This window comes from Micrasema longulum, unplaced genomic scaffold (assembly GCF_059751315.1).
Source record: "Micrasema longulum isolate JH-2025_06_02 unplaced genomic scaffold, ASM5975131v1 h1tg001100l, whole genome shotgun sequence".
NCBI lineage: Eukaryota > Metazoa > Arthropoda > Insecta > Trichoptera > Brachycentridae > Micrasema > Micrasema longulum.
In genome coordinates this window covers 1-144,179 of record NW_028278288.1, presented here as the reverse complement: position 1 = coordinate 144,179, position 144,179 = coordinate 1, and the positions used below count along the sequence as shown (strand labels likewise).

The window sequence follows — 144,179 nt, the reverse complement described above, 5'->3', positions numbered from 1 at the left end:
AGTTTAAATTGAAGAATTTAAGTAAAATGTGATAAAGTTTTTATGAACTCAACTATTATTACGAATGCATAATATAAAACTTATTTGAACTTAATGCATATAAATTTCATTTTTAAAAAGCTATAACTTGCAGGTTTATACTCGTGGGACCCTACTTATAAACCTCGTATAATGTTACGCCTAAAATAAGGATGGTATTGCCATCCGTATTCAATCGCTATGCCCAGGCGTAACTTTATGCCAAGTTTATGAGTAAGGCCCGTAATTCCTTTGAAAGCCGTTTTCCCGAACCGACGGTAATCGAGTAATGATCTGACCATAATGGACGACAAAACACGGTCACTAAAGTAGAATCAAACTAAAAACTTTTATTATTATAATTATGTTTGAGTATGTTCAAGTTTTTGTACCAAACACAAGCACATAGAAGTAAATTTTATGCAAGAAAAATAAATTTTGTTATTTAGTAGTAAATTAAATACCTCAGTAATAAACATAACTTTTTTTTTTATGTAAATAACCCGCTAAGCTTATATTTATCCATTGGCTTGTCAGCAGGTGAGCAAATATCTTCTTGGATTTTTTTCTTGCAACTGACGGGAATCGAATCCGCGACGTCAGTTCACGGTTGCTCGTCTAACCAGCTGCGCCACGACGCCTGTGTCCATTGAAATGTACGATTAAGTAATGTTGTTTTCTGGATACGATTGGCTACATTGAGTTTTATTTCAGCAATTTTACTGTAAATGTAGATAATATTCTGAACATAATATATTTTATCAACATAAAAAAGCACTTCAATTTTAAAGATCATTTGTTCAAATAAATTTTCCAGTAACTCAATTGATCGTAAAAAAAGATGAGTTAGTCTCTATCAAAAGAATAATTTATTGTAAGGGTGATTTGCGTTTTTGTTACTTGATAAGATTGACGTTTAAATTTTGTGAAATTTTAAATGAAGGATATTTTCCCAAAATTTTTGTTATTCTGAGAATTATTGACCAAACGAACGAAATCAGAAGATTTTTTGAAAATAACTTGGCTAACTACTTTTTGAAGATAATATTTTATAAAATATCATATATCAAATGATATATCATCATTATCCTTCTTTTCTGCGCCAATTGTGCATAGGACACTGCATTAGTAAACCAAATGCAGCTTAGTTCGATTATATGTTAAGTATGGTGCCAGTTCAGAGAATAAAAAAATCCAGTTAAAAAAACAGTCGATATCAATATTTCACATCCACCCTGCGAGGGAATCGATCCTAGGAGCATAAGAATGGTTTGCGGACACGCCAACTACTACACAACGAAGCGGACTTATCTCCACTCGATTTTCTTAGTCATTTTTACCTTAGAGCAGCAATCGAGTCGAAAACAGTTTTCAAAAGAAATTTCAGCTTTTGCTTACGAGAATGTATTGCATGTTAACATAGGTTGTGTCCGCTTATTTCCGAATGTGGAGAAAAAGAAGACAAAACATTTTTTTTCTTAACAATTTGTCGATAATGTATCCTCCTTTATTATTTTCCAACAAATTAGTCAGTAATTCATAGCATCTTTGCCGTACAGTGCGCAATTATCGCAAGCGTCGTTTACAGATTTATTCCCTCGATTGAACGCGAACAGAAGGAGGTGTCGAAAATGGTCACATTTCTCTTTTTGGCATTCCAGTTTATAGACTTTTAACCAAACGAATTAATAAATGTAGCGTAAGAGCAAACACAACATCTTGTAGAACAGAAAATTTTCTTTCGAACGACGTACTTTCTTTACAATTTCTTTCACTTTTCGTGCTCATTTTTAATTAAAAAAAAAAAACGGACTTTATTTATGTTAACACTTAATATAACGCTAGCAATAAAATGTGCTTTTAAAGTATTTTCTTTGACATAAATATGATACAGCAAAATATTGATACATGAAATACTAATTGTACATCGAAACTGTACTAAAACCTATATATGTTTGTATAAAAAATGACATTGAACACATTTAAAATATGACACATATTTACATCGTTATCATTCAAAAATGAGTTCACCAATCAGAAATAATAAATAAAATGCCGATTTCAAAGAGCAACCTGTTGTGAAGCCACAAATTCAAATGAAATTAGGTTTCAAAAAATGTAAACCCTCAAAAAATCAAAGTGGTTTAAAAATAACACTTAAAAAACTATATTGATGTGTTTTTAAAAATATTACTTTTTAATTTATTGTCAAGAAGGAAATCGATTTAAGATAAGTCGTCCTCATAGTGTAGTGGTCGTGCTTAAGGTCCTAGGTTCGATTCCTAGCGGGTTTGACGTGAAATATTTGTTTCAAAGGTAGTTAAACACTGAAATTTTTCTCTGTCCCTAGACTGGTATGGCAACCATAAGTGACTTTTCATCCTATTATTGTTTTATAGATAAGTATATTATTTATTCGACTCGACAGTGACGAACCCAATAGTATTATTTCCTGCTACGTAAAACGCTTTCGTATTTAAACCAATAAAAATTACTGGTAACAAACATACAGGTTGTTTATTAAACCCTGTCACATCCGAAACCACGATGATCAGTATGTGCAAGAAGACATATTAGCATGTTTAAAAAAATATTTAGGATAAAGATTTTTAAAAAAATAAAATATTTAAAAAGCAAATGGTTGCTTACTTCTGCAGTGCAGAAACGAGGAGGAGAAGGGGGGAGTCTGATACTGCGCCGCGCTCTTCTCACTTCTCCCCTGCAGAAATAAGCAACCATTTGTTTTTTAAATATTTTATTTTTTAAAAAATCTTTATCCTAAATATTTTTTTTAACATGCTAATATGTCTTCTTACACATACTGATCATTATGGTTTCGGATGTGACAGGGTTTAAAAACACCCTGTATACTTGTTACTCGTATACTTAAACTTTTAGTTTTTATTTTAGACTAGCTGAACTCGGCCATGCTTCGCTGTGGCTTTGTCTGATATTAATTATTAGGGGAGTAAATAAAAATAGTCTAGCAACTATACATTTACCAAAAAAACACATTAATTTTATATCTCAATTTGCGTTGCTGTTACTTTGCTGTAGAATGTAAGGAAATGCAATTGTCAAAATTTTGAGTCAATTCAACGATTACTTTCCGAGATTTGCGACCACAAACATACGGAACCTTATTTTTTATAAATTTTATGTATGGATAAGACTTCATTTTTTATTTTATTTACTTGGCACGAATATGTAATAATCCATTCGCAATATCCACGCTCCCTTATCGTCTACTGAACAATAAATCAGGAACATTATGGAAGTATTTTAAACTCAAATATTTTACTCAAAGCGTTTTTAACACGTAAAGAAGATTTACAATAATTTCTTATTCGGGAGAAGTGAGTAAATTACTATTCGCTCCATTAACTCGAATCTTCAAACAAAATCGACATTTTTAAATAAATTGAAGTTTTAAGGTACTTTGAATATAAGTCAATTTAAGTGACAATGTGACCTAGATTTGATATTTTCAGAAAAAAAAATCAGCCTAAAATACCTCTGACATCACGTCGTTTAGTTGAAAATATTAAAACATAATCAACAACTGAGAGTAGGTTCTCAAAATTTAAAATATAATAACTTTTGATGATACTTACAACTATCATTGCCGGTGTTTAGCAAGCAAAATAATGTAAGTCTTCACGTTTCATTGTTTTTTTACGTAATATATTGCCTCATATTGATTTTTTTATTTTTTACTATGCGTTATCCAATGCTTTTGTAAGTGAAAAAGTAAATTAGCAAAATAACGTTTAACTTTATACTTTCTTTAACTAGAAATATAAAACCTAGTATTGATGTATGGATTTTTTTACCCAAACGCCACCGCTGTATCTGACTAAAAACGAAGCAACAGACAGAATTGTCGTTCTGTAGTTTTGACAAAGTACCCTTTTACTTTGAGCGGAAACATTTAACACAGCTAAAGAAAGTGCTTTCGCAACAAATACTTCTACATTTTACTTACATAGACATGTGGTCATATGTATATGTATGTTACTTGTATATAAATGTAATATTTTGAGGCATATTTCAAATTGTACATTCGTCATTATCTTTAAAAATCTTGAACTTTTGTCAGTTTTATTTCGGCACTTGTCTGTTCCTAATTTTAAAACATGCCTTAATGTTAAAAAAAAATTTAACTTTTCCAAAAAAATTACATAAATGTTTTTTTATTTAGTCTCACTAGTACTCAAACCCATACATGTGCGGAAAGGGAATGATAGTTGTAAAGTACTTTGTATTATATGATTTAAAGATAAATAAATTGGGCTTTTAATGCGTCTTATAATTTAGAGTTTTTTAAATAAAAACCTACGAAAACAATTTAGTATCTTAAAAGAAAAACACGTGAGTTCATTTTTTGCTGTTAAAGTTAAAAATGCAGAAATTATCGCGATAAGCTATTTTATACTTAAACTAGCGGACCCGTCAGACGTTGTCCTGCCCGAACGTCAGCTTCCCTGCTATTAGCTTGGAAAAATAATTTTCATTGATAAGTAGGTTCTTAAATTCTTGTTTGTGATTAAATTCTAAAATTGAAAATTGATAATATTAAAATATTTCATTTAAGTAGGTACCTGGGTACTTGTTTATGGTTGAATTCCAAAACATAAAATAAATGTTTTTTAAATATGGCATTCGGTCAAGCGGTCATCTCACCAACAAAAGGGTGTACTTATGTATGAATACGATTTTTTCAAATGTTTTGAATTTAATATTATTTTAGTGTTACTAAAAATCCAATAAAAAGAAACAAACGGGTAGAAATTATAAGGAATTTAAGGAAAGAATCTGATTGAGATCCACAAAAAACAAATGCTGTTTTTAAACATTCAAAAACAAACTTTTTTTATACACAAAAAAACTACATATTTCCGTTTTTTTGCAAATGCATTTTCCTCGTATACAACTCTGGTAGATCAGTGAATTAAACATTTATGCTCCTCACTTTTTTTTACATATTCGATTGAAAATTTTAATATCTACGAACACGCACAGCGCACAGCGCAAAGATCTATGTTTCTCTGAAAGCCGCACGTAAATCGGTTTAACCGTTTAGGAGGAGTACGGTGATATGACACGTACAGAGGAATTATATATATAAAGATAAGACACGGAAGTCCACTTTCGTATAAAAAGTATTTTTTAGGCTAAAATAAAAATCTGAAGTCCTTTTAGTTTTCATACAAAAAACATAAGTTATCCCAGATACGTTATTTTAATATCTACTCTTATTCTTAAAATAATCATTATATTACACTGAAAATTTATAAAGATTAAAATTATCTCATTTGGTTCAATGTGACTCCTGTGGTTTATCCTTTAAGGTAAAGAACTTTATAGAATGAGTTTTTCTACTGACAATTTTTGGTGGAACTGCATTTTAAGTATAGAACTTAAATAAATACTTGTGATGTTGTTCTGGGTTGTTATGCCATGTATTGTTTCTAATTTTTCTACAACCTAGATGCTAAGATAATGAACACTGTAAAAGGCCATGAAAACGTATGATCTTGAATCAAATAAAATAATTATGGTTTTTAATAATCAAACAAGATTTACACCCATAATTTTTAAATAAGTATGCACTAGCCATATTATTTAAAAATGATAATCAATTAACTTTTCATTAAATATGAATCCAGGGAAAAAGAAAAATGATTTGTCAATAACACGAGAAACGGAAGCGGGGTAATCCCGACTAGAACATTGACCAACAGACCATTTTTCTAATACCAGTATTTTTCCGATATTACAATTTCCGGAAAACCGGTATTATGATATTTTCTTAATTTAAAAAAAAAAATATTTAATAAATACTTAAAAACCATAATTTAATATGCTTCACCGTATTTAGTTTTCATTTTCAAACGTTGTAAAACATGGAAACCCAGGAAATAAAAGTGTTTCAAAGTAAATCAACAATAATTGTTTCAATTCATTGTTTATTTTTTAGGTCTTCAACTTTAATTTAAGCTTAGGTAGGTATTTGTTTTGTAAATGCAACAGTAACATCTTTAATACAACAAACACATACATTTCTTAAAACATACCATTATAAGTTTTTAACAAACTCTAGAAAATATAAAATAAGTAAAAAAACAATTCGATTCGAAAATTCTAAACTTTTAAGCGAGTCTTAAGTTATTTAATAAAATCTAAATCAAGAAAATATTCAGCGGGTTGTTGGCAAGTATGGCTCGTAGTAATTTGAACTAACTAAAATAGCTAGGAAGCTACTGTCGCTACTGAAGCTAGTGACAGAATTTGGTTGAACGAAATTATCATTCTGATTTCTGATTGGTAAAATGAGCGGAATGGCGTATGGCGTGACCACTATATAGATATTTAATATATCTGTGGGCGTGACAAAAAATTACGGTTGAAGTTTGAAACATTAAAACCAGACAAAATAAAAAATCTCATCTATTATAAAAATCCCGGTAATCATCATCATTTTTCCATGTCCGCTCCCTAGTTGGAGTATATGGTGTGCACAAAGAGCCTCCATGCATCTCTATCTCTATTACTGCCAGCTTCTGTGCGTCTGCCTAAGTCAGGTTTGCGTCCCGCAGTTCTGACATAAACTGCAGACAAACAGTCAGCAGTGGACGTCCAGGACGTCAAAAACCTGATGCCTTTTAAAGTAGGCAAGCGTAATTAAGGCTCTCAGGAGCCACTCGCAGTATATCGCTGAGCCAACCGTATCGCCTTCGCTTGATGACAGTTGTCACCGGAGTTTGCCGGATCCTTTATCTTATCGCTTATTACGTACGCCGAAGATTCTTCTGAGACGCCTATTCTCAAAAATTAGTATTTTTCTATTTCTGGCCCTATTAAGGTGCCACGATTTGCATCCATAGAGGAGAACGGGTGTTATGCAGGCATTATATAGGCGGCTTTGGTTTTCACCGAGTAAATATCCGATCTCCAGACAGCCTTCATACTGTTAAATGTGGCGCCTGTTACTCCTAGCCGCGAAATAAAGAAGTCAATATCGGTGTTTTGTGTATCGCGTTTTGCTCCGATATTCCAGTTTTTCGATATTATCGAAAACCGGTATCCATGCTCTAATCCTGACACTATCATTTCTTTTCCAACAATGGCGACGCAAGCTAGCGTCAGCGGCGGCGCGAGGATTAAATTGATTGAGCAATTGCGTGCAGTGTTGCGCGATATCGGAAAATTTTATTAAATTGTTCCGCATCTCGAAAGTTGCCATAAAGGACGGATCACACACAAAAGGACAAAGGAGGAGGCGTCGGAGTCGCGAAGCGCTCACTACATACGCCGCTCAACCGTAATGGCTCGTCCACGCCAACGCGGAGTGTCGGAATGGCGATAAGAAGAAAGAAATGGATATTTTTCCGAGAGGACGTTTTCCAGGGCGAAAAATTGCCAAGATAAAATATCATTACCGCAGTCACTTGTCAATTCTTATATCCGACAGAGCTAGAGGAACGTCTAGTAACGTTTTGAAAGCATCTTTCGGTCGTCGGAGGATAAGTTAACGTTTTACGCGTCGTTTTTGTAGCTTTATCGTGTTTTATATTCTTGCCGGATGTTTTTGGTTTAGCTACACTTAAATAAAAACATGTCGATATTTTCTGAAGGGTGTATGTAAGTTTTGACTTAAGGAGTTTAATTTTAAAGAAATATCAGATAAGTCCGCATCGTTGTAAAGTGATTGGCGCGTTCGCCTGCCATTCGAGTCCTGGGTTCGATTCCTGACAGGGTAGATGTTAAATACTGATTTTTAAAGGTTTTTTTGAACTGCAGTTATCATTTATTTAGATAATACTTTAAAAAATTTAATAGTCTTGATATATTTAACACTCCATACAATATGTACAGAAGAGAATAAATAGGCTTGATACATGCTTTTCATTCATAATTCGTTTAATCATTAAATCAAATGCAATTTTCCACTCTCACTTTCCTTCAATCATCCTTTACCACTCCTTATCAATTTCTTTCTTTTCCTTTCCACTATCTCCTTGTTTTGTCCATATTTATCTTATTTTAATAAATAGTATATTTATTATTTATATAGTTTAAACTTCAAGCCGTCGTCGCTTTATTACAGTATTATTTAGTGAATACATATAATTGGATGGCAGGCTCTACTATGTATACATTTTATATAATTTATTTTTTTAAATATTCATTTAACCTGTACATCTGTTTGTATTCGAAATAAATAAAATAAAATATAATAAAAATAAAAATAACACAATAACTTGATGTTGCGAGTTTCTGTATCGTAAGTAGAAACGATATTCTATGCGGACTGAGTTTGGACCATATATCGCTTTATTTGTATTTAGTAGAGCAAATAAGGACCAGTATGGAAGTCAGATCTTTTGAACGCGTTACTCGCCTCAGTGGAGGACCGGCTATTTGCAATAAATTACAGTTGCACGCCTAGTAACTTACTCATATTACATTATGTCCGATATTATCATACCCGACATTATTACTTTAAAATTATCAGCCTGTGCCTCATAATCGTGTTTGTTTACCCTATGAGATACATTTGAAATATACCACCATTATTACCTTATTTGTAAATGAATAAAGATGGTCAATCTTACGCTTTAGATCTAGTCCAAAGACTATTGTAAAGAAGAAAAAGGGGGAAACATGCACACTTGTGACTTCTTTCACCAACTATCGTAAAAGAATGATTCAAATAAAACAATAGGTAATTCAAATCGAGGTTTTAAGGTAAAATAACACTTAAATTTTTTTTTTTCAATTAGTTTTTCAACAGCATGAGCGATAATTTTAAAAGATAATTTTTTTGCCTATTAATTGAGTTTCATAATGTTTAAATAATTCTTGTATTCCGGAATAAGTTCAAATAACTCCTGGGAATATTATATATAAATGTATTTTTATTAAATTATGCACTCTACAATGCGAACTTAGATTTTACCTAATTTCGTTTTCCGGGATTTTTACGGAGAGTAGCTATCGACTTAAAAACACGCAATCAATGTTTTTGTTATTTTTCGCTCACAGAACTGCATTCTTTATTCAAATGGTGACTAGGAAAATTTTTAAACACGCCGTAACATATATTTTTTATTAAATTAATTCTGAAATTTATTCCGACAGGGAGGAAAAACATTTTTGGGAAGGAATATGGAAGTCTAGACATTTACAGGGCTATAACCTGTCATTGGCTGATGTAGGTGGCTACTTTACAAATTGTGTAATATTCTTTTTAATTTCAATCTTAAAACTCTAGCATTGGTCTAGCATTTAAGCATACTCAAAACATTGTATAATTAAATCTGATTTTGAATAAACGAATGCATGTACTTCTTTCCTTAAATGACGATTTTTTATAAAAATAACCAAAAACTTGTTTGCATTTATTACCTTACTAAAATCTTTAAATATTTTTTTATCGTGGCCAAAGGAGATTATTTTTAAATTAAATATGCAATTAGAAGAAAGTTTTTCGCAAAAAAATCAAATAGCTAAAATTATAATTGTAAGAAAGAAATTAAAAGAATGATACACACCGCTTAAACGAATGAAATGTAGAGTCGAAAGAAAACAATTCGTTTTATCTCTTAATTGCCGCCATTTTCCGTTTTATTGGGTTTTAAAGTCTCTTTCTTCTAGCGAAATTGTCTCTATGAATGAAACTAATGCTCTGAATTATAATTGAAATATTTTCTCTGGGGTGCTCTTTATCATGCTACTGCCGTCTAAACAATAACTTTATTTTGCTTTTTACAAAGGACGATATATATTTTGTTACATTTATAATATTTTAAAGTGCATAAATGAGAATTTGTAAAAAATCAAAGGAACAAAAGCAAATGAATGTTTTTTTGGCAGTTTTTTGTAAAATATCATTAATTTTGTTCAGTTTAAAAAACACATATATTTCTACCATTTCTACACACATATGAACACAAACGTTTAACATATATGTACAATTATGTAATCTCTCTCTTTCCATATTATGTTTTATTAAATTAACTATTTTCTATTTCTTGTTGGGTAGTATCTGTTTAAAAAAATAATCATTAAATAAAACAAGTATATTATTTAATTAAACTTAATCAAACAACATTAATATAATAAAATTAAACTGAATCAGTAACAACAAAATTAAATAAAAATAACGCAATTTAGGCAGAATAATATAGATACTTAGGGTTTCGATTTAAATTCTACGTAGATATTTTATATTAGAACCATGAACAAATATTTCCGACTACATAGCAGATTTTAGTTAAGAATCATCCGCAGTGGAATCTGTTTCGTGTAGTTATGATAATGGTGTAGAATTATTTTTTTTTACAATGTTTTGTCGCGAAGTGGCGTGTATAAAATAAAATACTTCAACTCACATATTTTGTCTGAAATTTTATTTACAATTTAATCGATATATAATTTGATAACATACAACGAATAAATACTGAAAAATACTGTTTGAATCTGGCCGGGGAAATTAGAATAATTTATTTTTGTTTTTAATTTCATTTATTATGGCTTTACTACTTTTGGTAATATTAGCCAGAAACATACAATATTTACAAATTTTAAATGGAAGCACAACAATATTACAGAAAACAATGCAGAAATATCAGAATAACCTTTAACAATTTTAAAATACATGGAACATAATAGATCTTAAAATTAAAATAACAGAAATTGGAAATAAAACAAAAATTGTAATAATAACATGCATTTTTAAGAAAACCTCCCAAAACCTTGATAATACATATTTTACAAAATAAAAATGTGTCGGAAACCTATTTGACACAGGTATAGTATTCTAGAGATTAATATACTTTATGAGAACTTATTTTTATTTACCTATTAAGAGCTAAAAATATTCATATGCAACAGTGATAATTATTTGATGGATTACGTTTTACAATTAATGTTATAACACGGCGTAGCAATTTCATTATAAAAGGTGTTACAGACAGAAACTATTTAAAATCATTAACGTCTATTTATACATATTGTTATTAGATAAATATTTACATATTACAGAAATTATACCCCAGTTTCTTTGAAATGAATGTTACATGTGTATGTTTATTCGGTAATGCTATAAAGTAAATTAGGATTTCCTTAATTTATTCGTCTTGGTTTTCCATTAAAGGACAAAAAAAATTTAAGTGTTCAATACGAAAAAAAAGTGGTCCAAATCACCAATATTGTCACCACAATCATAAATTAGAGAGTTCCTACAGTTAATTTAAAATAAATGTGATGGAAAACAGCCGTGACTTGATCTTAACCTGCATATTGTTACTCATTTGGACCTCGAGAGAGATGTTCCTACATAATATCTGACTGTATTGAAGCGTAAAATGATTCCTTTACCAATTTAGTTTAATTCCACTGCATATACCATACATCTCGACAGCTTTTTTTTATTGTTTGGTACAAATGAGTTGCCATTACACGTTCATACTTATCCTTTCCACTAACACAAGCCTGTTTTGCAATTAAATCGACTTTTTTATTGCCTTTTATACCCATGTGACTAGGGATAAAATATTGTGGATAACTTTGATTTAAAAGGTGAGGATTCAAGTTTTTTAAGTAAAGCTAGAGAGTCGGAAAATAAAACGGATTGGTTTCGATTAATCATCACTTTACGGGTATTTGGTCTTTCCGAAAAAAATGTGATTTTGTTAAGTTTCACTAAAACTCAAGGGAATATTATGTTATTTAGGTAACAACTTGATTATTTTAGCAAAGCAAAAATTTTTATCCCCCTCGAAGCGTAATGGTCAGAGCGTTTGTCTAGTATGCAAGAGGTCTCGGGTTTGAATCCCGACACCTGGACTGACACCAGAAGAGTGAAAATGAGCATCTTACTTATATTTAATAAAAACATTATGTACCAATGCAGTACCCTATGCACCACTAGTTGCGGAAAGGGAGTCATGATGATGGAAAAGTAATTAAATTGAAGGTATTCTTTAAATATCTCCTAGTCATCCAAATTTTGAAAGTAAATAATAAATATGTAATATTATAAATTATATTCGAACAAACATTCAAAGGAATTTTAAATATATTTTCTGGAAAAGGGTAACGTTAAATGTTACCTCAAAATTTAAAAAAGAATTTAAAGGTAAATTTACTATTCATTTATTTAAACGTATTGTTGGCTTTTACATGTTTTATATATATTTATATAAAAATAACAGACATATATTTTACAGAAAAGTAAAAAAGGTGCAAAAAAATATATATGAAGCCCTCGGTATCAAAGATGGCCAAACGACCCCATACATATCTTCCAGAAAAAATCGAAAATCTGTATTAGCACTTTTAATTTAAATGTTAACTGTTTGACAATATTTGGTACCATTAAACACTTTGAAAAATTGAACGTAGTAATACAGAAAGCAGCCAGCCATAGAAAAGTAAAACTGAGATAATAGCCATTTTGTGAAAAGAGTGAATTATAAAATCTACGCAAATGTTTTTGACTTTAACAAACGATAAACAATGAATACGTAAGTTTTTTTTATATATTACAAACAAGAATCTTATTGTGTATTTGACCAGTTTAAAAGATTTTTAAAGTACCATAAGATTTCTCTAGTTTTGTGGGTGTTTTCTGCAAATTGAGAAATGCCGTTTTTGTGATCAACGCCGTTTTCCGGAGGTGATTAATACAGTTTTTTAAATGAAAGTGGTCTGGTTGTTTTTAGCAGAACATAGAATCGATCTTACTGCACCCGATTACATCAATATCTCATTTTTCCGAAATTGTGGACTGGCTGCTTTCTGCATAGCTACGTTCAATTAACCTTGAGGTTAATATAACAAGAAACACTATTTTTATTAAGTTTCAATTATGCAGTTGGCTGCACTTGATACTATTTTTGGTATCACAACAAAATGTCAATTTTTCTAAACGATTTTAATTTTAATGTGTCACGTTCCGATCCCCAATCCGATACCAAATATCAAGATGCAGTAAAACAAGTGATTAAATAATCCAAAATCGCATGCAGCAAATTTACAGATTATACTTTGTTACACCAGATAGACCCCCAAGCTCCAAAGTTATATGGATCACCAAAGTTACATCAAGTTAAAATTCCTATCCGTCCGATAGTATCGAATTTCAGCCTTCCTTAATACTTAGGGCCTCAGATTGTGAATTTAAAAAAATAAATTAAAATTCTAACTTGTCTGTCTCGTGGTCTAATAATGGTCACTGCGTTGGCCTACGAGGCAAGATGTCTCGGGTTCGATTCCCGAGATGGTTGACATGAAATATTTATTAAAACAGGTGATGTTTCACTTTAGAATTTCAAAATTCCTGGACTGGCACCTGAAATGTAACTCTGATATTCTTGCCTTTGTGAAGCAAAAAAAAGAGATTGCGATACTCTGTGGTTGGTGTACCAATGCAGTGCCTTATGCACGAATAGTGTGGAAAGGAAATTATGGTGATGTTAAATAAATAAATATAAACGAAAAACTAGTATTTCGGTCGTAAAAGATAATGTGCAAAAATAATAATAAAAATGTCCGCACAAGGTGACCAAGCATGTGGTACAATAATACTGCCGCAGTCCATAATATTCCGTTTGGTCTGTTTATTTTTCGACATAAATAAAAATAAAGATAACAAATAATGCTTTTTACAGTCGATTTCACGAAGCAAATAAAACGCGTATCGCAGATATTGACTTGTTTTATTACTATGAAAATACCTTTGTAATATTTTTCATGTTACACATTATTAACAATGTGAATCAAAATATTCAACTCCTAAATCATTTAAACATTTACGTAGATGCGTAGATTTTTCTATCTTTAGATTTTTTTCTGAACTTAATTCATAAAAGGTGGAAGAGGATGTATGAACAGAGGCCAAAACGTCGTTTCCACCTATTTGGATCCCCTCAAAGTCGTCACTATTTTTTTAAAATTAAACACTACTAATGTAACACTTCATTATAAATTATTGTAAAAATAAAAAGCAAGACTACAGTTTCGGGAGAGCTCCTCCCATCGGCGGGTGATATAAAACTAACGATGAAACCAAAAAATTAAAGAAAATAAAAACCGATCTTTGATCCAATCAGCTTGTTATGACGCGGGCTGATAAAGAGAATGCAAAAGTTATATTAAAATCTGTACCACGACAAAATTACAGCTTTTCAGCGAAACTGTATGCGGCAAATTTCCATATAATACCTACTTACACCATATGAGCCCCCAAGCTCCAAAGATATATGGATCACCAAAATTACATAAAGTTAATATTCCTATACGTCCGGTAGTATCGTATTTCAGTGCGCCCAGTTACAAATTAAGCAAAAGACTTAATGATGTAATAATAGCGTATAGACTTTTTAAACCATCGTATTCAATAAGGAACAGCGTTGAACTGACAGAAACACTTAGCAATATAATCCTACCCAACAACGTGAAACTTGTGTCTTTCGGTGTCGTATATTTATTAATTAATGTCTTCGCTGAAGATTTTAAGAATGTTATAAATAATTTAATGGAAAAAAACAGAAATAATTGACAATGTGAACAAATAAATTACTGCAATCCTCAATACATGCCTTCAACAAAATTACTTTGAATACAACAACTTGTGCTACAAAAGTAACGATCCAATCGGATCTCTTCTTTCCTCCATGTTAGCTGATATTTTTTTAGATAAATTGGAATCAGATTTTCTTTCTTCCAAACATTCACTAGTTAATAATGTACTCCATTGGTTCCAATATGTGGACGACATCTACTGTATTTGTTTGTTTTTTGTATGGATTATATAATGACACCGTAAACAATATTATGTATTTACTTTATTAGTTTTTTATCATACGTCAATAAGAGGAGTGCTTTTTGGAAACTGTAGTAGCGTTCTTGTAAAAGAAAAAATGTAAATTAACGACCAAAAAAAAAAGTAAAACTAGCACCTATACGAAAAATGCAAAATGACAAGAAATAAAATATAATCTTTATTTGGCATTTAAAAAAGTCGCATTAACATGCAATGTATACATTTGAAAAAAAGTTTATTCATTATTCCTTATAGCACTTTTAAAATAGACAATAGCGAAATAAGAAATAATTTAAAAATTTAAAAAAACATATTACCAAGAACATAATATTTTTCTTATTAACAAACTTTCATATGGCCCATTATACAATGTTCCACTGTAATTGTCACCTTATACTTTAAAAAATTATGCTCTTCCTTTCTATCCAGTTCTTTTTTTTCAATTATAGTATAAACACAAGTTGGTACATGATTACAACACCAAGTTTACTAGTATGCAAGGGCCAGCTGTTCCTAGATATTGCAAAAAATAAGGCAAAAAGACACTGCAATACAGTATACCTAAATATTTAACATGTTACCAAACAATATTAAAAATACTAAGTTAAATACAGGAGTGAGACGTTTGCTCAAATAAATCTGGTACAAGCTGTTGAAACAGTTACACGAAAATAAATTACACCGTTACTTTGAACGAGATGGTAGTGTCAAGAAGTATTTGTAGATATATTATATAAACACACATATATATATAATATAAATATATTCAAAATATCGATATTATAAATTAAATACAAACCTAATGCACAACTAATAACGTACAAAAACAATATATGTACAATACAAATTTCTAACGAAGATAACAAGACGGAATGAGAATAGATACAGATTATTTGTTTGTGTTAATGTTGTTATTATTTATGATTTAAGAGTGTGGTATGTGTAATGAATGGTGTGTTATGTGGGGTGTATGTTGTGTGTTATGGAAGTTCAGTTCCTTTAGATTTTATGAATTTTTATCATTATGAATTTCAATGAGACTTAGCTTCCGTCAAACCGCAAATCAATTAGTTTATTCGGGAAATCGAATCAATTACCTATTGTTTTGGTAGGCAAAAGCGCTAAACTACGAGGCAGATTAATCTTAACTTGATTTTATTTAACACGATTTTTACCCGAGTATACTCAACTAGTCCAAATATATTCTGGTTCTTTTTTACACACAAAACCGTATTTAACAAGGAAACATGAAACGTAATTATAAATCTGAAATTCCTTACCTATAAATGAATTCTTTATTACATCCGCTCGGGAAGTAAATAGTTAACCCACATTTTCCTTACAGTTATTTTGTTAGACAGAGTATTTCAAGCACTTATAACTTATTAGTATATGACCTTCCCTATCTAATAGCAACTAAAGAAGTTTTTGAACAAACTAAACAATTAAACGTAACTGAACTCTTTAAACTAGAATCTTTAAAATTTATTCATAAATTAGCCACTGATTTAATTGTAGACGAAGAATTAAAACTTGAAAAAAATTGTAGTAAACATGAACACAATACGAGAATATCAGAAAAATATCATATACAATCTTTTAAAACGAGAAAAGGACAATAGAGACTTATAAACCATGGACTGAAATTATACAATAAACTACCAGACAAAACTAAACAAAAGACTCAAACAACCTTTACAAAAGATGTTAAAAATATTATTATTATTAACAGTAGAATGTGAATTTTAAAAGTGAAAACATTTTGTTAAATGTATGTAACCCGTAAGGGTTTATCAATAAAATTTAAATAATAAAAAAATAAATAAAAAAAACATTTGGTTATTTATTTAACAATTGTGGGTACTTTTTTATTATTTTCTGTTACAATATTTCTAAATCAAATACTTTATTTCAACCAGTTTCTTCTGAAGTATAATATTCAATATTTTCAGTGATTTTCACTTTATTCAAATAAGTTCAAAACGGTATGTCAATGATTAAGACCATTTTTTCAGTCCAACAGAACTCATGTTAAGCTGAAATCTCTGTCAAAAAACTAGGAAAGATCCAGGTGACTTTTAATAATTTCAATTTCAATGAAATATTGGTTTAAGAGAGCAATAAGGCACATGGCCGCCTTTATGGCGTAGTGGTTAAGATGCTCGAGTCACGCACAGCAGGTTCCGGGTTCGGTCCCAGCGAGAACACAAAAAGTTTAATGTGAATTTTCTTAGCCTGGGTATTTTGTACTGTAATTCCACGCTATAATTGGGCCTCCTGGCCTGTTGTGGTGCAAAAAAAAAATCAAACTATTGTTTATTGCTCTTTTTTCAAACTTTGCCGTACAATTGAATGCTCTAATTTTCAGCTTATGTAAGAAAACATTTTTACATCTAATTTCCCGTAACACTGAATTTCCTCATCGGAGCAGCAATTCAAAGCCTTATGCACCACTGGGTGCGGATAGGAAAACCTTGATGATGCTTTCCAAAAGTTTATTGGCTCATCACAAAATTTCAAGCGTTTTCCCGGCAATATATTTATACCCTTGCCGATATATCTAGGCTAAGATACATTTTCTGTATGTCACCTCTTGTTCCATAAGATTGAAGTGAAAATGAAAAATCCACTGAAGCGTGATGTCTTGAACAGGCTCCGGGAAATGCTTCCATGTTCGTAATATATTCAAATCGTGACATCTTCCATTAGACAGGTAGTCGCTTTTGATATTACCATCGAAGAATCATATTCTAAATTGATTCCTTAAGAGGATATGCGCCAGAAGAGCGATTGATTGAATAGGTGTTTTTTTTTCAGTTTCAGTTAGTTTACTGCCGGAATACGGCGTTTATCGGCAAAAAAATACAGTACGTACTTGCAATACAAATAATAAACAAAATAAGGACTTGACATGTAAAATTGCGAGAAAATATTTTTAGCAGCTTCACTAATCATTATCATAATTTCTTTTCCGCACCTAATGGTACATAGGGCACTGCATTAGTTTACCAATTGCAGCAAACTTCGATCATTTTTGTTACGTGAAGGTAAGATGATCGGTCTTTTGCCCTGGGACTGTGAAATATTCTAGTGTGAAAACACCTTTTTAAGATAAATATTTTACATCAACCAGCATCACTGGATACAAAAATACCTGTTTTTAAGCTACATATGAGTACATATATATTTACGAACCTGTTCTAAAGCTACATATAAGTACATATAAATTAACGAACCTGTTTTAAAGCTACATATAAGTACATATATATTGACGAACCTGTTCTAAAGCTACATATAAGTACATATTTATTTACGAATCTTTCTAAAGCTACATATATTTACATATATATTTACGAATATTAACAAAAATAATATTACTTTATAAAGGTTATGTTAAAAAAAAAGTGTTTTTCTATTCTTCGCTGATGCCTAAAATAATACTGTGCAAAAAGACTACTGCATGTTGGACTGATTGTGCGCATCAAAATCTAGATCTCGTATTCCTAATCCGCACCCCATAACCGAATCATTTTTTTTTTTTTAGATTTAAAAAAAGAGTATCTAAAAAAAATATTTGCGTCAGTAAGTTAACCTTTTTTCAAAAATAGTTATCATATATGAACACCATTTGTCCAAAGACGGAATATAAAACTATGCAACTTTAATCGTTTTTTGATGCTCCTAGCTCCTATAAAAGACGATTAAAAATTAACTCTTATTTTTTTGCATAATTATTGAGTGTCTAGTATTTTTATTTGATTTTATACGTTTTGTTTTCAGTTTTGCAAAAGCTTTTTTGATGGCGGAAGTAAAGGGTTTATGAAAAATAGTACCTAGATATACATTTTAATTGTGAAATACGATTAGATTACGTATTTGTGAGTGCTTGGCCATAGGGACTAACATTTGGCGGCGCGGCGTGGGCGCGGTAAACTCAAATATATTGTAACATTATTCCTCTTTCTTCTCTAACTCATACAGTGTCCATGCGGCTCGACTGTGGAATCATCTCCCATCCACCATCAAATATGTTACTACATTATCTCTGTTTAAATCACGTCTGAAGAAACATCTCCTTCCTCTTCCTTAATCTCTCCTTCTTTCCATTTTCCTCTTTCCTCTTTTTTCATTTTTCCCATTGAGTACCTCTTTTGATTTAAGGTTATTTTTAAACAAATACGTTTATTTCTATTTTTATATATATTTATCTTTTTATTATTTTTTTTTCTATTGAATATGTTCTGTAACTTGAATTATAAAAATAAAACTGTTATTTTATTAGTTGGTTGGAAGAAATTGCTATTTGACAATAAGCCCACCAATACACAGATAACATTATGTACAAAAAGTTAAATAAATAAATAACAGGTAAAGTGTGCATAGTGACCGCGCGGGCGCGGCAAGGCGCCGCGTACAAGCCAAAGCTTGCCATGCACGAATTATTAAAAAATGTCAATGCAGTTATTCAACAGCCAATACCTATAATAAAACAAAATAATAATCATAAAATAAAATACAATACTCTTTACTCAAACAGAGAACTTAGTTTAAGTAAATTTTAAATGTCATTCCCATTCGATGTATCATTTCAAAAGCAATAAAAAAGTGATTTCAGCCTTAATTTTGCGTTTTTTTTCAAAAAATTCCCTTATTTAATGGTTCATCCAATTACACTAGCACTCATTAATACGGATTATTTGAGTTTTACTGTAAATCAATTTGTAATATGATTAACTTAACAGTAAATTCACCTGCAAAGCACCGAACATGACATGATCTATACAATTAACATAACGCCACTTTGGTCTAAAATCACCTCAAGAGCACTTTACAATAAGTATCCCAACATGTCTTGCTGCTACATAGTTTTCAAGCCAAAGTTTTTTAAGACTTCCTGGGTATTACTTATTTGCTTTATTTTAAAATCTAAATTTAAAATAGTTAGTCATAGCAACGTGAAATTTAAAATACTGTTTATAGATAAAAAGTGGTGTTTTTGAGTCATTTTTTCTCTTCTTTTCTTTGTATATAATCAAACTTTTTGACGGTAAGCCATAACTCAACACTGAGCTTTTGGTCTTATAAAATTTTGGGTTATGTACAATTTCATGTTATATATTATGTACTTTTGTATAGATAAATTGTGTAAATTTCGACACATTTGACGTCCTACCCTCACTGCCTACCCCTACAAAAAAATGATAATGATAGTGGTAGCAATTATTTTATTGCTTACTCACAATAAATCACGTATTATTTTTTTAAAAAGGGCGCCATTTTAAAATTTAATTAAAAACTGGATTGATCATTGACGCGTAATACGGCTCTACAATTTGATATTTAATATTGCCGAAAATATTTCGCCTTCAAATAATAATAAAAAATACTAGCACTCATATTTTAACATCACAAAGCATCGATCTGGTGGCTGCAGCTAAACTCCCATGTGGTTGGTATTTTGAATAAAATTTTGCATCGTCGGATTGAAATTTCAGTGAAACTTGTCTGGTTGCATATAGTCAAATGTTGGGTCTGGTCTCCCGAGGGAATCTATCTCCACAACCAAGGGATATGAGAGATGCTTTAAGCAATGACGAATGTCTATGATCCTTCACGAACCAAATTTCTTGAATAGGTTTCCAACCATCTCTTTCCCCGTCTACCTAATATTTCATATTCAATGTCATTTCATTTTATTCGAGAGATTTTAATGTTGATAGAAATGTATTATTCTTGAAAATGTGAATTGGAAGATGTACAAATTTTCAATGTGCCAAGGGATTTACGCTTATCTGAAATTTAGATATTGAAGCTGTCAGCAAAATATTTTCCTTTTCGAAATTTCGTACCTGGGTATATGAGTATTAAAAATTAAAACAAAATATCGATAATTTCGTAATGCTTATGGGCACTCTTGGCGATATTTTTTTACCTCAAATGTATCAAGTTGATATAATTGATTAGTAAAAACATGTAAAATATATCATACGTATTCGGACATAAAACAAAAATGAAAATCATAGTTTTTTTTAAATGTAGAGTTTATAAGTGTTATAGATATTGACCACATTAAATTTACAGTTAAAATTACAATATCACAGAATAATGTGACTATAAATACCTTTTTTTTTTACAGACTGAGTACGCCTTTTTTTCAAACATAATTTTTAAAATATATCATGTTATAACAAGTTTTTTTCTTGTCTGATAATCTTTGTGAGTAACGTCTTCTGAAAAACGTAGTGTGATTGCTAAACTGTGATGAAAACACAAAAATTTAATGTAATTTTTTTCAAGCGTGGGTATTTTGTGGTGTAATATTTATCACCAAAATAAGCCTCCTGATAAAAAAAAGAACTCCTAAAAGATATGTTTTAATAATAATTATAAGAGCTTTTAAAATAAATACTATAAAAAAGTTGTAAAAAAATTGGTTCTAGAAATTATGTATAAAAAAAGTTAGATATTTATTAAGCAAATCGAGATGTAAATATGTACGTAGTTATTTTAAATAAAAATAAACCACTTAATCGCCATTGTTTAATTATTTTTTATTATTCTCCGCGTTATATTTTCTTTGTTATTTTCCAAGGCCAGACTTTGAAAGTGCAATCAGCTCTCAATAAAACTTTGTTAAGCACTTTTGCAGAAGTGACTAAAAGTTATTTCACAGGCGAAGGTTGTTAGCAAATGGCTCGCAAATAAACCGTATTGATAAACCAAAAAATCTCATTAGCGCATTAAATTCACGAAGAAATCCAAGTTTAGTATTGCCAAGTTTACTCTCGAACAACCAAGGTTTTTACACTCAAACTTAATAAGAAAATTCTAGTTGGTCTAAAGAAAGCTCCATAAAAAAATAACGAAATTGAAGGATAATAAAAAAATTCACGAAACATTTAAACGAAGCCTTATTACTAAATTCTTTCGTAAAACTTGAAATTGTTCATTGAATTTGTGGAACAATCGCTCCTTCGATAACTTATTAAAATCACCCTGGGGAGACTAGACTGCCTTAAAAGATTGTGCTTAAGTTTAATGGATTTTTTCAGGCTATCCCGGAAAGCTTGTATAAGCTGCCCACATGTTGGAATTTATTATAAGTACAAAGTCGCGTTGTGTAAGATTTACGATTTCCAAGGAGGGTCATCTGACATGTAGGGACACGAAATAACCTAAGGACAAAGTATTTTCCCTGTGTAATTTGTTTTTTATTTACCATCCCTCTTTTTGCGTCAACAGAAAGGGTAGACTAAACATTCATAATTAAATTTTAATAAGGAATAAGTGAAATATTTACTTTACTTTAACTGTGTACAACAAACAATTTCGTAAATTTAATTATTAAATATACCCATTCTTACTAATTTTAAAGTAATAAAAATATGAGACATAAACGTTAGTAAAATTAAAAATGTTGTGGAATCATTTTTTCTCATTTTTTTATAATTTCAAAACCCAGTGAGGGTTAAAGAAACATTATAAGATCAAGTCATATGATGTCTCGTCTAGACTAGACTTCCATATTCCCTTTTCAAAAATGTTTTCTCTCTCTGTTGAAATAAATTTAAATAGTAAGGCCTATATTGTAATAGTATTAACTTAATTGTAATAAAATAAAGCGACGGTTTCAACAGTAGAAAAAAATAAAATAGTGAGTAGTTAAAACAATGTTATTCATAAACATAAATATAAAAGTTACAGGTACAAAACAAAGAGATAGTAGGGAAAAAAAATAAGGAAAGTAATAAGGAGTGGTGGAGGATGAGTGTTGGCAAGTAGGGGTGTAAAATTGTATTTGATTTGATGACAAGAAATAAAGAGCAAAAAAAAGGCAAAACGTCTGCTTTCTATTATTCTGAATCATACCTGTTAGTTCTCCTTATATGGAGTATTAAATATATCCATGTATTATAATTCTTGTTACATATTTTACATATACAAGGGGTGGAGAAATGTTTCAGATGATTAGATTTTATGTTAGAAATATGTCAAATATCAGACAATCTGGTTTATCTGGTCACGGGAAAGCAAGAAAATTAATTAGTTTTGGGGAATCAAACTTATTATTTACAATTTTGTAAAGCAGTATCTGATTGAAGATATCTATTCTTTGTGAATTCTACTTACTTCAGGATTTTTGTTGAAACACTCTTAATTTTATTAACATTCCATTTATAAACAGGCGACCGAATAGCAGTGCAATATTCAAGATGGGGGCGTACGTATGTTGTGTATAAGAAAGGGGCATTTTGTTTTTTTTATGAAAGTAGTAATAAAAGTTACCGTTATTCGCCACTTCGTAATTGAAACACCTTCAGTTTTTGGTGTTCTTCCATACTGGTAACGACTTCGTGCTGTTTAAAATTTCGCTTTCGAGATACGGATGGACAAGAGCACGGGACAGCGTAGGTTTGGCCGAGGAGATTTCATGCGTATATGTGTATGTACTTCTTTCTTGGAAGATTATAATACGAGTATGTAGGTATTATGAATAAAAGTTCGATGTTACGGCGACGTGCGGTACAGAGTTTGGCCGGACGTTGAATTTTCTGTGTTTGGTGATAATTTTAGTTTTTTTTTTTTTTTTTAATGATTAAATTTATTTTTATGAAAATATTTTAGGAGTTTTAGGAGGGTAACTATTTTAAAACAGCAGTTACATTTTTTACCACCTCTATTGTATATGGTATTTAAGTTTTTAAAAGATTTACACAGCTGCATCATAAATCCAGTCTGTACATATGCCTTGTTAATTATTGTTTCGTTATGACTACTGTTATTTAATTTTGAGTCAAAAATAAATTTTAAGTTAGGTATTTTGTTTGCTTCTCTAATCACATTTTCATTTTTCATATTTTATTTATATAGTTATTATTGTCAAGTAAAATCATTATTTTATTAGTAAAATTAACTAAATGAATATAATTCAACGGAAATTAAGTCTCATTGATAATAATAATATTAAGCCTCATTTTTGAACAAAACACATAAAAAACAAAGACAAAAAAAAATCTACGGTACATATTTATTTAACATAAACACCACATTTTACACACAACACTCCATACACCACACTCAATAATAGAGACACCAACACAAATTACAAAAAGCACAAAATAAATTAATAAATAGAGTCATGTGTTATACATATTCTCGTTACATATTGTTGCCCTATTCAGAAAATTGTACTATATCTTGTGTTGTGCACGTAATTAGTGCTGTGTTTGGTTTTTCTTTGTAATAATATCATTGTATTTTACTTATTTTTATATGGGAATTGCATTATTTTTTACCTTGCTAATAATAAACAAGGATTAAACGAGCATTTATTTTTAATTTTAGCTAAGTTATTGGGATCACGAATATCATTATATTATACCAACATAAAACTGTGTGCACAACAATAAATATAAATAAATGAAGTTTATACTAGAGAATTATCAATATTGAAATTTATTGCAATAAAGAGCAAAAACGTCGTTGAGAATGGAATATGGAAGTCTAGGCATTATTGCCTGTTATTGGCAAGTTTACTTTTAAGAGTACACTTAAACCAGCTTAGAATTCGTAATACCTTTTTTTGATTACTGTTTTTTTAAATAATAATATTTTAACTTTAGAAATAAACATAGGACCTAAGGATTTTTAAAAATTGAGGCGTGTGAGGGGTGGGTCAGGGTGGGGCGAGGATCATAGAAACCTGTACCCCTGCAGTAGTAAAAGTTTAACTGTCACCTTCACCGCCATTTTACGACTCCGGAGGGGATTAGGCGGGTTACTGCGAATATCGAATCCCCTCTACACCCAAAAACACAACAGACAAAACGTACCTTTGTACGGTACTCACAGTACCTACACATATAAAATGTACACATACATGTAGATTTGTATAAACGTGGAAGAATTTACAAATAAAGCTACCCGGTCGTTTTCCGCGATCGTAAAAATGCATGAAAACGCATTAAATATTAGCTATTTGAAAATAGTTTACGTTACACAAATATTACTTACCTCTTTTAAAACTGTTTTAATGCACATACTAAGTAATTATACATGCATTGAGTTAGTGTTCGTGCTTATTTTTTTTCTTCTATTCAGGAAACATACAGTACAATGACATATTTTTATAGTTTACACAGTTAGACTTTACTCTAATGGACCAGTAAAGTTTTCATATTATGTTATAATTATATCTTAGGTTATCAATAAACAATTTATTTTTTCAATTACAGAAAAAGAAGGAAAAAAAACAAAAATTCAAGTCCAATGCAGTGCTCTATTCACCATCAACTGCGGAAAGAATATGATATTATTGATTTTTTAAAGCATATATTGTTTATTTTGTGCCTTTTCACAAAAGTATTGAACTCTGTAGTACGATTATTATTTTATTTTATTTATTTTTTATTTTATTTTCTTTTATTCAGGAAAATTACAGTACGGTTACATAGTTTTATATTTTACACAGTTAGACTTAACACTAATGGACCAGTGAAGTTTCCATATTATATTATAATTATATCTTAGGTTATCAATGAACAATTTTTTTAAACAATAATAATATAATAATTTCAATACAAAAAAGAAAAGGAAAAAAAACGTAAATGAAACTTGTTTAAAAATTAAAATCAAAGTCAAAAGGTTTAAAAATTTTGTAGTAAGTATTTACAACTGTACGAGTAAATAATGTTAAAAATAAATAAAAAGATTTAGTATAATTAATTTAAAGGTAAGAGTTAAAATAAAGAATGAAGAACATGCTCAGATGCAAAAAAATACATTTTTAAAAACGAAAAACACATACAAACATGTTTGAAGTGATTCAAAGAAACGGTGAGAAGAATCTTGAAATAAAATATAAGACAATAAATTTAAGTTAATTTAAAAAACATCTTCAAAGTAAAGTGTACAAGTGCGGGTGTTGTCTAAGGGAAGATACTTTTACTTGAGACGATTGCGATACATTGCATTGCATAGATTTATATGTGGTACCTATTAAGGACACATCACCCGCGCGTGGGAAAAAAAAAATCGTCAAAATCGTTCCAGACTACTAACGCATACAATTGCAATTTTTGAACACACATTGTTTCACGTTGCACTGAGGGTCAGATAGATTTTTACTTGACAAATTAATTATTTCTAACTCAGAATGAAATTGGATTACCCAAATCATTTAAATACTTATACCTTCGAAACTTAAATTATATCCTCGTTCTTTATCAAGTTTTCACATTTACTTACAAAAAAACGTATATATTTTACAAAATAAAATCATACAAATATTCCGTTAAAAATTGACTCGTTTTCAATTTTCCTATTATAACATCCTATTTCTATTTAAGCACAAAGACATTTTTAAGTAACAACGCATTTTTGCAAAATGACATGTGATGCAATATGATAACAATCCAGAAAAACAAGATATAAGTAACAATTAATAAAATACCAAAGAATACAATTTAAAAAAGGTAATCAGAAATAAATACCAAAATATAAATTTTACAAATTTAGAATTACACATTATCAAATATACAAAATAATAGTATCATTTAAATCAACAAAATAATAGTAAAATATATAGTATTGAAAAAATATAGTATCATTGAAGTCAATAAAAGAAGAATATATATATAAAAACATATTTGAAATGATAACTGAGATATGGTTTCTAGAAACTTACTCTACACTGTAGTAAGAAATAGGAGTAATAAATAATATGCCATTTAAGATTGAGTACTCAATTAAATAATACAAAAATACCAAATGAAAAAACTAAAATAAAAATATCAAGTTGTATAAAAAGCAAATAAATGTGGAAGTATGGAAGGAAAGCAGATTTGTTAATTTATGCTAATTGCTAATCTCGAACTTTAAAAAAAATCTTTCCTTTTCGAAAACTAGTATAATAATTTACCTTTACAAATATATATACTGAAACTTGTATTTCTTGACTTTTCCGTGGGGTTTTCTAGTCATGCAATGCCTCAATTTGAATATTCCCAGACCAGTCTTCTCATTTATGTATCTATTTTTAGTATCCGTTTTACCTCCGAATTCATTTTATTAAGTAAATTCGCATCAATCTGTTTCGGTGAACCAACTAAATTGTTCCAATCCACTTAAAGTATAAAACTTATGTAAATATACTGGTTGGTTAGTATTTGATTTTTGTAGAAAAAACAAATATACTTAACGCCACTCTTTCAACCATAAATTACCGAAAGAGTTTTTTGATAGCGAGAAAAAGTATAAATAACTTATTTATCTTATTTATGCTTTTGGCCCAGAGTAAGGAATACGTTATTATTATTTTTTGTGATATGTATCTTTATATGAATAAACAAATAAATAAATATTTAAAAGGCAATATTCGTATGTGTCCTCAATATACTAAATAATTACTGGACTGAATGGGTGCGAAGGTTTTCACGGTCACAAATCCAACACGCACGGTAACACCCAAAAATGTAACATATGAATTACTGGACTGATTTACGTGAGGTTTTTTTTCAAAATTATGGACTTTACGTTGGGTATTTTTATAGCTTTTAAAATCTTAATTATAATATCTGGAAAAAAAAATAGGAGAGTTAATGTTACATTCATTGACCTACCAGGGTTGCATTCGACGATAATGCATATACTTAAAAGTTGGTACATTGTTATTTATTCGTATACAAAAAAGTTTGTATTTGAATTTTCACAAACAACATTCGTTTTTATGGATCCTAGTCAGATTCTTTCCTTTAATTTCTATCTATTAATTTCTTTTTACTGAATTGTTGGTAATGCTAAAATAATACCCGCCACAGATCTCTTTTTTGTTCTGCAAGTTCTAGAACTATCACATGCACTCGCTTATCCCTAGGCTCCACAGATATGGTAATCAGTGTGAGGATAAGGCTTGTTTGTTGCTAGACTTCATAGTTATAAAACGAGTCTGATTTCTTTTTTCTCTCACAATGTAATTCTTAAACTTTTCTCTGTTTAAAAATGTTTTTTTTTTTGCTTTTTCATATTTATGTTTATTTTGTTAATATTTTTGGTTTCTTATGTGTATTTACTTGTTACTATTGTTATTGTTATGCAGTTTTGGCATTTTTATTGTGTATTTATATATGTACAAATATGTTTTTTTTTCTTCATATTTATTTTCAATATATATGTTCAAGGAAATTTATATAGTTAATTTAAAAGTTAGTAAATAAATATTAACTGACATTTAGTGATTTTGAAAAAATCATATTCCTGCATAAAGTGCACCCCTGTTGGTAAGAAGAGAGGAGTTTGACATTAGCAAAAAGAATTCTATATTTATAAATTATTTATTTCAAGTTTTAGAATTATATCATACATTAGAATTATAACAAGTACCTGGGTACCTATATTAAATATATATTTATATATACCAAGGAACAGTTACACCATCTTCTTTACGTTTATTTGAACGGTTTTTACACGCTTTCACGACACAGTCGGGCATTTCGGTATCGAATTCAATGTCAAGCTCGCGTAAAAAACCCAGCTGGCAGTTAAAAACGACTTAATACGCGTTTGGCATGACTGATCATTTGGGCATGAGTTAAGTGTCATAATTTAGACGACTCAAGGTGCATTATGTGTATTAATAGGTCAATGGTTTTATTTAAGAAAACCAAACCTGTTTCTATGGTTACGTAAAAGCATTTAAAAGCAAAGTTTTGTAAGTATACTTAACAATGTTTTATCTTTAGAAGAAACGTATTCTAACTCTTCTTCATACAAACGTATCCCCGTATTTTTTCCCAGGATTATGGCACTAGAGCATCGTTTATTTTTACATACTATAGATATTTACCATTGGCGTGTTCCAATTGTTTTGTTTTTTTTAAAATGGTTTATTATGATAACTAAAACCATCTAAAAACTCATAAAAGTGCCCAGGTTTATTTACTGTCTTCGGGCGCACGGCATACAAATATGAAAACTATTTTTGAAAAACGCAAAACGTACCTACTGATACATTTTTTTTTATCTTGATAGTCTTTCTAAAAAAAATAACAAAATCAGTTCAGTTTTAAGTGCGGAAAACGGGATAATGACACGTTCATTTTGCCTATTTTAATTAGGCACTATTTAGTTTGGCACCTTCTAAGGTACAACATGCAGTTGTTTTTTTCGCACATTATCGGGAAGACATTTGCAAGAGGTTGACAGGAAAACAATGTTCAAATACCTATTTCTCATATACCCATAATTTATGTAATCTGAAAAACAAAAATAATAATGCATATGCACATATATTTATTTAACTAAATACAATAATTGATTTCAGACTTTCGATTGTGTTCATTTAATCTATATACGCGCATGTAATCTAATTTAGCAATGTCAAAGCATTTCCGGATTAAGCTCGTCTCTTACAAATTTAACTAATTCATTCGTTTTGTTATAAATCTATGTTTTTTTCAAAATAATTTTTGGTTACGGAAAAGAACCAACTTGTTTTGGAAAATACCCTTTTTATAAGAAAGAAGATCGAAAGGTGGAGGGGCTACTTAAGGAAAACTATATTTTTCCTTTCTTTGCCCATTTATTATGCGTGCAGTATTATCGATAAATGAATAAACATATACAAGTTTGGCCTTGATATCTTGATTTTTCTTTTTACGAAAGAAAGTTTACCAGTCCTGTTCTGAGGTTGTTTTCCTCAGCTCACCACCCACAACTTGATTCACATATTTTTTATTTAAATCGAGATATTTTATTTATTTATTTGTCTTGTAGGTTCTGCAGTGCAAATAATGGAACACTTTTACAAATTGTATGTAAATGTGATGCTTTACATCATAAAAGAAGCCGCATCTTCGTAGGACTACTGATTAAACCTGGTCACGTTAAAGAGCTCGCCCTCAACCTAATAGCCCGATTCTTTACGGATCTAGGCTTGAAGGGGGAGATTTATCAAAATGCAAACTCTCGCCTTCCACACAGTAGCCAGGCTCTTTATAGACCTAAGCTTAAAGGGCGAGAACTATTTAAGGGAACCCGTCATAATAGATCTTCACATGTCACAGTGACGTCAGGAGCTTGCATAGCACTGACCCCCACCTCTAAGAATAAGAATAGGAATATTATATTTGCATAAAATACATTATTACAGTAATGTAAGTTATAATTATTATCATGGATAACTTATATAGCGCCATTTTTGTAATATAATTTTGTAATTGTAAAACAAAGGCACTTTACATAGTGATTCTATAGATAAATAAAATTAATTGAAGCTTTTGAATTTGTAATTTAATTAAACTTATTTATTTTGTTATCACATGCTGCACGTTTATTCAAATGATTTAGAGAAGAACAAGTGGGTTTTAAGTTTTTTTCTGAAACATCACTTCACTTTTACAGCCTCGCTGGGAGAGCATTCCGTGACAAGCGACCGCAAATGCGCGTTCATTGAATTTAGTGCGCTGTTTTCTTTGACTGTCTAACTAGGGTAAGTAACCCTGTTTTAAGACAGTCAAAAGTATATTATTTAAATATCCAAAAACACTTTTTGTAATATACATACATTTGAAAAAAAACCTAGAAATATTTTTAAGGAAAAAAAGTGATTACATAATAAAAATAAATAGGTAAGAAATAAAAAAATAAATCAACAAAAAATAAGAGTTCTTACAAGAACATAATGTGTTAGCCATCTAACAGCTATCATCAACTTTGCAGACTTTCTGCAACCAATTTAACTATGGAAAGCAGTCAATGGCCTCTCTAGCTCAAGGCTCTTACAATTTTTCCACGGTGTTGGCATTATATTATACAGTTGGTAGCCAAATTATTATGCTTAATGTAAAAAAAATATATATTTATAGAGTTTTCTATCACAAGTGAGGCTACTTAAAGTACACCCGAATACTGTTTTTCTTTCACTTTTTTTAGTTTTTTAAGGATATTTGCTTTTGTATAATGAAACATTTCATTATTATTCAATAACCCACAAATCTCTCCGATTTTCATGAAGAAATATCAGCAGTTATCCCTATAGGTTTTGTAATTACTTAAGAAGGAAATATTACTTTATCGTACATAAAGAGATAAAATGTTTTTCAAATCACAAAAATGTCTTCAAAATAAAATTTTCCTACAGATTAACATAGATCAATATTCCACTATGAACCACTAACCACAAAAAAATGGCATGAACAGTCATAAAATATAGGATATAAATACAAGTAGTATTGTTATTAATAGGTATGTGTTCATCGGTGTTGTCTGAGTAGAAAAAAAAACCTACAGCATTTGGGAAAAAAATCGATTATTTAAAAATCCGGTATGTCTAATAATATACCAAGTCACTGTTTATATTTTGTTCTATGTAAGAGTATTGTCTCTGTGCCAAAAAAGTTCTAACCATTTGTCGAGAAATCAGATCACTATTGGAACTCCGAATCTCATAATGATGAAAAACTGATGGGTGTGCGCCTCTTTTAATCATAATAATACAAATATATTTTCAAATTTATCCAGTAAAAGTTTTATTAATTCATAAGAGTGAAAAATGAATTGCCAAAAAATATGGAAAAAATACATAAAGCTAAAATATTAAAAGAGTATATTTTAATATAATATAATAATAATATAAAAATAATATAAAGTATACTAATATATGGGTAAAACACAAATCCCATTTAGTATTTTACCTATGTTTGAAATAACAAACACTTTTTTACTAATATTGCAAAATAAACTATACTCTAATTTAACACTTAAATTCAACAGAGATGTACATAACCATCGTCCACGATCTCATAACTGTATTCATTTACCTTACCCCCTAAACACTCCTCTAAATTCGGATTGAGGTCACTTCTTTACATTGCTTCTACTCAATATAAACTTCTGCCTCTTCACTTCAAATCAACTTCTCAATCAGTTTACCAATAATAATCATATTACATGAAAAAATCATATCCTAAAAGTATTTCTCGCTAACCCTTGACTTATGTAAGCTAATTTTAAATAATATATTATAAATTGTTTTTAAAAAAAGTCTCCGAGATTTGTCCATTTTCGTTTTAATTAATTATGTATAACAATGAATATTTATATCTGATAATCTTATTAACTGTGACTATCCCAGAATGAGTTTGCTAACTCATCGGAATACAGTTGTGTATTGTAATTTTTTTGTATTTTGAAAAAAAAAAAGAAAATAGTGAAATATCTTACTGAATACTAAAACTTTATGATGACTATCTTTTATACTTTTTCATTCATGTCAATGGATTTTTTTTTATTGTTTAAAATTTTAAATACATTTATTTTATTTATTTATTTAATCCAATATAAAATACAAATGCATAGTTAAAAAAAATGTTTATAAAATGGGTACGGTACATTCAATATATATTTTTATTATTTATGGATGTAGCCACTCCACGTTCCGGAGTGTCAGTGTATTATTTATTTATTTATTTATGAAACATATTCCTCAGCTTCCTGTCTAGTCTTTTTAGCAATCCATTTATGGACTCAAGCTTTGAAAATATTGTTTTTCATTTTGTTCACCAATATGCCCTTGCTTAAAAATTTGTATAGCTTAGGGGCCAGAAAAGTATAATGCCTTTGTCCGTAATTTGTTTTCTTCTTTGGGAACAGAAGTATTGTGTTTTGTCTTTGCCTAGTGTCGTAAATTTGTTGTCCGTCATTATGTCTGTCAGGATTTTGATGGAAATGTTTTAAAATTGTCTTTATGTATATTTGTCTTATGTCTAGTACTGGAAATTCTGTAAAAAGTCTGTCTGTAGAGTATTGGTAAGGGTTTTTTTGGCTATTCTAAGGAAGGCTTTTTGTGCTAGTGTTAATAATAATGTATTTATTTTACGTGGAGCGTCATATACCAATATTATGTATTTAACTGTGCCGAGTACCTGGACTCGATATAAAGTATTTAAACGTCAGTAGAGCGTTACAAATTGACAATTTATTTGCATTTTATATACGTGTTACATTTGGTCCGTTGTTATAAAAAGCCATGCGCTAATGGTAATTCATATGCGAGATCGGATAACTGCATTTTCCTGCAAATAACGTATTGCTCCTATATGGATGGTGACGACAAAAGGTTTTATTGCATTTGAACAACTCAGTGCGACAAAAACAGAGCAAAAAATCACGTTTAACAATTAAATGCACTGCGAAACGTTTCCAGCTTTTATTCGCTTTTTATTTCAGTACTTTTGTATTTTCCCTTTACATGACTGAGCACACACGTGCAAAAAGTATTTTCACGAATACCTTTTACATATTTTACGAGTTTTTTTTAGAATTTTCAGTTTAAGTGTTACGAAATAAAAATATGATCAAATAATTTTAGGCATATGTCAAAGGTGAAAGGTTTTTGAGAAAAACTTATTTACTAATCATGCATCATTATTATATTGATTATTTTACGTTTTCACTATGAAATTTAATATCGAGTTAAATACGTTTGTTTAAATCACATCATAAACAATAATAAATAATAAAAATACTGTGATCTCACTGAGGTTACACCCGTTCCGAGGACACTTTACAATACGTTTTTTTGTGCACGTGAGAGTATACAAATATTACTTAATATACAGGAAGAAATTGCAAAATTTTAAGACAGTTTTAAACAATACGTATTTTATATTAAGCTTATATTAAATTTCTATTTACTTTTATTATTAATGTAATAAAACGCATAATAAAAGATCAAAAACATAACCATTCATAAAAATACATGTACATTTATGTACATGCACGTATACAGACAAGAACATACATACACATATCAATACATATATACTCATAATCAAATATTCATATCTTACTACGGATTTACGCATAATTGGTTTAAATAATCCATTAATATTTTACTATTTATGAAAATCCATGTTTTTGAGTATGTCAAAATGTACACAGGCTGGATTCCTCTCCTTAGGGAGTTATAAACATATAAAAGTATTGCAGCAGAGAGAAAAAACATTTTTAAGGAGGGAATATGGAAATCTAGGCATTTACAGAACTGTCATTGGCTGGTTTAAGTGGCCACTTTACACACTGCCAAATTTTTCCAACTCTATGTTTACTACGATGTTTAAACATAGGCATAATGCTGAATCTTCCACAGTGGGTAAAATGGCTACTTAAATCAGCCAACGACAAGTCATAAGCCCTGTAAATGCCTAGACTCCATATCCTCTTCTTATAAAAATTTTTTCTCTCTGTTGCAATTAATTGTAAAACCATGTAATTGAGATCTTTTTAATAATCGTTTTTATTGTTTCGGTTGGAATTCAAATAAGTAACTTTTGCATTATTAAATTATCAATTATTTAAAAAACAGTTATTCATTTGCTTTAATGAATAGATATTTTGGAATCGGTTTGACTGCTATTTAAATGTTTGATTCAAGTTGGTTCTCGTAAAAACGTGTTTTTTGTCATTGAATTCAACAAAACTGTTTACCCAATGTAAAAATTAGATGAAGTGATTGTTATTCATTTACTTTTTTTTTGCTCTATTTATTGGGCAAAGATTTTAAAGGTTTTATTAAAAATATTCCGTAAGATCTCTTTTAAGTATTTATCTTTATAACCCCGTAAAACAAACACAACTTGAAACTTTCGTCACTCATTCAAGTTACGCATCTCTTTAAGTGAAAAATACTTTCAACAAATTAGAATTTATGTTCGAGCTCTTTAATTCCCTTCGTTAAAAACGAAGGCTTTAAGAACATTAATCATGTCCCTAATTAACAAGATAACATTCCTTTGCAGCAAATAAATTATAGCACCCTCCGTTAGAAAATATACCTTATATTGCTTTCTATTTGCGCAATATAATATACTTAACATTGTTGAACATTCAAATGGTTAATTTATTTCACAAAAATAGGTTTGATCAAAACTAGTTGTGAGACAGATAAACAGAGTTTAAAATAAAATGTAGTAATTAAATAATTATGCTCGAAAAACAATTGAAGTCTAAACAATACTATATTAATATTTAAAATCGGAACTCTTATGTGACCTTTACAAATACATTATGTTTATTTCAGAAACAGTTAAAAGATATGTAAATTTTTCAAGCAAACAAATTTTTTTTTTTTAATTTTTAGTATCATTATTTTTTAGTCATTTCAATACCACTTAAGATTACATTTATAAGAGTATATGGAAGGCCACAAAACACTTTTATGGCCTGTACTCGTGTATGGCTGTCAATGCTGGGTATTGAGTAAAAAAGATGGGACCCCTCTCTTAACATTTGAGATGATAATATTTAAGAGAGATATTTAAGACCGTGCGGAAAACGAAGATTGGGGAAAGCGGTTCAATAAAAAGTCTACAGAATCTGCAATGATGGGTCATTCCGATGGCTGGATAGAGTGCAGCGGGATGTGGATGCTATTGGCATTAGGAACTGGAAGAGTATATGCTAGAATAAAAGAGATGGCGACGGATGTTAGAAGAAACCAAAGCCCACAGCGGACTTTAGAGCCAATGATGAATGTACAAGTAACCCCAGTGTCTTTGTACCGAACTCTATCGAATATTTTCCAACTAATTCAATGTCTGCACTAGCCGATTCACCATTCATCATTTTAAGGCAATGCAAGTTCAATCGTGTTGAAAACAAATCAAACCAACCTTCGCCTTTCTTAAAAACTTCTCCATTTTTAGATTTAAAATGATCCCAAAGATTTTTATTTTTGTCTTTTTGTTGCAGAATTGATCGCACTGTAAACTCAGCCAATTTGAAACTGCTAATTTACGACCATTTCATTTAATTTAGATTATTTTTTTGTTTAATTTTAAAAGTGACTACATTATGACAATTATCGTGTTATAACGAATCCGCACTCGCCGGGGTCTCGATCAACGGAGGTTACCTGTATAAAGAAGACTAGGCATTTACAGGTCTTCAAGCCTATCTCTGTTTAAATGATCATCTTGCACATTTAGTAATATTTAGTTTATGTTTGAACATCCACATTTCCTCAGTTCTATCTTTGTTATTTTTGTGCCGCATTTTTTAAAAACAATATGTGAGTAAACTATGAAAACGAAAATATTTCAATCTTGAGGGTATTTTCTTTAAGTCATAAATAACCGTAAAATAAAATGGGAAACAGGTTTTGGTAGAGCGAGATCCAAACCTCGGACCTCCTGATACAGAGTCTGCGATGGTACACTCGGGACTACGATATTTATCAGTGTGGGTGAGATTTATTATGTAACGCCTGAAAATACTTTAACAAATATTTTACATTTGATTACAAGAAATGCAGCAGTTATTCCATTTTTTTTAATGATATGGAAATCGAAGGAACGTACGCTTTCTACATTTTATTTTAAGGCATTTCTTGTAACGCTAGAATTTATTAGAATGTGATATAAACAAGGCGTTACGGTAATAGCTTTTCCTCTGTTATCCCTAAATGAAGTTCCACTTAATTAGGCTGGACCATCCCCTACTCTCCCTCCACTCAGTATCCTTCCTGTCTTTGGTTCCCTAATGCGAATTTATGGACCCGCCTTCTCACTTCTTTGCGATTACAGTTGAGACTTACGAACGATCTATTAAACCACTTTGCTCTAAAAGCACAACCCTATTTACTGCTTATGATATTCCAATTTTACTGCGTTTAATTTTATTTATTTTTTTTTTAAATCCATTATTCGTGTGAAATGAAGAATACAACATATAAATGTATACACCTAGAACCCTGGATGAGTATACAGCTACGTTCAAATAGAAATTCTGAAAAAGTTAATTAATTGTTGATTAGTCTGCCGCGTGGTGAACTGGTTAGTGTGTTTACTTGCCGTGCCTAAGGTTTTGGGTTCGATTCCCGAAAAGTTCGTCATGAAGTATTCATTTAAGAGGGTGATTCTCATTGCTATGCTAAATCGTTTCTGGGCTGAATTCGAATCGTGAAGCGTAATACTATTGATAGATATAAATATTTCTTATTTTCTATTGATTTTACATGTGCATATGTTTAATTTTTATATATTTTTGTGTAAGTGTTTAATGATACTTTTAATTGTTATTAATATTGCTATTGTTTCGTTTGTAATATTTATTTATTTTAAAATACTATGTTTTGTAATCCTTGTTATTTATGGCTTAACACGGACACAACCTAAAAGTCATGATAAGTTAAGTATCATGCCTTTTCCGCACCTAATGGTGCATAGGGCATGGCATTGATACACCAATTGCAGCGTATATTACTCACATTGTTTGTGTTACATGAAGGTCAGTTGATAAGTTTAACGCTCCAAGTGCCAGTCCAATGAAATATTTTAGTGTAAAAATACCCTTTTAAATAAATATTTCATGTCAACCATGTCGGGAATGGATTACAATAAGATCACGGGGCGAAAATTTATAATAAATTTAAATTAAATTCAGTTTGGTATAATCCCACCCACATAAATAAATGTTTTGGCTCAATCAATTCATAAAAATCAACTGATAAAAATATTAAAGAATAGTGTACGTTGAAATAATATATATGCTTGATAAATAATATTAGTTTTGTATGTTATACAGTTCAAAGTGATATTTTAACTATCAAATCATAGATTTTAATATAAAACTGAATTTAATTCATTTCAAAAATTTATATTTTATTGTGATGAATTTTTTCGAATAATTGAACAGTTTTTAAATCCATTAGTAGGTGGCTAAAATGTAGAGAAAGTATCGTTAAAAAGTTACAAAATACTATTAAGAAGACGTAACAAAAATTTCCTAATTATTTTATTTACCATATAAACTATTAAAACAAAATGTTGTTAGCATTGAGTTAAGTCGTACAGCCAATACTTCAACAATATTTCTCCAGCATATATTATATTTTTTCAACAAAATTCCGCATTTTAAATTTATTTATTAGATATACTGTTAAATCTAAATATTCTTAACAATTAGTATAGTGGTACAACTAAATCATATTTTTTAAGCGTGTATTTTATCAACAAAATTACATAATTATTTTCTTTACTTAACATAGCATACTATTAAAACTTAGGATTATTACCATTCTTAATGATGGTACAGCTTACATATCATAATTCTTTACCAAATGTGTTTTCAACCAAACTTCTTATTTTCTTCATAAACTGTTGAAACTAATCACGCTTATTTAAATTTTGTTTTGAAGTACACATAACATATCTATCAAATATTTTACCTACAAAATAAACGTAACTTTGCTTGTTATTCGTAATGAATTGGTTTAGAATTTTTATTGCAAATATAAATGTACATGAAAACAGAGGAAGAGTAGAGGATTGTAGGGAGTCCCATATTTTTTTTAATGTCAAGTATTGAAAAATATATGATGTCTTCTCGCTTTCGTATATATATTTATATTTTTTTTATGAAATATTTTTTCTGTAAATATTATTTTATTTTGTTTTTTCCCTCTCCTATATCCATCGTAAATTTACATAAATAAAATATGAAATCCCCAATTGGTCTTATTTTTAAAAGTTGTTCTCTTATACCTTGTGCTTTATCAAAAACTGTATAACTTCAGCAATAATTAATAAATTAAATAAATAATGAAATAACACTTCAAAAAAGTCTTCTGTTATTTCAGCAATGGCGTGGCAGTTGTGGCGCCGATTCTGTCTAAATATAAAATATAATGAAAAGAACACAGATTTAGTTGAAACGAGAGGAAAAGTTGGAATAATTATCTCCCCTCGGCGCAGTAAGCCTGTGTAAGCGGTCTGGGAAGGGACACTGCGTAATAGCGATGTGCATACCGATCAACATAATAAACCGAATAATTTCTAATCGATTGTGAATATTTTTTTTAGAAACAAAAGACGAGTGATACTTTAACCCACAAATTTTGAAAAAACAAGGACCGGTTTCATCTCTTTAGCGACATCTTCGAGACTGGTCAGTCTAGTCAGTTCACTGGTCACTCTTATTTTCTTTCTAAAATAAATTATAAAGAACTTCCATCAAGATTTTTTACTTACAAACTCCAATGTTTTAGATTACGAAAATGAAGTTTTTATTAAACAGATACAGATCATTCAAATTAAAACCCTCCGTTTTATAACAATAAATGCGTAACAATAAGTTTTCAAATTAATCATTCTAATGTGCCAACTAACACAAACGAGACTTGTGTTTACTTGGTTCACCGGCAAGCAGTACACATTATTTTATTGTTTTTGACCATTTTCTAATTGAACGCGTTTTGACCAGTTTGATGATGTTGGTCATGACACAACCCCGTCACTAATCAAAAATTTATCGTTAAAAAGTGATCAAAACTAAATAAAGCATTTTTCATGTTATAGTTAACTCTTAAAAGACTGTGGTAAATATACTCTTTGCGCGCGGTGATGTAACATCGTGCTACCACTAGCAAAAGATGAAATATTTAAAGCTCATACATTTGAGAAAAAAAAACATGGAGTCATACTATTTCATGTTTTTTTTTCCATAATTTATGCGAATAAATATAAAATGTTGCTCTGTTATAGCAAAATCAATTAAAAATCACAAATACGCCACCCATGTTACGCGCGTACATCCCTCATCACTGTTATCAACCGACTGAAGACTGAATCTGTTTCAGACAACACCCGCCGCAGAACAGCGTCTCGGTCTTCCTTTTTATGACTTCTATCTTTGTGCTCTCTCTTGTATAAGGTATCTATATAGATGTGTTGTCGAATTAGCGGACATTCATTATTCCCGTAGCAAGAGAAAATAATATTTTGTATTAATATTTAGCATAGTTGTACAAATTTTACTTTCCAAATCGGGTGTGAAAATGTCCATTTGAAGTTTACAAAAAAATACGAATTCATCATTTTAAAAAATAAGAGAGATATATCAAGTCTTGTGTCCTATGTCGACTAGTGTTACATCACAGCCACACAAGAGTTAATACATTTTTACGTAAATTAAAGTTGACTTGTGCGTCAACTAAATAATCGATTGCCAAAAATTATCCTATTATTTTTGAAGTAGAATTAATATGTTACTAAAAAAATGTATTCCCATCACTGTTGAGTCCTAGTCTTATAAGGTGTCTCAATGATAACGAGAAATTAGAGAACGGAGTGTCCCATAATAGCGACTCCCGCGTATGTCTCCTTTACTTGTTCTGAGAGTCGTCTGCGTTCAATTCGGGGAAGATAAGAAATAAGAAACACTCCCCTATTTTTGTCTACCGGGGCGATATTAGCTACCGTCGGAATACAAATGTTATATTATTTAATACAAGGGAGTAATTGATTGGCGTAATTTAAATACAGAGATGTCGTTAGTTCTCATAAAAGATGTGTAGGTATTGAGATAAGCCATCTAGATATTCAGAAGACTAATTTTCTTTACTTGAATAATTTTAATGTTTTGTCTTTGTTCGCGGAAAATGGTTTTCATTTTGAAGTTGCTTACTGTTGCCAAAGAAAATGAAGGTAATAATAATTTTGTAAATATGTAAGTAAACGTACTTTACTTCCAAAATATTCCTCATCAAATACCACTTTATTTTTACTACTTTCCTTAATCTGTGTTAAGGTAAATATGATTATCATCTCTTTTCTGTATTAGGGAAAATGCATGTTCAAGAAAACCTACTCTTAGGTCGGCATTTAATTCAGGCAGAGCAAATTCCGGCGCCGCGCTGCCTAAACGCTAGGTTCAGAGATCGTGCTTTTGCCGTAACCGGCCTCTCTGTCTGGAATCGGCTTCGCACATACGAATCATCGACATCCTCGATCACTTTAGACCTCAACTAAAATTTCACTATTTTGATTAACATATCCTCAATTTTAAAATCAGAATGTTTAATATGTTGGAATAGTGTTGGCTTAGTAAAAGGTAGTTTAGAAGTGCAAAATGCCCTTGAGGTGATTTTGCACAAAAATGGCGCTATGTAAATCATCCAAATATTTTTAATATTTTTATCATAATTTCTCTATCTGCACCCAGTAGTGCATAGGGCACTGCATTGGTTCACCAACATTTTTTTCAATATTTGAGTTTGTCCAAATGTTTTTTTTTATTTTTTAAAAGAAATATTTGCGTTCTTATGATTTACCCAAATATTTAATTTTGAGGGCCATTTTCAACGAGTTGTAAATAACTCACTATAAGATAATGGGAATCAAGTTGGGGTAGAGTAGTACTCGAACCACGGACCTTTGCTCCAGTTTGCATGGTTTACAGACAAAAGACTGGATTTCCTCCCCTCGGGAGTCATTAAAATTAACAGGGATGGAGAATACCTTAAAGAAAGGAATATGGAAGTTTAGGCATTTACAGGGCTTATGACCTCTCAATGGCTAGTTTAAGTGGCCACTTTACACACTGTGAAACATTCACCATTTTGCCTATGTTTGAACATCCATATTTCTTTAATTCGTATTCTGCATCCCTCCTGTAATTTGTTAACATTTGTCTCCTTTATTAATCTTACATTTATTTATTTATTTACTTGTAAGTACTTAATGTTATTCAATATTTGTATATAACCACTTTCCGACTTTGTTATATCTACCGGTTTCGAGACGTACCCGTCTTTTCGTCAGGACACCAATTAAACCCACATGCAAAACCCACTATACACCTTCACCGTAGTTGTTGCACAAAAATATAAAACCAACACGACATGCATTTTAATAAGCACATGCACTGATTAGGACAAACATGCACTGATTAGATTATAAAAATATTTTATGTTGATTGCGAAACAGTTGAAAAGAAGGAGAGGGGGGGAAGGAGTAGCTTGAGTTTAATAGGTTTGGGGCATATATTTTTATTTAACAACTATGGTGAAGGTGTATAGTGGGTTTTGCATGTTGATTTAATTGGTATTCAGACGAAGAGATGGGTAGGTCTCGAAACCGGTGGACATAGAAAAGTCTGGAGTGGTTTTATAAAAATATTTAATAAAATTTAGTAAATGTTTGACTACAAACTTAATGCTCTAAATATTAATAATACTGAATGCCAACACTCTCATGTTATAAGTCTTGCCCGGACACAAGTTGTAGGCGTACGCTTTTTTGTGGGTTTTCCAAAATAATGATTTAATGATTTGTTGAACGAAAATCATTGTACTGAAGGGATTTTCTTTGTTTACAATGAGTAAGTACTTTAATTAAGTAATTTAGCGTCGACTTTACCTTTGTGTATCTGTCTTTTTTTTCTCGGGATTATTCTTGGAGCTTTTTTTGTAATATGGTGAATTTGTTTAAAATGTATCAAAACATTTTAATATTTTTTTAATATTTTTACATTTTAATAACATCTGCAATATTTTTCGTGATAGCTTTCAAGTGTACATATATTGTTTAGAAATGTTAATAATTAGTGTATATTTAAATGATTATTAGATATAAGTTAATAAAAGGACATTCATGTATTACGTTTGTACTATTTTAGGACTAAATAAAAGAAAAAATAAAAAAAAGATATTCATAGTATTACTTAATTGTTGGTTGTAGAAAGCACTTAGAAAAGCCCCTGCACCGCGAGTATGACAATAAACACTAAATATCTCAATATATTCCCTCGGGATTCATTCCTTTGCCAAAGATTTAACTAACTTCTGCCAATTCGCAAGTCTACAACTCGCATTATTGTGTTTGAAGTCATATTATGTGTTCCAGTACAGACCCTTATTCTAGCTCTAACCACAGGACTTCTTATTGGATTCGAGACAGTAATTTACAAGGACATAAGGACGCTTTAATACTCCCGCATATTACGCGCTTACTGGAAACACGAACCCGCAGACTGTGACAAATGTTTCGCATTGACACACTCGAGCATTTAGGTTGAAACTGATTCACTCTAACAAAGGAAGAAACTTTCTACCAAAACTCTTTTTTGCAAAGCGTGCTAGATATTCTGAATCGGGCAGAAGAATTTGTTTATCTGGGAAGTATGTTTACTAGGGATGGAAAGTCTGAGAAAGATATTGAAAGGAGGGTGAGTGCCGGGAACAGGGTGAACGGTGCACTGAAATCTACTTTGGCAAAAGAAGAGCAAAATTATTTTTCTTTAGACGTGATTTAAACAGGGATACTGTATTGACATCTTTAAAAGTGGATGGGAGATGATTCCACAGTCTATCCGCATAGATATTATACGAATTAGAGAAGAAAGAGGAATTATGGATGGGTATTAAGAGGGTGCAGTTAGAATTAGAACGAAGAGGTAAATCATGAACTGATGCGCGTTACATAAAAAGATCAGTCAGTGTCACGCCTCAGTTCCAATCCTGGGACTATAAAATATGACAGTGAATATCACCATTTTCTATGCATATTTTATATCGACCTTAATTCAAACCTAAGACAAGGGATGGTGAGAAAAACACTAACCAATTTCGAAGCTAACTAACCTTCATTTATAATATCCGGATTTTTACCGGAAAGTAGATATTTATTAGCCACAGTTGGTAGTGTTTTCAATTGATACACGTTTATTGTATCACCCTCCTTCTGTGAAAATATTTATTGAATTTAAAATTTTCATAACCTCACATAACCTTGATATTTTTTATAAGATTGAATTGTTTATATTGTTTTATATTTCGAACTATAAACATTGTTAATTGTCGTTTTTTTTTAATAGGGGGAGTACTTAACTGTTAATTCTATTTTTATGATTGTAATTGCACCGTATTTATTTTACGTCTGTACATTGAACAAATAAATTAATCAAATGTTTTACTTCCTGTCACAAAATCTTGTGTTCATGATAAAAAAACAGAAAAATTCTAAATTTAGAAAAAAAAGAACAACGTCTTTCTAAAACCATAGCCAAGATATTGAAGACACGATCTTCTAATTGTTGTGTTGATTGCTAACACTAGCGCTAAACAGGTTAATTAACGATTGAAACCAAATATGTTTTAAAGATACATGAATATTTCGAAGAAGCGGTTTTATTTTTTGCGCAAACAATTCATTTCATCTTCGTTCTTACATAACTTTCAAGAACCTTTACACAAAATATTTAATCTATCAAAAATATGACAAAATTTCGACTGGTGGCTGTATTTACCGCCGGAATTTAATGTGAAAGGAAATCTTGTGAATGGAAAACAATTTACATTGCAAATGATGCGAAAGTACACATCTTATTCCTGAGGAAAACACAATTCTCCATCTCTTCTCCCCTCTGAAAGGGAAAGCACTAAGGAGATATCTGAGGGGTGGCTTAATTCTATATTCGCGTTTGGTGAGATTTATGCTTAATACCGGTTAAAGTATCGCATATTGAATTTCCAACAACATTTTAGTATTTTAGAATTGAACTGTTACGTAAATGAAAATTTAGAATCACGCCATTTAAATTTTCATAATTGCTGTGAATTATATATACATTTGGGGAAGATTTTTTTAAATAACCATTGTACGTAGTAGCTACGTACTTTATTAAGTAGGTAATTATCTTTTAAAGGGCGTTTCATTATTTTTAAAAAAAATAGAATTTCTTACCGATAATAAAATAAATCAAATGTGACCCAATATTGCCAGTAAGGCAATTTTTCTCCAGGGTTAATTAATTCAATATTTTTAATTGAATCGGCATTCACTTCGTAACACTTCATTATAAATTATTATGAAAATAAAACTTTGTTATTTGTGTTGAACAATATTCAGTGTTTACTATATTAGTTTTATGTCACCCGTCAATGGGAGGAGTGCTCTTCCGAAACTATAGTTGTGTTCTTGTAAAATAATAAAATTGTGTTACACTAATAACAAAGTTTTATTTTCATAATAATTTATAATTGATTCAACTTAACGCGGAGACAACAGAGGCCTTTACAAGTAAGGTTTTAACCGCACATCTGGAACGGCATTTCAAACTGCTGGCATAACCGCGCGCCGAATTGACATGTCGGCCTGCGGTTCAAACCGTTGGGTTGGTTAATTTATTCATTTATTCTGGATAACTTCTATTGCGCCATTTTTATAAAAATTACCTAGAGGGCGCTGTACAAAAAACATCTTAACACGTCTTGCAGCTACAGCGCGCATGGGTGGCTGAGATTCAGTTCCCCGTTGCCAATTATATACATTTTTAGTTAGTTACAGAAGCTATATTGCAATACGTCTTGCCGCTACAGAGCGCACGGACGGTTGGAAATCCAGCCCTCATTTATATTTACAAATATCGTAACTGGTTTATTTTTAACAAAATTACAGATAAATTCTAGATTACGATATATTTTACAGCTAATGAGCACATGGATAGTTAAAAATCTAGACCCTGGTTTTTATAGTTGAAGTTTATGTTAGACAGGCGCCGTGGCAAAGTTGGTTAGACGGCTAACTGTGAAACTGGCGTCGCGGGTTCGATTCCCGCCAGTTGCAAGAAAAAAAAATCCAAGAAAGATTTTTTCTTGATTGGTCTGGGTGTTGTGGTGTATTTTTCATTACCTCCTTCCATATCCCCTCTATCCCACCTGCTGACAAGCCTCAAAATAGAGGCTTAGTGGGTTATTCCTTTAAAAATAAAAATAAAAGAGTGTTAGTGTAAAATGTATGATATTTAGTTGGTTAATTTACATAATATCAAAGCTAATATTAACAAACGTTTTGCAGCTACACAGTGCATGGACGTATGAAATTCTAGCAACTAAAAATGAATTTTTAAATTTACTAAAAATACAAACATTATATACATCCAGCAAAGTTTGGCAGTTGTAAATATACATCGGTACAAAAAGTAAAAGAAACTAAACATTAAGAGGATTTCTAATATAATTTATGGTTAGAAAGATAAAAGCGATGATCGAAGAGTGACTATTATAAGTTTCAAGTAAGTCCGGTATCCTCTGCAAATTTGCCAACATTTGGCTAACAGACTGGTGTTGTAGATGCACAATGCACATGTCATAATGTAAATAGGTATTGTTGGCTTTATGTTCTTTTTTGGTCTTCAAATGTTTGATTCAAATTATTTTATTTTGATACTAGCGGACCCAACAGACGTTGTTCTGCCCGAACCTTGGTAAAAGACTTTTCGTTGATAAGTAGGTACCTAGGTACTTGTTTGTGATTTAATTTCAAAATTAAAATATTTAATTTAAGTAGGTACCTAGGTACTTGTTTATGGTTGAATTCCAAAACATAAAATTTTTTCAAATCTGGCAATATTTTTGCAAACGTCAAACTCCGGTCTTCTCACCAACAAAGGGGTGTAGCTAGGTAAGAATACGATCTTTTTAAATATGTTTAGTTTAACATTATTTCAATATTACCGAAAATCCAGTAAAAAGAAATAAATGGGTAGAAATTATAAGGAATTTAAGGAAAGAATCTGATTTAGATCCACAAAAAACAAATGCTGTTTGTAAACATTCAAAAACAAACTTTTTTATACACAAAAAAACAACATCTTTCCATTTTTTAATTAATGCGTTCTCCTCGAATGCAACCCTGGTAGATCGATGAATAAAACATTTATGCTCCTCACTTCTTTTTTACATATTAGATTAAAGATTTTAATATCTATGAACACGCACAGCGTAAAGATCTATATTTCTCTAAAAACCGCATGTAAATCGGTTAAGCCATTTAGGAGTTCAGTGACATTACACATACAGAGAAATTATATATATAAAGATTAGTATACTGTTATTTAAGTAATTTTATAGGAAAAAAATATAACATGTGTTTTTAAATAAACGTAGGTATCAAACTTTTAGTAGCACTGTTATAATATTGTATTTTTTTTATCGATATTGTTAAATTTCAGCACTCGCTTGTCACAAATAAATACATTCTAACAGGAAAACATTTATAAAATCACGTTTAAGAGTGTTCACTGTTGCCACACAATCATGGTTAGGGTTAGAATAAAGCATCCAGTATAATTAGGTGTCAAAACAATGCATAGTATCTTTTTTCACTTTTTTTATAGTATATCCACACATCAGCGACTTAAAGTATTAACTCAATGTCTTTAGCAATTTATTAAAAACATATTTCCAAATTTAAGCTACGGTTGGAGAAAGGGACTGTTTCTCTGGCTGGGCGCTTGTTGAGCTAAATTAAAGGGAAAAAAGGCACCAGAGTTCGATGTGCGTTCCAAACTGGAGCTCGCGTGTCCCGCGCATCGAATTGTGTGTGTCAAGGTACTTCGAGAGATTTACGACAATTTTCAATGGCACGTGGTCTTTCGTACATTTTATATTATTATTTTTTACCGCCTTTCCGTATTCCTGTAAAATGACGGAGAGTCAAAATAATTACGTTACAAGTTAAATTTATTATTACACAATACTTTGAGTCGAAACAACAACTTATTATTTTATTTATTCAAGTATGTTTGTTAAGAAATTTATTATAAATAACAATTCTTTGTGCATACCTTAATACTACAAACGACAAACAGCTTTATTGCTTGCATATAATATATCAAACCCTAACCCCTAAAAAAACAATTCGGCTTTACACAGGGTCGATCGACTACCGATGCAGGGTTTGCACTAATTAGACATATTTTCGATGCCTAAGAAAAGTTACACAATGCATTGGCATATTTTGTGATTTGCCCAAGGGATTTGACTGTGATTGGCATGAAACATTGGTCAAAAAACTTTACCATTATGGAATTAGAGGTTCTGCGTTAAATCTTCTTTCTTAATACTTAAGTGATAGAATCCACAGGGTCGATGTAGCTGGTACACAATCTCATGGATCAACTTTTAAAATGGGTGTGCCACAAGGTTCCATATTAGGACCTTCCCTATTCCTCGTCTATATTAATGACTTACCTCATCTTGTAAGTAAAAATCAGGAAATAATATTATTTGCAGATAATACATTGATTCTAATCAAAGTAAAACGATACCAATTGGCTATTGGCGACATACACAATGGTCTTTTTGTGGTGTTGAATTGGTTTCATTCCAATAATTTATTAAAAAACGAAAAAAATACTTAATGGATAAGATTTGTGACATGTAATGTCAAACAAACTATGTTTAATACAGAACTAAAAGACAAACAACTAAATTTCGTTGATACTACTGTAATTTTTGGCATAAAATTAGATTCTAAGCTTCAATTGGGTCCACTTGTCGCTGGTTTATCGAACAGACTTAGCTCTGCAGCCTACGCTGTTGCTGATGTAGAAACAGCTAGGTTAGTCTATTTCAGTTACTTCCATGGCGTTATGTCTTACGGTATACTACTGTGGGAAAATGATGCAAATATTGATTCTGTTTTTATGCTGCAGAAGGGAGCTGTTCAAACACTTTACTATGTGAATCCCAGAGGATCACTTAAAAATAAATTTTTAAAAATCAATATTTTGACAGTTACGTGTCAATATATTTATGGAAACTTGATCTATGTACTAAAAAAAACATGAATTTAAGAGGAACAGAGATTTTCAAAGATACTTCTTGAAATTCAGGCATTGCCAACAATTTTTTAAAAAGATTTTGTCAAGCATAAGCTGTTTGAAAAAAGCTGCTAGAGAGTCGAAAAATATTTGTAAGACAAGACAGCTTGGCATTAGATTCAGTTTTATTGATTTTAGTTTGTTGATTTAAATTGTGTTGTTTATTTAAATTCATTCGTTTGTTAGGTTTAATTTACTAATTGTTGAGTTTTATTATATAGTTTGCATTTATTGAAGTTTTTAAGTGATTCAATAATCCAATGCAAAAAATATACGAAACCTAAACCTAAACGGGTTTCCATTTTTAGTTGAATTTTTGTTGAATTTTTTCTCACAGTCCTGCTTAGTTTGAATTTTTGATTCATTGTGACCTTTTCATGGACAACGTTTATCCAAATCAAAGAGATTTATTTTAAAATGTAGTCTCAGTCGCCTGGCTTTGAATAATAATTAACTAATTAAAAGTTTACAAGTTCCAAAAACAATACAAATCTGCATGATAAATAGCCGTCGAATAATGAAGTTTACAGCTCTACCAAATTGTATTCAAATCTTTCCATTTGATACAGACTGTTTATACAAGCGATTAATAAAATCCACTTAGAAATCCCACAAAGTTTTAAGAATTAACTCTTGTGTGGCTATAATGTAACACTAGTCTACATATTATACAAAACATGATATTTCTCTCTTATTTATTTGAATTATGAAGTTGTATTTTTTGTTTTTGATTTGGAAAGTAAATTTTTTATAAATATGCTGAATTTTAATACAAAAAATATGTACCCTTGCAATGCGAAGAATAATTCTACAAACGAAAGTGCTGCCAATACCACTATAAATATGTTTTATTGTACAAGAAAGAGTACGAGACTAGAACTTATAACAAGGAAGACAGAGACGCTATTCTATGGCCAGTGTTTGTGAGAAGGAGACAAAAACAAGAGAAGAAATTCGTTCAATAAGACCGACGTATTTATGATTTTTAATTTATTTTGCTATAATTGGCCTAAATCCTTTTTTATAAAATATGTTAACGGAATTATTTAACAGTGTGTTTCTATGTTTTTTTTACAAATGTCTGACTTAATATAGAATATTTTGTCTTTTGCTTGAGATAGCACGACGTTACATCTCCGCGTGCAAAGGATTTGTTTGGCACAGTCTTTTAAGAGTTAACCACTTCATTATGCCAACTTTATTCTCTTCCTTTGCCACTGTCCTTTTTCTCACCACATTTAATTACAATAAGAAATCATGCATACCCCTATCCACGTCAAATGGTGCATAGGGCACTGCATCGGTACACCAAACAAAGGTTATCTTGATTTACTGCCTAAGCCAATAACAACGCTTTCATAACGAAAAATACCTACAAGAAACTGCATAACTAGAACAAAAATTATCATTTTCGTAGAATAACGACGCACGTGATTTTTTTTATTTATTAATTAATTAAATTAAATTAAATTTAACACTATACCTCACGACTCGATAATCAAAAAAATATATCCTTTAATGCTTGGGTTAGTTATCTGTATATATATTTTTTTATAGTTGAAATATCAAGCCTTTATAAAACCTTTTCAAGATTAAATATAAAAGGAAGTCAATGTCGCATTTTACGCACATTCGTCGTTGTTCTGCGATCACGACGAAATATTAGGTGCAGTTAAAGAACGACGGTGAAAGTAATGATATGTAGGTAGGTACTTTGCCAAAATATTGTTTAAACATCGCAAACCTGTCGGTGTATTTTGCAAATAAATTCACATGTAAGCTGTTGGAATGTTTCAATTATGATCTATGGAAATGTGCGAAGCTTAAATTCTGGTAAAACGTTCCCCGTACAAAAGAGGATGCTGCGGTTTGAACAAATAAGAAGATAATCTCTTTACGCGGATTAAATAATGAAACCTTGGGAGTGAAATACGAGCATTGTTTTCTTAAAACGGGAAACGTTATTTAAATTCAACATTACGATTTTTGTGTTTACCCAAAATAGTTTCAAATAAACAATTACGTTTCCTGTAAATACCTAGACTTCCATATTCCGTTCTCAAACTCAAATCATCTGTCAATTTAAATAATAATTATTATTATAGATAACTTATAGAGCGCCATTTTCATAATATAATACCTCAAGGGCGCTTTACATGGTGATTCCATGGTAAAATAAATTTAATTGAAGCTTTTAAATTTGTAATTTAATTAAAACAATTTATTTTGTTGTCACATGCTACGGATTTAACCAAATGATTTAGAAAACAAGTGGGTTTTAAAGTTTTTCCGAAACATCACTTCACTTTTACAGCCTCGCACCTCTGCTGGGAGAGCATTTCATGCCATAGGGCCTGCGACCACAAATGCGCGTTCACTAAATTTAGTGCGCTGTTTGCGTAGAGGTATAACAACTTTTCCTCTCTCCGTAGACGTAGCTGATTTAAGCGTGAGACGCCTGTCAGCTAGTTCATCTGGAATGCATAGTTCTCTTAGATATTCCGGAGCAGAGTTGTGCAGTGACTTATACATAAGCCAACAGAGTTTGTATTTGACCCTCTGTGGAAAACGTATCCAGTGTAGTTCCCGAAGTAGTGGAGTGATATGACTGAACTTAGAGATTCCGAAAGTAAGTCTCGCTGCGGCATTCAATACAGATTGTAGGCGAGTCATTTTGTACGTTGGTAGACCTGCATAGATACCATTACAATAATTGACTCTAGACACTACAAACGCATTTATTAATTGACGGGCGGCATCAACCGGCAAATTTTTGCATATCTACAATTATTTAAAGTAAAGAACACCGATTGTAACTACGCATTTAACTAAATTATTGAATTTAATAATTGTTTTTTTCATTTAAGACTGCAAGACTAAGATAAAAACTTAAATCTCGAATCTCGAAAGTTGTGTTATTTATTACTAGTTATTTTTAAATAAATTTTAGTAAAAATCTACACTGTACTATAAGGAGAAGGGGGAGGGGGTTAAAATGGGAAGAAAAGAAGGAGAGGAAATAAAAACCTCAACAATTCAGACTGTGACTATTATCGTGATTTAAATGTGTATAAAGAAGGGGGTGTCACTGATATTAATGAATAAATTATACCATAATCGTGCAGTTTCTACTTTCAGTTTAATTCTGAAAAAACCTATCTGTGATATAAATTCACATTTTTCATTATTTCCTTTCGATTATTCGTGTAATAAGTACATGCAAATAGAAGCGGGCAGAAATAAAGCGTGCACAGAATTCATTTATCTCAATATAAAAACTACCCATAAAATTTTACTGACAGTATTTTCCGATTCACAGTCTATTTAAGTGCCAATTCGTTTCCGCTCGAACAAGCGATACGAGTACTTAGGTGTCATTTTCGTCAAATAAGATTAAACTGGTATTTGAAAAGGTTCCTTGATTTATTTTATCGTTAGCAAATCAAAATTCCGATATTTTTCCAGTTACATAAATCGTTCCTGCGGCAAAAATGAACGAACGTCTCACCTTAAGCGCTACATCAAGCTGGCTCACAATTTTCCACATCAATTCACATCGTATTATGTGAATTTATTCACTCTATCTCTCAGCCGGCACCTTCCCTTACACCTATACCCCGTAATTCATCTCCCCATTACATCCTGTAAGGGAACCCTTCGTAGGACCAGTTTTTTCCTCTGCAGACTGTCCAACTCCTCTTTCCACCCCAATAAAAACCCATGACTCGACCCCTTGTATAGATACATATAGATAATTATTATGTATGCTGACGACATTGGACTGTTCTATAAAAATCAAACAAACGTATTAACAAACAATGACATAAACAAAGACCTAACTATGTTGACTAAATGGACTAACACAAACTTACTTACACTTAATGAAAAAAAATGCAATATTATCCATTTTGAATCTAGAAAAAAAAGTTATAAAGTAGATGCTTACATAAATAATGAATGATTTACAGTAATTGAACATGTTAAATACTTAGGACTAACAATAGACGGACTCATATCAACAATTTAATTAGCACAGTGGCGACATTATCGAGTCTTTTTTTTAAAATCAAAAACTTTGTTCTAAAAACGAAAAAAAATTCTAATGTATGAAGCCTATGTAAAAGCTAAAATATGTTATACGCAACTACTATGGGGAGCAGGATATCAAAATGACATAAACTACAAAGACAGCAAAATAAAATATTTAAGTTAGTATGTGACCTTCCTTATCTAACTGCAACTAGAGAACTTTCAAAAAAAACTAAGCAATTAAATGTAACTGAACTCTTTCAACTAGAATCATTAAAATTTATCCATAAATTAGCCACTAATGTAATTGTAGACGAAGAACTAAAACTTTTAAAAAATTGTAGTCAACATGGACATAATACGAGAATATCAGACAAATACCATATCCAACTTTCTAAAATAAGACAAGGACAATCAAGACCAATGAACCAGGGACTGAAATTATACAATAAACTTCCAGACAAAACTAAACAAAAGACTCGGACAAACTTTTCAAAAGATGTAAAAAATATTATTTTGAGAGATGAATAAAAAATGTTTATATTATTTTTTTGTAAATTTTTTTTGTAAAATCCGTAAGGGTTTATAAATAAATTTTCAAATAAAAAAAAATACTTCCTCTTAAATACTTCGTCGGCATATCTTCATTAAAATTCAGCGCTAAGCAATGATGTCAATTAGAATAAAATAAATCCCGTTATCAAAATGCAATTCCAAGTTTATAATTTCAAACAATTGAAATAAAAATCAAATCGTCATCAAAATGCATGTCCCTATGTGCATATATATTTATAAAATATGGAGTTAAAATTGAATCTAAATTACGCAATTTTGCTGTGTTAGCTTGATAATTTATTTATTTTTAAATAGTTTTTGAAAATACAATTTTTTTAACAGTGATAGAGTTAGATTTGTGCCTTTTACCTTATTTTTACATGACTTCAAAAAAGAAAAAGAAACTATGGGAATTCGATGCATACACGTAATCATTATTTACTAACAACTATCCAATTAGATAGTTATACGTATCTAACAGGCGCCGTGGCGTTGTTGGTTAAACGGCTAACTGTGAAACTGGCATCGGGGGTTCGATTCCTGCCAGAATCTCAACTGTTCTGGGTGTTGTGTCGTATTTTTCATAACTTCCTTCCATATCCTCTTCTTCCCACCTGTTAAAAAGCTTCTAAAATAGAGGCATAGCGGGTTATTTCTTGAATTTTTTTTTTAATAATCGATTATTTGCAGCAGAAGGATTTTTAAAATCACATTCGAACTCTCGGTACTTTAACAAAATATTTGTCAATGCATAGTTCCAATTTCAGTTATATAAAATAACATTTTTAATTTTTAAAAATAAAAAATAAACATATTTGTTGATTGATCTTATAACAACATAAATTTTTCTTTTTCATTCCCTTTCCGCACCTAATGGTGCATAGGGCACTGCATAAGTACACCAATCACGGTGTATCTTGATATTTTTTGTTACATGAAGGAAAGAGGATCAGTCCTACGCTTCAGATGCCCAGGGACTCAGAAATATTATATTGTTAAAATTAATTTTAATTAATATTTCACATCAACCATGTCGGCAATCGAAAACGAGACCTATTGTATGGCAGGCAAACGTGCTAACCACTACACCACGAGGCCCGCATAAGATCAACTATTAAAAAATTAAATGCATGTACCGAATAATTTCATTCATACGCACGTTGACAAACTCCTGTTACTTTAAATAAACAGCTTTGGCTTGATCCGCCCGATGTGGGGTTTAATTTAAATTGCAGTCAAAGATTCGCAACTCGATCGAATATTTTCTGTTAGATATTACGTTTAATATATTGAAGGGGGTTTCTTAAATCCATCAAACGGATCTAGGAACGAACTCGCGAGGGGCTTACATCAATTTGAAATGCCGGAATGTAGAAAAGAAATTTTATTTCGTGAATAGAGATGATAATTTATTTCTGGCTCTGTCTACTCATAGCAGCTAAGGGGAAGATAATCATTATGCCAGATGTAATTATTTTATTTATTTTATTTATTGGGGATATCAACAGTAATATATGTAACAAAAATACAACTAATAAAATATACAGATAATAAAACCAATGACAGATATCCACAGAAATACATTAAATACACGTACAATACATACTAGTGTGTTTGTGTGAGTATAAGTGAGTGAGAGGGTGGGTGAGTGGGTGTTATATTGGAATGAGAGTGGACATGTGTGTAAATATTGCATAAGTGTCAAGTGTCGAAAATACAAATATATTAAAAATATTAAGAATTAGAGATAAAATATAATAAAATAAAATAAAATAAGATAAGATAAAATAAGACTTTATTATTGAAACTAAGTATAAGACAAAAAAGTATGTTTTAAGACGCGCATTTTAAATGTTATTTTTTTACAATCAAATGGATCAATAAGGGAAAGTTCAAATTATATTCAGTAACAAAACGTATAAGTGGGGAGTTCTGGGCATAGTTCGTACGAACTGCTGGCACATGAAATAGAGAGCTCGACGTGTGACGGGTGCGGTAGCCGGGGACATTTAATGATAACTCAGACAAAAGAGCCGGACTATCAAGGCGTCCACTAAGTATGTCATGAAGCACCCCCATGTCCAACAGTAGACGGCGATCTTCTAAAGTAAGCAAGTGATGTTTTTTGCAGGAAGACATATAATTGAGATCGGTATACCTGCATCTCCAGTTAAGATGTCTAAGAAATAATGTTGTTATACACGTATAATTAGAAATTGTTTTATTTACGCATTATTTTCTCGCTTATTAAAATGGTCCCGCACATTGCCGCAACAATAACCACTGATGACAAACAGTGTCAAAACGTATGCAGTTCACTGCACATATTTTATACTATACCTGGATTATAGATAAGAATATCAGTTATCGAATTAGTCGATTTTGATCAAATGTAATAGGGCGGAGGGGGGCATAGCGAGGACATAAAGGGAAACCAACAATAAAAATATGTTTAACGTACTTTTGATCACTATTATTTATCACAAAACTTCTGTTACATATAAAAGTAAAATTTGGCATATTTTTATGATAAATAACTAATCAAAAAACTTATTTTTTAACATTTTTTTTTTACTCAATCCTTAGAAAACACCATAATGCCCTGCAGTAGGGCAGTATGGGGTACATGTTTGATATTTCATTTAGGCTTGCAATTTTAATCACTGATATTTTGCGTGTATGTTACATAATTATCTTAATGCAACACCTCATGATAGCTGTAGCAACAGAAAATCGGATTAACTGATTGAACTTATTCGAAAACGCCTAACTGGTCATCCATCATTCATTACATTTTAAATATATTTTTCGGAATGTGTTTTATCAGTAATGAAATTATATGATTTTCAATCATTTTTTAATTAAAATTATAGATTTTTTAAATAGATACGTAATACTACAATGTCGATGTACTCACTATAATTTTTTATTATTAAAACATTATTTATTGATTTATTTTTCAGTTCAGTTCACAAATTAATAAATATTTTTTTGTGTATTTGAATATTTTTTAAGATCTTAAAATAAAATATTCTGTTTCTATTCTAGAATAATCCAATTTAAAAATAGTAAGACGTATTTTCACACATGTATCAATGATGTAATTTATTTAAAAGTGTTGTTAAGTTGGGTGTTTTCGGCGATACAGTGTATTTACAGCAAATTTCTTATTTAAGCTACGTGAACCGGAAAATGTTTTTTTGTGTGTAAAATAAATGACCCCAAAAATTTCTTCGTGGAATTTTCTAACAAAAAATACCAATATGCCAGGCTAAGAGTTCGACAAATAGAGAACGTAAAAATTGGTACATTGTGGAACCCAATTTCAGTCGACGATACAAAATACTCCATTACATTTTGAAATCAAATTATCTAAAACCTTGGCTTTCAATGAACCAACTAAAAACTTGCTTGAAAATTCTCCGCAAATTTCTGTAATACGGACGTTCATAAAAGGATCAAAGAAAGGAGTTTATATTGAATAGAAGACATTTAGAAGAGAAGAGGTCCTTTATTATCTTTCTAATTCGTTTATCTATTGATTAAACCACTCCATTTCTGCTAGTCATTGCCTTAAATATTTAAGGAAGTAAATACTATTCCAGGATTTAATTCCATATTCACCTCTAAAGATTTCAAAATACAGAAAACATTTTTCATTAAAAAGTATTTAATCTTCAATGTTTTCAGTATGTCCGTATGTTTGTAGACAGGCTGGATTTAAGGGAGTTATTAAGATCTAAAATTGTTACAACAGAGAGGGAAAACATTTGACTTTTGTGAAGTAAAAAAGCTGAAAATTTTTTAATGTGGGTGAGATTCGTCCAGCTGAACCATTTCACCCTTCTTTTCTGTTCCTGTTTCCTTCGATTTCTTTCTCTGTTGCAACAAAATAAAAAAGTATTTGTTTTATTCATCCGGTTTTATTTTCTCCATTTTAAATATTTATTAATATTGATTACAATCAAAATTTGCATGCCTACTCAGAATATAGAATACCGTTCTGTGAGAGGAATACAGCCAAAATCCTGGACCAGTGGCCAATTTTAGGAAAAAAATCTGAAAAGGTAATCCGAGTGCTGTTATGATGTGTTTATTGGTTGGCGCGTTTGCCTACAAAATTTAATTGGTACCTTGCATTCGGTGTACCAATGCCCTATGCACTATTTTATGTGGATAAGGGATCGTTAATAATTATCGTATAACTAAACTTTTATTTAATAGGGACTTGAAGAAGTTTTTGGTATTTTTCGATAAAGAGCGTTATCTTAGCCTTTTTACATTGGGCAATATTACAGCCAACTCCATCGTGAAGCTCTACCATTAGGCTTGAAATGACAGTATATGTTATTCCGCCGAAATATGAACAGTATTTTTATCATAGCGCTAAACACGTTTAAACACACTGAACATTGAAGGATAACTGTACTTGTATTTAAAAACCTAATACCTTGTTATTCCTAAATCAATTTAAGTTATTTATTCAACATAAAAAACCGTAAGTAGGTTACCTTCTTTAATTTTTGAAAGTAGGATCCGTTACCCCAAAAAATCTTATCGAATTCCCTTTTCACACCTAATGGTGCATAGGGCACTGGATTGGTAGACCAGCCTCAGATTATATTGTTAATTTTTGTTACATGAAGGTAAGATGATCAGTCTTACGCAACTAACTTAAATATGAAATATTCCACAGTAAAAATATTGTTTTAAATAAATGTTTCACATCAACATTTTTTATCGAAAAAACCTTTTGAACTTTTTTAAATATGGGGAATGGTAATTAAACCTCAAGTATAATTATTATATGAAACAGTGCTTTATGATTTTCTTGTTATATTAATTTAGTACAATATTTTATTATTAATTTGATTTTTAAATTGTATTAAACTTCTTTTGAAAGCGTTGTATAATTTTTAAGTTGAATTTTTGTTTTAAATCTTGGGTAAAAAGTATTGCGTTAATTAAACCATAAGAGTTTTTATTATAATTTTTGTAAAAGGCATTTTTGCCTTATATGTTAATAAAAATAAAATAAAATATCAAGCATGTCGGGAACCGAACCCGAGACCATTAGACCGCGTTGCAGACAACCCCGTTCAATGTTTAATGGACAAAATAGGTTAGCCTTTTTTACTTTTATCTTAAATATAGCCACTAAAAGAATCTTATTGTATTTAACATACTTATATTTTGTACCTCTTAAAGAAAAAAAAAATCCTTTTAAAATGTTATCTGCACACATTGTTTAACTATTTTTTTAAAATCTAAATATGTTCTTTATACAATACTGCTGTGTTATATATAGTATTTATGTAACATAATACTTTTCAATTGGATTTTTAAGTTTTTCACATTATATTGAAGTGTTTATATTATTTTTAATATGTATCTTTTAAAGGTAAAAAGCACTACGTGCCGTGTATATTAATAAATAAATATATTTTGTTGTAAATAAAATCACGGAGATATTAATTTACGAACGCTGAAATTTAGCATTACGAACCAAAAGAAGAAGGCGCTGAGAAATATGTAGTCTAAAGTTCTTAAGGGCACGAACAAGATGGAATTAGGGGAGGTGTACCTAGTACCTACTCGGTACGCGAAGGGATGAACCGTTGGGAGTACCCATCTTCCATTTGATTACCGTTCCGTCTGCAATTTGCACTTCTCTCATTTTCATTGCATTTGTAGGGAACGCTAAAGGGATCTTAACACCACTGCCAGAATACTCAGCGAAAATACTTTACACCGAATTTTCAAAATTATTTTTTAAACGTTTTCGGGGCTTGTAATTGAAAAATTGAGGTTAACCGTCATAAATGCCACAATTTCTCATATTGACTGTATTATGGTGATCTAAATTTGACAACTTAAAAACATTTTTAATTAAACATGATATTAATTAAGATGATATTGATTAAACTAGCATTGAGTGAGCACATACCACTGGTGGCTCCTAACCGAAAACATTGGCAGTGCCTTTCTTTACATTTTATCAACTTGTAAATTAAGTTCAATAATATTATAACAATAGAGCAATATTATGACAGCCCGCGCATCGGAATCAAGAACGCTAAATTTGCCTAACATTATACGCACGTTATAGATAACTAAATCAACTAAATTCGTACTGATGTCATGTCATTACGCATGTTCAAAGTGAAATTACAAACGAACTTAAAATCTGCGCATGCGTTGGCAATGCCCGGAGTATGTATATTATCTTCTCCCTCTAACGCACGATTCACCGGTATGAAGCGTTGTCTATCTTGCTCAAATGACGATTTCGGGAGATATGTTATATTTCATACAAATTCGGGGTAAGAATTGTGGAAAACAGAATATGCACGGGGACGATTGCGCATGCGTAGACAAGATGAGGAAATCGCCCGCTAGAGTCGATCTCGCTAGATCTTTTGGCTCTTGTATTGAATATTATGATGTTTACGAGTATAATATTGCAACGAATCCCTGTTTCTTTGTACTTATGACATACTTTTACTATCAATAAAATTAAAGCACATATTTTTACTAGGCAGTGCACGGCACTTATGCACATACTAAGGAACCGCCTCTGACACATACCAAACTTTTCATTTTAATTTTTTTCATAATCAAAAACCCATCAACAAAACAATCATATGAGTTTAACCCGGCAATGTTTTGCTATTACTAGATTTAGGTACTTATTTTATTTAGATTAAAAGAACACAATCGAAAGTTTTATTTCAATTATTGTTTTAAATTAAAATTATATATGTTCACATACATTATTACTTTTGTGTTTCGGATTACATAAATTGTGAGGGTATGCGGTGACTGGGAATTTTGATAAGCAGGTATTTGAACATTGTTTTCCTGCCACTGTATTGCAGATGCCTAGCCAATACTGTGCGAAAAAGAAAACTGCATGTCAGACCTTTTGTTAGAATAGACGAAATCGACTGCCCGTTGTTCCGTTTTCCACGCCTCAAAACTGAACTTTTTTATAGCATCAAAATAAAAATGTCTATATTGGCACGTTTAGCGTTTTTCAAAAATACTTATCATATTTTTTTATCGTGCGTCCAAAGTCAGCAGATAAAACTGGACGTCTTTACGAGTTTTTAAATGGTTCTAGTTCCCATTGTAAACAATTTATCACCATCAAACCAATAAAGACATGTCAATGGTAAATAACTATTGTGTGTAAAAAAATCAATGCTCTAGTACCATAATCCTGGGCAAAAATACGGGAATACGTTAGTACGAAGAAAATTCAGACGGCGTTTCCTCTTAAGATTTAATATTATTGAGTGTACTTACAAAAGTTTACTTCATAATGCTTTTACGTAACCATTGAAACAGGTTCGGTGTTCTTAAATAAAACCATCGACCTATCGATACACATAGACGTACTTTAAGCCCTTTTAAAATTATGACACTTAACTCATGCCCAAACGCTCAATTATGCCCAATGCGTTTGTAGTCGTTATTTAAGCACCAGCTGGGTTTTGATGTGAGCTTGATATTTGATTCGAATCCTAAATGCCTGATTGTGTCATAAAAGCACGTAAAAACCGTTCGAATAAACTTTATATATCATTAAGTGTAGTGCTTTCACACTAATATATTACGCAGACAGAGTAAAGTCTAAGTTTATAACCAAGTTGCACAGTTTAAGCCTGCGCTATGCCAGCGGGTGCCCTGCAAGACATCGGACCCTGAACAAAGATTATGTAACTTTTCATTTGTAAGCAGGTACGTAAGTACCTGTTTATGATTGATTTCCAAAAATTAAAAATAACTAATATTCAAATACTGAATTATTTCTTTAAATGTAAAACTCTGCTCTTCTTATCGACAGTGGTGCACTTATTGTAGAAACACGATTTTCAAAAAGGTATTATGTGTCGTTTAATATTGTTGTTTCTTTTTGTTTTTCTTATGTTATTCTTACTTTTATTTTAACGTTTATACTTAAGTTACCTACTGCACTTGAATGCATTACTAATAAATGTGAAAGCCCGTAGAGCGTATAAATAAATAAATAAATAAATATTATGTTGGTATAATCAGAAATCCAGTAAAAATAAATTAATGAGTAGAAATTATACGGAATTTAAAGATTGAATCTGATTGGGATCTACAAAAAAACATTCAAATACAAACTATTTTTATATATATTTTTTAGTCAATACATTCTCGTCGAATGCAACCCTGGTAGGTCAATATATTATATGGGAATAATTTGCTTGGTGGATTATTTTCATTACCGATTATCTTTAGAACCGTTTCAAGTATATCTTTTTTTTAAATACTGTAATTTTTTTCACTCACCTTGTTGAAAATATAGTAGTTAAAATAGTGATTGGGTGAAGTCCTTTTGCCGTTGGTATCGTGACTAGTGGAAGTACCAAACGACCTGAAATAGGACATCATTATAAACACTATAAACAGGTAATGCTTTATTTTATATCTTTTAAGGGCACACATTTTCAGTACTATTAAAGTGTCCCTTGCTTCTGGAATATTACGCATAGTATAATTTATTATAAGTATTAATCGAATTGCACCGTTCAAATCAGGCCGTGCAAGAAGGCTATCTGCGATTAGTTTTAGTTAGATTAGTTTTGTTGGGCACCATCGATGGAAAACATTTGAACTATCGAAACACTTTAATCTTTCTTTTTTAGGACTCACCCGGAAACCAATGCCCAATATGCCTCGCCTACTACAGTATTGACCAGCGCAGAAGGTGAATCATGCATTTCATGTACGCAAACAACAACATAATCAAAACATAAAAAGTACTGGTTACCTACCACGGATGTCAAATTGCTGACGTAAGGAAAATAGAAGATGACCTCACTTCCCCACCCGGAAGTAAAGAGAACGCTATGGACAGCTACTTTAAAAACCGTTGTATCCTTAGGTACTAACAGTAGGTCTATAGAGTTCACTTCAGACAAGTAGTATCTGTTCAATTCAATTATCCCCTCGCGCGCTTTTTTATTTAGTCTTAAAATAGTACCAACATAATACCTGAATGTCCTAATATTAACTTATTTATTTATTTATTTATGACAAAATACAAGGTTTCTAAACTTTACATATTACATTTTATTAAATATTTTATTTGTACGAAATATTCCCAATCAGCAAAAGTGCTGGTATGAGGGGATATCATATATAATAACACAATAGTTTAAATACAAATTCAATAAAATAACATCACATATCACTCGTCACACGGGCTGTAAGAACTGTTTATATAACTTATATCTAATTATCATTAAAATATATACTGATTATTATCATTTCTAAACAATATGTGTACACTTGAAAGCTATCCCGAAAAATATTGCAGACATCAAAACATTTTAAACAAATTCACCATATTATAAAAAAAAAACTCCAAGAACAATCCCGAGAAAATAAAAACAGATACACAAGGGTAAAGTCAATGCTAAATTACTTAATCAAAGTACTTACTCATTGTAAACAAATAAAACCCATTATTCATATTATTATATAATCCGAACACGATTACTTTTTAAGAGCTAACTTATCTACCACACACATGTTTTTTTAACTTATTTTTAAATGATTTTTTTTGTTCTCTTATTTCTGGTGGTATTTTCTTATAATATAACTGTACAGCTCGGTGCATCAACGATTTTTGTGTCTTTGTCTTCTTGCGAAATAGCAGCCTTACTCATTTTTTATTTCTTGTTTCATATCCGTATTCACATTAAGTAGAAAAAACCTTTTTATTTAACTCTTTTGAGAAATAACCCTTAATCATTTAAACTCAACAAACTTTCAAATCAAAACTAAATATAACTTAATTCTGTATTTATAAAATCTGGAATATATACACACAATATCAACGTTGTTTTTTCTGTCACCTTCAACCAGTGAAAGAGGTCCCTCCATCAATAAAGAAAAATCTTACAACCTTCATAAGAAAATCTTTTAAAAGAGTCAATTCTGCCCTGAGAAACTGACGCTTCGGGTTCGCCATATATTTAAAAAATCGAAAATCTTGTGAAAGCTCTCAAAAGTATTTAAAATATTATATTATTATGTACCTACAAATTATTTCAGATTATTGTAATTCAATTAGGAGTCAAATCTGATACCGCATGCATGGGAGCACAGCCCACCACAAATGTTCAGTGGTACCCAAACCTTGTTCAAGAATACTCGTTTAATCCATTAACGAATTTACCAAACGTCTCATTTAAATACAACTTGCATCGATTTAACGCAATCCTATTCATTATTTATATTACCCAGTATGCCGACAAATCTACCGTCCTGACTTGCATACCTGGCACAAATTTGCATAAGGCTTTGCGCCCTTTCTTCGAAATCAATGGCCGTAATAAGAAGTAGCTACATATACAGGTAGGTACTAGGTACACTGTACACTAAACTAAATTATGGCGAGCCCGGTGGGTGGCAAACGAATTTTCATTTATAATGCAATTTCTTAGACGGACCGTACCTAGAACCATTCAACGGAATGTCTTGGATGGTGTCCTAGAATTTGATTTCAATGCTATAAAGATGGACCTCGATCCCGCTATTTACCAGAAAAAATATTTAATATAAATAATAACTAATAGTCTTTTTTTTATTGCAAATCAACAACATTTTTTTTTTTTTTTAAAGATGAGCAGTCTTGTTTTTTATGGTCTTTATTTTCAATACTAAAAAAATGTATTTTATCTGTCCCTAAATAAGATTTATCATCAAAACAATTTAAATGCTTTACTTAAAATAATTTTAAATGCGTTATGCCTAATATCTAAGTAGATTAAAAAATATTTTTAAAAAATCGTTGTATCAAATATGTATTTTTCATATAAATGTTATTATTAGGATAGTGATCTGTTTTCTATGAAAACTCATAACAAAAATATATTCACTAACGTAAACATGATTCTGGTAAAACTAAAAAATGTTGTTTTTCTGCGTCATTTTATAAAAATAAATATTTGATGCCCAATCTCTGCATTAGATATAATTTTTATCATTGTATTCCCCTTATATTACTTGATATTATATATAATATTTTATGTTTCAACCTACCATTAATTGGCTAACGTTAAAATAACAACTATACGTGTCATTTTTCAATGTTTAATACGTTTTAATTTGGTAATCATTTGCGGTTCATAAGACTTATTTAAAAGAAAAAGCTAATTCTTTCATTTCTGAGCACTTTGAATATTATTTCTAGAACATAAAATCGGATAAGAAAATAAAATATTACGTTTCAATCCAAAACATTTCGAGCACATTTCCACACGCGAGTAAAGGTAAAGTAAGGTTCTAATACAATTATCACTCTGAGAAAATCTCCCTATTCTCTTAAGTAGCAAGTTCATACTTTTATTAAAGAGTTAGGTCTGAGCTGAAAGAAGTTAAGTCGCAAGTACCAGGTGGGACTAAACTTCAAATTGGATTAAGCGCCATTTGCAATAATTTTACTTTCTCTTTGTGAGAGTGGAGACAGTTATTGAGATCCAGAAAAGCTACACTTACCGATCAATTCGATACATTGTTTGATCGGCATCAACTGAATAAACAATCTTACATTACCATGTGAATGATAAAAATATCTAGAGTAATGTAATACCCAAGAAAATAGATAAAGACTGTAAACGGCACGCGGCATAATAACCCAAAATAATTCATTGTGCACAACTTATTTACACAATAAAAAAAGATTGCATAAATAGGTATACGTATTTAATACCAGACAATCTATTAGTAAATTAGAAAATGAGTACGGAGCATCCTCTAGTTAGTTCTAAGATGGAGATTTTTTTACATTTTAAAGTATAAGTAGTTGTATATTAATAAATATATTAAAATATAATACTTTTTGCATCTGAACGCTCGTGAAAATCTAAGAAATTTTATGTTGTTATACTTACATTTAAAAAATGTTTTTTAAAAGACTATTAAATATTTTAGTGTAAAGACACCTTTTAAAATATACTTATTTTTTATTATTTATAAATCATATAACACAAAGTATTTTACAAGTATAATACGTTGAATTACATTCCCAGGAGTTACAACACCTCGATTCGAATTTTAAATTTCATTTTAATCATGTCAGGAATAAAACTCAAGACCTCTTGCTCGGTAGGCAAATGCCCTGACCACGACCCGGACTAGTGGCTACTCTCAGGTAAATCCTGCAAAAGGAAATCGAATGTAGATTGGTAATAAATAAATAATAAAATAGAAAAGTAATAATAATACTCGAACAATATAAAATAATTCGCCCTAGGCAATTTTACCACGCCGCGCCGTATGGATTTTTTTTTTTTTTGCAGCTCAACAGGTCAGGAGGCCCAATTACAGTGGTGAATTATATCACAAAACACCCAGGCTTGAAAAAAATCACATTTAATTTTTGTGTTATCACCGGGAATCGAACCCGGAACCTTCCGTGTGTCAAGCCAAGCGTCTTGACCACTACATCTCGGAGGCCACCAGATCCGTCTGAAATGGTCTTAAGTCTAATACTTAAAAAACATCTTTATTCTTTTTTAACTATACATAAAATTTAAATACAAAAGTAAAGAAAATCTAGAACGCGTCAAACTAATTTATGTAAAGTAAAATACCAAAATTAGAAATATGTATTTTCAACCAAAAGCAGAATGGTAAATATTACACAATAATTATAACAACATAGTAAAGGAATCGGGTTGTGGTCCCGTGGTAGTATTGTTAACTCACTGACCAATGGTCACAGGTTCAAATCCCACTCTACCACAACTTGATTTCTATTTTTCCAGCACAAGTTATTTACGAGTTTTAGGAAATGGTCTGAAAATTTAAATATTCGAGTAAAAAATAAGAATTCAAGAGTTTCTCTTTTTCTTTTTAAAAATATGTATCTTGATATATATATATAATTCTTCAATACGTGTGATGTCACTGAACTCCTCCTAAAAGGCTTAACCGATTTATGTGCGGTTTTCAGCGAAATTTAGATCTTCGCTCTGTGCGTGTTCGTAGACATTAAAATCTTCAATCTAGTATGTAAAAAAAAAAGTTAGGACCATAAATGTTTTATTCATCAACCTACCAGGGTTGCATTTGACGAGAATGCATATACAAAAATAGAAGGATCTTGTTTTTCGGGTTTTAAAAAAGTTTCTTTTTGAATGTTTACAAGCAGCATTCGCTTTTTATGGATCCCAATCCGATTCTTTCCTTACACTTCTTATAATTTCTACCCAATTATGCCTTTTTAATGGATTTTCAGTTATGATAAAATAATATTAACTGAAATTTAATGTATTTTTGAAAATCGCATTCCTACCCAAAGTACACCCCTTATGGTAGAAAAGCAGAATTTGACGTTTTCAAAAAGGATTCTATATTTGAAAATGAATTTTTTTATGTTTTGGAATCCAACCATAAACAAGTACCTAGGTACCTGCTTAAATTCAATATTTGAATATTAATAATTTTTAGTTTTGGAATTAAATCATAAACAAGTACCTAGGCACTAGGTACCCACTTATCAATGAAAAGGCTTTTAACTTTAATCCGAATAGTTTTTGCACGCTTTCACGACACAATCAGTCATTTTACTTTTTATTTCTTTTGGTTTCGAATTTAATGTCAAGCTCACGCAAAACCCGGCTGGCGGAGAATGACTAAATTCGCGTTGGGCATGAGTTTAATGTCATAATTTTAGAGAGCTCAGGGTAAAATGTGGTCTGATTTTGCTTCATCAACGCGTATTCCCTTATTTTCTCCCTTGATAATGGCACTAGAGCAGTAATTTTTGCACGATTTTCATTTGAGCGCGACGAGGAATCTTAGCCATTACATGAGGAAATAAAACGAGAAACGAATCCTTATTACGAATATATAAATAGCTCAAAGAAGGCAAAAATAAATAATGTGTGTCCTTATTTCTTTATTGATCTGGTTTTAGGAAAAAAATGTTTTTTAATTCGAATATCGAAAAAACGTTTGCGGAACCAGCTAATGGCAGGCCAGCCAACGTTCGGGCAGGACAACGTCTGACGGATCCGCTTGTTTACATACATATATCATCATCATCATTTCTCTATCCTCACCCAATGGTGCAAAGGGCACTGCATTGGTACCACCATATTGATCACACATGAGTGCAAAAAAATGACCTAACAACGGTACAATCGGTCTACCATTGCCCTATCCACCTTAACCTCTAGCGTCCCTGGGTACGCATGTGGACTTCGGGCATTTATTTTTTTCAGCACTGTAAATGTTTTTTTTACACTAGAAAATCTTTTAACGACTCTCAAGTATATTCTTTGACTGCAAAGCAGCACATACCATTTTTCGGCAGATTTTAATGATTTTTGTTTCCGTCGAAAATCCTTGACCATGAACGAGGACGTTTAGTGTTTTATACTATTTGTTAATAGACTATTAAACTAGACCAAAAAAATATAGTTTTTTTTGTGTATCGTATTATCAGCGCTATGGTTTTTTTAAAGTTTTATATTTCTGAAATTAATCCGCGTGTGACGTCTCAAGTTCTCTTCCGTTTCTTCTCGATTAGTTCTGCCGATTGATCCTTTGACGATAAGTAAACCGGAAATCTCCTACAACTCTCTTATCGTTGGTTGATTTCTATGAACTAGTGACGACGTTCAAAGTAGCTAGTTTTTATTGAGATATTTTTGAATATTTTTACGTACATTTTTCAAGAACTTTTGCGTATAATTTAATGCTCTAGAAAACATTTTTTGTACCCAATTTCCCGAAGGGCCGAAGTTCCTCATTATTCAAAATGGCGTCCAGTTATGCAACATTTTATGTTTAATATCAATGTTTTTTAAATAAATTATTAATGTGAGAAAATATTTGAGTTTATAAACCTATAAAATATTATTCGTTATTAAATTGAATTTCATGATATATCTTTGCATAATTATTTATTTAATAAATAAATTCAGTAATATAATACTCGTAGTTTTGTAACAATTATTTACTATTAACAAATTACAACAGGGGTGGATAACACTTTAGAGAAGTAAATATGGAAGTCTAGGTACTTACCGGGCTTATGACCTAGCTGGTTTAAGTGGCCACTTTACACACTGTGTAAAATTCATAATTGTTTGTTTGTTTGAAGTACATATTTCTTCAATTCTTCCATCTGTTGATTTTAGTGAAGTTAAAAAGCCGAAACCATTATTGTTGTGAAGGGATTCATCTGAACGAATTATTTCACATACTTGGCAACGCCTTTAAACAATTTTCCAAGTTTTAAACTTCTTCTTGGACCAGTTGGTTTTATTACAATATTTTGACTTTGTCCAAACGTTTGTAGACAAAAGACTGGATTTCACCCCCTAGGGAGTCATTAAGATTAACAATTTACAACAGGGATAGAGACCACTTTGGAAAAGTAAATATGGAAGTCTGGGCATTTATTTGTTATTCATCCATTGGCTGGTTTTAAGTGGCTACTTGACTTATTTAATAATTTTGTAAATAAAAAATATCTTATGATTTGTAAAAAAAAAAAACAGTTTTTCTGGTGACCAGGTTTGTCTCGGGCATCAAAAGATTAAATGCGGATAAAGATATGATCTTTATGGTGATTTTAGGACCTAACAAATAACAGTGTTAATGCAATTTTATTTATTGACGTCACTTATCATCGTTTGATTTCTTGTTCGTCACGAGGGAACCCGCGGGAAGGTGCTCAGCCAATCAGATAGCTTTTATCCTATCAAGCCAGGAAGGGCTTATGTAAATGCAGTGCGGATGACGATGAGCGCGGGCGTGAGGCGGTTGTAATTACGGGGCGCTCGGGCGGCTAATCCGCCACCGCGGGACAATGGGGTCAATACATAGGCGGCGTTCAGCAAATGTCAGTCGTCCACTGCCACTGATATGACACCTCAAATGACATAATAGTAACTGACGTATAACGAATAGACACATTATTGCCTCACCAACTGCATCTCATATTTAGCCAACATTTCGCTGCCCTCAAAATTTAAAAATAAATAGACATACATATGAAAACATTCATGTGAAAATGATACCCATTGCATATTTCCTTGGTTTTTGTGAATCGTTACCATAGAAACGACACTGGCTGTCAGTGTACTATTATGTACTTTAAAATTCTAAAAACTGTACTTAAGCTAATCAAATCCCTAGTGTGAAAAATTCGAAAATATCTACAAATATTTCAACATACTAAAAATGCTGTTGGACAGTGTTTATTTTTTATCTATGTATATAAAAGGCAATGTTCGTATGTGTGTCTCGCTAAACTAGATAACTACTGGACCGATTTACGTGCGGTTTTTTGGAAAATGATGAGCTTTGACTTGGTCATTTATATAGCTCTTAAAATCTTCTTTTTTATTTTTATAATCTATGTCTAAGCATGTTCATCATATGAAACTGCTGCACCTAATGGTGCAAGGGGTACTGCATTGGTACACCAATCGCAGCGTAACTCGATCTTTTTTTTGTTACATGAAGGTAAGATGATCAATCTTACGCTTCAGGTGTCAGTCCATAGACTATGAAATATTCTAGAGTAAAAACACATTTTTGAATAATTATAATAAAGTTCTAGTATTTATGAACCATAAGACTTTTTTTCACGTTATATTGAAGTATTTATATTATATTCAATACAATTTTTGTGAGGTAAAAAGCACTGCGTGCCAAGTATAGAAGTAAATAAACAAATTAATTAATTAATATCTCAAAACTTATTTTTACATTCATCTTGGACAGGATATACCTGTACCCTTCATTTGTTAATAACGCCATGGCCGTTTAAATATTTATTTAAAATTCTTTTAAATTCTTTTTTTTTTTTATTCTCTATAAAACATATAATACAAAAAGTATATATTATACTCCTAGGAGTTATTAAAGAAACTCATTTGGGACCGTACATAAAAAAAATAATTGGTGACAATACATAATATCACACACAGTTAATACATCCGAAATAGTAAGAAATCATTATTGTATAAGAAACATAAAACACAATACTTTACACCATCTATATAAATTACATTATTAATTATTACTATCAAAAAGATTTAAGTAATATTTTTTAACTGCGATACTTTTGGATTTTTTATTCGATTTTTCGTGTTTTAGCTCATCGGGCAGTTTATTATATTTGGAATGGCCAATATTTTCCAAAGACCTACTGCCAAACTTTGTTGAGCAAAACTTAGACACATGAAGATTCCCTGGGTAACGCGTATTGTAATTGTGAATAGCATGACCAAATGTGTATTTTAAATTTGTGTGAGCAGAAAAGTTTATGATATTTAAAATAGTATTGGTTATGTCATGCTGAGGTATCACCTTGAAAGGAAGTATCCTTGTTTGTCTGTAGATATCCTTGACATGGGATAATGCATGCCATAACGATCTCTATAAAATAAAATTTTAAAACATTTGGTCCGGGTAGGTAGGCAAGTAAAACTCACCGGATTAGTCAAGGGGGTTAGAAATAAATCCATAATGTCCGCTACTAGATACTAGGTGGATGCGGTGACGGGGAACTGTTTTGGTCTCTCTCCGGAATTTTCGATTTAAAATTCATCAGTTTGTTGTCTCTCCTTTGAGCAATCCTTTTTGAAACCAACGAAGTCTCCCTCAATCATTAATACAAATTGTAATTACGAGATTCAACAAAATGTTGTTTTATTGATCATAATTTACTAAAGCATTATCGTATATATTATATTACGTAAAAACAATTATGAATTACAAAGTTTAGATTGGTACTTACGTACTAGTTTCCAAAAAAATAATAATGCCTAAAGTTCCATAATAAACCTATGTAATAAACCAATGCTAGTACCTTTTTTGTGAAATTTATATGAATCATATGCATAAATGTATTATTAACTACTATCAAATACATGTAGTTACTCGCATTATTTAATAAAAATTAATATACTTAACTTACTAACGTTAACCTTAAAGCCGTTTACACGTAGACAATTTAATATTGAAATTTATTTCAACAGAGAGGGAAAACATTTTTGAGAAGGGAATATAGAAGTCTAGGCATTTACAGGGCTTATGACCTGTCATTGGCTGGTTTATGTGGCCACTTTACACACTGTGTAACAATCACCATTCTGCCCATATTTGAACATCCACATTTCCTCAACTCTTCCATCTGTTGACTTTTGTGAAGTAAAAGAGCTGAAACCTTTATCACGTGGGTGAGATTCATCCGGCTGAACCAAATCACCTACAAGGCAACGCCTGAAAACAATTTTCTAATTTTTATATTTCTTCTTTTACCAGGTAGTAATTCAACAATGTTTGAGTATGTCCAAATGCTTGCAGACTAGCTGGATTTTCTCCCTAGGGAGTTGTTCATATTTAAATTTATTTCAAAAAAGAGGGAAAACGTTTTTGAGAAGTGAATATGGAAGTCTAGGCATTTACAGGGCTTATGACCTGTCATTGGCTGGTTTAAGTGACCACTTTACACACTGTAACATTCACCATTCTGGCCATATTTGAACATCCACATTTCCTCAACTCTTCCATCTGTTGACTTTTGTAAAGACCTGTAAATGCCTAGACTTCCATATTCCCTTCTCAAAAACGTTTTCCCTCTCTGTTGAAATAAATTAAAATATGAACAACTCCCTAGGGTAAAAATCCAGCCAGTGTGCAAGCATTTGGATATACTAAAATATTGTTGAATTAAATATTGTTTTATCCAAAAACTCGACCATTGTCCACGTATAAGCAGCAGTTTGTAGGGCAAAAAAATACCCCCAGACGTCACCACCGAGATAGACAATGTTATCATACCTATCTATTGCATATTGTCTACATGCAAACGTTTCCATCAAATTTAATACTTCGTTTTGGAATAAGAAAAAAAAATGGAAATCTATAAATTCTGAAATTTCCCATGTGAAAATTATTATCTCTCGAAATTTCGATACGAAAAATATTATTGCTTTAAATTATGAACATTAAAAGAAACAAATCTTACATTTTTTCTATTGGAATTATCAGTTTACGTTGAAATTGTATATAAATGTATAAGTTTACTGATTTGAATGTTATTATAACCGTGGTGTCTCAAAAGTAGGTACCGCCAACCGTCGAGCATAGACAACAAACACGACAGGTTGGCAACTCAGGAGATCAGTGACGTAGTAAGCATATAAAAGCACCGACGCACTGACCGCTCCTTCTTCTCTACCTCTGCAGCCCGCCACCAACTACCAAGATTCAAGATCTTCGTCTTCCGAAATTATTGTCGACCGCGTAGTAAAAAATATTCGTATAATCTTAACTTCAGCGTTCGATTTTATTAGTTAAATATTCTATACCATATCTCGTTAATTTATTGTATTTTATTTTTGCCTTAATAAATAATGTTCAAAACTTAAGTACCGACTTCCATTTATTTGTGCAATTTGAAGCAACCTCTTGAAGACCAAAGTGAGGACCACGCGTGAGATGTTGGATGTAGGACTTTAGTCGGCTTCCAACATCACATTTTAGCTTGCAGTACAAGAATAAAAACATCTCTGCGTAGCGAATATCCGCTGGTTGACCTGGCCCCTCCACATGTCATAACCAACGGTTTTATGTTATTCTTACTTTTTTATGTTTGTCTTGTTATTTGTGTATACAATATTGCTATCCATTGTTTTTTTTCAGCTACAAACATATTTTATTTCATCGTAATTTGTAACAGGTGCCGTGTCGCAGTTGGTAAAACGGCCAACTGTGAAACTAGTGTTGCGTATTCGATTCCCGTCAGTTGCAAGAAAAATATCCAAGAAAGATTTTCTTCTAAACTGGTCTGGGTGTTGTGATGTATTTTTCATTACCTCAACTCAAACAGTAACTCTTTTTTGGGTGATATTATCACGCTTTGGTAGAAAGCTTCAAGAAGGGAAAAAGTTCAGAACCTGATTTTTTCCTGACATGTGCAATACTGTCATAAAACGCTCATTTTAAATATTAATACTTGCATTTTTTATTAATTATGTGTGAGTTCTTTTTTACTGCGCACTTGCATAAATATATTATAATGGCATATCATCATAATTTATGTTGGTTATTTTAGATCAGTGAATTTGCGGGGGGGGGGGGGGCGGGATAATTTTCTGCAAATATTTATCAAACTTTTTTTATTATTTTTCCAAATCACAATATATGTATTACAACTTTATTAAAATATAATGAAATCAGGTATTAAAAAAAAAAAAAAGTAAAATGCAATATAAAGAAATTTCGTTTTTAATTACATTAGTAAGCATAATTTTGAAAAAATGCCCACACGATATTAACGATATTATTATACAAACTTACATAGGAACGATTAAATATAAGGAAAGGGGATACATAAATTATTGTTGCTGATAAAAAAGAAAAACAGTATTAAAGTATATGTTATACGTATAGAAACACATGATTCTATTATTTATTTATTTATTACAAAAAGAAAACATGATTAATGTATGTGGTTATACATTATACTTATAACTCAAAAATATACAGAAAGAAAAGAAGAACAAAGAAAAACAAAAAAAACTTAAATTGATGACTCAAAAATATATAGAAAGAAAGAAAAAATAAAATTAGAGTATATTGTAATACTCAAATATTACACAGGACTCACTTCCACAAAAATATATTCTTTATGGTTAATATTATTTTTCTATATCCTAATAATTATTTTTCCTCCATCTAACTAGAGATGCAAGGCGGTAAAATTACCGCGGTATTTTACGGGAATTTTACCAGATTTTGGTAAAATACGGTATTTTTCGATAAGAAACGAATTTGACGTACTAACATTTATTTTTCAAAGATACTACATATACGAGTAGCTTTGTTTTAGGACACTTTACATGACCGCAAAAACCAGGTTTAGATCCATCGGGTGGTTGTCGAGATTCATCATGTAAAGTGTCCTAAAACAAAGCTACTCGTATATGTAATATCTTTGAAAAATAAAAATTGGTACGTCAAATTCGTTTCTTACCGAAAATTACCGTAAAATACCGTAAATTACGGTATTTTCCGCGACTTTTGGTAAAATTACGTAATTTTACATCCATACATCTAACCAACAAAAAACCTGATTCTTTGATTTCCGGCTAGAAAAGAATCTAACATAATTATTATTTTTAAAAACATGTATCATTAATTAATGTAGCCCCGCGTTAGCGTCAGTGTAACAAGTCTATGGTGAAAACGGAAAAAATAATCGTTCATGTCTATGCTGAAAATCAAATCGCTGGCAACTGTCAGAATTGGTTTTAGACGAGTCAAAACTAATAGCTAAGAAATTAATATTTTGTGAAATAAATTTTACTCCATTTAACGCCTCTCAGTAAAAAATACTCATTCTTTGTAATATAATTATGGCGTCACTAAATATTGAACAAGATTTGGCCAGACGTTTGCTCTTGGAAGGTGGAACTTTTGTGTTTTTGGGAGTTCCTGAAGGAACTGAATTTGGAATAGATATGAAATCGTGGAACACAGCCGGTGACTTTAGAGGCATCAAAATGATTCCCCCTGGAATACATTTCATCCATTATTCGGCAGTCAGCAAAAATACCGGAGATGTAGCACCCAGGTAATCATAACCTGCAAACATTTAAAACGCATTATTACACGGTTGATGATTACATTTATATCATCTATCAAACCAGTCGTAATCTGTTTTTGTTTCAGGGTCGGATTCTTGCACAATTTTCGTGCCAAAGATTTTATCGTAAGAATGTGGAATAAAGACACTGAGGATCTTAGCAAAGATAACATAAGTGAAGAAAGTGTACAAAAACTTAAAGATAATCTATTAAATTTGGACAGATTCTTAGCGCCATATCCATATGATATCCATGAAAAGTGGAGATCACTTTCTTCAAACATAACAGGTACATACATTTACTATTATGACATATACTTAATAATATAAATGCATTTAAATTAAGAACTACGAATAAATAAGGTGTACCTTTCATTTATTATTATGATTTGCCCTAAGCGGGCCCCGATTCAATGGTGAATTACAGCTTGAGAAAGTTAATTATTTTTAAAAAATCATATTTAATTTTTGTGTTTTCGCCGGGAATCGAACCCGGAAAGTTTTATTGTGGTCTAATTTTTTACACCCTCAAATCAAATTTATTTTATAAATTACAATGAACTTCCATCAAGAAATTTCACTACCTGATTTGAATGTTTCAAATTTGTTCAAAACTAAATTGTAAAATTAACAAAAGTTTGTACTCTGAAAAAATAGTTTTGTCTTGGTTTTATAAATATTATAATAAATAAAGTTTTATTTCCATATAAGAAATATAATTAGCCTAAAAGAACTTGTAAAAAAAATTACACAATAAGTCAATCAGTTTTGGAATATGGAATAATTGGATGGGGATCTGCAAATGACACACTGATCAAACAAATAATAATTTCACAAAAAACTTAAATAAAAATATATTCTTAAATCTTAATTTAACATCTATAAAACAACTTTATGTAAAAGCTCCGTTACTATACACACACAAACACTATTCTCTACCTTCCATAACTTCTTTCACAAATACAGGAGTTACTAGATACTCCACCCTGATGATGCAAAAACAATTAAAAATTAAAACAACCTTCGGTTAAAGTGGATTGGCCTACTACTCGGTTGAAGTGTACAATCTAGTTCCATTATCTATAAAGACAATTAGTAAATACTCACAATATAAAATTGCTATTAAGAAATGGATAGTGGGGGTGGATTGCGCACAGATCGATGAGTGGATCAAGCCAAATAGGTCAAATTTGTGTACTGTATATGAAATTTGCTCTACAGGTCCATATAAATTGGTTATGTTTTTTATGATTATTTTAGTTTATATTGCTCAGTATGCTAATGATAATTAGGTTTTTTTTTAAAATTATTTTGTTGACTTTGTTGAATAACTAATTTAAGGCATGTTTCACTTTTTGTAAAATGTTTCCATCGGCACGGGAAACAAACCCCAGTGAGAGAACATTATTATGTATTAAAAAAAATACAATTGTAAAAGTATTAAAAAATAAATAAATATGAAAATGCCTGTCAAGATTTTATTTTAAATTTTATACAGTAGAACTCCATTTATCCGTACTCCAGTCATACGGATTGCCAAATATCCGGAAATAAAATAAGGAAATAAAAAATAAGCGAGATGTTATAACAAATAAATGGTCATAAACAAGCTTCTTCATCAAAGGAATTAACTTTGCCGGACATGTATGTTTTTAATGTGATTCCAATTCGCTGTATTATTTCAAAAGCAATAAAAAACGAATTGTCAAGTAAATTATGCATTTTCTTTCAAAACATTGCGTTCATTAGTGGTTAATCTAATTTTTCGAATTTCTGCATAGCCGAATAACATCTGGCACTCAATCCCCGGATTATTGGAGTTTTACTGTATATGTTTTATTATTATTTGTCATTGTTGTTTAGAATATTTAATTAACAAGTTTAATATTACATCATATTTAATTGCTATATAAAACATTTATGCTCTACTCAGGTTTTTACCTAAATAACTGAAATATGTGTAACCCAATGTAACTGTAATTTTTTATTTAAATAAATACTCGTAAAAACATTTCTTAAAAAAAAACTTGATTTGCTAAAATCATACCATCTAATTATAGAATATGATAAGGACTTTGTGTAGGTAAATACGAATTGAGCAGTTATTTTCAATGGATGTTACATAACCATAACAAGTTTCCCATAACAATAAATAATTAAATAAAAAAAACAGGTACTTACATAATATATAGTGTCATGTTCCATGTCCATTCCTCAGGTAAAGCATCAAATTGTAGCAAATACATCTACAGCCGACTCCAGATTAGTCCGTTGGCTGCCGACTCCTATGCATAAGCTGCCAAGGAATTGTAGGCAGGATGTTAAAACTTTATTGTAAAGTAGGCATTCGCTTAACGTCACCCAGACAACCAAAGCAACTCTACATGATAACAGTTGTCACCAACAGAGTCTAACCATTCAAACCATTGTTTTAGTGCCTTGTGAGGAGCCACTATTCACATCTGTAGAGTGGAGGTGTTATGCAGGCTTTACTTATGTGTCTATATAATCATAATATTTTGTTTGTGGATGCAATAATTTTCTGCAACTAGAGAGATGAAATAAAATGAAACCAAAATACTTTCTCTACTTGGGAATGACCATTTATAATATTTACCTTTCTAATTGAATGATTTTGATTTCCAGATAGTTTAGTTGTTATGTTAACACCAGAAAATGGTAGAATAAGTTCAGCTCTAGAATTGATATCATGTGATAACAACGACAGACCAAAGGGTAAAAATAGACCCAAAGCACCCGATAATGAAATTAAAGGTGAAGAAGATATTTCTTGTCTTCCACAATGTTCCACAAGCACAACCACGGCTGCTGAAGAAACTAAGTTGGATGAAACCTCTGACAATCTTCATTCTGAACCAAGCTGCTCCGATGTTCAAGTACAAAGTAAAAGACGCAGTCGTCCTTCTACGGTGGAAGAAAAAGAAGAAGCTTTATTACCCCATTTAAAGCCTGCACCTGGTAAAATTTTTTTTTAAAATATCTATTCCCATAAGGAAAAAATTTTCACTGACCTAGCAACTGAAAATTATAAATTTCGTATTTTTACACTATGGCAAATCTAAAAGCACTTACAATTACAATTACACTGATAAATTATAGTATTAAAACACCTACTAATCTAACACCTAACTAACTAAGGAATACCTTTAAATGTACTCAGAAAACACCCCATTAGCTGTATGTTCTGAATTATATTTATAATCCTGAATGTTACTAAATACAGGGTGATATTCGGCGAATTGATCATGTCCAATCAATTTAATCCCAGTCAGTGAAGAATTCACTTCCCTCTCTTCTCAATCCAATGAAGTACATATTATGTACTTCTGGATTACTTTCTTTCAGCACAAAGATGCTAAGGCTACCAGATTTCAGAGAGCTCCTTCGGGCAGCTTTTCTCGTTTGACAACGAGCAAATTTTCCGTGTATGTGGGCACCGCCAAGGAGACTTACGTCCTCAGATGCGGTGTGCGGTATGTGGTGGGTAAGCTAAATACAGGGTTATATTTTGTAAACAATGTTTTGAGTTTGTCCAAATTTTTGTAGACAAGGACTGGATTCAACCCCCTAGGAAGTTGTTAATATCAACATATTTTTTGTGGCCATTTAAACCAGCCAATGACTGGTCATAACCCCTGTGGATGCCTAGACTTCTATTTTCCCTTCTGTAAAATGTTCTTCATTTCTGTTGTAATATTTTAATTATATTTTTTCATCTACCTGTTAATATTTCTACAAATAAAAAAAAATATTGTTGTTGAATCTTTTTAATAAATATTTTCATTTAGTTTTCATCATCAACATTCCCTTTCCGCACCTAATGGTGGATAGGGATCTACATTGGTACACCAATCGCAGCGTATCTTGATAATTTTTGTTTCATGAAGGTAAGAGGATCAATCTTACACTTCAGGTACCAGTCCATGGACTATGAAATATTCTAGTGTAAAAACACCCTTTTAAATAAATATTTCAGGTCAACCATGTCGGGAATCGAACTCGAGACCTCTTGCATAGTAGGCAAACGCGCTGACCATGACACCATGAGACCGACAACATTTAGGATCTACATTGGTACACCAATCGCAGCGTATCTTGATAATTTTTGTTTCATGAAGGTAAGAGGATCAATCTTACACTTCAGGTACCAGTCCATGGACTATGAAATATTCTAGTGTAAAAACACCCTTTTAAATAAATATTTCAGGTCAACCATGTCGGGAATCGAACTCGAGACCTCTTGCATAGTAGGCAAACGCGCTGACCATGACACCATGAGACCGACAACATTTAGTTTGTAGTTTTACCAGGGGTGATATTCTGAATGCAAAAGGGCACATAGAAAACACATTTTTAATGCGTATTTATGTACTAAATACACACTAACAGAGCGATCTCTTCGCTCGCAATTCCGTTCAGAATACCAGCCCAGGTAGGGGGGTAGGTAATAACAGCCATTTTTAATATGCGGCTGTGTAGCAAAGATGCAATGGGGGAAGAGAAGGGGGAGGTTGCCGAGTGTTGAACAGGACTACTCTATACATTTAGTGTTTTATTGTATAAAATTTGTTTGTTTGTTTCAGGTATGGCCTTAAGATTAACAGAATTTCCAGAAAGAAATTACCCAGAAAATGCCACTCCTTCTGAAATAACAAAACATAGCCTTGATCAAACCTATGTTCTAGAACATATAATTAAGAGACACGAGAGGTAAATATTTAGCATTTTTATAGATTTTAATCTCTTACTTGGTGTATTATTTATTTCCCAACACATAATTTCAAACAGTTTAGGTATCATCTCATCAGTTATATTAGTTTGGTCCTAATATTTCCGTCATTTACATAATACTAAAATGAAGGCTAAGCAGATTTTAATTTCAATTCAGTTTTTTTATAAACATTTTTTTCTATAATACAAACAACCTATCTACCAAAAAAACGTCATTAAAAAAAATAGAGATATGATATTTCGAGATTTTATCAATAGAATTTATTCTAATATAAACATTTGAAAATACAAAACAAATAGGTACATTTGATTTTTATGTAAAAAAATATATATATTGTTAAAAATAACCACCAGAAGCTGCTAATAATAGTTCTAAATATTTTCTGGTCAAAACTTTTTCCGCCAACTGTATAATAATTACATTTTAAAATTAACAAACATAAGATTGTATTGTCAGTCTGATCTGTGTTGGAGATTTGCATTTTGCACATGCATGATATTGATTGATTAAAGAATTAGTTACATGGTTTTTGTACCACAATGTAAATCACAGTGAGGAAGTTCAATGCTACAAGAAATTTAATTTAAAAAATGTTTCCTTACATAGGGTAAAAATTATAAAATTTAATTGTAAGGCAAAGTTTCGCAAAAATGTATTAAAAAATAATAAATATTTAGGTAAAAACCTTTGCATCCGCCTTTTTTTCTGAAATTCGAGGCCTTATTGTAAAAAACTGGTTACTTATTTATAATTCAAAGTATTGTCCTTCGCTGGCCACTACTTTCTCCCATATTTCGGCAACGTATGAATCCCGCGTTGATAAAAACTGATCACCTTTAAAGCTATCCAAATTTTTACTTCTTCATAAGACCGGAAGTGATGGTCAGCCAGACTGTGTCTGTCAGAGGGAAAGTCTAGAAAATACAGTGGGTGGGGTAGGACTTCCCATTTCAATGTTTCCAAGTATGTCTTAACCTCTTTCGCAACATGGGGTCGAGCATTGTCATGCTGCAAAATCACTTAATCATGTCTCTCGTTGTATTACGCCCGTTTGTTTTTCGATACTTGGCTCAAACGCATTAATTGCATTCAATAACGATCATCTGTGATTGTTTCACTCGGTTTTAACAGCTCATAATGCACTACGCCGAGCTGGTACCACCAAATACAGAGCATGATCTTAGAACCGTGAATAGAACAGTTGGCATCAATTGTTGTCAATGTTGGCAGAATATTCATCATAATGGACCAATTTTTCGTCCCCAGTCACAATGCAATGCAGAAATCTTTTCTGTATTTGCCTTTCAAACAACTGTTCACAAACAAACAAACACAGTTCAACATCTCTCGGTTTCAACGCGTACGGATGCCAATTTCCTTGCTTCTGAATCATTCCTATAGTTCTGACACGTTTTTAAATTGCTTGTGGAGTCACTCGCAACGATCTTGCCAATTCTTTTTGGCTTTGACACGAGTCTGAAGACTCTTTGAATCGATGAATCGAGTAATGCCTCCAATTCACCATTTTATAAAATCTTCTCTCTTCCACCGCTATGGCTATCTTCAATGTGAAAATCACCATTGTTGAAGCGTTGAAACCACTCATGACACGTTCTTTCACTAATAGCATCCTCACTTTAAGTATTTGAGAGCATTCGATGAGCCTCAGCCGCAGATTTCTTTCTATTGAAGCAGAAAATCAAAACCCCCCTAAATGACAAGAATTTGGCTCGTAAACTGACATTTTCAATCGAGTATAACTTTATGATGCACAAATCGACTAATGTTTCTATGAGGTTATGTTGATTGATGCCCAAGTTTATTACATAACGTGCATGATCTATTTATTTTGACCACTACTTACCACTGAAGCCATCTACAGGAAAAGGGTAGAAGCAAAGTTGTACACCCAATACATTTTGATAAAAACCAACTACTTTAAAACGTTATAGGCTCTGGTCAACAGCTGTTTAGAATAGCTAATCAATTATGTTTTGTGATAGATTTCTGGTTTCTGGGAAGCCATTAGCATGTTTTCAGACATATGGAGTTCTCCTTTTAAATGTCAGCTCAATTCACCGATGACAACTCAAATTTCAAAATTAAAAAATATTTTTTAATTAGTTTAGTTTAATAATATATTGACAAATAAATAAAAGTACTTAACTTCCTCAATATGCAGCGGTGTTTCTCAAAATAAAAAAAATATATAATTTGGATAGTCTATAACAAGCATTTTTTTTTAAATAAATTTATTAAATTTCCTCATTGTTCAAAAATGTGTTTTTCTTTTCAGGCCAATCGATGTAATTGGTGAACTGGAATTCGCTTACATTTGTTTTCTCGTGGGACATTCTTTAGATGCATTTGAGCAATGGAAGAAACTCGTTAAGTTGATATGCTCATGTGAAGAAGCGATAAAAAAATATAGGAATGTTTATCTTCAGTTTATTACATCTTTGGAGATACAAATAACAGAAATACCTGAAGAATTTCTAGCAGATATAGTCATGAACAATAACTTAATTTATATAAAACTAAGAGATTTCTTTAGAACTGTATACAATTCAGATGTAGAAGACAGATTAAAAACTGCAATTGACCGTTTCAAAGATAATCTTACAGAGAAGTTTATGTGGGATTTCAGTGATATTGATGAAGAAGATGATGACGAAAGACCAGTGGTTGTAAAACTTCCTAAATAAATATTTTGTTAGTGGATGTGTATGTTGATTTCAATTACTTCCTTTTTAAATGTACTTTTAAGTCGATTTATTCCATCTTTATACAGTTGGTAAGTGTTTTAGAACCTTTCTTTTCTTACATTTTTTGTTATGTAATCAGACACTATAATTTTAAAAATTACTTTTTTATGTGTGTAATTCGAATAAAAATTTATAATAACTCTTAGCTAGCTAGATCATGTCAAACTGTGTGGAGTTTATCTGAGCCTTAAAACAGTTTATCATGAATATAATTATGACAGCGCAGAGCGCTCTTAGAAACTTTGTTAGTTGAGTTTTAAATAGTAAAAATGCTTCTCTATTTAACACATAAATTCGTACAAATGAAACTAAAATAAACCAGAAATAACTCGCAAACTATGCTCAGATACAGTTTCAGTTATTATCGAGGCTATGATAATCTTTAAATCCTTGCATACCCTGCATTGCAAAAGTATTTGGTTTATAGCATAGATGTATTAATTGTACGCATTGAGAATGAAACAGCCTTCAAAGTTCAAATTTTAAAACAAAAGCACTGTCCCAGTGTTGCTATCCACCATCATGCGGAAATCGGTAGATACAGAAAAATAAATCAGTAGATTGGGCGATAGGGGTGGTGGAAGGGGGATGTATTAAAATTTCCCTACCTTTTTTTACTAGGAAAATGGCGGCCCCTTGAACTAATGGCTGTGGCTTGCCTGACACACGGGGAGTGACGGATTCAACTCTAGTGAGATCACAATAATTTCCGTAAATTTTTACGTTTACCGTAATATCAAGCTTAATGATAAAATAATAACTACTCATCGCTGAAATAGGTTACTAAATTTTCGCAGAAACTAATTACAGATTAATAAAACGTTTCATTATTATTAAGTGCTCTGCTGAAATTCTATTCAATAAAATAGAAACTATGAAATATGAAGAAAAATGACAATTTTAATTCAACTTTGAAAATAGTCTGGAATCACCATATACCAATACCAACCAATCAATGTATGTATTATTTACGACCGAAGGATAAGTAGTATTCATTATAATAAACAGATGGCAGAAAAAGTAGCTTTATGAGCAAACAGAATAAAGTTAATATTTGGTTTATATATTTATAAGTGGATTGCCGTTATTGGGGATGAGCAAAGAGTTTTAAAAATTGTATGGAAAAAATGGAAATGTTTAAAAATTGGTAGAATTTCGATCAAATTCAGTAGATTTCACCAAAAATCGGTGGGGTTGGCAACGCTACACTTTTCGCAGATAAAAGCAATTGACTAAAAGCTCTACAGTTCAGACAATATAAGAAGGTACTTTTGACAGATTACAATAGTGTTATGGCAGTCTTTTTTCTTTCGATGTCGATTTTAAATAATTTTCTCAGATGTGGTAAACAGAAACGGATTTTCATGATTTAATAGCTTAAAACGTAATAGTTTAATGTCAAAATTATCGTCGATCAATTTTAATTAACCGTATTGCGAACTCCTTAAAACGAACAGGCACAATATAATTTAATATAAAGTCGATATTGTCAATCGATAGTGAAGTTTTCTAGTGGTACGTCACTATTGCGGCGACTCAACGATAAAGTACGGCATTTGTTTCCTATGCTAAACTGTCAGAAACTTACAGAACTTTATGAGCGTGCAAACGTCAAAAGTCTCTTCTTAAGTTGAGTGTGGAATACTTATCATTTTAAATTTATTTTATTACAAATATTTTTTTTTAAATTTACTGCAACCTGTCAACTTAAATTTTTGCTGATATTCTCATGTCTCGGTAAAATGCTTAAATAAAGAAAAAAGAATTTTTTATATATCAGCATTCTAACAAAAAATATTAGTCATAATTATTGGGTACATACATTTAAATTTTGGTTTAAAGATATTTGCGCTTTGTATTTTCATAATATCATATAATTTAACAACCGCTTTACCAACCGCTCATTGTAGTAATTGTTATATGTTTCAGTTAAACCTAGGTTTTAATCTAAAGAACTGAATTATGCACATTGGAATAATGACGATATTCGAATACAAAAACGATTAGCATCACTATTGATCATCAAGTTTTGGTAGAAGCCCCTAATGGCCATAAAGAAAAAAAAGTGTCGTCTTTGGATTGTCTATTCTTGTTTAATCCATCTATGGTTTGCTGTCTGTCAGTTGACAATTTGTACCAGTTTGTCCTGTTTCCTATTCTGTGTTTGTTTTGAATTTCCCTGTTTTTCGATAATTTCATTCGTGTTTTACTCTTTTTGCTATTGTCAACTGTTTTTAAGTTATTCGAACTTGCCCGTTACTTGAAATCAATACGAATATTTGATAACACTGCACTACCACAGTTCTTTTTGTTTACTAAACTATTTTATTTCTTGCCGGATAACCTACAATTTACGAAAACTATGATGGGTTCGCTTTACCAATATTTTCAAATCGTAGACCGAGCATTCAGAACATCCCAGGGAAACTTATTTGCAAGACTGCTATCTCTTCGTGACGAACATGTTACCAATAAAAGTCTACTCATTCCTAACATGGAAAGTATGGTTGAAGAAAACTTTGGAAGCCCTTTGAATGAAATTTTAATAACTCATCTTAAATGCATTAAGGTTTGATATTGATATTTATTTCATTATAAGTTTTTCTGCCCCTCTTAATTTGAAAATTTACATAATAAGACCTGTGCGTCTCTAATATTGTTAAAGGCTGTTATTATATCGCGGATTAATTATTACAACTAGGTAACTTTAAAAATCGTCATTTGTGGGTTAAACACATTGTTTTATTCTTTTCCATGTTTTTTAAATGTCAATTTCCCACAGCAAAGACAGCATTGGCACGCAAGTAACGGTGAAGTACATTAAGGTTAATCTGAGCAAGAATATCATGGGCATTTATACAGTTAGATATTAATTTGTGTAAGAAAGTCAAACCAGCCAAAATCCCTCTGAATTCTAAACCGAAGATATGAAAGTACTCTTGACGATCATAACTGTTAATTATTAAAATATTTGATCTAATTCTAAATATAAACAATTTTTAAAATTTACATTGCACCGATTCAATCCGCGTTGTATGAATATTATAATTAGGAAACCAAATTATTGAATTAAATTTTAAGCAAGCTACAAACAAATGATGTATACAATGTAATTGCAATTTTCGGACTTTTGAATGGCTTAGATATTTGAAAAATTAATCCACAGATTTTGGACGCTACCTCGGAAATGTGATCAATGTGATGGTTGAATTTAAGTTCGTTATCAAAAAGTATCCCGAGATCTCAAACTGTCTCGACGTTCATTAAAATTGTGCTGTCGATTGAATAATTGAAAACAATTTTATTTATTTTTCTTGTAAATTTAATAGACACATTTATTTATACTAAAAAATTAGTTGTTTTCATGACACCAAGATAATAAAGACTAAGAATAGAAGACTATCAATAATAATGTTTTATAGTAGTTTTAATTTTGGGAAAATAAATAAAATATTATATTTATTATTAATTAATGTCTCCGTTTATATCTTTCTCAAAAAATATTTATAAACAGCCTATTTCCAGTGGAGAAAAGAAACTGGCCGATTATTTGAGCTTATTTCTTCATACAAAATGTATACTGTATTTTAACATCTCAAAACTCAGTTGGTGTATTTTTCTTCTTAAGTAAGCTTGCAGATTACTGATACTATTTTAATCTTCTCTATTTGGAAAATATCAAATTGAACATTATTTCCATTTTAGGACCATTTTCCTTTGATAGTATACAGTTGATATATGACACCAGTTCTTTCGTCTGCCCGTCTTAATGTAATGTTAGTGGCACTCCGCTTGGTGCATTTGATAATTTTTGGTATTATTAATTTTTTGAAGAAATCTTAGAATCTTAGAACCTTAGAAGGAAAGGACGGTGGCGGTCATGTGGCCGTGCTCAGTGTTAACATTTTTGTTGCAATATAATTTTTTTTAAATTTTATTTATATGTATTGTATTAAAATAATGGAAAATATACCTATTATACATGTTTCACGAAGTTGTTAATTCTTGTTTAAGTTAAATTGATGGAATATTGGTAATAATTATTTTAATTAAAAAGTGGGTATTCCGTCTTCTGTTGTCAGCAGCTGAAGCGGAGAGATGATGTTGTATTCGCACAAAACCACAGAAAATGAAGCCGTGTGTATACTTTATTACTTATATATATATGTACATGCAGGTACAAATTATGAAAAAAATATAGCTTACCTTTAAAAAAGTCACCATTCGCCCATGTTGTCTACATATTACACAAAACTAGAGTTTCTAGACATTCCACCCTGATGCTGCAAAAGCAATAAAAAATGAACACAACTTTCAGTCACAGAGAATTTGTCTATTTCTCCATTAAAGTATACAACCTAATTCCATTGTCTATAAGGGCAATTAGTAAATACATTCGCCATAAAATCGCCATTAAGAATTGGATAATGTAGGTCAGATGCGCACGGATTGATGGGTGGATAAGGCCAAATAGGTAGAAAGATGTTTTTATTTGTGAGTTTTATGTGTTTTTATTATGTTTTATATGTTTTTGATACTATGATTTAATTATGTTTAATAAGACATGTTTCAATATTTTATAAAATGTCTCCCTTGACACGTAACACCCCAGTGAGGGAACATTACCTTTAATGTAAAAAAGTAGTACATAAATTTCAAAAGAACAGAAATAAATAAATAAAATATACTAAATCTTAATTAACACATTGTTTAATTAGATCGGGTTCTGTGATGTACTCATATATTTATTTTAATATTTTTATGCAATACAGTGCGATACTCGCATGATTTACAATTGTTGTCTTATTTGTAGATTTTTCTAAACCTTGGTATGTAATACCCTTATCTTTTTTTTTAATAAAGAATTTCCCAAAATTCACACAAGATTTTAATTTTCTTTTCTCTAAGAAAACATTTTTTGTATCTAATTTCCTGTAGGACTGTAGTTCGTCATTACTGCATTATTCATTTCCTAGTTGTGTAATATCCCATTTCGGTTATCACAATTAATCGCCAAGATCATGCGATTTAACGCCGTTTGATTATTTTCTTCTAGGCTTTTTTAAAGTCTAAGGCCAACAAGCCCAAGACCACTCACGCCTTCTAAAAAGAAATTGAGAGCTGTATCAATGAAATTCAGCCACATTTATGCAATATGGTCATGAAAATTTTTGACAAATGAGTGCTTATGTCACAGCAAAGCCGTGGGATCCACTTTTCCGATATGCTACTCCATACATATGTACATATAAATCATTAAAAATTTACAGTTTTTAATTTAAAAACCTGTGTTTTCTATCAAAATGACTTCTTGTGTGAATTTTGGGACAACCTTTTAATTCAGAGCAAGTTTTGTAACTTTATGACTCATTTGAATAAAACTGTCATAATACACTGGTGGTTTTCTTTAAAAATATTATGTTCTGTTGCAGTCACTACATGAACAAGACTTCATGGAAGCCTACAAACAACAAAGCAACTGCATCACAGCTATAACTAAACTTCTCCAGTCACAGCGGGAAGAGAATTGGACTCTCTCACTTATGTATACAGTTTGCTTGGACCTCAGACTAGTGGCTCAACAAGCCGAGAACCGTTTGGGTATAATCATAATTCTTTGGCTTTTTTATTATATTTAACAATATGTTCCGCCCTTGGAGATCAGAGCTACACTCACAACTCTTTCAAACTCGGTAATAAGCCCCTTAGAGATGATTACGACTATTAAGGTGCATTTAAATACACTTGATTGTTTTTTTGCCAACACGTGACAATTGTCAAATATCGACGTTTTTCTCAGCGGCGATTATCTATCTATGACAAATTAATGTGGATTGTCGAATGATGATACCTTTATTACTAGATGTAGCTAACTTGCTTCTATCTTATTTATCTAGTATGTTCACTTTTCGGATCATGAAAAATGGCACTATAAATCGGTCAAGATTATGATAGTTTTTATTATTGAAAGTGTAATTATTATAGTAATTGCACCCTTGAGATTATGTATCGTAAATTGTATTATGTTATTGTTTTATGTAATAATCAAATCCTTAATTTCAGGTCCATCGCAAACACCGGGAAGTATTTTAGAAAAAGCTGCAGAATGTCTGATGGGCTGTTTCAGAGTATGCGCTGCCGACAACCGTTCCTCGGATGTAGATACCAAAAGATTAGGCATGCTAACCTTAGTTAACCAGCTGTTTAAAGTTTATTTCCGAATCAATAAATTACATTTGTGCAAACCACTCATAAGAGCTATAGAATCTTCAGCTTTCAAGGATCAGTTTTCACTTTCCCAGCAAATTACGTATAGATATTTTGTTGGCAGGAAAGCCATGTTTGATTCTGATTATAAATTGGCAGATAAATATCTCACCTATGCATTTGAAAATTGTCACAGACGCAGTTTGAAAAATAAAAGATTGATCCTAATCTACTTGGTACCTGTGAAAATGCTTTTAGGATTTATGCCTTCCAAGAAAGTATTAGATAAATACGATTTGTTGCAATTCTGGGAGTTAGTAGAGTCTGTAAAACAAGGAAATTTAAAACAAATTGACGCTGTCATGGATAAACACGAATCGTTCTTCATCAAAGCTGGAATCTATCTCATTGTTGAGAAAATTAAAATCCTCGCATACAGAAATCTGTTTCGAAAGGTGTACATGTTAGAAAACACTCATCAGATTCCAATAAGCTCTCTTCAAGCTGCTTTAGAGTTTACAGGACAGGAAGATGTGGGGTTAGATGAAACACAGTGTATAGTGGCCAATCTCATTTATGATGGTAAAATAAAAGGTTACATATCGTATCAACACAGAAAACTTGTTGTAAGCAAACAGAATCCATTTCCCACACTCAGCAGTTTGACTTAGATGTTCAACAATACATGTGTTTTCTCGGTGAATCCTTTTTGTACTTTAACCATTAAACAATTTTACTTTCATAATATATAGACTATACTTTATATTCTGGTTAATAAACATTTTTATAAGAAATATGTGTATATAATTAATACAAATACATTATCTGATAAATAAATATAGTAATTCTCTTGATATTTCAACACTACATAGATATATTTGACTTATAATTTATTTTTATCGAATCTTTTTTTATTTACATATCATCAGCCTTTCAAAAAATCAGACATCTTAATGAAAAGTGAAGCTTCAGAGAAGAACATACTACATTAATACATTAAATTGTTTGCTGCCATTCAACACAGATATGTTTGCAAGAATAATCTTTAAAATGACACGGGTGTATGGACACACACATGCATGTAAACATTAGGTATAATATTAATGTCAAAAGTCATGAGCTCCTTTTGTAGTGTACTTACACAAACTTAAAATTAGAATATTACATAAATAGAAGATTAGCAATAAACATGTAGAAAACATGCAGAAAATTTGGCCATTATAATTATTTTCTAACTTGCTAGGTACATACATAATATATTATGAAATAAAAGCAATGTATCCAATAGCATTCATTTTATTTTAATGGGAAGTAATTTTGTTTTAATTCGATCCATTTAATTTGTTATCTTCCACTTGCCTATATCTATTATATAGTTAAACAAAGAGACTATCAGTATGGAGTATAATATTGACACTGAATGTTTTATTTTTAATAATTATGAAATACGTATTCAGTATTCACATCAATTGTCTTACAATGCCAAACCCAGCCAGCTTTTCTATAAAACGATTGATGAGCTGAATCCACATTTATACTACATATTTATTTACCTTCGTAAATTAATAAAAAATATATTGTTTTTTACAATAACTCTAATTGAGGCGGCTAAAGGTGAGATAAGAATTCAAAGTTTAAAGACTTTGGTTTGTCAAAACGTTAAACTTAGAGTGAAAAATATTTTCCAAAGTTTACTTTAATAAAAAATCACCATATTTATTTATATGTTATACAAAAATCGGGCTATGGTCCTGTAGCTAGTGTTGCGGACTCTGGAATCGGAGGTTTAAATCCCACTCTACCACAACTTGGTTCCTATTTTCTAATAGTGAGTTATTTACAACCCGTTGAAAATGGCCCCAAAATTGTAAAATTTGGGTAAATTATAAGAATGCAAATATTTTTTTACTTTTTCACCCCCCCTATGAAATATAGACCATTTAAAGTTATTATTAAATGCAACTGGATTATATTTAAACCTGTTATCCATTCTTTCCACTCCCCTATCAGCAAACTCTTGTCATAGAAAATCTACTGATCACATTATTCAGACTCACTCCAGTTGGATCCAGGACCAATAGTAGACCTAAGTCTATTTCACCACTAGGAGTAGACCTCTATCCGTTATTTAGAAATAATTTCTAATAAATTCTGTCAAACACCACAAAAGTAGCCCATGTCTAAATGTTGGGCATATTTATTCTAAGATACCATTTTAAAATTCTCTAATTTGGTCCACAAACCTAGAGAATTTCAGCAAATTATGATCATGCAGATTAAGGATTGACTATTTTGTAACAATAAATAAATATGATTCTACGTGACTATATAGCTTTAAAATCCGTCGGTAAATTAAGCAGACTTCTTGAATCGCTTGACCGGTTGCATCGGAAGTATTTTCGACTGATTCTCCCCAACAGTGTGCTCCCGAGTTTTAGCCCATGCGGCTTGGTTGAACTGTGAAAAAATTTGATTTTTAATTATTTGTTCTAACATTGTAATTCTTACATTCGATGAAGGTCAGTGGTTTTCTTATTTGTTAACAAACTATCAAATGAACCCAAAAATAATAATTTTATGTGTTGTATTATCATCGCCAAATTTTTTAAGTTTTGTAATTTTTAAATCACTGTCCTTGATGTCTGGAGTTGTCTGTGAACTGTGCTGACATTTAAAAGTGGAACCCCCTAGCGTCAAAATACACAGTAAACATTAGGAAAAATGGCTATCCGGAGACCGGAAATCGATCACAACACATAACGCTGCGACTGATTGATTGATTCACAAGAATCTGTGATGTAGTTTATTTTTATTCATTTTTCATAAACTTTTGAGAAACTTCGCCGTACAATTAAATGCTCTAATTTTTACCAGGTGTAAGAAAACATTTTTTATATACAATTTCCCTTCGCACTGAGCTTCCTCATTGTATCTTTAATTAACTTACAATGTTACGCTGACCGTGTTTATTATGGAGTGACTCTCCATTGAACGGACCTCCCATACCGGATTTCATCATTCCATGTTCTATTGGCCTCTGTTCCAGTAACTGTTGCAGTGCCCTAAAATTAAATGGCAATTTATGGTTATAATTTTTGGTTAATCAGTGCCTCAAATAAAATGTGAAATCATCAGATCTTTTTGCTATCCTTTTGTTTATACAGTTCCATAAATTTCTTAAATTTTCACCACCATTCAGATGCAAAGAGCTTTTTTGGTTTATTTACTGCGTTTCATTCGCACTCTTTTCTAATGTTACAATTGTGTTTGTTATTGTGGCAGTTCAATACAAAACCAAAACCTTAGGGAAATGTTTGGCGATCTCGTGATTTTTTCCATTTATGTAAACACATGCAAAACAGTATTCGATTATTGCTAACTTGTTGGCTGGAGGAAGGGTTGCTCCACCACCGAGACCAGTCCTTGCAGCTGATACCAATTCAGGATGTTCAGTCAGAGTGTCAGTTAAAGATTCTATCAAAACATCTGGAAACAAAAACAGTTTTATACTTTTATTATATACATACTTCTATTTTGTTTCTTTTCTGATTACTTTTACTGGGATAAATGACCATTTAAAAAACAGAAAACGATAGTTGATAAACTAAATTATTCTGAAAACATGTTATTCAATCCGGTCAATCTCAAACTTATAAATTGCATGTCTGACATTATGTTTATACTTAAATCATGCATGTAACAATATAAGACAGTTGAAAAGTATTTATTTTTTACATAAACGGCCTAAGCCAATTACAACAGTTCTATGAAGAAACATATATACAAGAAAATCAAGTCCAGTAAAATAATGGTAAACAATATATACATAAAAACGATCAACATACATACAGGGTGTTCTTTAAACCCTGACATATACGATACCATGATGATCAGTATGGGCAAGAAGACATAAATGGTTGCTTACTTCTGCAGGGGAGAAGTGAAGGGAGCGCGGCGCAGTATCAGACTCCACCCCCCCCCTCCTCGTTTCTCCCCTGCAGAAGTAAGCAACCATTTGCTTTTTTTGATACTTTATTTTTTTAAATTTCATTCATTCTAAAAAATTATTTTAATGTGCCAATATGTCTTCTTGCTCATACTGATCATCGTGGTTTCGGATGTGACAGGGTTAAATGAACATCCTGTATAATACTTCGAGCTGACCCATGCCAATCCATCTTCATCCCAAAGAATTCCAAGTTGTGTCATGAATTAACTATACTATAATTATTCAAAATACCATGCCAGGGTTTCCCAAACAATGTTCCGCAGTGTTCCACGGAGCCTGAATAGGTGTTCTGCAATTTTTTTAAATAATTCTATACAAAAACAACTCTTGCAATATTTTCCCAAAACTAGTAGGAACGATTTCTGGGTTCGGAATCCATTTTCCGTGACTGATAAAATGGGCTTAAGATTGAATCTAATTGATTTAAACAGTTAATCTGATTTGTAACAAAAATACAAAGATCAAATGATATCAGGACAAGTTCGTCAGAAGAGTACACCGATGTGTCAAATCAAGCTATCATATTTTACTTCTGTTTTCTACACCTTGTTTATGCGAAATTAGGTTTTCTAATTATGCTGCAACAAAGTCAACGTGTAAAAACAGGCTCGATGCCACAAAAGATTTATATATTCAACTCACCAAGTGCCTAACATCAAAAAGATTTGCAATTAAAGAACTCAAAATCATCTGAGTCATGGAGAGTTTCATTCACTCAAATTTTTGTGTGAATTGTTATAATTACTTAATAAATATTTAATGTTTTAATGGAAAAAAAAACAATTATTAATTACCCATTCTAAAAAATAAGCTAAGTGTTCCGTTAAAATTTTCAGATCTGCGAGGGGTTCCGTTGTTGAAAAACTTTGGGAGACCCTGTACTATGCTACATTAAAAATAACCAAATAATTTTCCCACATATATGTTGACTAGGGATTTAAACTTTTTTAATTCCTTGAGAAACCGTAAATGTTTACAAGAACAAATGTTTTTTTATCTATTTATAGCGTGCACTTGCCTAAGACTTTTTTTTCCATTCCTCTGGAAATTCTGCCCTGTTCAGCTTCTGCTTCCAAGAAAGAAGTAAACTTTTGAAGAGCGAGTTGAGCCTCCGAAGAACCTCGTGAAAGGGACTGTGTAAACATAACCTAAAACAGGAATTTTCTGTATATCTTATGTTAACTCTTAACTGGCATCGTGGTAAAAAAAAAAATGTTACTGGCGTCTGACCCGTTGGACCCACCCTTTTAAAAAAATATATTTAAAAAATGTATTACATTCGATTTTAATTTTGATTTTTGTTTATACTTACATGGTTCATATTATGGTAATTAATCTTAAAATTTAAATAATCTTAAAATTACAATAATACATACTTTGATCAGTATTAAACAACAATATTGACAAAATGAAATAATTTAAAAACAGTGTTTAGTAATTTGACCGAGGAAACTTACTACAATTTTTTTCTCTATATTCTTACAATAGAAAGGATGTTTGTAAGAAAATGAAAAACAAACAATTAAAAAACATAAACAACATAGAAATAACAATGGGTAAAACACACATTTTTCTTACTAATTGAAGCAGATTTTGTATACTCTGACAGTGCATGTGTTGCAAATGGGATTTTTACACTTAAAACATAAATGGATTGTCTTCGCACGCTTGTCAGAAGGACACACAAAACATCTTTTTCTATTGTTGAGCTCTGGGACTTGTTGTCGCTCAGCCACTGGTGATGATGTAGGATAATTATCATAGAGTTCTTCGAGAAGCCACTGTTCTATTTCGTCTTCTCGGTCTATAGTACGAGCCCTGGGGTACAAGCGGTAGATTAGGACGGCAACTTGCTTGTCCATGATGGATATATCACAAAACAAAAAGTAAGTAAATGGCATCTTAGCCCCGCTGGACCCACTCACCTGTTTAAAATGCTATTTTCACTGGCCGGATTGACATTTCCTCTCACTAGCACATATGTACCTCGACTAAAGGAAGGTACTGAGGAGGGGAGATTAGTGATTAGTGAAAAATGAGAGATTAGTGGATTAAACAAAAATCAACATGGGTCCAAAGGGGCAAGGATGCCAGTTAAAATTTAAAACATAAATTGGTTTCATTTAAAAAAATATTATGGGAAACAAACAAATTCTGGATAATTAAAATCAGTATGCGAGTACTTACAATTTGCGGTAAAAGAAAGTACATACACTTTAATAATAAGTAGGCATAAACATTTGTCTATTTATTGTGTATGCAGATAATTAGTGGAATTAACGTATCCAAAATAAAATACTTTTATTGGATTTAATCCTACTTTAATTTTTATAAATATTCAAGAGTGTATAATTTAACGCATTTTGTCATGTTAGGACATTATCAAACATTTGATAATGCCCTAACAAGACAAAATGTTACACATTATACACTCTTGTATATTAAAAAAATAAAAGTAGAATTAAATCCAATACACTATTTTATTTGGATACCTTACCAAATTTTTATAAACATTTGTGCTAATTAAATCAATTTACTTACTTTGGCAAGTTGGTAGATAACTTCTTCCAGTGAGTTTTCTGTAAATATGGCATCTGCAACTCTCATTCTTTCTGTCAATTCTTCATAATCTTCTTCAGGAATTGGATTGGATTCACGATCAAATTGTTCGGGTACTTAAATATAAATTAAACAATTTCATTTTAGCTGTTCTTAAATATATTATAGCATGCAATAAATAAACCGAAACACGTATTGATATTTTAGCAGAAAGTCCGAGAATTTTGCGTGCATAGAATTCAGAAAAAAAAACTAAGTATAAAATGATTATAAATCTCTGGCACATTAAAGAAGCTTTTTTTTTCTTTTCTTTATTAGGGCCTACTACCAAAACTTGATAACATCGGCCAAAAACAAGTTACATTTATAAACATAAGAAAAACATAAACAGTCAGGAATAACAATATACATACAAGCAAAAGACAAGAAAAATATAAGTACAAGAATAACATCAAAATAACAATTGTAATAATAAACACATATCCAAACCAATAAAAATTTCAACATAAACTGAAATACGCACCGACAGAAAACCCACCAAAACCTGATAGTGCCTATTTAACAGAAAATAAAAACTTACAGTAAAATTAGAAGGAAGATAGAACTTAATAACTAGAAAAATTACAACAAAATAATCAAAATATTAACAAACTCAATTTTATATTAATGATAAATTATAACTATTAAAATAAAAAATTAAACGTTGGAAGATAATAATAATAATGACAAAATATTTTACATAAACCTAAAAATGTAAGATAAATTTATTGTAAAAAAATAAAGAATTAATTTAAACATAATTATTTCAATGACACAATTATTACAAATTATAATAGGGAACAGTTTGAACTTAAAAAAATAAAAACAGAATTGATCAATAAACAATTTTTACAAGAAAAAATTTGAGATAAATGAATTGGAAAGGTAATAAAAAACATAAGTAAAATATCAAATAATTTTTTCCTCCCAGTCATTAAAGACATGTAAAAAAAATGTGATTAAGATCTCCAATGCCTCCACATTCGCAGGCATTGGAGTCTAAAATTTTAATTGCAAAAAGATGGGACGAAGTGCCACAGTGGCCAGATCTAATACGGCAAAAAGTTACAATCCTAGACCTATTGAGTTTATATGCGCTATTGTACCAAGGTTTGGAGGGAATATCAGGCTGGATATTACTATAAAAAATTCCCTTTGACAATTTAGAAAAATTCCACTCCACTTTCCAAGCATCGAAATTAACTACTGTAATCAAATTAGAAATATCTGAGAAATCCACCAGGTCGTATTTTAAATTACCAACTTCAGATCCCCACCTTGCAAGAGAATTCACTTTTTCATTGCCTGATATTCCAATGTGACTTGCAATCCAGGCGAAAACAATATTTTTGGCGCATTGATATAATTTAAAAAGAGAAGCAAAAGTATTACAAATGATAATTGAAAAGTTAGAACTGAATGGGGATGACTGAAGTAATTTTAAGCAGCTGAGTGAATCAGTAAAAATAACGGACTGCGAATAGTTCATTTTTTCAATATGGATTAAAGATTCCAGATGAAAAAAGAAGCTTTCGAATTTGTTATAATATGTCTTTCAGTCAGTAAATTTCCAATTTAGAAGTTCTAATAACATGTATTTTCGTGGAATAAAGAAAAGTGGGTACTACCTACTCAACTGCAACTATAATGGCTACAAATTCATGTTTATTAAATAAAATTATTTATCTCACCTATGAACCAACACTGATTTTTTTTAATTTTTTTCATAATAGATGTACTTATTTTCTAGATTATTGGAAAAAATATTATTTTGGGAAGCAGTATAATTGTTTTATTTTACACTTACCATTGACTGTGTATTTATAATTGTTCTGAAGTAAATTATCCTGAACACTCTTTTTGTAGATATCCTGCCTCAAATCGGGAAGAGAAAAAGGGAGCTGTGGTAGATTACCAGGATTCAGATTATTGTTCCTCTCATAAGTGTTTGTGGTTAAAATTTTTAAGATCTTGTCATGATTGAACTTTCCGGTGGGCGACATTGGAGACCTTTCATTATTGAATTCGTATTGGTGATAGTTATTTTGACTCTGACTCTGAAATAAATAAATATATTTATCATGAAGTGTTACAAAGAGACGGCCGATTCAATCAACAAAAATTTATAGAAAACTAAATATTATTTTTGATAATTTTCAAACATATTTTTCAATGTGTGAAACGAATAAAATCTGAAATAAAATGTATTTTGTAGTGATGAAACAAAATTGCTGAATGTGCCATTTCGATAAATAACTAACGTTTTTAATTTATTTACCTTTTCTAATTGCAACTGAATGTCTTGCAGTTGGTTTTCCTGTTGGATTCTCTGTTCAGCCGCACTTTTTAGTTTGTGTTGAGCATAATGAGTTTGTAAATAATCCATATTAATCTTTATTTCCTGAAGGAAGGCAATTGCTTCTTCACGAGTCATCTGCAAAAAAACCATTGAAAATATTATATTAATTTATATTATTTTATTTTATTGAAATAAACGGCACTTAGTGGCTTTTACATATTAGTTACAAATACAATTAAATATACATACACGTAAGCATAATTATAAGTAATACAGAGCATTTAAAACAATATTATTAATGAACAAATTAAGAAAGTCGAAAAAAGATAAACTATGTAAAAAAATAAAATATTACCAATTATAGAATTATCAATAAAAAATGATAATTTGGTATTAGAAATACTTTGAACCAGTTAAAAAAACTAAGAAAACAATTCTGAATAACATTAAATGATAAAAATAAAAATAAATTTATGTAAATTTATTTCAACAGAGAGAGAAAGCATTTTTGAGAGGGGAATATGGAAGTCTAGGCATTTACAGGGCTTATGACCTGTCATTGGCTGGTTTAAGTGGCCACTTTACAAATTGAATGTTACAGTGTGTAAAGTGGCCACTTAAACCAGCCAATGACAGGTCATAAGCCCTGTAAATGCCTAGACTTCCATATTCCCTTCTCAAAAATGTTTTCCCTCTCTGTTGAAATAAATTTAAATATGAACAACTCCCTAGGGAGGAAATTCAGCCAGTCTGCAAGCATATGCACATAATCAAACATTGATAAATATATGTATTATTATTTGAAACTAATACTAGGATGCCTTAATAAAACTTCTGAACCGAGAAACTGACAGTGAGCTAAAGACCTATCAGGTCTTTAGGATAGTTTCAGATAATATGATAGTGGGATTGCAATGTTCTAACAACAATTCTATGGTAAATCTATCATAAGACACACATTAAACCCTTACCAAGCCATCCTGTAGGAATTCTTCGATAGCAAGAGTAACTCCTTTTTCATCTCCGGTCCAGAAAATATACTCAGCCATATCAAGGGGGGAATATTGTATTCCAGTGTATGCTGAATAATGATCCATCTAAATATAGAAATACGGTATTCTTTATTTATTATAAACATTAATAAAAATACAATTTTATGCTTCGCTGAACATGAAAGTTCTCTGCTTGTTATTTTGGAAATAACAATAGAGAATAAAAACATAGAAGATCGTTTTGAATGGAGGAGATGAGTCTGATAGCTAAAAACTAATCTCTCGGATTGAAAACAAAAGCGACTGAGCATTGAGTACTCAAAGTACAATGAAAAATATGAATTGTCTATTCAATTAAACCAAACACTCAGCCAGAAAGGCTGATCCTTTTTTTTATGTAACGATATCAAAGGCTTAAATGATTTCTTCCAAGGACTTACATTATTATTTTCTTCTTGGGCAATTTCAGCATTGTAAGCTCGACGGTTCCCATTTTCAGTTATTTCTTGGGCTGGATTGGAGGCCATAGGTTGGGAAGCAGCTTCTCCAGTTGGTTGCATCAATCTTGCGGCTCCTGGAAAACTCTACAAAAAAATGCATTATGAATAGTTGAAGACATGACAGAAGAAGGCGTCGCAAAATGTATAAAATGTACTTAAATGAAGGTTTTGGGTACAGCCCTTTCACATAAAGCCAACTGCACCATGAAAAAGTAGCAGAACACTAATTTTGGGACCGAATATAGGTGTTATTTTGTCAATAATTGTACTCGTATTCAAAACTTTAAGCCCAGATATATCTATGGTTTTTGTTTTTGTCACAAAACACCTTTATCCACTCTCCTGTCTTCAATTCATACATTACTATTATATTACTTACGTGTTCAAATATTATTTTTTTAAATTACCGATGCATTTTTACTTGAAAGAAATAACTTTCTGTCAGCAGGAAGAAAAGAGAGGATATGGAAAGGAAGTTATGAAAAATGCACCGCAACATCCAGAATGGTACTTAAAGTGTAAGACTAACCATCTTACCTTCATGTAACAAAAATGACTAAGATAAAATTCGGTTGGAGTTCCGATACTATGCCCTATCCACATTTAGGTGCGGGATGGGAATGATGATGATTATTATTATTATTTAGTATGTGTATCTAACAAACTACAGAACTGTCTAGACGAATTGGGTTGAGTTAATCGGGGAAGACAAAAATGGCAGTGGGTGGGTCGCGTGGCGAGACAAGAAGTTGATAGGTGGAGTCTTCCAGAATACTAAATTAAAAAAACAAAAAAAAGGGAAAGTAGGGATGGACTGACGACATCGTTAAACTCATGAGACACGGGGAAATACCCAGCACAGAAAACATGGAAAATTTAGAAGAGGCCTATTATTCAGCTTCAGACTTCGTTGGGTTTCAGGCACAAGTTGGTATACAAATTTTTGAAAAATCATATTTGTTATAAATGCCGTCAAATTATTTTTGTTTAAAAAATAAATATATATATTTCGTGTTTTGTAAATACAAAAAAAAAATCAACTCGCAGTTTTATTTGAATTGTTGATTTGGGACAAGGTTTTAACTTTAAAAGTGCAATATCTCACAACTAGTAAAATGTAGTTACCAACTTTTGTCAGAAACCCGACGATATGTATTATTTATTTACTTTTTATAAGCTGTCTATATTCTTACTGATTGTCTCTTTTTTTTTTTTGTTTTCTAAAGCCACTTGTAGTATGTACCTAGGTATTATTAATTAGTATATTATTTGTGTATTGTTCATAAGCCGTCCGTGCAAGTTTGTACTATTATTGGTCTCTTATATTATCATTATTATAACACGTCTGGTTATATTTTAAATATATATATATATATATTAATTCAGTTCATACATAAGACACAGTACAGGCACTAGAAAAATAAAGAAATTCACTATCGTAGGTCATACGGGTTGACAAGAACTGACTTTACAGATAGAGAAACGACAGAGTTATTGTTTCTCGACACAGGGGTAACTTATGAGCCTCGGATGGCCAAAGCAAAAGAACACGTGGTCCTTGGGAGAGCCGAGCTCTCTATTAAGTAACCTGATGCCTTGCACTGTACTTAGAAGTTGGCGAAAGAGCCTAGCAGCCAGCATTCGTACTTAATTAAGTAGGTACTAGGGATCAATTACTACAATCTGTGTTAATCAAGTTATGTGTCGTACTAAAGAACTTGGTGAACCCATTAAGGTATGCGACCTGGTAGGCAGTGGCAAATCAGTATAACAATGATCGTACGGGGTGAGAATCAAGGCGTGCCCTAATACCAAAGAGTCTTAAACATGGTAAGCAGGCTGGTTAGGCTGAGGAAGCCTCAAGTAGGTGTGTTAAGCCAGAGAGTACCGAAAAAGATAGGTAAGCAGAATGACGACCCAGAATACAAAATTAAGGAGGGACAACAAATTTAGGGGTCTAGCGGGGCCCATGCCCCATGGTAAGCGGGGGTGGCAGGAGGGATCTCAGAAAGGCATCGCATTGGAATGCGAGAGTATGCAAACCAACTGCACATGTTAGAAGAGTGATCAATACACAACTATGTTGTAAGAGTAGGATAGCAATATGTTAAAAAAAATAGATTGTGATTCTGATCTGCTTTAGCGGGTGCTATATTATTTTATAATTATCTAATGATCTTTTTATTTATTTTCATGGTTAGTTAGGTAATTGGTTAAGTAAGTTCAAATGTTCTTTTAATATTGATAGCTAATACTAACTAATAATGGTGTTATTCAGTAAAAATTTCCATCTTGGGCTGAGCCATGTTAGATTGAGACTAACTAAACCCGAGGACACTCCATATATTATATTATACATATCAACATTTTATTATTATAATCAATAACCAATTAAAAATATAGTTGTGTTTTGTGTGTATTAAAGAAAAAAATCTTAGAGTATATATTTATTTAAATCTTCAATTACAAGGAATAAGTACTTTGGCGGACTTATTATAATTATAATATATTTACTAATATCTTCTAGCCAACCCAAAATCTAGATCTAAAAATCTATACATCTATGTAATATGACAAAAATTAATATGAAAAAAATGTACCTTGGAAATCGTTTTTCTTTTTGTAAATTAAACAAATTTGTTTCAATAAATAAGAAAATTAATGATAATAAATAATCAACCCATGTGTTATGAATTTTGACAATATATCAGTTTGAGACCGATTGTCTCTTAAAAATGAACTTCGAATAATTTCTTAAGTACAAAAAAAAGATTATAAAAAAAAATACCAGCATTCTTCAAATAATTCCCTTAGGTAAATACAGAATTCAAAATGCATTTTTATATCTGCGGAAATTCATTCAGGTCTGAAAGGGTTAAATATAGACACATTTTACACTTTAAAAAAAAAAAAGATTATGTGTCTCCACTTGTTTGCATTTTACACTTTGTGATATGACATTTTGGACTTATTTATTTATACATTTGTATAAACCACTTTTACTTTTAAGTTATATGTCGACCGGTTTCCCTGGTTGCATTTATTATGGTACAATAAACTCTAAAAGGTTCGGCGTTTACTACCACATCTTTGGTAGTAAACGCCCTAAGAATCTAGAAATTTTACATATTTATAAAAATGGTCTTGGTTTGGACAATTTAGAAAGATTAAAAATAAGTAAAGCCATATTAGCCAAAAACTCGCCATAATAAATAATCAATTAAATTTAGCTTTGAGTCCTCTTTTTGAAATATTCCCCTTATTCCCTTTCTCTCTCTTTTTTTCATTCTTCTGTTTCTTTCTTATAATATTTTACAATATAAATAACAAAGCGAGTCATTCTGGGTTAGTTCAAGTCCTGAATCTGAGACAATTTTAGAAATAATTAAGTATATTTATTTATATAACAATTTATCTTATGTATGTTACCTTCACACTTTCTTTTTGTCCTTCAGTGGACGTATCATGGTTCTCAGTCGGGTGCACTTCCTCTGGAACTTGTAATTCGATGGAAACTCTTTGATGCGGCGGGGAACTTCCAGATTCAGAGCGCTCGATGACTTGAGTCACCACCTTCCCATTTTCGTCAACTAAAACAACAAAAAACGAATTTGTGGTATAAAATATCAAACATTCTTTCTGTTTTAATAGAGCGATTTTAGTGTGAACAAGAATGAGTGTTTGTTACTCAATGGCTATTCTTAGATTTTAAAAAAATTATTGGAGAAAGGCCTGCCTCGTGGTGTAGTGGTTGGCGAATTTGCTTATCGTGCTTGAGGTCCTGTGTTCGATTTCTGTCAGGGTGAACTTATTTAAAATATTGATCTTCCTGTCTTATTTAATTACCGTTTTGAAAGATTTCGCCCTTTTACTGTCATCATTTGTGACTCGATTATATTTAACATGGCCATTTTAATCTTACGAAGAGACGCGGTGAAATAATTTTAACTTGGATATATATTATTTCAATATTTTGTCTCATTTACAAGGGTTTCGACCATTTTTGTGAATATAAGTAACAAGACATAGAATTAAGAATAATCCAGAAACTCAAGGTGACTCAACTACTCATAAATGAGTAGGTTTACGTTTTGACCCATTAGTTTCTTTGTAGACGTCGCTCAGTACGCAACTCTGGATTTGAATTCAACTATGCAGTGTTGTGTCCTTTTAAAGTGTAGAAATACTGCTATGATCTTAAAGAAACAGGATGCAATCACATTTCATGTGTTATTAGCAAATGAATGTGTAAAAGGACACAATACGGCATAGTTGAATTCAAATCAGGAGTTGCGTACTGAGCGACGTCTAAAATGAAACTAATTGGTCAAAACGTAAACCTACTCATTTATCAGTAGTTGAGTCGCCTTCTGTTTGATGTGCGTATGCGGTTTCTGGACTATTCTTAATTCTATGGTTTTAACAAAACAATCTTACCAATCTTCTTTATCTCATGATATTCCTGTTTCCCATTTTCGTTGGTGGCAATAGATGATACACTCTCTGAGAATACTTTGGGTTTTTCTGAAAAGACAATACGTATCTATATAATATACATTTATTCACTATTTACGGTAGGTACAAAAACACCATTTAAATACATTTCAAAAGGAGTTAAAAAGATATGTAGTATCAAAATATGGCTTAGTGTCAAAATATTTCTTCAACATTGGCCTTATTTTATTTTTTTATTTCTGGGTAAGAAGACACGTTGTAACACAGTACCTATAAGATGACTTTCTATGTCATCTTACCAAAGTGTGAATGTTTTATAAGTAAGTTTTTTATCTTATTCTTTCCTTTAAAGTTCTGATTTGGAGCACAGGGAGGCCTTACACACCAACCATTGACACCCAGATTGTAAAATGTTGTACACCTTTTGTTTTTTTAAGATGCCTTTAAAGCATCGAAAATCGGTGTAAAGAGGTCGTGAGTTCAGCAATCATATCACGGAAAATAACTAAAAAATGTAGCTGTTATTTGTAAGATTAATAAAACTGTCTAAAGCACTTTTTTGTTTCTTAAAAACCATAACAAGTGAACGGTTAGTTAAAATACATTACTGCTCCAATATTTCACTCTGTGGTGTAACATTTTTTTTCACTTTTGACAGTTTAAAAAATTGGCGGTATGACCAACCAATTTTACCTACCACAAGAACAGTTTCAAATTAAACTCCCCAGAACCCTCAAACTACCTAAAAAATATCACAATTGCCATATTATACTTTATTTTACATAGGTAAATCGTGGGTAAATCAGTGTTTAAATACATTTATTGTGCTTATAAAGTTGACACAATATAACAACCACAATACACGAAACTCAAAAAATCTTCATGTGTCTAAATTTCGCTCAACGAAGTTCGGCAAAAAGTCGGAAATTTAATAAACTGCCCGATGAACTGAAAAACGAAAAGTCGAGTAGTATACTCGTATCTCAAGATGGAGCAATTAAATATGATTTCTTTGATAATCTTTTTGATAGTAATAGTTTTTAATATAATTTCTTTAAATACAGTAGACGCTCTCTTAACCGGCCTTGACGGGGCCGACCCAGGGCCAGACAACGAAAAAGCCGGTTAAAAAGAAGGTAGTGAAAAACACGTTTAAAAAAACACTCGCAGGGAAGAAAAAAAAACTCTTTTTTTTTAAGACACTAGAAAACAGAACTTTTATTCTGTATTAGAAACTCACGCATTAAAAATTAACATTTCACAAACTGTAAAAAATATGTACAGGAAAAAGCCACACATCGCTTCAAAAGAGGTATTCCAGAAGAGGACGGTTAAAGCGGCACCGGTTACGGCTGTAGCCTGGTAAAACGAACGCAAAATTAGGAACATTTTAAAACGAATGTTTTTTTTAAATCGCGCAATAATAAAAAAAAAAAAAAACATAAATTAGATAAAAACAATATTTCTTAAAGGTATTTCTATTAAAAAATACACTTAAAAGTTTTATGTAACTACAATAAAACTAATTTTAGACCGACAGATTACGCTATTTCAAATTTAGACTAAACTCAATAAGACTAAGTATTGAACTAAAATTTGTTGTAATAATTTTAAGATAAAAAATTGAACATGGAAGTGGCTGAAGCCAAATTGTAATTTTTTGGTTTTGATAAGAAATACAAGTATTTTAAATCACATACATTTTTGTGACATTTTATTTTATTTCTACGTAAAATTATGCCTTCGGTAATACTTAATCTTTTTTTATTGAAATACTTCAGTTGTTACCTTTTTTTATAAAATTGTGTTTTTTTTTTTAAAGAAGATAATTCTGGTTGTAATATTTAATTTATAACAACATCTTATTTACGTTTTTGTGACCTTCAGACCGGCCCTTATCGTTTAAATACCTTTAAAAAATATTGTTTTTATCTAATTAATGTTTGTTTTTATTATTGTGCGATTTTTTTTAAATTTTTTATAATATTAACGTTTTACATAAAACTTTTTTGAAAATATGAATACCTCACTGGGCACAACCCGTGTCGAGGCATTCATTTACATGATTTAATGTATTATACTTATAGTGTCTAAAAAAAATAAATAAAATACATATAAAATATTACATATTCACATTTAAATCCACACAGATATATACACATATAATATATAATAGTAAGAGAAAGAAAAAAAGAAAACAACATTATATTATTAGTACAGCTCACATATTAAACAACTGTGCAGACATTAGGTCAAGTAACAAGCTACTGTCAGCTCCCGGTAGCCCAACATCCGCACAAATGCCAAATATACGAGTATATGACATATATTCATAGACACTGTGTGGATACAAATACAAAACACGAAAAGCAAAAATAATTATATATTAACAGTAATTAGTAGTATTTCTAGGTCTCAAAACATAAGTACGCGACCTAGAACAGGTGGTAATATCTTTATTCCTAAATTAAAAACAACTACTGCACAACATTATTATATGTACTTACAGAGGAATATTTTTCTTTAATGAAATGAACAAAGATAATAAAAAGTACAGTCAGGAATACAATATAATTAAGAAAGAAGTAAAAAAATACATCTCTAATTCTTTTTTATGTAACACTGTTTGAAAACATCGTTAATATCTTTTTTGTAATTTAAATATGTTATTTTAAAAATATTATTGATTAAAATAAAATAATATATTGTGAGACGTCCCTCCCCATTATGTACACAAGAATTGTTTATTTCTTTTACGTAATGGGAAACGTTAATGTAAATATATGTATTTGATTATTGTAAAAAATTGTATATAGTTGTAATATTGTATTTTAATTTGTTATTAATAATAATTTTTTTTTTTTAAAACATGTTTACTGCTTTGGTGGGGTGACCATCTCAAGACAGTTCAAGATTTAAAAAAACGTTCGTTTTAATATAACAAAATTGTATGATTTCCTAATTTTGCGTTCGTTTTACCAGACTACAGCCTTAAGAAAGCGTGTACTGTAGTGTCGTATTGGATCGTATTAACTGATATGTATTGTCACAAAAATATTATCTTTTTATGTACTGTCTCACATTCCGGGAGTACAATGTTTTTCTGAATAACTTATTCGTGTATTATATGTTTTATTAATAAAAATCATAATAATACAAAATAGCGTTTTTTCTACGAAATTAACACTAGCGTAATCAAAACATATCTTTAATATAATATGGATGAATGTAGATCTTGAATACGATAAATTTATCATTTTTACACAATGAACACAACAATTCAATAAGAATGCCGTTAATGGCTTACTTCTCCCTATTTATTTTCCTACTCCCTATTATTCTTGTGGGAAAACTAACAATAAGAAATTTTCTTCATTAGATAATGTAATGGGAACGAAGTATGTTGGGTTAGGCCAAAAGAGTTCTGGGACATAAATGTCCCTTGTGAGCTCTCGCACTAATGAATTCCAATGGAAAAATCATGTTTCTTTTGTTAGAGCCAGACAAGTTGGGAAATAACTGAAGGGACCAAAGATATCCATTCATTATTATTTGTTTCAATTCAATGAGTGGTTCTGCCACCTTTCAAGATCAATATAAAAAAAAGTGGTGTAAAAAAATAGATATATATTTTTTAATAAGTCATTCTGTTTTGTTTGTCATGTCAGTTTCCAGGTGGATGAAAAATACAGTTCTGGGTGTAAAATAGAACGAGAATCCTCGACGAGTGTTTTTGACTCAACACCTCGTAGTGCAGTGGTTGGCGCGTTCATTTACCATGCTTAAGGTCTTGGGTCTTGAGTTCGATTCCTGGGAGGGTTAACAGAAATATTTGTAAACAAGGTTGTTATCACAGAAATATTTCATTTTCGCTGATCTGGCACCTGGAATGTAAGACTGATCATCTTACCTTCCTGTAATATATTTGCTTAATTTGATTTAACAATACAGTGCCCTATGCATCACCAGGTGTGAATAAGATAGGGCGTTATGATTATGATGAATTTTTCTTGGGTTTTATAAATTTGTATTTAAATTTGTATTTTTAGGTATTATTTATTTGTCATCTCTCCGCTAATGGTGCTTTGTCCGAAATAAATTTTAATTGGGTATAATGAAAATACGGTTGGAGCAGAAACGCTGGATATTTTTTTCTACAAAAACCTTTCATGTTCGTAGAACTGCTTTTACATTTATAATATATTAATTTAAAAATGTTTTTTTACTAATCTAATATAATATTAGAAAATGGGAATGAAAAAACATTTTCAGACTAAATGAACTGTATAGTCAGTGAATAAATATATAATATCTAATTAATTTTTCTAAAACAGAGAAACTTTTACCTAAACTAGTGTTTTTGCATTTTATTTTAGTTTATATAGTCGTTATAATATTATTTATTTAGATGTTTTATGAATGCTCAGTAATAATGTAATTTAAATATTACAAAATCATTATTCTGTTTTTTTTTTTTAAATTGACAACAATGAGAGAAAATTAATGTGCTTTTATTTCACAGTATTTTTAAAGCTTTTAAAAATCTTTTTGTTTCATTTTATCTACTAACGCATTAATGTTTTTTTTTATGAAAATTTGAAAAATAAATATTCATAAGCTTTTATTGCTCCAACTAGTTCGAATGTTTGATTTGTATTTAAAGAGCAAACAATGACACTTTTATTTTAATAACACCAATAAATAAAAAATGCTTAAATGCTGAAGAACAAAAGTCACTGTGTGTATTTATGTATTTCTTTTTGTTTGTTAAAATAAGCGAGTGTCGGACATAATAACTTATGTCCCTGCTTACTTATTTATGGGGTATAATATTGAATTACAGATATATTATAAATAATGATGTAATAACTTTTATTAACATATAAATTATTAATTTTAAAATACTTGGTACACTTCCACTTATTTATTTGACCAATTAACGCTTTCACCCACTAAAGGGCATCTTCAGACTGATATGTGAAATAAGTTGAAGTGTACCAAGGATTTTTTAATTAATAACTTATGTATATGTAAATATAAGTTATTACATCATTACATTGGAATTCCGTCAAGAATTGTCAATAAATAATTTAAATAAAATATTATGGATAAATTAATATTTTAATTGAGATTTATACCTTTTTCTCCGGGTTGTTTCAGATTTTCCAATTCTTGAACTTCAGCGTCCTGTAAATAATGGTTTCATTATTAAATTAGGATTTTATGTCTAAATATTTTTTAATAAGAACTAAATCCAACAATCTTGGAAGTTTATCTACATTTTTTAGTTGGTTTATTTATTATAGGTGTACATATTTTTTATCTTTTGCTTTAATATTTTTAATAAACGCATTTTTTTTATTTGCATTTTCATAATTTCTATAATTTTTTCAATTAATTTTATTTTGTTAATGGGTTATTATTATATAATAATATACAATTACTCATATCACAATTGCTCTTATTTTCCAAACGCATTACATACAATGTTTCACAAACTGTTGTTTTTTTCACAAAAAAAAAATATTTACAGATATTTCAAAGATAATATTTTTTGTCGTTTTCAAGTAGTTGAAATAATACGGTAGAACCGAAATATTGAACAAATTAATGAATTGAAGAAATATGTATATTCAAAAGATGTAAATTAATTACTGAACCCAGCCAATTACAAGACATAAAACAAAAATCAATACCTACACTTCCATATTATTTTCTCAAAAAGCTTATCCGTCTCTGTTAAAGCAGTTTTTTCGAAGAGTTTTACCTGTAATTAACAAATTACTTGGTTTACGAAGCATATCTACGTTTTCATTTACTTTTTTTTTACGTATCAAAAGATTTTTGATATTCGGTGTATTTCGGGAAAAATAAAATAACACGTTTGGCTTCAGTACAAAAAAACATGATATAAATACACTGAATAAATAAAAATATGGTAGAAATATTTGCAATAAATACAAAGGTTTTGTTAAAACTTTATTATGAAAGTATTTTTGTTTATAAAAAAAGTGTTAAAAGAGTTTTTATAAACCTTGAATATTAACCTTTATAAAAAGGTGTTTATTCGGTCTCTGAAATATTTTATCCAGTCGAATTTTAAATCAGTTCTCATGAGTATTACATTTTAAGCTTTATTAAAGTAAATGTACTGGTTAACTAAAGATACGTTAAAACGTTGAATTATAAAAAATATTAACAAGTTATAGAAAAAATATTGTTTTTCTATTAAAAAAATATTTTTTACAGTTTTTAAATCATTGCCAACCGCAGAAAACGTAATATTCATATTTAGGTATGAGTATTTTAATAGTTCATTTTTTATCTTCATTAGTTTTGCATAATATACTTAAACGTGTTTTTGTGGTTTAAGCATAATATAAATAGTTTTGTATTAGCCTGTATACGTTTTGTAGAATTTTTAAATGACCTTTTTAAAGCTACCCTGAAAAATCTGCCGTGGCCATGCACCACAAAGAGACAAGAAGTAACTTCTTCGAGTTTCTTAATCTTAGGTTTTAGGTAAATCGAAATGTCACCTAATTTGATGAGTAAAAGGAGCTATCGGGATTCACAAACATCTTGACAATATAATCTGAGATGATGGGATGTTATTAAAATTATCTATTTCCCCAGCAAATTACAGAAAAATGCGATGCCTGCGACACTCCAGTACCTACTTTGTAATAAGGTTATACAAATATGTGTGTATATATGGTTGTACAAATACTACTTACAAAAATTACATCAACCCTACAATTTTCTTTTCGTTTTTCTATTAACATGTTATAAAGTAAAGTCATGTTTCGAGGAATATTGAATACGGTTTTTCAAAAATAAATTGAAAAAATTGAAATTGAAAATTAAAGGTCTTTCGTTCTTTCGTCCTTGTCGTTTGTTTGTACTATGTTCAATGTATCGAATATTATCCGAAGGTATTTTGTCAAGTCCATATACACAAATCACAAGGAAAAGCTTGTTTAACTAATTTCCCACCCGCATTTTCGTATAAAATAACCAAACCCAACTTATCAAGTAGGTACATAATGAAATAATTATATGAAGAGCGTTTTGCTTAAGCCTCAGTTTAATTATATTTTAGATGCTTACCAGCATAATAAATTTATTTATGAACACATTTTCAGTCATGAAAATTTTCTAAATATCTTTGTACCTTTCACGCACGGTACACGAAATTTCTGGGAAAAGTAAATTCTTGAAGTAAACAAAGCATATTAAAAGTAAGGGTAAGCTATGTAATATTTGACTTGTCTATAACATAGGACGCTGAATTGTACATTGAAATTAATTTTAACTATTACAAATATACTAATTTGCTTACCGTACATAAAACACACGGTATAAAGGGTAATTTGCATATGTACGTAACAACGTTTCTTCTACGTATCAAGTATCAAGCTGCCATCAAATATCAGCATTAATTATTTATTAGCCTCGATAAGACAATTTTGTATTAAAATAAAGACTCAATTTACTTTAAAACATTAGGAAAATATATTTTGACGAATTATGCACATATAGTATTTTCTACGTGGTTGCGCGAGGGATTGATGGAGGAATTGGGTGGTCTGTGGCTGGAGGGACGTCAGTGGGATAAAAGTCTACTCGTCCTTGGCACTTTTTTCTTTCCTGTCATTTCCTGAAATTCCCAACGATTCGTGTTCGAGAGTTATTCTTCGACCTTTCCGCGTCGTGTCAAAACGTACATAAGTGTACGCACGCGTGTTGACAGTGGTAAATAGGTTTTTCCTTTTTTTCGGCTTTTATTACCCGCACTAGTCATCAAGAGAAGATTGGGAGAGATTCGCCGCATTCCATAAACCCTTCCTGATATCTTAAAATATGGGGTTTTAATCTTTACTGTAGTCGTTTGGCCACTCCACTCTTGTCAATTTTCTTTCATTTCCGCAACCGCAAACATTTATTTCTCGCAAATACATACCAGACAAATTAACCACATAATCCCGCTCCAAAAGATTTTAGCCACCTCACTGAGGATTTTTTCTATAATTTTCTCATTCATTTTATTAAAAATATTGACAGTATATATGGTGTTTTGGATCTTGATGAAAATAATATGATCTCTCATTAAAATGAGAAATAGTCTGCCTTGGAATAAACAGCATACTACCTATATATGCATAACTGTAAAGGACATTTACCACTAGACGCCATACAAACTCATTTCAATACACAACGTCCCAACACAATATTAAATATTTAAAATGTTCAGCTCATAGATATTTGAATCACGATTTTAATCGCGAAGTTCAGTCACAATATGCGCGAATGCGAAAATTATATTTGTAGAAAATTCATTCTGGAAAAATAGTTGAAAAGTCGTTGGAAAACATTGGCTGATACTGACTCACAATATCACTAAGAAGTATTAACCTACAAAATTCCAACGAAGAATCCATAAACATGTTTTGTTATTCCAACAATAATTTTAAATATAATTGAAAGTGTTTTTACTTGAATTAAGTATAAAGAAATATTTTTTAAAAATATTAAATAATAAGAAGAAAAAAATATTCCAAGAAATGCATAAAAAAGTGCAGATATTGAGTATGAATACTAATAATTTCTGTAGTTATTTCTCAGTAAATGTTATGTTTTTACTGTCCCCATACTAGTTCTGTTGGGTATTTTTGGAAAGACACTACGTAGGTAATTGTTTAAAAATACGATTTGTAAAAAAATAACGATTAAATTAAATTAAGCTGATTAAATGAAGTATTTTACCTAAAACTGCTAAAACAATAAAATTCAAAAACATATACGCCTTTTTGTTGAAAATATTATGTAGATGGAATGAAATCAAAACGAGGGTTGACACAATTACCTGAAACCATAGTTACATTATTGCACACCTCTGTCATGACGGGATAACCTAGTTAGATGTTGTAACTTGAATAATTCAATCACCCACTGCAGCTAGCTTTATCTTGTAGGTATGTATCTATTATGTTATATAAAAAAGTGAATTGATATGCTTATGTATCTGGCTGCAACTTGAAGCAATTAATAGTTCTGATGCTATTAAACTTACATAAAATAACATGTATAACAAAGATTTTATTTCCTTGATGAAATCAAGAGATGTGAAATAACTAAAAATATATTATGCGTATTTGTTGAATGGTTATGTGTGTATTTTAATGGCATTGTAAAACATTTATGTATTAGTCACATGTTTATACGTTTTATAAAATTAATATTACATTTCATAAGAGCTGTCCATAACAAAAATGAATATCTATTTCTACAAAATTTAAGATAAAATAAAATAGAATTTCACCGATTTATGTGACTGACTGAATCGTTTTAAATGATTTTGTATTATGTTCATTACGATTCAGCAGTTCTCTAATCATTTGTAGATACTGATTTTAGATGAAAAAAAAAGAATTTCCGTTTATGTTGTTAGAAAATAAATATCATACCCTAACATACAACTTTGGCCAAAAACACTTAAAAACGTCTGTCGGTAGCGTAGCTACCATGACGTCACAAAATGGACGTGTTTGTACACTTTTCATTTTAGTTTTATTAAATAAGTAATAAAATCAATAAAAAAAATAGGTAGATTATTCAAATTTATTTCAATGTGCATTCATAAAAATTGGCACACTTTTTTCCTCCTCCTGAAAATGGGATGATTATAATCATAACCATATAAGACCACTTTTCAGTTTCGCACATTCTGAATAAAATAAAAAGCGAAAATATAATTCTTCTCTTTTATGAAAACCGCAAAAATTAATAAAACTATTTACGTTTTTACTGTACTCCTCACTCCAGTATGGCCAGTAATTCATTTGTGATCACTTTAAAAAACTTTGTTTTCAATTTTTCCTATATTTCACAGAAGGAATACAGTGTTTGTTCAAGATTGGGACCGCCGTCATGTTTTCTCTTCAAAATTGTTATTTCGCAAAAATAAAATACCAAATAAAAAGTTTTTACCTGAACTGGTGGGTGGTTACCGACAGAGTGTGAATCAATCGATCCGATCCCTCCTGAAAATAAGTGTACATTAAATACAATGTCATGAATATTAACTCGTTAAAATATACATAAAGATATACAAAAAAAGCTAAGTCTAAAACTCATTTATCCGTTGAAGTAACAAATATGTTTATAAATGTATAATTAATCAATGTACATTTAAAAACGTTTATGTTATTTAGCATAAGCGGGTTCCGAGTTGAACGTAGTTATGCAGAAAGCAGCCAGTCATAGAAAACTGAAACCGAGACATAATGGCACTTTTGTGAAAAGAGTGTTTAATCAAGTATACACAACAGCTGGAGTGTTTTTGACTTTAACAAATGATAAACAATGAATACATGAGTTTTTTTTATTACAAACAAGAATCTACTTATGTGTTTGACCAGTATTAATGATTTCTAAAGTTCCATAAATTTTTTCCAGTATTGTTGCGGTTTTATGCTAATTTAATAATGCCATTTTTGTGATCAACACCATTTTCAAGAGGCGATTAATACAGTTTTTTGTATGAAAGCAGTTTGGCTGTTTTTAATCAAACATAGACTTGACCTTACTGCACCCGATAACATCAATATCTCATTTTTTCGAAATTGTGGACTGGCTGCTTTCTGCATAACTACGTTCAGTTGATCAACTCTATTAGAAAATTCCTTTTCCTTTCCTATACCTCCTATCTCCTCATTTGCGTGTTTTTGCATTTTGTATTTTATTGCACCACAACAGATCAGGAGATCCAATTACAGTGGGGTGCTCTCACCAGGAATCGAACCTGAAACCTTCCGTGTGCGGGTCAAGTATCTTAGACATTATACCACAGAGGTTGTCATCCTCGACCTCCTTGCAGTGTGCTTTATTTCTTGTGTAATCCATTATATTTTCTCCTAAGTGTGTGTTACATTATATTTATAACAGTATGTGTATCCTATTTTTATACTAATTTGTTTATATAATATATCTGGTTTTTCTTAGTGGAAAAAGTTATATTTGTTTATTATATTTAACGAATGTAGCATTGCATATCATAAGTTTAAAAAAAACAAGCAATCATTCATCATAACATTTTATTTCGATGCCCGCTCTATAGAGTAAAATATGTTTTTATTTATTTATTTATACAAGAAAAATCACATAAGCAAAATTACAGACAAATATTATTCTTTAACACTAAGGATAAATCAAGCAAGAAAAGGAGTGCGGTATAGCGGAATACTTGAGAGGATCTATCTATAAGAGGTTCCTATGCAGGCAATGCCTGTTCTCAGGAACCGATATGTTGTGGCAAAAAAAATAAAAATATAGGGTCGTATTTGCAAAAGTGTTCACAGATATATATTTTTTTTAAATCTTTAAAAATGTTGTAAAATATATTTATAATGGATGTATATAATACGTATAAATGTAAGTTATAAGTATGTATATAATAAAATAAGTATGTATATAATATAATAAATATGTTCATAATATATAAGTATGTACATAACACATAGATACGTTAATAATATAAACAGATTATCTACATATAAAGTTTATATTTGAAGCACTAACTTTGTGGTTATTCATTATAATAAAATAAATAAAACCACTTTGTTTTTAACCACTATTTTTTTTTTTTTTTTTTTTTTCTACCGACCGGTTTTAAAGCAAACAAGCTTCTTCGTCAAGGTTTACGTAAGTAATGAATTAATTCCTATTTTATTTTTATCACGATCACTAAATACTACACGTGGACCCAATAAATCAAGTTTTTTTTGCTTATAAGGGTGGTAATTTGATATCAATATTTTCGAAGCTAGACAGGAGAGGACTAAAAAAATATAGTTTATTTGGTTATTAACTATTTTTTTCTTATTATGAAAAATTGGTGGTTAAAAACAAAGTTGTCATTAGTCATTTTACTAAATCTTGTAAATCGGTATATAAAATTTCAGTTAAATAAATAATAGTTTCTTTCTAAGATAGAATAAATGACTAAGTCTTCGCAGAAATTTACAGGGTTTAACCCTCAAATTATTTTATCAATTCAATTGGTATCTCAACAGAGATGGAGGATTCTTTTTAGTATGCCCTTATCAAAAAGATTCTCTATCTCTGTTGAGATGTATGTGAGCATTTTATTTGTTATTATTTCATTTGAAAAATGGGTTCATTCACATCATCATAAAGTGCTTTGAACCCAGCGAATGAGAAGATTCGTTGATCACGTGCGCATTAATTCTCAATTGATTACCCAATAAAATCATGCTTCGTTGAACTTACGTTCAAGAAAATTATGGAATATTTTTTACAATATCATCATTAATTTTTACACAAACTCGATTTGTCACATGAAAATCTATTGGCCAAAAAAAATGGAAAAAAATATCTTTAAATAATAACATGTTTTTGCCTTTCATTAAGGTTTTAATTTTTAATATAATATACTTTTACTTCACCAATTTTTTATCATGAACTAAAAAATTTTTTTGTTACGAGCTTATTATAGGTTAACCGGATAAAAATATTGAATAATATATATTTTTTATTAAAAAAGGTTTTTACACGCATTTTTATTTACGCCCTGGAGCTTTAATTTAATTTGCTTTTGCGCATATTTTTATTAATAAATAAATATTCATATAACATATTTCGCCTCCTCTTCAACGGAGTAAGATGTTCGTATTTAGAAAATAAGTTATTTTTTCAGCTTTTAAACACAAAGATTTCTAAATGTTTTCATATAGAAAATCGGGAGTGTTGTAAAGTTGAAGAAAGTGTTGACCTCACTCTTTTATGAGATTGGTCGTGGGAAGTCAGAGAGGTTGATGCATGCCGCGGATTGGAGATTCTAACTGGATGTTGAACATAAAGTATAAAAATATCAAATAATGAAAACAAAACAAAAGGCAATCATAAAGTTTCCTTTATATTATTTATTATTATTTTATTTTATTTGGGAAATCAACAGTTCTGCATACACATTTATAGTAAACAAACAGATAACAGATTTCCACAAAGTATACTAAGTTAGTAAAGAAAATATATTACATATTAAATAAATACATATAAGTTTTCATTTATAAAAATTTTATTTTCATGTACTCGTAAACATTTTTCAATAATCAAAGTTTTTTTTTTTTTAAGAACAGTAAGTTATTGTAAATTGGGAGGGATTAGGACAAGAATGCTTGAAGAGAGGATAAGGAGGGAAAGGGAGATGTACATTTTTATTATTATAATGTCTACTGAGTCACATCATGCATTTTTAGTTTAAATTGTTAATTATTGATTGACTAAAGAAATTAACTTATAAATTATTATCATTTATTAAAAAGTAATTATCTATTTTGGATCAGAATGTGTACCCTTATAAGCTGGACAAAGTGTTTATCAAAAAAATGTAAATACAATCAAATATATAAATAAACAAAATATTCTATTAACTTTTTTAGTCCGTTTCTATTGATAAAACATGTGTTTTGAAATAGCCTTTTGAAGGTTTAATCAAGTTCTTGTTTATCGTCAACAAAGTCTTAACTCTGATAATATTATTCGTAATCAAATTTGATTTCTAAATTTGATGTTTTAATATTAAATTTCTCTTGTGTTTGCGGTTGCATATTTACTTCATTTATTGGCATATTCTATTCTAATTACACAACACAGGTATGTCCTGAAGAACATGAACTTATGAAGTTGGAACAAAGTATTTTTATTTGAAAAATAGAAATACATAGACAATTCGTTATTATTATTCGTGGGATTTTAGTTTTAATAAAAATTTAACGAATGATTTTTTTTTTAAATTGTAAAAATGTACAATTATGCTATTAAATAAATAAATAAATAAATAATAAAATAAATAATAAAATAAATAGAAATACTTAACTAAAAGTAATAAAATTATGAAACAAAATTCTTTAAGTAACGAGTATTGTTTCATTATTTGTGACAACCAATTACCCACTGCATAATAAATGTAAACAACGAATGTCTCGAACAAGTAGAAGAATTTGTGTATCTGGGAAACAGGTTTTCAAGAGATGGAGGAGTAGAAAAATATGCTGAAAGGAGAGTGAATGCGGGCAACAAAATGAACGGAGCACTAAGCACAGTAATTGCTAATGAAAATATGTCAATCGAAGCTAAACTGGCAGTGCACAGCGGAGTTTTAGTCCCAACACTTATTTATGGAAATGAAACATGGAACTGGCAGATGAAGGATGAAAGCCGAGCGAACGCGGTCAAAATGCGATCTCTTAGACGAATGTGTGGGAAATCAATATATGACAGGGTTACGAATGATGAAATCAGGCGACAGTGTAAATCTGAGTTAGGTATAATTGATAAGATTAAAAAATAGACTCTGAGATGGTTTGATCGTGTAGAATGAACTGTTGACGAAAGAATGGTTAAACAAGTATATATGGCGAAAATGAACGGTAACGTGAGACGGGGACGACCACGGAAGACGTAGCATGATCAGATAAACCTAAATATTTAGTCCGGGCATATCAAGTGCAGGCAGAACCGACGGGTATTTTTGACAAGACGTATGAATGTAGAAAAAGCTAAAAAATGTATGCCAGGATGGACGTGTGTGTCGGTCTATTCTCTCTGCCTACCCGGGTGGGGAAATGGCGTGATGGTAGTAGTAGAGTTGTTTACGTTTTAACGGGATGTATTTTGTATACTGGATATTGCATACAAAAGAATGATAAATATACGGAAAGTATTGAAGCTTGTTGCCTGACCCATATACCCATTGAATACGAATAAATCGTAATGTATATTATATTTCTGCATATGATTCACCCATATCCCACTGTGTAGTTCAGATGAATATAATGGAATTATAACTCGGAAAACCTGCATATTTGACCAGATATACAAGAACGCGAAATGCACTTTAGACATATTGAATGACTAAACAGCATTGTGTTCCCGAATTTAACTTGAATTTTATAGAAAAATTCGTGGTCTTTAAAATTTCTCATTAATGATATAAAAACAATAACAGTAAAATAATTATTACAAAACAGTAATGCATTTTTTTTCATTTACATATTTTGAAGAATCAATTAAATAGTTTTTTTTTTGTATTTTTCACCAAATAATCTATTCTTATGTTGTACTGAAAACCTTCAGTTTATATTATTAAGTTATTATCATTTATCTATAATGGACATACTTTGAAATATGTATTTTTTGTATTATACAGTAAAACTACAATTACTCAAATTAATGAGTGCCGGACGTTATACTGAAATTCGTATAATTGGATTAACTATCAACTTAGGACAATGTTTTGAAAATGCAAAATTTACTCCAAGATGACTTTTTTTTGTTTTAAAAATAATTAATGACGACTGAAAAAAAATTTTCAGCCAAAACCAAATTCCTGATATTGTTCTAGTTTTGGCCGAACCCAAAACCGAAACTTTGGTTGGTCACTACAAATAATAATAATATGGAAAATCACATAACTAGTGCTTCGAATATTCACTTGAATATTTTATTGTTTCGATTCAAATAATTAAAAAGCATCAACGGTGAATTTGATTTTACAGTGTATTGACATATCAATAATTGTAGTATTATGCTATCTGAAGAGTTGTTTACTATCCTTTTTCAAAACAGTTATTGACGCGAGAATAACGTTCAGAAATTAAATCTAATAAGACTATGAAACGAGGTAATAGATGAAAAAGGAAATCTTGAATTGCAAATTTTCCGTACAATTTATCTCACCACATTTAAGTACTGGAGTTTTCTAAGCATTTCAATCCACTTGAACTTCTAATTAAAGAATACGACTAACAGACCAAATGGAAAGAGATAATCAAAACTATTTTAGGAAACGTTAATGTAAATATATGTATTTAATTAATGTAAAAATTGTATTTAGTAGTAATACTGTATTTAAATTTGTTATCTGAAAAAAAAATAATGTCAATGAAAAATTATTCTTTTGTTTCACACCTTATTGTTCCTAAAATAGGGAACTTATTTTTAGATTATTGCGAATAACGAGGAATTAAATAAATTTAATATGTAAAGGTACTTAAATTAGCCAAACTGAGTCATGTTTTGCACTATTTTAATATCGTGAAATTATCAACTCTTAAAAAATTGTGGTAAAAAAATCATTTGCCCGCGGTGATGTAACATCGCGTTACCTACGGCAAAAGACGGAATTTTCTGAAGTTCAGACATTTGAATAAAAAACAAAGAGACACACTGTTTAATAATTCCTTTTCCATAATTTATGATAATTAAGCCCTTATATACCAAAATTAATTAAAATCATAAATACGCCGGTCATCCTTGCGTGCACCCCTGCTCACTGCCAATAACCTACTTAATATTTTTTACACAAACACTGGCCACAGAATAGTCCCTCTTGTTATAAGTTCTAGCTTTGGGCTCTCTCTTATACAGATTTATTGCTGTATTGGCGTCACATTCATTCTTCGTATAGCAAGGATAAATATTTTTTGTTTTAAAATCCTGCGTATTTATAATTTTAGTTTCCAAATATGACGTGAAAATGTTTATTTAAATATTTTTTTCATTAAAAACACTTTTTAGTATTTTTTGTAAAATGTAAATTGGGCCTAGATTGTAACCGTCCGTAGGCTCCGTAGCTGCAAGACATGTTTTTATCTAGCTCCTACCTACTTTTACAATATAAAATAATCTATTGAAAACGGGGAAATTAAATCTCACCGCCTATGCGCTCTGTAGCTGCAGGACGTGTTGGGATGTTTTTGTACAACACCCTTGAGGTGTTTTTTCACAAAAGTGGCGCAATAAAAACGATCCGGAATCAAAAATAAACTACTTGAATTTTCGAGAATTTTTTAATTTGAATTTTAGGATGGAATGGAAAGCCCTCAGAAACGGGAATATAAGGATTTTATGGTTAAAATTTAAATACAGACATATCTAGAGAGAGCATATTACCCAGAGAATTTAAATTTATAACCACGTAGTTCAATTGGCATATTTTCATTTAACGATGTCAATCTTAGGGTAAAATCTACTCCTTTTTATGGAGTTCATATACCATGCCTTTAATACAACGGAGCGGTCGAAGATTTACAGATGCGAACCGTCCATCAAATATCATGAAGTTAGCTAGAAGTGAAGAGCTTTGTCAATAAAGGGTACTTTGAAAAATAATGAAAACTACGGTAGAAAGCAATCTGATTTGCCATGATTTTTGTAATCAACCGATTCCGGTTAAGTTTAGTGTGTAGATATTGCTTCAAACGTTATTATAGGAAGTTGCAATTAACCTGTAGAAGGAAAAGCACCTGAGACGAATTCTATTAAGGATTAAAATGGTGTATCTCTGTGTACAATATTGCAACATCACAATTTAAAAAAATATTTTTTTTTTAATTATCCAACCACTGCACGAAACAAAAATATGGCGTTGAATTAAATTGAATTGAATTGTATGATAGTATACGTACCTTTAGGTATCATATAAACGTTTTTCACATTCGATTTAGGGGAGGATTTAAAAGAATCATTGTTGGCTGTTGATAAATTAATAATCACCATAAAATCCGTTTTAGTCCGATAGTTGTTTTTTTTATTTATTTATTTATTATGTAGTGTCTAAACACATACAAATTATGTCTTTAGTTTTGAAATACATTAAAGATTTTATCGTTTTTTGCACAAAATATTTTTATAATTCATCTTCTTCTACATCTTCCACATAAATATTTCCATTTTAAAAATCGTATATACTACAACTGGGTAACTCCAAAATTATCATTTTTTGTTACACACTAGAAACCCATATTTGAATCTTCCTGCATGCATGCTACAATAGGCATGTCGCCATTCATCAAAATTGTTTTATGATGATTTAAATGCATGACTTGTCTATTTGTAGCATTCATGGAGGAAGACAAAAAACGTATTTTCAGTGAGTAACAGTATAAACATTTTAATAATTAAAAAAGGAATGGCCCACGCTCAGACGCTGAAGTCTTTGTGGGCAATTTTTCCAATTCATGTTATAGCTTAATTTTAAGATGTATTTTTTTAAAGTTTTTTTTGTAATTATACTTTATGTAAATAATATATGTATGGAAAAATAATCAAATTAAAAAATATTTTTAAAAAAATTAAAAAACATTGGTTTTGAAGTTACTTTTAGTAATCCTCGCGCCATTTTGGTATTCATTATCTTTTAAAAAGGAATTCATTAACTACACAGTTAACCACAGTAATTTGTTTTTCAAATTAATGTCAGTTTTCCTCCTCAATATTCCTGCTTCTAAATCCAAGTGAAATTTAATGAACCGTTTAAAATGTCAAAATTCTCAGATTGCATCAACAAATTATTCTCCTATCTCCAAACTCGCGTATAATTTGTAGAAGGATGTGAACTTTTATTATACATCCTACCATACAATATTCGATAAACTTTAAAAGAAAAGCTTTCAAGAGCTTACAGTGGCGGATTGTAGACTATGTGTTTTTTTTATGTTTCGATGATACGCAAAAGAATATGATATGTTTGAGAAGCAAAAGATTTGTTTCTACGTGGATTTGCACTTTAAAAGATCCGGTACAGCATAATAAAGTCAGAACGTTCAAAGATTTTTAATTATTTGGAGCATACTTTAAAAAATCATATTGTGGATAATGTAAAAATATAATATCTTACACCTTAACAATGCCACATTCGACTATCCCGCCAGACCCTCGCACAATAGAACATTATCTGCAAGCCTTTGCAGTAAATATAAACCTTGTACATAATAAGCGAGGCAAAAAATAAACAACTGCCATCTAAAAAAGATTTACGTTCTAAGATAATGTCTACACAAAAAAGTCATTTCATTAGAATTCAAATAGATTTACGGCAAAGATAGATTTCATTTTGCGTAAGGTTGGCAGAATCCACGACATGCAAAATTTTATTAACTTATGTTTTCTATAATTTTGAATATTAGTTTTGCATATGAATATTTTAACAATTAATTAACGATTATATAGAATAAAAGAAAAACATTTTAAAATCAATCATGTTTTTCTACATAGTCAATACGGAAATGATATTAATGCTTTTTTTTTATTAAGCACAAAAAATCGTCACTTTCAAATGTACCTTATAATTATTATCCCTTTCTCAATCAATTCGTACGAAAGCTGGTACTTTTTTAGGATATCTGCATGGACGCCATAGCTAATTAACGTAGGTATTTAAATAACATTATTTAAACTGCCAGTTTTTTATTTGAAATTCAGTTTTTACTTTGATAAACTACATTATTCCAACATTATGTTCTCTAAATACTATTTTTTCGTGTTACAAATCGAAACCGTTTCATAAGATAGTGTCGGGAAAATCATAAATAAAATGGAGCCCCATATTCAATATCCTGATAAGGAAAGTAGTAACTCATAACATAAAACCAATCGAGTATTTCAGATAAACTAATGTTTGGATAGTTTCCCAAGATAAGGTGTTATATATTACCAAAATTGTATTATTATTCAACAGGTCTGTTTTGCGTTTTTATTTTTCTAATGATTAAGTACTTCACTTTATCCATGGATGGCCTCTAAATACAAAATCATGTATCTTGTATCAGAAACTTCTATTTCTTTCATATAGATATTATATGGACACAAATAAGAAAATAAATAATTGTGCAATAATGGAATTCTGTATTGTGTGATTAATAAATAAAAAAAAATACGAGATATAAAATTTTAAACATTTCCAATGTTTTAGATATTTTTAGAGTTTTGCTGATAAAAAAAACATATGATGAATTTTAAATAAGTATAAATATAAATAAGTATAAACAAAAGTTGTGCTTATTCATTCTGCACATGCAAGTAAACAAAACAAAAAAGTAAATGTTAAAGGTCACGATTATGAATGTTTTCATTTGAAAAATCATCTTGTGCCTGTAAAACCATAAAAATTGTCAAACAATATACATTTCTAGGCTTAATTATCGAAAATAATTTTCATTGGAAATTACATGTAGAAAGTGTTTGCCAAAAACTAAAAGCGATACTTATAAAATTTAATCATTTAAAATGCTGTGTTCCACGGGCCACCCTGTATTGTTTATACCATGCGCTGGTTGAGTCAATCATATCATCTGGAGTGAGTAACATTTATAACGCATACAAATAGGATAAAAAAATTCAAATTAGATTCCTAAAAATGTTAGCAAGTAAAACCAACATGATTACTTGTCAAAATGACTACGAAAATCTTTTCCCGGTGTGTAAAGTTTTGACGGTACAGAATATGATATACTATCGCCTGGTAACAGAGGACTAAATGGATTTCTACAAAACGCCGATATCACATAAGCATGAAACGCGCCAAAAAGTGAAAGGAAATTTCATAGAAAAAGAGCTCTAAATGCGTATGGAGAGAGGACCAGGGCGTAGTAAAGCACGCATAGTAAATAGAATACCGGACGAAAAAAACATTAGTGATATAAATATAAAAAAAGTAAAATTAAAAGTTAAATTCTAAGTTAAGTGAGTAAAAAAAAAAATGGAAACCAAACAATTTAAAACAGTGTTATAAAAGTATTTGTATATAATTTTTCATATATTTCGGTATCAAAAAAGACTTGATTTACTTGTATTTAATTTTTTTAAACTTTTATTTTATTGATATATTAAAGATTTTTTAAATTTTTATGCAAAAAATATTATATTGTGTTGTTATGGATTAACCACCTGCATAGGGCACATTTTGTTTTTAGTAAGCTGGTGGTAGAAATAACATTCTCCAAAGGATGAAATATACCCAGAATTTTGATGCATTTGGCACTTAACCATCTGGTAAAGCCCTCGAGATCAATATTAACATCTTACGGAATGCAAACATCATGTATTTTTATTAAAAAGGGTCGTTTATTGTATGCACTAGAAAACCATATGCTTCAACGCGTGAATCTCAGGATGTAGCGTGGGAAGAATAAATGTACCTATTTTTTATATCAAACCTACCCCTCCGAAAAACCAAAACGTGTATTATATAAATCCATACGCAGTCCTTTGGAGGATGAATTAGAAATGTAATCTCTCGTGGTTACTACGTCACTCTGACCTAATACTTAGTTTTAATATACACGGTATCTTTCAAGTGTAACAGTAAAATGATTTTTGTTATGTCTTTTGAATAATAAAATTAACATACAACATCTTCGTGTCTTCTCAATTGATCTGTTGGACTTTAAATATTTATTCTCTGTGTGTAGCACTACATCGGCACATAACAGTGTTACCAAAATATGTAAAGAGAGAAATCCCTGCAAAAAAAATCTTCTTTTGCAGTTTGGCGGGAATTACATGATTGTTCAAAGGAATGCTCATTTAAAAATTTTCATAAAAAAAAATAAATACCAAAAAATACGTTATAGTGTTTTTTACCTCCAAGCTTCTTAAAACTGGTTACCTTGGCACTCTCAGTTATTTTACGCATCGGCTCCTTTACTGCCCTGCTAAGGCTAAAAGTCGTATCTGCTAAATTGCTAATTTTAAAGGATATTACTGTTTTAAGCTTTGCCAATCTGAGTTCTTTGTTTAAACATATTTTTTAAACAATTACAAGAGAATACCTATCTCATATTTGAGAAACAGAAACAGATGTGAGGCTATCGAATATCTATCACGAAAAAAAACGCAAAACTGTTATTTTGCCTTATTCCAATTACCAAATTTTTTTCTTCCTTTAAGACGCAGTTTTGATTCTTAAAATGCTTTCAAATCATTAAAAAATTTATTTAATAATCAGTTTGTTTATGGTATACAATTATTTTTATCTAATCAGGAGTGTCTTCCATTTCATAACTAATCAATATGCATACCTTCTAATGTCACTCATATTTCGGTGAATACGTCATATTTATTTAATATTAAACACAAGTTGAAGTTGTCATTGTACCTTTATTCAAATCAGCAAATTTCGTTTTTTTGTTTTATTAGAGGGTCGAGGTCGAACAATATTTCAATTAAAAATTATACTGAAAATCAACTTTATGCTCTACAATTTATTATATTTCTCCAGATTTGCTGAAACTTTAAAGCTCGTTTGTTATATGTCTTTAAAGTTGGTTTTAAGATCATTCGAAGAATACAAACCGGTTTTTCTCAGAACGTGAAATCCTTTTTGATAAAGTTTAGCGATTTGAGTTTGTAGAAATTCGAAAATATTGTCGTTCGTGAAACTATCTCCTAAGCTATAGCTTGCATACGAAATGTACAGAATTAATTGTCGCTACCTTGTAATTTTATTGAAGTATCATAATTTAAAAATTTAATGTAAATATTTTTTTAAACTATTCTTTTCTTGCTGTGTTCGTGTACCTATCAGGGAGGGCGAACCGTGTATAGAAGCGATTATGCGCAGCTTACCATTATATTTGACTAACCATAATAATGTTTTATCGTAACTTTATGTACAGAAAAACAAATAAATAAATAACATTTATTTTAAATCATTTCCACCGTTTGTAATTTTATCCTAATATAAATATAATGTTTAATAAAGCGCGCCCAGCGCCTGCGGTGAGCCAAGAAATTAGCCGATTATTCCAGCTTATATACAAATCAGTATACTATATTTTTAATGTATTAACCCCAGTGCGGGTTTTTTCTCCTGGATTAAACTTGCAGATTACACAAATTATTTGAAGATTCTTGATTTAGAAAACAGTATTTCAAGCATTGTTTCTTAAGGATTATTTTACTTTTGACATAAGACCATAATTACTTTCATGCGTCATATCGTAGGACATATAGAGCTCCACGCGCCTGTTTTTAGCATAATTAATTACTAGAACAATTCGGGCAGTTGACATTTCAATTGAATACCTAATATCGACTGAACTCATAGTGGTATTTTTTATTTATTTTTAATGAATTATGTACTAAAGTAATGAATTATATTTCCATATAATATAATATATCACGAAGTTACATCGTTTAAGTTGATTTCGTGGATGAGAGTTGTTGTATCACACAGAACCACTGAAAAATATCAATTTATAGTTTATATTACTTACATTACATTATGTACCTCCTATGTAGGTACAAATATATGATATTTTTTTATAGCTTACCTGTAAATAAAATCACAATTCGCTACTGGTACCCATACAGTAATATTACTTTATATACAGGATGGATCTTATCTGCACCCGACGCCAATAATATATATCTACGGCACTGCATTAGGAGGTACCACTAAATGCAAAGTATCTACATCATCTATTATACGAGTGTAATGTGATCAGTTTTACGCTTCAAATACGAGTCCAAAAACATACAGCTTACCCACCACATTTCACGCACCGCATCTGAGGACATACCTAGATTTCCTTTGCGATACCCACATACACGGAAAATTTTCTCATTACTAAACGAGAAAAGCTACCCGAGGGAGCTTTCGATAACCGGTAGCCTTCTCATCTTTATGCTGAAAGAAGGTAGTACAAAAGTACATAATATTGTGCTTCATAGGATTGTGGAAAAGAGGGAAGTGAATTCTATACTTACTGCGATTAAATTGATTTGACATGATCAATTCAACGATCAGTCCAAGGACAGTGAAATATTGTAGTTTAAACCCACAATTTATATATTATTTGATAATATTTCACCAACCTAAGCTTTTTTGTCAATATATTTTATCAACATTTTCAGGAATCGAACCGACCACTGAGCCGATTTTATTTCCACTGGGTTTCTTTTTTCAGCATTTTTACCCGAAAAACCATTAGAATCATATTATTAACAAAAAAAAAAAGTATATTTTCTTTTCTTCGACAATCTGACAGACTGAAAAATAATTAAATTTTTTAGTAATGTATTTGCTACTTACACATTCATTTGCTAATTACAATATAATGTGATCCCATCCTGTTTCTTTAAGATCCTGGCAGTATTTCTACACTATAAAAGGACACATCACGGCATATTTGAATTAAAATCAGGAGTTGCATACTGAGCGACGTCTACAAAGAAACTAATGGGTCGAAACATAAAATTACTAATTTATGAGTAGTTTATTCGCCTTCTGTTTGATGCTCGTATGTAGTTTCTGGACTATTCTTAATGTTGGCACATAAGAAATTAAGAGAAATCCGCGATAATCCAGATACCGCAGGTACAAAATTTATAAATGTTGTTTAACAAAAGATATAATGAGGGTAAACAATTGGTTGAACGACAATTTGCTTACTCTCAATGCAGAAAAAACAAAGTTTATTTGTCCATCTTCGGTGGGACAACCAAACTCCAGGTATGAATTAAAATTACATCATTGCATAAATAATATAAATTGTAAAAGTAGAATATTGGAAAACGTCACTATAGTAAAATATTTGGGTTTTAAAATAAATAAATTTATAAAATGGAACCTACAGACTGAAGAAATTTCTAATAAAATAAAACGTTTAATTCAATTTTTACCTTTAAGATATATACTAAGGATTAATGAACCAAAACAATTGTATTATGGATTGGTAAATTCAATACTGACGTATGGTCTGATTGGCTGGGGAAGTTGCACAAAAACGACTATGGCTTCAGCAGCTATAGCTCAAAAATCAGTGATAAGAGTTATATTAAAAAAACCATACCGATACCAGAGTGATTCGCTCTTTAAAGAATTTCAAGTGCCGGATATTCGTCAACAGTATATATTGAGGTCAGAAGCGGTCACGCATCTCAACAGGGAAAAATACGCAACGGTTTGTCGTGTTCATAATACTAGACACCTCTATAAGGATCTGATTCTACAGAGAGGAGTTAATACTTTTTTGGCTCAAAGGCAGCAATATTATATAGGCCCGAGGATATATAACCTTATCCCAGATTCATGGAAATGTGGTGGGATTGTCAGGCTGAGGAAGGTGTTGACCACCCGGGAGTCAGAGAAATTGTTGTACGATGTAGAAAGACGTAAGCTGATTTCTTGTTTTACTAGTAATGATCTAGGACTTAGGATATAGAGATGTTAGTATTATTTATGTTTTCAATGTATATTAATTATTTACCTTTAAGACTGAAAAAGCACACATAATAATAAAACTGTAATTACTTCTTAATATTAAATTTTTTTTAAATTTATTTTATTATTTTGTTTTGCATTTTTTGTTTCTTTTTTATGTTATTTTTTAAACTTGCCAAACACAAGAGCCAGACGCGCTTGTACCAAGGAGAAGATTTTTTTTAAATACATCATTTACTGCTTTAGAACGGGGAAGCTATCCCTAGTAAGGCAGTTTAGATGAACCACCAGCAAAAATAAAAAATATAGGTGTTTACTTTTACTACTTAATTAATTTGTTGTATAAATAATTCATTGTAAATTGCTGTTATAAATATGTAAAAATAATATTTTTTTTAAATAATAATAAAAAAACAATTGCTACGAAATGTAATTTCTTTCATTCTCTCTACTCTTTCAATATATTTAGTGTGTCCACAATTACATACTACGTTACTGTGATTCATCCAGTTCCCTGGATTCTAGGGAAATTAGTAGATTGTTTCTGAACCGACACTTTGTGTCGAGGAATATATGCAAATAGCTTGAAACTAGTTTCATATTTATAGGATTCCCAGGGGCTTCACTAGAACTATCGCCTACGGCAGGCTGTTATTATGTATCACGTCGTGAGTTGTGACAGAGAATGTAATCAAACGTGTTATTGCAGTATCAAAATTGACAGCGATATTATTGAACTAGAAATAATTCGAGTGATATGACTGTGTGGATAGAAATCACAGATATTTGTCACAAATTTCTCAGATTGAGCTGATTTTTACCAGTGTTAGATTTCAAATAAACGATTCATATGCATATTATGTGCTTAAGTTCATTGAGTACACATAAACGTGATATGTAGTCATTGAAAACGGCCAAATTGTATGCGCTTGCATTGCGCATGTGATTCTTATTTTCTATTGAATATTATTAACACTTATATTGACTTAATAATTTCATCATCAAATTACAAACGTAAATTATATATATTTATATAAACGCAGTAATCAATATTTTTTTAACTTTTCTATTTATAGACCTAAACGTATAACTGCAACCTTTTTTGTATTATTTAAAATAATATCTATGTGTAACTTATGATTATGTGAATGCCCTTTGGGCATATGTACGCATAATATATTTTTTCAAATATGAATAGAAAATGTCTGAACTTGCTCGTATATTTATATTCTCTTCTCAAAAAAGTTATCCATCTCTAAACACAAATACTTTTAAAAAAAATCTATTTAAATGGGTAAACGATTACTTTGTCGACTCACATTACTACCCTGAGACAGGAAGTTCATTTGAACTAACAATGAGTCAGTGCTTTATAAGGTGACATACTGCTAAGTATGTAATTTAATACGCCTAACCTTGAAACAGTTACCAATTTACTTCTGCTGAAACCTTGTACGGGTTAATAATATATACTTAAATATCTTATGCCTAAAGAGCTTTAACAATATTAACATGTTATTTCGTTAATAATATCTGCAAATACAATTTCCGTGATAGGTTTAATCATTATTATTATTAGCAGTAATTGAGTAAACATACAGTCATAATATAATAAAAACATGGTAAAAAAAAAATGTTTTCATAACTTAACGTGATAAGATGCAAATCAATACTATCATCAATCTTCTCGCACGTGTAGAGAAGATTCCTAATTAAGGATTTTTATTTTCTGCATGCGACTACACTTTACTTCATATGGAGGCCTCACGCGTATTACCTTCTTTTAGCATAAAGATGAAAAGGCTACCAGATTATCGAGAGCTCCCTCGGGTAGCTTTTCTCGTTCGGTACAAGAAATTTGTTCGTGTATGTGGGTACCGCAAAGGAAATTTAGGTAAGTCCTCAGATGCGGTGTGTGGTATGTGGTGGACAAGCTGTCTGTCCTTGGCCGCACGCACGAAAGGTTCCGGGTCCGATTCCCAGTGAGTACACATTTTTTTAGTGCTATTTTTCTCAAGCCTAAGGATTTTGTGCGGTAATTCACCACCGTAGTTGGGGTTTCTGGGTTCTTTCCGGAGTTCCTGGTTTCCAATTGTTTACCCTAAAAAGGTGATACATTTTGTATGCGTTTGTGGGATGTACCCGGTAAAATTACTGGGCCGGGTGGATTGGCGTGGCATGTGTGAAAAGGGCCTAAGCATTATCCAAAACACTAAATTAAGTTGAATTGATAAAATATATTCGTTTCTTATGTAACCAACTTAATCTTAATAAAGTAAAAAATGTTATAAAGTAAATAAAACTTTGCAATCAAACATAATATTATATTTAAAAATAAACATTGAACCGAGTTGTGGTCCAGTGGCTAGTGTCGCGGACTCACGGATCAGAAGTCCGAAGTTCGATCCCCACTCTAAGACAACTTGATTCCCATGTTCTAACAGTGAGTTATTTACAACTCGTTGAAAGTTCCTCTCAAAATTTAAATAAATAAGTAAATCAAAATAACACTTTTTATTTTCATTTCTTTTTTAAAATAGTAATTTGTTTTCGTTTTTTTACGGTAGAGTTTTTCAGTCGGAGCATTAATAACTTTTATCACATGGTCTGTGATTCTCACTATAAAAATAAATAACATCGATTCACAAAATATTCTACGTATGCAAATTTAATAATGCGTTGTTATCGTATCTTGATTGTTTTTTTTGGTTACATGAAAGTAAGATAATCAGTCTTACGTTTCAGGTGCCAGTCTAGGGACTTTTAAATATCATCTTCATTCTCTTTCCGCACCTAATGGTGCATAGGGCACTGCATCGGTACGCCAATTGCAGCGTATCTTGATCAACTTTGTTACATGAAGGTAAGGTGATCAGTCTTACGCCTCAGGTACCAGTCTAGGGACAATGAAATTAAATATTCTAGTGTAAAAACACACTTTCAAATAAATATTTCGAATCAACCATGTCGGGAATCGAACCCGAGACCTCTTGCATGGTAGGTGAACGCACTGACCATTACACCACGAGGCCGACAAAGACACAAAGACACAAGAAGACTTTAAAATAGTCTAGTTGCTCAAAATTAGACAGCGGAGAGACTATCACTCCCTCTCATTTCTGTTCAATGTACTTCATAGTCCTAACGCTCCTATATACCTGCGTGAAAAATTTCAACGCTTAGCAGTTCAGGGTTTACCTCTTCGTTCTAATTCTCAAGGTACTCTCTTAATACCCATCCACAATTCCTCTTTCTTCTCTCACTCATATAGTGTCCATGCGGCTCGACTGTGGAATCATCTTCCATCCACCATCAAAGATGTTACTACATTACCTCTATTTAAATCACGTCTGAAGAAACATCTTCTTTCTCTTCCTTAATCTTTCCTCTTTTCCTCCTCTCCTCTTTCCTCTTTTTTTCCTTTTTACCATTGAGTAATAGTTTTGATTTAAGGTAATTTATTACGTTTATTTATATTTTAATGTATCTTTAGCTTTTTAATATTTTTTTCTATTGAATATGTTCTGTGACTTGAATTATAAAAATAAAACTTTTATTTTATTGGTTGGTTGGAAGAAATTGCCATTTGGCAATAAGCCCGCCAATGTACAAATAACATTATGTACAAAAAGTTAAAAAAATAAAAACACGTTTAAAATAAATATTTGATGTCGACTATGTCAGGAATCGAACCCGAGACCTCTTGCATTGTAGGCAAACCTGTTGACCATTTCACCACGAGGCGGACAAAATTAATTGAATACGTTGAATATCTCTATGTATATGTGAAACAAATAATACAATTTATGTGCATGAAGTTGAACCAGAACCGTGGACGACTTTTTTAAACTAGGTGGCAACTCCGAAGATACAAAATGTATTTGAAAATTCAGTCATGCTTCGTTGCTTATTGAGTATCGGTACTTGTGAAAACATTGATTACGTACAACTGGGCACAACGCATTGATCTATAAGAATCAAAAATTAAAAAGCAATTTGTTTGAACATTGTGTAAATTTTTCCCTTTCATGGTATTATACGAGCGGAATATTAAAAATACCACAGGAAACCCACAATCGAACACAAAAGATAAAAAAATTCACGGCATAGCAAATGTATTATTTTCCTGTGAAAATTCGGATAAATTCACAGCCGTGAGATGGAGAGCATTCTTTCTCAAGAAATAAGATTTGCCTGAATTTCTGAATCGTATTCCAACTTTGTCAATAAAAGAAGGATCGAAAAAAGTATGATCCCCTGGGAAATCAAAGTATGAGCTAAAAAGTAGCTACCTTAGGCGATTTAAATAATGTATTGAATTAAAATAAATAAATTCTGAATATATTGGATAAGTACAGTAAAGTCTTGACTATCCCACCTAAACCGGCTGCAATAAGGTCGGATAAGCAAAAAGGTCGGATAACACGGAAAATGATAAAAACGACATTGAAAATGTGTCTTGGGCAATCCACTCATTCACGTCCTCTTCTATTGCGTCTGACCAATCGCCACTTATTGTAACAATGGAAGTAGGCTGGTGTTTTCCGGTTCGGTCTCTTTCTGTACATTTTCACCACTCGGAGATTTTTAATTTTATTGGAATAAAACTTTCCAAGATTTAGAAATGGTGTTCGTTCCAACACTCTCCCACGATTGGGCCACATAGTAAGCCACTTCTTTCAAATTAAGATGACGCAATTTGTTCACCATGTCTTCTCCCTGGTCTATAGCGTCAATTAAAGAAGAACGCGGGTTTCTTCAAAATTTTCTCTTCATTGTCTTTAAGGTCCCCTGATCAATAGGTTGACATAAGGAAGTCACATTTAGAGGCAAAAACATGGCCTTTATTTCCTTATTTTTAACTTCGTGCTCGTCAGGGTGGCACGTAGCATTGAGAAGCAAAATTGCTTTCCGTGGCAAGTTTTTGGATTTCAAAAACTGTTCCGGTAGGTCGGATAACCGAGACTCTACTGTATAATATATGATTATGCTGTGAAGGTATTCTGTACGTAAATTATATTTTTGTATCACCCGTCGAGTCGATGGAATGAGTGCTCTCCAGAAACTATAAATGTGTTCTTTTAACAGAATAAACTTGTGTTACAAAAATAACAAAGACTTTCTTTTGTCATAAGATATTTTATTATTTAATGTTACGAAGTGAATGCTCATTCAATCAATAGAATTAGGTATGCAAGACGATTGTTTTCGTCTCGATTGCTACTCTCAGGTAAAAATCTTGAAAAAGGCTTCGTAGTATACTGCCCTGCTAAGCAAAAAAGTTGTATCTGTTGAATTGCTAATTTTACAGAGAATTACTGATTTATAAATATGTTTCTTTTTGGGCAATACCGTGTGTGTTGGATTTGCTCCGATGTTTCGGCTACCATTGCAGGAGCCATCTTCAGGGTAAACTGTGTGAAAAAGAAACATGTTGATACAAGTGACCGTGAAAACCTTCTCATCTATTTACCGTTTGCTTTGTTTTGTCGATCTGATTTCTTTTTTTATATTAATAAAAAACTACAGCAGAATATATCATATTTAGGAAGCAGAAATGACTTGTTTGCTTAGTAAATATATGGCCTATATGGGACTATCAAATTTCTATTACTAAAGCAAAAAAAAACGCATAACGAGACTTTTACATTTCCGACTTTTTAGTTGCGCGGGTCAGTGTAGTGTGAACCCGCTTGCCTACCATGTTTGAGGTCACGGCTTTTATTCTTGGCTGGGTCTACATGAAATTTCGATTTAAATTTTGATCACCAATTTGTAAACCGAAAGCAACAATTGCACTTATTATAAAAAGAGTGAAATTATTATTCTTTGTATTTTAAATGACCTGTTTTTGTCTCTGCATTTTATATGGCTTCTCAAATGTAGTAATCGGCTTACGTGGGTTTAAATTTTTATACTCATCTAAAGGTCTCGGGTTCAATTTATTTGTTTTAATTCCATTTCATAAGTAAATGTCATTTAAAACATCTTCAAATGGCGACATTAACATTTGTGGTGTTTATTTGCTGTTATTTGTAGATATATACTTTAGTGTAATCATACGGGACCACTAAATTGTGTTAGAGACCTCCATATGACACCTTATTGTCCTCGGCTGCAGTCGGATCAATGGAAGTGAGGCAAGTACCATGTGGATCTAAGGTTGGTCGTAAAGGGTGTCCGGCTTTGTCGTCTATACCCGGCGTATGGTTTGATATATAGGTCTGCACAAGCACATACTACAAATGACAAGACAAATTTTTTGATGTTACAGAAATTGATTAAACTCAATCGAGTATAATTTCATAATCATGAAGAATACATGATTACAGAAAAAAGAGGGAGGAGATGAATATTTTTTCAACTATTTCTCCCACAACATCCAACATTTTCAGATCCTAATCAGTGCATGTAAAGGTTGCCTACTAAAATGCATTCATATAATATAGTAACTAACGGACCCAACCGACGTTGTCCTGTCTGAACGTTGGGTTGCCTGCTATTGCCTTGGAAAAATATTTTTCATTGATAAGTAGGTACCTAAGAACTTATTTATAAAACATACAATAATTCATTTTCAAATATAGAATTATTTTCGCTAACGTCAAACTCTGCTCTTCTTACCAACAAGGGTGCACTTTATTCATGAATGCGATTTTAAAAAATCTATAAAATGTCAATTAATATTATTTTAGTATTACTAAAAATTCAGTAAAAAGAAATAAATTCGAAGAAATTATAAGAAATTTAAGGAAAGAATCCTATTAGTACCCACAAAAAGCGAATGTTGTTTGTAAACATTCAAAAACAAACTTTTTTTAAACACAAAAAAACAACATCCTTTCATTTATGTATGTGCGTTCTCGTCGAATGCAACCCTGGTAAGTCGATAAAAAAAATATTTATGCTTCTAAAATTTTTTTTACAGATTCGATTAAAAATTTCTATATCTACGAACATGCGCAGCAAAAAGATCTGCATTTCGCTGAAAACCGCACGTAAATCGGTTAATCCGTTTAAGAGGAGTTCAGTGACATCACAGGCACATAAAACTTATATATATAAAGATATTAAGCGTGTTGTCTAGATGTTTATTAAAATGTATGTTTATGTAATACATATTTTTTATATTAAGTATTCTTTAATATTATGCATGCTTCCACTTTCTACTATGTTTTACCATAACTCAACAAAAGGGCTCTTGGCCTCATAGAGTTAGGTATACGTTTTTTTTTTTGTAATATGTATCTTCATATGAATAAATTTAAAAAATAAAAAACAATAATAACAGTGGACATTTTTTTGACACTAGGGTCGGAGGTTGACTCCGCACCCTAGGGGTTAAATAATTGTATCTACTTATAACAGTACGTCGAGCAGTAAATACAAAGCTTAACGAGAATAGTTTTAAGATTAAGTCATTTGTACAAGTGGAATAGTCCCCTTACAGTTAAATAACCTTTTTACTGTATGCATTGTTAGACCAAATGATCTATGAGAATTTACACAATGTTATACATAGTTTGACAGTATTAAAATCATGAATACCTACTTGATGAAAAATTATGTTTGACATGACTACAAGATTCAAAATTTATTCATTCAAAATCACACTCGTTTAAATATTAATGAACTTAATAAGGATTTTTAGGCTGTGCCCGTGTCAAGCCTAATAATTAGCAATAAAAAATACCTGGTAAGATTAAATTAATTAAATTAAATTAATCAAAGACAATGAAAAAAAAAAAACAAAAATAAATATTAAAATACAAATAATACAGATTTAGATTCATACATACTCAATGATACAAAATAATAGTATCATTGAAATCAATAGAAAAAGAAAAAAACATAATTGAAATGATAATTTAATATAGTTATACAGAAAGCCAGCCAGCCATAGAAAAGTGAAACTGAGATAATAGCACCTTTGTAAAAAGAGTGAATGATCAAATCTACACAACAGTTGGAATGTTTTTGACTTAAACAAATGATAAACAATAAAAACATTAGTTTTTTATATGTTACAAACAATAAATCAGTTATTCATTTGACTAGGTTTAGCGATTTTTGAAAGAACTTAGGATTCTTCTATCGCTTTGAGTGTTTTCTGCAAATTGAAAAATACCGTTTTTGTGATCAACACCATTTTAAGAAGGTGATTAATACAGTTTTTGTATGAAAACGGGCTGGCTGTTTTTAGCAGAACATAGAATTGACCTTACTGCACCCGACAACATTAATATCTCAATTTTACAAAATTGTGGGCTGGCTGCTTTCTGCACAACTACCTTCAGTTGTGATATGGTTTCTAGAAACTCACTCTATACTGTAGTAAGAAATGAGAGCAATAAATAATATGCTAATTAACACTGTGTACTATAATTAAATAATACAAAAATAAATAGTGAAAAAACATAAAAACATCAAGATATATAAAAAGCAAACAAAAGTATGGAAGGAAATCAGATTAGTAAATTTCCGCTGATCTCGAACTGCAGTGGGAATTATATATTCATCATAGTGATTTTTTCGACATCTCTGAATAATAAAGATACGATTCTAGAAGTGAACGCCGGTTACAAATTTGTGGAAAAGAAGAATAGATGACCGAGAACTCGTGGGAAGGCGGCGGTGCTATTCTGAACTACTCTCGCGGCCGTGGGCAACACTTTTATCTAGCGTATTTTGCATGGAAATTAAAGCTTTTCTACGGCTGCGAGAGCGTTTGGAATAGCAATCCAATAGCTTAATCACAAATAACTATCGACGTGCTAATAAGCGACGTGATAACAATTTCTCATAATGGTCGTTTATCGTATTCGCGATCACAATGGAACATCCCGTAAACACCTAATATTAAATGTCAAAATATTTACGTTTCGCGACGTATAATCCTGCTACGCAATAACATATTTGAATTTCTTCGGTGTATATATGAAAATTTTTCCAAAACTAATATTTTTATTTTATATTTATTATGCTGTTCTTAGCCAGCAGTTGGCGAGCCAAATGTCAAAAAAAGCAGTCGCCATAGTAATTGTAATTTAATTTTCACTTTTTGTATTAGATTTAACACTATTAATCTTCATTTAAAACTGAGGAATCAATAATGTTTTGAGAAAGAGTAGCGGAGATAACTGAATTTTTCGAGAGGGCGCAAAATGTTATCAAATTCCAAGATAAACGAATTTACTAAAGATCATGTTTCTGCGTCCGCATCTGTAACTCATTTAACTTTGAATTAATTCGACGTAAAAATAATTCAAAGTAATTGGTTCTAGCTGCTTACTTTAAATGTAATAACTGATGCATAATTAGCGACATAAATCAAAATAAAAACTTTCTGGAATTCTCGTTTACGTAACACCCTTAGAGATTAAATCTCGTTATTCTAAAAGCTTTTCCAGTTGTTTTAGTATTCTTCACAGAGGAACGTGGATTACCTTTGGCCGTGTGTATAAGGGTATTACGCCATAATAATGCTTTTTTAATTAACCAGACGGACTTTACAGATTTTTGTTTATTTTAAACCTCCAACGCAGTTCAATGAAAAAAGTATTATTATTACATTTTAATTAAAGTAAGTTTATTTTCGTGGCGAACGAAATTTTCACCATTGTATTTAAATATTCAAAAAGTGGATTTTTTATATTATTACTAATAATATTATACGTAGCAAGTATTTTCATGATTGTTTTTTTTTTAAACTTGCAATTGCATTAAGTACTTTTAGTAAACTTGCAAAATTTGCTAGGCGCATGGGTAAAAAAGTGGGATGCCCATCGAGGAATCTAAATGCGCATTTTATTAGTTTTTTTTGGCTAGAGCCAACGGGATTTTAAATAAGATGATCTTCATGGCCATGGCAGCAATGCATACCCGAACTCAAGACATGTGTTGTCTATTTCCGAAAAAGGGAAAAGGGTTTATCTACTCATACACTAACGAGTAGGGCTGGGAGGCGTGTATCGGTCGGGAGTCAGGCTGGGCTGCTCCTTTCGCCGCCGGCCGTGGTGGGATATTGGGGACGCTGTCCTAGGTAGGATTGGTTTTTCATATTGCGTGTGGTTAATAAGGTTGGTTTTTAGGTTGGATGATAGGTCGGTTGATAGATTAGTTGATAAGTCTTGACTAGGATTCTAGATTTTGATAGGTTGATGCTAGGTTTTCGTCTTGAACTGGGTGGTGCTAGGAATATAGCGAATTTATGAACAATGATTTTCTTTTTTTGAGCTTAATAGGTTTGAATTATTTGGCCAGTGGTAACGGTTCTAGTTCTCCTCCCGATCGGACTTGTTCCTTCCAGTTTATTAACAAGCTAATCAACTAACATACCCTATCGCCGTCAGAATTGGGAAATTTTTACTGAGGGGACAGACAAATTGACTGTATACACTTAGGTTGCTCTGATGGCGATAGGGGTATTGAAAGCAGTAAATGTAAATTAAAAAAATAAAAATACGCGAATCTTTTGTAAACGAAAATTTTTTGAAGAGGGGTAAATTTACGTTCATTACAGCTAAAAAAATGTTTTTGCAATGTGCGAATCTAAAAAGAGGCCACCAGACCTTTAAAACAAGTAAGTAGGTGGAGGTTTCATGAATGTGTTTAGGCGAATGCGCTCGTTGGTCAATAAATAAACGTAACCAATAAATTTAATGAGGAAGTTCAGTCTACGGGAAATCGAATAAAAAAAATCGTACTGCTGTTTCTAAAAAAATTATGAAAAAAATCATTAGTTTCCGGCCCAGCTATGTTTTTCGTCGTTGTATTTCGACATTTAGCGGGTACGGGGTTCTACATTTAAATGCATGAAAAACTCTCCGACTTGATCTCGTGGCGTCGCGGGCGGTGTAATTTCAAGTTAACAAGTTTCGGAGGGAATTTTCAAAATTTTACAAAATCATATCGATGATAATACGATACACAAAAATAATTTTAAAAAACACGACTTCTTCATTGCTTCATTATACCAAAATTATGCCGTGAAGTTTTATTAAGGAACACCTAGATAAATATTATGTAATTGGTCTGTTCTGTGTATAACATCAAATTTGACATTTTGTTTAAAAACGCATTATACCGTTTAATAAATTCATACTAATATTATAAATGCGAAAGGGTGCATGTCTGCTTGTTTGTGTTTTCTTCAAATTGCAACGGGAGACCGATTGACGTAATTTTTGGCATGTGGAGTCAAATACATATAAGACAAGAATAATTTCAGATTTAGTGTTTTCGTACAAAATAATATTTATCTCGGACTCACAGCTTGCTAACAATGTTGTGTTATCAGCAAATCGCCGGTTTTACACTTTTCATATTATTTGTCGAAGGACAGGGCAAAGTATGCATCCCTAGCGATCGCCCTTTTGAACCAGAAAGATAGATTAAAGATAGCATTAAGGTTATTTAATCGTAAATATTTACTATGAATGTGTCAGAAAATGCATGATTTACCAACAATGATTTTTTTTTGTGTTTTAAAAGTTTAAACGACTGCAATATGAATTTTCGACCATCAACTACGCTTTTATAATTTATCTTTTTTTAAAAGAGAGACTGTCTAAACGGTCCGTCAGAGATTTTAAATTTTGTAATACTCAAGTTAAGTATTCATGGAGCGATTACTTTTTGTTAATCTTCTTGAACACTCAAACGAGATAGTTTGTTTATCGCCGACTTTGGTAGAAAATTCTCCCTTGAAGCATAAAATAAGTTGTTCTGTTAATTTACTGTAGGCGTCATCGGCATACTTTTAATTTCGGCTGATTAATTGCTTTCAAAATAATTGAGCTTTAAATATTCATTTTGAAATTAATTTACCTCATTAGCTCTTTTTTGTACAAGTATCACAACCGGTCAAGTTGCTTAAGTAAAGTGGTTAATTACACCAAAAAGCTTTTTGGCTTGAGAAAAATCAGATACATTGTAATCTCACCACAAAGAAACCAACTATCATATGGCATGGCGGTTTCATCAAATGAATCAATCTAACGTTCCTTCTGTAATTGAATTTCAAAAATTGAAACAAAACGATTTTTTCGTAATTGCGAGAGATGTGTTTCACAATAAAAAATATATTGTAAATACTAGCAGGCCCGACAACACAAAGTACGTCTATGTTAACCAACGAAACATTAATCAGTCATTGAATTTCGAATCAATGATTTTTTCCACGTATACTTATTTAATACCTATGAATAATCGGAGACTCTTTCGGGTTTTGAACGAAATGAGATAGCATGAAATATTAAAAAAATAATAAAATGTTTAGTAGATTGTTATAAAAAAGTTTTTTGTTACATGGTGACTATTATTATTTTCATGTTAATTAATAAGTATTGTGATTATATATATATTCAATAACTTTAAAGGATCATATATATATATATATATTCAATAACTTTAAAAATGACATAAAGTAGATGCTTACATAAATAATGAACGACTTACTGAAATTGAACATGTTAAATACTTAGGATTAACAATAGACAGACAATTGACATGGACAATTCATATCAACAATTTAATTAGCAAAGTGGCGACATTATCGAGTCTTTTTTTTAAAAATCAAAAACTTTGTTCCAAAAACGGAAAAAAAATTCTAATGTATGAAGCCTATGTAAAAACTAAAATAGTTATACGCAACTACTATGGAGAACAGGATATCAAAATGACATAAACAGACTACAAAGACAACAAAATAAAATATTAAAGTTGGTATATGACCTAGATATGAGATAGGGATATCTAACTGCAACTAGAGAACTTTTTAAACAAACTAAGGAAATAAATATAACTAAACTCTTTCAACAAGAATCATTAAAATTTATCCATAAATTAGCCACTAATGTAATTGTAGACGAAGAACTAAAACTTGTAAAAAAATGTAGTCAACATGGACATAATACGAGAATATCAGACAAATACCAAATACAACTTTCTAAAACAAGACAAGGACTATCAAGACTAATGAACCAGGGACTGAAATTATACAATAAACTACCAGACAAAACTAAACAAAAGACTCAGAAAAACTTTTCAAAAGGTGTAAAAAATATTATTTTGACCAGTATGAATGAAATATTTTTATAAAATTTTTGTAAAATGAATGTAATAATCCGTAAGGGTAATAATAAATAAATTTTCAAATTAAAAAAAAAAAAAAAAAAAAACTTATAATATTAGAAATCAAACACTGGATTTGAGTCTACTGAACACTTAATTTTATTTTTACAAACATAAAAACAAAAATTTCGTGACAATTGTTTCGCCTTGTTAGGGCATTTTCAAACGAATGTGAAGATTAGATGGATTTAATTTCCTTATATAGTTATACTAGCGGACCCAAAAGACGTTGTCCTGCCCGAACATTGGCTTGCCTGCCATTAGCTGGTTCAGCAAACGTTTTTTCTATATTCAATATTTCGATAAACTATATACCTACTAAGTGACATTTGACATTGAGTTTGACAATTCAATCTTTTCGTTTCGTCATTGTGTGATTTGCTGTTGCCCAAAGCAAAACCAAAAAAAGTGAGCAATACCTCGTTATCCTGCGCCGATTGGTAAGGCCTGGTTGTATGATCGTTATTAATAGTAAAAAATCTGTAGTAATAGTCCAAAATATAAAAAATGAGTTGTTTCATCTAAAGTAAGAAGTGGTGGATAGTAAAACTCTTTAAACGTAAGTCAAAAATTCAACCCGCCAATTTTGGCGAGTAAAACGTTGAAAGTAGAAAAATGAAGATGGTATCATTTTTTGACGTTTACCGGTTATCTTTATTTACTCACATTCCACAGTAATGTTTTATTTTCCCGAATAAGGAATGGACTATGCTTTTCAATGCTGAAGCAATCTAAATCGGAGAGTTCATTCGACGACGACTTTTTTTACTTAATCGTCAAAAAATCAAAAACATTTTGGAAAACGATTTGACAGTATTTTTCCACCCAACCTTGGCCGTTCAATTTCGTGGCAGTCAAATTTATTTTTTGTTTGTTTTAAATTTGTTTTTTTTTTTTTGTTCAAAGTTCATCAAATACATAACTCTTATTAAATCACCCTTTACTTATCTACTCTGCTATGACAATCAATGTCTCCGCGAGTACAATAAAATTTTAGAGAAATTAAAAAGAGTTTTTTATATTTTTATTATCTAACATTTATTAACACAAATGTTTTTTGATAATATTTTTCGCAATTTGGCGTTAAGTGGGACAAAGTAGGATTTTTTTTGGACACAGTCCGATGTATTCAAATATGATTTTACGCTCCTTCTTGGACTTTTCTTAATTCTATGATTATATTATGGCTATATTATAAATTTTCAGAGCTTGTTTAGATTACCGTATTTTTGTTGTATTACTAAATAAGATATTAAAATATTTTTATTGTTTTTCGTTTTTATTTTATGAAATTGTCAAAGGTTGTTATTATTTGAAGATTCTGTTGACCGATGCTATTATTTGATTGCGTTTAAATATGCCATGTTGTCACGTGGTTTAATTTGTTTGCCTTTTTGACGTTTGCAAAGTCACATTCCACAGTGTAACGATGTGTAAAAAATGAATTAAACATAATATTTCATTTTTGAGATTTGGAATATAAAAAACAGTTGTTATTTTTCATTCAAGTAAAAACGCGGGTGAAACAACGCATTGATAGTAGAACGATATGTTAAACCGAATCCGTTAATAAATTAAACTATAGTAAAACTCAACTTTCGTTTTAGAAGTACTTGTTTGTGATTAAATTCCAAAACATAATTTTTTTTCTCAAATATGGGCATTCTTTTTGCAAACGTCAAACTCCGGTCGTCTCACAAACAAAGGGGTGTACTTGTATAGGAATACGATTGTTTAATGTGTTAAATTTAATATTATTTTAGTGTTACCAAAAATTCAATAAAAGAAATAAATGGGTAAAGATTATAAGGAGTTTAAGGAAAGAATCTGATTAGATAAACAAAAAACACATGCTGTTTGTAAACATTCAAAAACAAACTTTTTTTATACACAAAAAACAACATCTTTCCATTTTTTGCAATGCATTTTCCTGGAATGCAACCCTGGTAGATCGATGAATGAAAAATTTATTCTCATCACTTCTTTTTTACACATTCGATTGAAAATTTTAATATCTACGAAAACGCACGGCGCAAAGATCTATATTTCTCTGAAAACCGCACGTCAATCGGTTAATCCGCTTAGGTGACGGTGACATCACATGTACAGAGGAATTATATATTTAAAGATTGCCATTATTATTCTCGCAAAAATTCGAAAATGGTTTCACAGATTTACGTGCGGTTTTGTGCAACATTTTCTAATTTACATCCTCAAAGTTTATAAATAATAACATCTTATCTTAGCATTGAAATATTTTTATAATGTACGTAAACGTAAATAAAAAGAACAATATTGAAATATTAAATCACATATTAATTCAATATGCAATATTGTTTATTTGTTAAAAAGAATTTCTCTTTCAAAAATGATTTGCTGATTCAATCAAATATACAAATACCTGTTATGTCGACATTGGCATTGAATTAAAATGGATTATATAAAACTCACCTTGGTCTGTAGGAAGCCCATGTATAGAAGCCGTCCTCACGAAACTCTTCTGGGAATTCATGGCTCCCAAAATTAGCATCAGCACAACGAGGACGTGGCATGGCGAGAGTTGGATCTGAAAATAACATTTTTAATTGTTACAACATGGCTCGCTCTTCAGAGACTAAAAACGTTAACTGCCGATCTCATAACTATATCGTATAGTATCACATAAAAGGCAGTCAGATAATATATTTTTTTTGTGCCAACAATACTGACCGTAAAGTTACTTTGTCCGCGCAATTATTTTTTTTTTTAAAGTATTTCTTGCTTATTAACCTAGAATTATTTATAAATAAGGTTTTATTCATTTTTTCATCGAGGTTTGGATGTACTGCTATGTATTATACATTAGTCTAAAAATAGTGAAATGTTACAATATTTATTAATTATTGTATATCGTTATTGCGCGA

General features: G+C 30.8%; 3 protein-coding genes and 1 long non-coding RNA gene across 6 annotated transcripts; 2 read left to right on the top strand and 2 right to left on the bottom strand.

Annotated features, from left to right (window-relative positions):
* Positions 1-73,720: 73,720 nt before the first annotated feature.
* Positions 73,721-82,008, top strand: LOC148277035 (protein AAR2 homolog). 2 transcript variants are annotated; one of them, XM_088233422.1, is made up of 5 exons: positions 73,721-74,522; positions 74,621-74,823; positions 77,181-77,513; positions 79,139-79,265; positions 81,584-82,008. In XM_088233422.1, exons 1-5 carry the CDS (start codon positions 74,305-74,307, stop codon positions 81,990-81,992), a joined length of 1,290 nt encoding a protein of 429 aa, XP_088089548.1. In that variant the 5' UTR covers positions 73,721-74,304; the 3' UTR covers positions 81,993-82,008. The 2 variants fall into 2 exon arrangements, with proteins under 2 accessions (XP_088089548.1, XP_088089549.1); XM_088233423.1 differs by having other exon boundaries at positions 74,177-74,522; positions 74,599-74,823.
* On the bottom strand, positions 74,421-83,117 carry LOC148277034 (uncharacterized). Its single transcript, XR_015823608.1, has 3 exons — positions 82,661-83,117; positions 76,716-76,830; positions 74,421-74,533 (listed from the first exon to the last, which is right to left on the bottom strand). It is a non-coding gene; the product is annotated as an uncharacterized LOC148277034 (long non-coding RNA).
* A 1,035-nt stretch (positions 83,118-84,152) lies between these two features.
* On the top strand, positions 84,153-89,053 carry PCID2 (PCI domain-containing protein 2). The gene is made up of 3 exons (XM_088233426.1): positions 84,153-84,621; positions 87,485-87,653; positions 88,116-89,053. Exons 1-3 carry the CDS (start codon positions 84,415-84,417, stop codon positions 88,928-88,930), a joined length of 1,191 nt encoding a protein of 396 aa, XP_088089552.1. The 5' UTR covers positions 84,153-84,414; the 3' UTR covers positions 88,931-89,053.
* Positions 88,818-143,837, bottom strand: LOC148277032 (uncharacterized). Of its 2 annotated transcripts, none has more exons than XM_088233424.1 (14): positions 143,728-143,837; positions 113,103-113,155; positions 108,251-108,299; positions 103,095-103,181; positions 102,087-102,247; positions 98,598-98,741; positions 98,137-98,262; positions 97,145-97,300; positions 96,674-96,923; positions 94,810-94,943; positions 93,287-93,416; positions 91,640-91,745; positions 91,207-91,321; positions 88,818-90,716 (listed from the first exon to the last, which is right to left on the bottom strand). In XM_088233424.1, the coding sequence occupies exons 1-14, from the start codon at positions 143,804-143,806 to the stop codon at positions 90,612-90,614; spliced, it is 1,695 nt and encodes a 564-aa protein (XP_088089550.1). In that variant the 5' UTR covers positions 143,807-143,837; the 3' UTR covers positions 88,818-90,611. The 2 variants fall into 2 exon arrangements, with proteins under 2 accessions (XP_088089550.1, XP_088089551.1); XM_088233425.1 differs by having other exon boundaries at positions 93,287-93,401.
* Positions 143,838-144,179: the final 342 nt, after the last annotated feature.

What these genes read in the sequence shown, in the direction of transcription:
- LOC148277035 (XM_088233422.1), top strand. Translation starts at nt 74,305, where the DNA reads ATGGCGTCACTAAATATTGAACAAGATTTGGCCAGACGTTTGCTCTTG. An exon ending in ACCGGAGATGTAGCACCCAG is followed by an intron (nt 74,523 to 74,620) that starts GTAATCATAACC and finishes TTTTTGTTTCAG; the next exon opens with GGTCGGATTCTTGCACAATT. An exon ending in ACTTTCTTCAAACATAACAG is followed by an intron (nt 74,824 to 77,180) that starts GTACATACATTT and finishes TTTGATTTCCAG; the next exon opens with ATAGTTTAGTTGTTATGTTA.
- PCID2 (XM_088233426.1), top strand. Translation starts at nt 84,415, where the DNA reads ATGATGGGTTCGCTTTACCAATATTTTCAAATCGTAGACCGAGCATTC. An exon ending in CTCATCTTAAATGCATTAAG is followed by an intron (nt 84,622 to 87,484) that starts GTTTGATATTGA and finishes GTTCTGTTGCAG; the next exon opens with TCACTACATGAACAAGACTT. An exon ending in ACAAGCCGAGAACCGTTTGG is followed by an intron (nt 87,654 to 88,115) that starts GTATAATCATAA and finishes CCTTAATTTCAG; the next exon opens with GTCCATCGCAAACACCGGGA.
- LOC148277032 (XM_088233424.1), bottom strand. Translation starts at nt 143,806, where the DNA reads ATGCTAATTTTGGGAGCCATGAATTCCCAGAAGAGTTTCGTGAGGACG. An exon ending in TCATGAGATAAAGAAGATTG is followed by an intron (nt 102,248 to 103,094) that starts GTAAGATTGTTT and finishes TTGTTGTTTTAG; the next exon opens with TTGACGAAAATGGGAAGGTG. An exon ending in AATGGAAAAAAAAGTCTTAG is followed by an intron (nt 91,746 to 93,286) that starts GCAAGTGCACGC and finishes TTTTGTTTCCAG; the next exon opens with ATGTTTTGATAGAATCTTTA.